We start from the raw sequence: 142,564 nt of genomic DNA, 5'->3' as shown, positions 1-142,564 counted from the left end.
ATTTAGACGATTTGTACCATATTTTTGTATATTTAGAAACAGCTGGTTGATTGACTGAATTTTTAATTTTTCACAGAAATGTTTGATGTTGGGGAGACTGTGCCTTTTAAGTCCTCAGAGGAGAGAAAAGATTTGTATAAAGTTTCTTTTTCCATAAATATTTATGTTGTGATTAATGACTCTGAGCAGAAACTCCATGATGGACAAGACGATCCTGCCCCACACATCAACTAAAGGTTCATCTTGCAGAGTCCTTGCGCTCATGCCCACTTTGGGAGCCTGCCCCTAAATCCTTTAGATTTCAGTTGTCATCAAACACTTCCGTCCCATTTTGGAACTGTTTTTCAAATTCATCTGCGATCATTTGCTGCCATAATTTTAAATGAGCTGTCCTGAATATTCTGTCAGCTGAGCCGCAAAAAATAGTCCATTACTCTTGTCCTTGCTTTACATGTAATAGACGCCCAATATTTACTCATTAGGTTGATCAATATTGAATATGTATTAATTTTAATGTACTAAAATATTAACATATATTGTGTTACATAGTGAACTACTATTCATGTAAATTAATATATATTTAATAATATAAAATATATTAAATTGAATTGAATGCATCTCTCAAGGCAAGTAGCTATGGGAAAGTAAAATGACTCCATGATCTATAAGACTCTGAATACTGAGTATGGCAGGCATGTTCAGTCACTTCAGTTGAGTCCAACTCTTTGTGACATCGTGGACTGTAGCCCGCCAGGATCCTCTGTCCATGGAGATTCTCCAGGCAAGAATACTAGAGTGGGTTGCGGTGCCCTCCTCCAGGAGATCTTCCCAACCCAGGACTCGAACCCAAGTCTCTCATGTCTCCTGCATTGGCAGGCAGGTTCTTTACCACTAGCGCCACCTGGGAAGTCCCCGTTGAATATGAAGTAGGTGCCCAACACTTCATTAAGGATCTCATTGTGATATCCACAAAAACATAGAGGGTGGAGCCCCCCCCTCCAGCCTTCTGGAAGGACGCTAACAGCTCAGAGAGGAGGAGGAACCCCCTCAAGTTTGCACAGCTCACAGCTGTGGGAGTCTGCAGGTTAAACCAGCCAGTCTGCGTCCAGAGCTCACACCTTCACCCTCTTTGTGCTCCCTAGAACCTGCTCTCTTAGTCCTCCTGTAGTCATCCCTGCCCTGCTCTGGAAATTTCCCTGGAGGCCCACCTGGCTGGAGGGAGAAGCAGAGCCAGGGCCTGGCCTCCTGTGGCCCATGGTGGGCAGGGCTCTCTCTGCCTCCTGCACCTGGCCATGGAGGGGCACACCAGATGGACTGTCTTTACACACTCGTCAAGGCCCAGGTTTGAAATGATGGGCTCGGAACTTCCCAGAGTCATTGAAAAGCTGACTCAGCACAGTCAGAGATAGAAGAGAGATAGGTGTCTTCCACCAGGCCCCAGTGAGTTTAGACAGTTGGAGCAGGTGGCACCATATCTTTCCCCAGGTGCTTGGGGAAACAGGACCTCCTGGTTCTGGAAGTGGAGTTGGGCTAATGAGGTCCCTCAGACATCTGACTGTGGCCACAGGTGGAAATGACAGAGTGGGTGTGAATCTTGGGCTGTGAGAGCCCCAAGCATCAGCCACCAGGAAAACATGTGCAAGGAGTACCCCTTGAAAAACAGGGGTGAACCTGACTCAGGTGAGGATAGACGGTTCCAGCACAAACCAGCTCCTGATCACACCTATGCTGGGCCCCCCCACCCCCTTGTCCTGTGTGTGACTTCCCTATGGATTCTGATGTCAGTGAATAAGAAGAGAAAAGATGACTCAATAACATATTTGCTATACATTGTTGTTATTCAGTTGCTAAGTCGCGTCCAACTCTTTGCGACCCCATGGACTGCAGCACGCCAGGCTTCCCTGTCCTTCACTATCTCCCAGAGTTTGCTCAACTCATGTCCATTGAGTTGGTGATGCCATCCAGCCATCTCATCCTCTGTTGCCCTTTATTCCTCCTGCCTGTAGTCTTTCCCAACATAATGAGTCACCTTTTAGCATCAGGTGGCCAAAGTAAGTATTGCTATACATTAGGAGTGTCTATTCATTAGACATGTTAAACTTCTTCCTTGAACTAAAGACTTGGGAGTTTTGCAAAAATTGACAGCTAATTCAGTTTAATTGCATTTAGGTGCATTTCCTAGGCACTTGCTATGTACCCTGCATGGTGCCAGGTAGAAATATCAAGGTGAAGAGGACTTACCTGCTGGATAATTGAATCACGATGGTGGTCCTTTCAGTGTGGGTCTTGGGCTCAGAATCCTGGCTCATCTTTCAGCTGAGGCCCGTGTGGGAGGGGAGGGTCCACATGCCTCAAGAAGAAAGGGTCCTGGCTTCCAAGGGGCACACCCTAGGGACTATCAATGGGGACCTCCATCATGTAACATAATGCCTCTAACCTTCACCTTTCTATTTATAAAGTAATTCTTCACTTATATTATTTCTTATATAAATACCCCTTTTGCACACACATTTGAGGAGTCAGCAAGATCATGCATGGGAGCACAGTCCGTGTTTGCTAGTAGGTGTAATTGTTGACTCCAGCCAAGAGGTGGGGGCCTCTGACCTCTTAGGCTGAGCTCCATACCTGTCAAACAGAGTGAGTCCTTGATATTTTATTTTCTAAAGACTTTTTTTTTCATATGGGCTATTTTAAAAGTCTTTATTGAATTTGCTACAATATTCCTTCTGTTTCATGGTTTTTGTTTTTGTTTTTTGGCCGCAAGGCATGTGGGCTTTTAGTTCCCCCACCAGGGATCAAACCCGTACCCCTTGCATTGGAAGGTAGAGTCTTAACCCCTGGACTGCCAGGGAAGACCTTTGACAGCTTTTTAAAATTAATTAATTAATTAATTAATTTTAATGGGAGGCTAATCACTTTATGATATTTTAGTGGTTTTTGCCATGCATTCACATGGATCAGCCATGGGTGTCCATGTGTCTCCCATCCTGAATGCCCCTTCTACCACCCTCCTCATCCCATCCCTCAGGGTCATCCCAGGGCACCAGCCCTGAGCACCCTGACAGCTTATTTTTAAAGAGCATTATCAAAATCTGATGAAAGGTCACTGACTAGGACAACTGGAAACAAACATTTTAAGGCTCTGCAGCATTGATGCAGAAAGATTTTCCCCCTCTTTTCAGAGGCATCATTCGGGAAGCGCTGACTCAAAGTGTTTGGATGACACTTTCAGGAGAAAGGAGGTGGGGGGCGCTCAGCCAACAGTCGCAGGTGTTATATGGAAACCCCAAATTGGTTACTGTGACTCTCCTGAGCTCGGGGAAGGAAGTGGGTGGGTGGACGGGTGGGGAAATAGTGGCAAAACTGGGTTGGAAACCATGGGCTCCATCTGATGAATCTTAGCAAATATTCCTCCCTGTTTCCTTCCTTCTCCTGGGGGCGGGATTTGCATAAGCATTTTCTAGAGTCCAGATAACAAAACCAGGCCTTGAGGGACGTTTCACTTTCTCAGCCCATAATCTAGGCCGATCCTTTCCAAGATGCAGAAATCTTTGATCAACAACAACAAAATATGTACTCACCCTGCTCAAGAAGCTTTCCAAATCGCGGCACAAAGGAGGGGCTGATGTTCGCCCACTGCCTGCTTGGCATCCCAGCCGCCCTTTCATCCCTTCATCCTGGAATATTTTTCTCACAGCAGAAAGTACTTAGACTTTCCTCATGGACCTTAACCCTTTGCAGAGTATTTAATGTTTGCCCTTGAGGGCGTGTAGACTTGTGCCCATTCAGCACACGGAGCCAGGCTGCCCCCAGGAAGATGCAGGGGTGTATTTATCATCAGAGAAGGTGTTTTTTTCCAAGACCAGCAATGTTTAGACAGCAGAGAGGTTACCTCTGAAATGGATGCACTTTGACAGATAGCTAGTGCTGGCACCTCCTCAGTGTGGGGACAGCTCTGCCCTCTTAGGAAAACGGTGCTGTGTGCCAGCTACAAATTGGCACTTGCCATCTGCCTCTACGAAGATTAAATCACAAGCTGCCACGACCGCTGACCTTCAGCACCCCTGAAAGGAGTTCAGGCGGGAGATCAGGAATGAGGCACTCTGTGATCTGGGAAAAACTGGCAGAAGAGATCTTCAGATAGTTAGATGTTCTCAGGAGATTTTATGAGCCCTATTCTTGCATCTCCTCACATCTAGAAAAGCACTAAAATCCTTCACAGTGACATCTGCTCTTCAGACTAGCAATAACCTTCATGAGGTTAGCAGAAACCTTCTGCAAAAATGTGTGAATTTCAGTGAATATTCAGGGTTGATTTCCTTTAGGATGGACTGGTTGGATCTCCTTGCACTCTAAGGGACGCTCAAGAGTCTTCTCCAATACCACAGGTCAAAAGCATCAATTCTTTGGTGCTCAGCCTTCTTTACAGTTTCTCACATCCATATATGACTACTAGAAAAACCATAGCTTTGACTTATCTGACCTCATCAGAACCATCTTTCTGGGGGCAAAGAAGACCTGGATGCTTTTATTTATCCTTTTCTTCCTTCAGCCTCACCTAGTCTCTCCGTAGATAGGATATTGGAACTAAAATGGTGTTCATCCTGACTTTTAAGATTCCACACATTGATCGTCTGAGTAATCCCGGGAGCTCCTCCATCCTCATCTGATATCCTGTGATTGAAACACTCAGAAATCTGGCTTCAGAAACAAATTCACACTCTTTAAGTGCTTTGAGAGTTACGTCCACCTTTTCACATGATTCTTTCCTCCTCTTTTTTAAATTGGAATTTAACTTTCTTCCTCTAGGAGGGGACCAAGAAGAAATATCACAGAATGAAATGATAGCTTTGCCAAGTGTATTTAGGACAAGAATGAAGACCAGAACAACAGGTGAAAATGACAGGCAGCAGAAAGCGAGAATACTGAGTATCAGAAAATAACAGCATTTAAATGTAATTCTGAACCTGGCTAGGACCTGGGGAGGACATTATCCCCGCATCAGTTTCCGAGGCAAGGCCCTCACTGAGACGAGGGGTGACCAGAGTGGCTTCTTTGTGGAAGGCAGGTCTCTCCCTTGGAGAATTGCATGGATTACCCCCTAAATGGATTAAGCAGAAGTCCTGGAGGAAGAGCGCTTGCACTTTCTGACCCGCGTGCAGTGAGAGGCCCACCCCCAGCGGCCTGGGCAACAGAAGGGCAGGATGCCCTGGTGGCTAATGCACTAGTCACACAGAGGCCCAGAAGGAGCACCTGACCCCTGCCCATCGCAGCCTCGGCCTTGGGGCTTTGCGAGGCAGTTTAAGACCCCGGATTAACTTTGGGCCATGGAAGCCGCACACTGACAGGCTTGTATTTTCGCCTTCCAATTGGGCATGGACACGTGTTGGTCTGTCATTAGGCAGGGCTGGGGTGGGCCGGTCTTCCTCACTGGGAGCTTTGTGTCACGCACTATCACTTGGAGAGGATCTGCCAGAGAAGAGTCAGAAAGGGTAGCCAGTCGCTCTGGAGCTGCCGCAGCTCTTCGTTCTCGGCCCAGCTCTCTCCTCTTAGCATCTGGAAGATTCTGATGCTGGGAGAGATTGAGGGCAGGAGGAGGAAAGGGACAAAAGAAGATGGGACGGTTGGATGGCATCACTGACCCGATGGACATGAGTTTGAGAAAGCTCCAGGAGATGGTGAAGGGCAGGGAAGCCTGGCATGCTACAGTCCATGGGGTCGCAAAGAGTCGGACATGACTGAGCGACTGAACAAGAGTAAGAAAGAATTGAAAAATATATAAACAACCTTTCCTTCTGAAACCGTGTAAATTGCTTAGAAACCTCCCCAACTGCAGATTTTATCTGCTTTCATCATCTTCCAGCGAGTCAATAGCTACCAATTGTCATGGACAATAATAAGATATCAACTTGCTTCATTATTTCCCTAAAAGTACAGATTTTTCTTCTTTTCTCATTTTCAAAGAAGGAAGAAAAAGAAGAGCAGTGTAGAAACCCAGTGGAGGGCAGGGGACAGTGACAGTCTAGAGACAGATATTCCAGTGGTGAGCCAGGTCAGGGGATGTCCACCTAGCATTGACCACCCATCAGAGGCGCCCCTAAGCCCTGTGGGACCCTCCACATGAACCCACCCAAAAAACCACCACTGTCTAAAATTTGCATCAAGCTTATGTTACTGAATTTAGGAAGATGGTAGTTTCTATGGACACACTTAAGGCTGTGTCAGAAGAAAGCAGAGGCAACCAGCTGAAGCAAGTTTGAAAAAGTACAAAATATTCTATTTGTAGAGATTGCACTCAGGTCTATATGTATCATGTACATATACATGTACATATGTGAGACAGAGACAGAGACAGAAAGAGGCAGGGCGCACGGAACTTCTCTGTGATCACTGTATAGGGAAAAAGAGGACTGTATATGAATAAAAAAATTATAAGTGTAATAAGCTAGATGTGAAATTAAAAGGTTATATGTGAAATACATTAGATGTCCTTTATCCTCTGAGAGTCTAAAGCCACTAAGAAATAATATTTTCACCCTGTTCATGTAGTAATTTGCTTACGATACACTGTCCTTGCCTCATTGACTTTTCAGAGTGTTTGAATGATAACCCTGAGTCTAATTCCACAATCTCTGCTCAGGGCAGAGCACAGCCTTGTATTGGTTTATCTAGTGCAGCAGCACCCAAACCATCCTTGCCCAGAGAAACTCTGTCCAAACCCTCGGCTGTGGGAAGAGGCAGGATTTGTGCCCTCCGGCATCGCTCCGGACCACAGCAACGGCCACAGGGTTTTCAAAGGATGCAGCCAGCCAAACGCACCCTGATGTTTAAGAGAAAAGAGGAAAACAGGGTGGAGAGGTTGTTCTTTTCTGGGTTCCGTACCCACTCCTTGGTTCAGAACAGAGAACAAATCAGAAAGGAATGAATGGTGCCACCCAAGAAACACAGCAGCAAGTTATGCAGACACTTCTTAGGGAAGGAAGTAATGACACCGGCAACGCATACAAAGGCGATCAGAGACCCGGGCAGGGCGCTCGGTGGGGCACAGACTGTGCCGTGGTGCAGGTGGGAAACGTGAAGGTGCAGGGGGTGGGGGGAGGGGGAAGCTGGGCTGCTCCCCCAGAACACGGTGCCCCTCCAGCCAGTCCCACAGAGTTAATCGTTGTACAGACTGTGCTCCGTCCAAGCAGAACCTGGAAGTGGAGCCAAGGGAGCTTTCTCCTGTCGTCACGTTGGAGGGCATTGTTGCAGGATGAAGGCGAGAAGCTGGCAGGAGGAATCTTTCCATCCTCCTGGCTGGGGAGTGAACAGGTGGCCCCAAATCTGTCTATGTGGAGAGGGGGGATGGAGGTGGGTGGGGAGAGGATGAATCTTAAAATATAATGTCCTGAAACTTCAATCCCAACCTCATAAAGGAAGGAGGGGATAAGCTGCAAGGCAGTATTCTCAAAAAATTTCCACCAAAATATCACTAATGTCAGAAGAAACTGCACGTGCCTTGAGCTGAAAGGAGGGCCAGGTCCCAAGCCACCGTCATCAATCACAAAATGCATCTGAAGTCTTGGTTTGGGGTTTTAAATCACAGGATGGTTCTGTATGCTGGGTTTGATCTAAAGGTATAGTTTGAAATTATCTCTCAGTTAAATGACCTGACTTGTCCCCTAAAGAATCACGTGGTACTCTGATGCTCCACGAGGACAGACAGCTGGTCTTGGGACCCCGATGAATCACCTGCACCCTTGGCAGATGTGAAGTGAACCCTGGTGGCCACCAGACAGGACCCTGTGATCAACACAGGGCACAGAGGCTGTGGTGGCGGGAGGAGTCCCCGTGGACAGGAAGGGACCCGTGCCTTCTCCCGGAGGATGCCCCTCACTTCCTGACCTTAGCCACATTCTGCTCACCAAAGGCTAGGCAGTCATCTTGAAGTGTTCTGGTCCAAATGTGGGGAAAACTTCTTTTGGGGATTTCTCTTAGCCTGGCTGAGATGGGTAATGTGATTTTTTTCCTCAAAAAACATTTGAAAAAAAAAAATGAGAGAACAAATAGCAAATTATGTATAAGAAACACAAAAGGCCAAAGGGACTTCGCTGGCAGTCCAGCGGTTAAGACTCTGAGCTTCCACCGCAGGGGCCAAGGGTTCAATCCCTGGGCGGGGATTTAAGATCCCGCATGCCACGCAGTGAGGCCAAAACCCCCAACAAACAAAAGGCCAGCTTTCTCACCTCTTCTACTTGCTACTCACCTGAGATAACCACGCTTCATCTCAGAGGCCGATGAGGCTGGGCAGTCACCTCACCCCCTTGCCAGCTCACATTCCCTTCAAGGACCCCATCTCCTGGACACCTAGGGGAGAAGGACCCCAAGGACTGGGGCCCCGATGCAACTTAAGACACATACACATGTGTTTTATGTGCTGTGTGTGTGCATGTGTGCACTGTGTGTTGTGTGTGTGCACTGTGTGTTGTGTGTGTGTACCATGTGTGGTGTGTATGCACGTGTGTACTATGTGTGTTGTGTGTGCACTGTGTGTTGTGTGTGTGCACTGTGTGTTGTGTGTGTGTACCATGTGTGGTGTGTATGCACGTGTGTACTATGTGTGTTGTGTGTGCACTGTGTGTTGTGTGTGTGTGCACTGTGCATGTGTGTGTTGTGTGTTTGTGTACTGTGTGTGTTGTGTGTGCATGTGTGTACTGTGTGTGTACTGTGTGTGCATGTGTGCACTGTTGTGTGTTGTGTGCTGTGTGTGAATGTGTGTGTTGTGTGTGTACTGTGTGTGCATGTGCGCACTGTTGTGTGTGTGTGTACTGTGTGTGTTGTGTGTGCATGTGTGCACTGTTGTGTGTTTGTGTGCTGTGTGTGTTGTGTGTGAACGTGTGTGTTGTGTGTGTACTGTGTGTGCTGTGTGTGCATGTGTGCACTGTTGTGTGTTTGTGTACTGTGTGTGTTGTGTGTTTGTGTACTGTGTGTGCTGTGTGTGCATGTGTGCACTGTTGTGTGTTTGTGTACTGTGTGTGTTGTGTGTTTGTGTACTGTGTGTTGTGTGTGAATGTGTGTGTTGTGTGTTTGTGTACTGTGTGTGCTGTGTGTGCATGTGTGCACTGTTGTGTGTTTGTGTACTGTGTGTGCTGTGTGTGCATGTGTGCACTGTTGTGTGTTTGTGTACTGTGTGTGTTGTGTGTGAATGTGTGTGCATGTGTGTACTGTGTGTGTTGTGTGTACATGTGTGCAGTTGTGTGTTTGTGTACTGCGTGTGTTGTGTGTGAATGTGTATACTGTGTGTTGTGTGTGTACTGTGTGTGTTGTGTGTGTGTGCACTGTGTGTGGTGTAACACACACACAAATCATGGGACGCAGTGCAGTGAATCTCGTGCTCCAACAGAGCTCAAACCTGTCTTTTCCTCCCACCCCAGAACTCTCCCAGTGGGTAATTCGATCGGAGAGGTCTATTTTTCTTCAGGAGATGGTAAGGACGGAGTGACTGGCAGATTAAATAATCCCAACCCTTAGACGAGATGCCAACTCCTATATACAGCACCTGCCTCAGCCCTGTATTCTATCGAGTGTAAAGAATGGATCCACGCACTAAATGCAGCCCTCACAGAATTTGAAGTGCAGAAGAGTTACAGTGCAGCCTCATCAGAAGAGCAGAACGCAGAATAAAAGCACCAAGCTTCCACCAGAGTATGAGAGAGGCTGAAAATAGTTTGGTGTGATTATTTCACCATCGTCCATACTGAGGTATAGGCAGGTAGACGATATTTATGTAACGAAATCGATGATATGTCTTAGGCTTTCTCAATATCACCAGAAGAAATTGGCAGAGAGGGAAAAGAATCCACTTAGTTGGAAATCATTCATCCTTATTTCCAGACCAGATCTTATAAGCGAATTCAGTCTCTGAAATCGGGGTAAATAGCAGGATTTTGTTTTCACTCTGACCTTTGGAATCTGGCTCATTAAGGCTGGGTCTGTGAGCCCAGTGGACCATCCTCGTACTAAACTGACCTACTAGAAGCCAGCCAGTTCAGCTAGACAACCAGCTACTAATCAGCCAGTGTCTGGTTAATTTTCACTGCTCATGAGTTTCCAGGGTTTTCAACAGCCTGCATGCAGGTGCTGAAGGGAACTTTTGCCTTTCTCTTTGTCCTGCCTGGTGGGGACAGGAAGAACAGCCTTCCGTGGGAAACACAGATGAGATTCAGTTACAGTGACTGAGCCCCAAGGCCGTGGCCTCCCTGGCAAGCCACTGGCAGAGGGCACAGCCAGGGCCTGCCCCACTATACCAGGTACCCCTTCAGTCTCTCCGCTGGGGCTGGAACAGAAGGTGGAGGTGTGGGGGGCATTAGTGACATGGCGCCATCAGTGGAGATCGGGGATCGTAAAAAGACACCCCAATTCCCCCACAAGTCCTGCCTGTGGTCTCCGGGTATACAGGAAGGACACTCTGCGGGGTAACCGTGTGTTGAGGGTGTACTTTGGCTGTCTCCCCTGGCAGGGTCATTGGAGGAAGAGCTCATCACTCAGTAAACAGAGAAGGGAGATGCTTATACTTAATAAGCCATTGCAAATGGAAAAAGCAGGCTCCTACCCAACGAGATTCTCTCTGAAAACAAATGGCTTGGATCCAAACACCACAAAGCCCTTTCGGAAGGCCTTCAGCCCCAGTAACCCCAGGACATAATCCCCCCGCATCTTCTCTTTCACACGGAAGCAGCTTTAACAAGGGAAGAGGGAGCGACTATGTGTGCATGAGTGTGGCACAGTTGTGATTTTTTTTTTCTTTTGTCTTACGTTGCGGAGCCCCTGATGGGCAGTGCATCCTTCTCTCTGGGGAGCAGCCGCTCCAACTGAAGGAGAGGGCCAGATACAGTGACACCAGTGCCTGCACATCAGCCTTCCCAAAGGGTGTGCTCAGCCCCCATCCTCCACAACCCCAGCATCACTACGGAGCTCTGGCCCTGCAGCAAGGCGCAGGGTTGGCCTGGCGGCAGAAGGCAAGTAGTGGTCTCTGCCAACACTGGCTGCTCTGGTTTCTCTCATCTGTGTCCTGGGCCAGCCCTCCTGTTGGATAAAAGAGACAGTGTGGTTCGGTGGCCCAAGGTGGAGCGTGGGCCAGGAGCTGGGGCCTCTGACCCCGGTACCACAGTCCTTGCCACTGATTATCATATGCCCATGCTAGATATTTTCACTTAAAATGTGGGCAATAAAAATACTGACCTGTCTCCACAGCCTGTAATGTTGAAAGGAAGACGAAAGGAGGACGGGGCACTTTCTAAATATGCCATAGAGGACTTCTAAATAAGCCTGGCTGAGTGCACCAGCGACCAGGGCCGAGCAAGGCAGCGTAAGCAGAGGTTGCCCTGCAGAGAGACAGCTCCCAGCCCGGGGGTCGGGGAGGGCCAGCCACTCCCTCCCTGTACACTAGCTATTTCTCAGCCCTCTTTCAGGAAAAAGGACTTCAGGGGTTTCTACCAGCCCCCCAATGTGGCCAGCGTGGGGGACACTGGCATCTCTTTCAAGTGGAATAAACCAAAGAATCCAGGAAGAAGACAAACACACTTTCTGTCTTCTCTCCTCTTGACTTAAGAGGTGCTGAATCTCTGGTCTCCTTCTGGAAACAAAGAAAAGAATCGGGCTCGCTCAATCAATGGCCCTTCCATTTTTCCAGCTTGTGATTAGAAAGGGAGGTGATTAGAAATGATTATAAATGGTGTTAGGTCTGTGTGCCCCTCTCTCTTGGCCATTTTCTCCAGATTGTACAACTGGACTCAAAAATGAAAGAACAGAGCTTTGAAATAGTCATCAGGGTGTTTCCACTCTGCTAAAATCCACAGCCAATTTTCCTTATTAGCATTACTTCATTAGATTTGCAAGTGTGCACGTGTGCTCACTTGCCCCAGCCCTGTTCAACTCTTTGTGACCTCATGGCTTATAGCCAGCCAGGCTCCTCTGCCCATGGGATTCTCCAGGCAAGAATACTGGAGTGGGTTGCCATGCCCTCCTCCAGGGTATCTTCCTGACCCAGGGATCGAACCTGTGTGTCCTGAGTCTCCTGCATTGCAGGCAGATTCTTGTCCCCTGAGCCATTGGAGTAGGCACCACAATTGAAAATGATTCAGCCTTAACAAGAATGAGTTCTGACACAAGATACACCAGGTACATTACATTAAGTGAAATAAACCAGTCACAAAAGGACAAATACTGTATGCTTCCATTTATACGATGGACTCAAAAGTCATCAAATTTATGGAGACAGAAAGTAAAGGTGGGTGCCAGAGGCTGGGGGAGGGGGGTTAGTGTTTAATGGGGACAGAGTTTCAGTTTTGGACCATGACAATGTCCTGTGGGTGGTGGTGATGCTTGTACAACAGTAGGAATGTCCTTAATGCCACTAAACTGCACACTCGAAAATGGTTAAGATGGAGAATTGCATGTGTCTTTTACCAGAATAAAAACTGTTGATCTGACACCATTTTCTACTCTTACTACATACTTGGGGGGTGGGGGTAGGGTGTTGGGGGACAGGCATTCCAGTCCCCAGGAAGGACTGAGTCCTCTCAGTCCTTCACCATCTCTGGGCTTAGATCCGAAGATCCTCTGCTTTTCCTGGGATCTAGATTCCAGCCCCTCTGGTCTCATCACCAGGGCCAAGCCAGCGGTCTCACTCAGGCTGCCCACCCGCTTCCCGCCTCTGGCCCTTTGCTTCAAGGTATGGAGACAGGTCACCCACCCTGGAAACATCCGGGCAGATGGCAGCTGCGGGGTCTGAGGAGAGGGCGGTTTGGGCCTTGACAGGCACCTCTGCTCCCATCCCGTTCTCCCTTCGAAGCTGTTCAGGGACGCCAGCCCCTCTGCCAACTTCGAGACTCTGCGGAACCCCCCCTGGGCGGACAGGAGCGCACGGCCACCACGTGTACCGCCCACATTCGCGGGCCTCCGCGGTGGCCTGGGAAGCTCAGGCCGCCGTCTGGGGTGCCGGCTCTCTCTCCTCGGTCGCTCCCTGTGCCCGGCTCCCCGCGCCCTCTCCGAAGGCCCCTGCAGGACCCCCCACTTGTTAAGTCTTCTCCAAACAGCAGCTCCCGAGAAGCGGCCGCCTCAAGCTCCCCAGAGGCCCTGCAGGACCAAATCGCCCTCCATGAGGCAATTTTGTTTTGTAGCCGTTATCCTCTCCCATCGCCCTTCCCCCATCCCTCTGGAAGCTTCTTCGGCTGCAGACCTCTTCATTATGTGGCTGTTTCTTTCCGGAACCTGGTGCTCCCTCTGGGGACTCCTTGGTACTTTCCATCGCTGGCCAAAAGGAGAATGAGAACGCGCGAAGGGCAGGGCCCTATCAGGCAGGTGCGAGACGATCTTCCGCCTCCTGTGGCCTGGGGCGCACAGAGGGAGGACAAGGCGCAGGGGACGGTCCCGAGACCGCAGACGGCCGCTGCACCCCCGGCTCCCGCCCCCGGGAAGTGGGCTTCGCGGGGCTCCGGATTGCCGAGCGAGTGTGCGGTGCGCGCGCCGGAGGTGGCGTCCGGCTGGCGAGGGAGGAGGCGGGGAGCGCCCGCCCGGGGCCGCGCGGCCAGTCCCCACCTCCGCTCGGCCTCAGCTGCGGCTGCTCCCGTTAGATGGCGCTCGAGGCTTTCCGACCGCTCGCGAAGGTGCGCCCGGCCGGGCACACAAAGCCCCGCGGGCCGGGGGCGGACGCAGCCTGCCTGCGAGGGCGCGCGAGGCCGGGCACACGCGGCCGCACGCAGGGCCCCGGGCGCGGGCGGGGCGCTCCCGCGGGGACCTCGGCGCGCCGGGCTCAGCGTCCACCCCTTCGACCTTCCGCCCACTCGGGCTCGGCCCCGGGGCCCGGCTGCATTCCCGGGAGAGAAGCCGCGAGGCCGGCGCGGGCCTCGGGGCGCGGGGCGCGCGAGTGGGAGCTGGGGCCCAGACACTAGCCCCCAGATCGCCCAGGCCCGCTGCTCCCAGACAGGCCAGCCGGCTCTCCGTGAGCCCGGCCTCTGCTTCTCGGGGCAGCACGCAGGTGCGGGGCTGGTTGTTGTTGGAACCGTCCGCTGAAATTGTGGTTCGAGAAGAGGTTTAATAAACTTCGTGCGTGCGCATCTCCAACAGCGCCGGGCAAACTTTCTTACTGCCCCGGTGCCGGTGGATCCCGGGGAGGGAGCTCCAACAGCCTCCTTAAAAAAAAAAAGAAAGAAAGCCCCTGGGACTGGCGCGTAAGATGTTTCGGCCAATGTCTAAGTAACTGTTGGGGGATCGGGGAGCGAGCTTTCTCTCCGCCAAGTTCAGCTCTCCTTCCACCCCCTCCAAGAAAAGTGACTCGATCGCGCTCTCCCGTCCCTTAGGCCCCTCCTCGTGTCTCCTGAGCGAGCCCCGCCGTGGAGAGGGGTGCATTTCTCGGAGTCCGAAAGCGCAGCGCCGAGACCTCCTTTGTGCCTGCCCTTGGCTGTGAACTTTCCCGCGCGGCGGGTTCTCCTTTAAGAAAATAGCGATCTCCATGAATATTTAATGCAGCGCGAGGGCCGTCCAGGCGGAGGGGAGCCCCGCGCCCGGGTCCCCACGGCCGCGACGGAGACCGGGGGCCGAGGGCGCGAGCCCAGCCGGGGAGCGGGGCCCGACGCGTTCATTTCCATAAGAAAGCCGGCGGCGCGGTCGGAGAGAGGATCTGGCCCCCGGCCGCCCTCCCCTGGGGACCCGGTTTTCTGCTAGAAGCGGGCTCGGGAGCTCAGAGTCCCAAGTGCGCGCTCTGGTCTTTGATGATATCGACAAAGTGTGGTTTCAGATGTTGCCCCGGCTGAGGCCGGTTTCCTGTCTGTGTGTGGAGTGGATGAAGGACCGCGCCGGGTGAGTCCAAAGCGGCAGGCCCGCGGACGGAGGTGGGGGCGGCGCCTGGCGGAGGAAGTGCTGCGGCCCGCAGGGTTCTGAGAAGGGGACCAGGTGGAGACCTAGACCCCCGCACAGAGGAGCGTGTTGGGGGTGGTGGTGGAGGTGGGTGATGAGGGACGAGGGGTCGCAAAGCCCCGCGCCCAGGCGGCCGCTAGTGGGAAGGTCTGGCGCGCCTCGCCGCCGGGTCCCTCTGCAAAGACCCGGGCAACTTTCCCTCGCTGCCGCTGACCCTCTTCCTGCGAAGGAATAAAGTGAACTTGCTCAGATCCTGGATTTTGCTGGCGGTTCAGTTGTTTCTGCTTTGGTATTGAGTTTGTTTCTGCCTTTCAGTATTAACAGCCATGTGTGTGTATATTTATATATTCTGTAGTGTGTGTGTATGAAACCTCCTAGGTACTTTATGATATATACATATATAATGCATATATTCTATAGTGTGTATATATATGTATTCTTTTGGTGTATATATATATTCTATAATGTGTGCGTGTGTATATGTATTTTATTGTGTATATATATTCTACAGTGTGTGTATATGTATATTCTATAGTGTGTATGTATATATATATATATATATATATATATATATATATATAAAACACACATATATATGAAATCCCCTAGGTACTTGATGATCTCATCTGGATAAATTAAAACCCATATCTGTAATGTTTATTCTTAGTTTACAAAAGGCAGGAAAAAAATGTGTGAGACACATGTCTGCAAATAATATCACAAGTACTTTCCTTCTGCTTGAAAAAGTTGCTGCAAATTCTCCTTTGCTGATCTTGGACCACTTCTACTTCTGGGGGAAACTAAATCTGGTCACCAATAAAGCACCCATCCGATCAAGCAATTAAATACCAATTATGACTACTAATGACTGTATACTAATGACTGGAGTTGAGGACTCCAAACCCAGCTCCAGGTAATCAAGCCGTTTCAAAATTCTGCTACATCAGATCTTTACAGCACGCCACCCCAGTAAAGGAGGTAAGAAGACAGATGATGTTCCCAAAGAGTTCTCCAGGAGGTAGACCATGGTCAGAGGCAAATTTATTTCTTTCTGTAAAGTCGATGTTTACTCCTGGTAGATAACGAAGTCTTCATTTCTGGCCGAATGAAGTGATGCAAAGTGTAATTGATCGTGGTGTTTATTTGGTGAGGATGCAGAATTGGGGGGCAGGCTAGGAGGGGAGGGTGTGTTCTCTCTCCAGTTATTCTGGTAAATGCTGAGAGCCCTGGACGATTTTAAGAAACAAGTGTTTTATAAATCTTCAGCTGGGGTCATGGATATCAAGATGGCTGGGAGTTGAAGAAATGAGGGATGGTGAACTCAGGGGGCAAAGGAGAAATAAGGAACTTGGTCCAGGTTTCAATTTTTCTTTTTGCTTATGGATTCACATGGTTTTAGCCAGAGTGACTGTTCAAATGAAAAGTTGAGTAAGAGTCATTTGCTTGGTGAAAAAGCTACTGGGGCTGAGGATGGTTCACCAGCCTCCTTGCCTCTTTAATGATACCCCCTTCTTATCCCAAATGGAAATCCATGCTCAGTTCTGGTATGGGAGGATGAGGCATGGATGGAGGGAGGGAGGGAACATACTGCTGTTGGGAATCCATAGTGAGAGGACAGGGCAGCTTGCAGGGGCCCTGACCAGCCACCATGAGGCAGGCAGGCTCAGCAAGGGGGCAGTTGGAAGTGTCCCTCCCCTCTGCTCCTTGCCAAGAGTTTAGCCCTTCCGGCCAGCCTGTTGGGACTCTGGGAGAGTTGGGGCAGTGAATGTGTTAAGGACATCTCCCCAGCATACACCTGGTTCTGATGTCTTTACCAGGGTGGTATAATGCCCAGGCTGCACGTGGAAACCTGAGCTGCTCTTGACCAGCAGACCCCTCGGCTAAGGAGCATAAATGTGGGGATGGCTTGAGAGTGCCTGGCCGCCCCTGCTCTCCCTGTGAAGCATGTGACTCCACCCCGTTCTATTCTGTTAGAGCTAATTGCCCTGCAGTGAGGATATCTCACACCTCAGCCTAGGAATACAGCAGAGAAAGGATCCCCCACAGGTAACTGGATGGTGCGGGGTCAGCTTGGACAACTGACAGGTCCCCAAACCACATCTGAATGAAGTGGGCCTGTGGCACGCCTCGCTGGGGGCTCCTTTTGCCCGGCTCAGGCTGTCAGCCACCCCCATGAGACCCTGTGGTTCCAAGTAGAGCTGCAACCACCCCTGGGAGTGGGCAGGTGATCCCAGAGGCAGACCTTAACAGGATAGCTCCCCTGTCAACAACTGATTCCCTGCTGACCCTGAGAATCCCAGGGAAGAGGGGGCTAGAGGCTGGCATACAGCTCCCAGAAGCCGGGCAGTGTGGGCCCAGCCTACCACAGGCCCTGGCAGCGGGTAGCGAAGCAGGCCAGGGCTGGGGCAAAGGGCTCAGGAAATCTGCTGTTTCCTTTGCGGGGTCGGCTGCACACAAGTCTGAAACAGCAAATATCTGTGAAGAGAGGCATGAGTGCAGGCTGGAGCTGGCCCAGTGTCCTGCCAGGGTCCCAGGGCTCCATGCTGGAAGAAAGCTCCCCCAAAGGTGGCCTGGGCAGATTCCAGAGGCCATTTGGTCCTACCCCCACCCCCATCACTCCCACCTTACCTCACAGAAGGCCGGCATCATCTAGGTCTGAGAGAACTTGCTTTCCCAGGAAACCTGGTGGTGGGGGATTCTGGTGAGAGTTGGAGGCAAGTTTATTCACTTAACTTGCAAATTGTTTGGAAAGTGACATAGAAAGAGGACAGTAAACACGTTACTCACATAGGGCTCCTTTGGTGTCAGAAAACTGCCCCCCCCCCCCCCCCCCATAAGCCTCCACTAAACGACCCAAACACACGGTTCAAAATGGGTTAGCCGGGGGAAGGCGTTTGCTCTGTCTCCTTCCCCCAAGTCAATACAATTGAATTTTGTTCTTGAAAAGAAAACTGCTGGAAACTTTCCCCCCGCCAGACCCACCTAAGTTTCATCAAGCTTTCTTGTCAGCCACTGTAACCCACTCCCATCTCCTTTTCCTTTCTTGTTTGTGGCTGAAAGTTGCATTTGAGGAGGGTTTATACAAATGTTGTTCATGTCAGCAAGCCTCCCCTTCGTCTCCTCTCTCACCCATCCCCCTGGATGGAATGGAAGCTGGAAACCACACACACACACAGAAAACATTCTCTGTAAAATTTTCTGCTATTCTTCCCGACTAGAGGAGTTGACAAGACGTAGACACATTAAGTTGCAGAAAATACAGTGGACTGATCAGCCAAAATGCATCTCATTTGCACTTGTATGTAGCCAGGGGTAGGAGCCAGTGTCACTCACTGCCTCCAGCCCTCTCTCCATGCTGGGCTGACTGGCTGGAATTTCCGAGCAGGCCCCACTGCAGGGGCCGTTTGTGGGGTCGCAGCCCCAGCCCAGCCTAGGCCAGCGGGAGGAGGTGAGGGTGGTTTGAGGCATCTGGAGGCCTGGCCTGAGGGCTGCAGCCAACTTTGGCAGGTTCTCTGCTCTGGGCGGCTTGGGGTCTGGGAGGCCTGGAAAGATGGGTGCTGGCCACGGGGTGCTCAGGTCGGCAACCATTCCCAGTGAAGAGACGGCCACTGACCACATATCCACATGTTACATCCCCTCCCACCTCTCTCCCAAGGTTCTGCCTTCATCACCCACTCTGTGCTCCCACGGGTGCAGGGACGCCTCTGCCCGTGGTGGGTACTTCCACCTGCTTCTGTGTCCTCAACTGGGACCCTGAGCTTTTTGCTCTTTTCCTGCCAGTCTCATTCTAAGCCCGCCGAGTTCCCAGGGAAGCCAGTGGGGACAGTTAGGGTGAAGTCACAGAACTTTGAGGTATTCCCGCTCCCCAGCCAGCCACCCACCCACTCTCCAGTGCTGCCTTGAACTGTTCCAGACCCTGGGGCTAGGGCACAGGTTGGCATCCTGTGTGTTCTGCCACCCCCACCCCCAGCAGCTGGAGGCCCAGGCTGCGCTGGGGTGCAGGGTCACCGCCAGGGCTCCTCATGGCCAGGTCAGGCCTCAGGAAAGGCAACCTGCCTCTGCGAGTGCCCCAAGAGCGTGTCCTGGAGGCGTCCTTTCCACAGTGTCCCGCTGGCTTCCCTTGCAAGGCCCTGGGGACTCAACCTGCAGAGTTCCCTGCTCCAGTGCTCTGTCTTGCCCTGCAGGGAGGCGTGCCGGGCCTCGCCGCCTGGCATCCAGTCACCCCTAGGCCCCACCATAGCCCAGCGCCTTCCCGGGACAAGCAGGTGCTTGCTCAAGAAGACCAGCGCTCGCCCGCCCGCCCAGGGATCAGCCCGAGGTGGCCTACAGGAGCACAGGGCCGAGGTGGAGAATCCGTGCAGGGGGCCCCGCACCACGCAGCCCCGGCACGTCCACAGAGCCCCAGGGACAATCAAGGGACTCCTGTCTCAGGAGCTGGGGACACGCCTGGAAGGTGTGCAGTCCTCTGGCGATCCCTGGTGCTACTTTGGCACAAATCCTTTGTTATAGCTTCGGCAGCCTGCTTGCCTGTCAGCGGCTCCCGCTCCTGGGCCCACCACCTCCACCTCCCCCTGCTCCCTCCTGCAGAGAGGGCCGGGTGCAGGGGAGCTGCCGGATCAACTGTCCTGCTCCACATCCTCCCCTGCCAAGTGCTGGTCCCCCGGGTACGTCTCCCCTTGGTGCTTGGGGCAAATGAGCACGGTTTGCACCACCTTCCCCTTGGGGCGAGGTTTTCCCAGAAAAACAGGCTTTTTGAATGTGACCTCCGGCGGCAGCAGGCAACCTCCCGCTGCTGGTGAAAGAGCTGCTCTCCTGCCCCAGGCCAAGGTGACCGGGTGCGCACCGCAGGGCCATGGGCAGGGGGTAACCTGCTCTCCCACAGTCAGGATTTGAGGATTCTGACCAAAAGGGCGGGGTAAGGATAACACAGCTGGGACCTAGTTTGGCTCCTAAGGGCTCCAGGGCTGCCAGGGCCTGGTGTTCCTAGGTAGGAAGGTTCTCCTCCAACCCCCAGACTAGGCACGAGTTCTCTTTAGCCAGAATACAGCTAGAGGCAGGGTGTTTAAAGGATGCTCCAGCACAGGCACAGAGGAGGTGCAAGCTATGACTGTTTCCATGCACGTGGTCACACTTTTCCCATCTCTCACAGTTTTTCCATTTAATCTGTCTTCATTCCTTTTTTCTAGGCCTTTCTGCCTACACATAGTCACCTGGGTGAGGGCCTATCCCCACAGAAAGTTCTGTGCGTTATGTAACAGATGCACACAGGGATTCCTTTGGTTACCAATTTGCTCCAGTCAGCCAGCAATTGGCTTTCTGGCTGGGATGGGGGTGATGTAAATAGAGGTGGAGGCTTTGTTCCCTGGGGGGCTTCCCAGCCCCCTTCCCCCCCAACCCCCACCCTTGAAGCCCCAGTTCAGGCCCAGGGACAAAAGAGTAGGTAACTGATCCATCTCTGGTCTCCTTCTTCACTTCCACCCACCTCGCCTACCGACCTGCAGGCCTTCCTTTTTGATAAACAGAGGACAGCCTATGAATTCAGGTACACAGGTAGGGAGTGCTGAGCTGTGAGGCACTTCCCACCATTGAAAATCAAAACTCCCATTTTAGGTGTGGGCTGCAGGCTTGAGCCTTGAGTCTCCACCACCTCCTCTCCCCTCACTGGACCTAAGGCTATTTGCTTAGCCTCCCTCTCTCGTTAAAATAGTTCCTGGAAGAGCTAAAGACATCAGGTTCGAAGCATTTTAAAGCCCTGTTGGGAAAAAATCTTGTAGGGGTGTAAAACACAATCAGTAGGATAGCCTGAGCAAGCTTGAAAGATTTTTTTTTCCCTAAATGTTAATGAAAAATTGTTTCTAGGTGGTGTTTCGTTCACGGATTGTTGTAACCTATACAGTCTCAAACCCAAGTTTGTAAGACGTTTGTTTTCATATTGTTAATTTTTGGGTGATACTGTACTTTCTAATTAGACCTAATTTATTTTTCATTTTAAACTCTGCTAGAGAGTTTTAAACCTTGGAAGCAGGAATGAAGAATAGACTGTCTCCCTCCAAGACTGTCACAGGGGCAGAGTGGAAGGACCCCTTCACACCTCCAAGTTGGCCTGCTTGAACCTGGGTGGACTGAGGGTGGCAGGTGTGCGCACCTGATATTTCAGTGCGAGTATCTCTTCTATTTCAGTCTGCAGTGTTCCAGTCAACTAAATGGACTTGCCTTCAGCCAGGAGGGAGCCAGTTCTGCAGGACAGAACTAATATTGGATCTCCCAGGAAGCTCTTCATCAAAACAGCCCTTGTCCTTTTGTTTTTGTTTCTGAATTAAAAAGATGCGTTTGCCTTCCTCTCAGTATTCATCCCCTTATTTTGTAGCTACAATGAAAAGTGGAAATCAGTTCTTGTTCTTTATGTCCTCTGTTAATGTCTCATTTGGGGGGGCCTCAGGAAGCTCCAAACCTACCTGTGCTTCTGACGTTTACTCACTACTCCCTGGGTCACCCGGACACTCACACTTGGTTCTTCCTCCCCTTGGGTATCACCTCTCTCCAGAAGGATGCTCCTCTCCCAGTTCGCTGGGGAAGGAGCTCTCTTAGAAGAAGCATCCCCAATTAATGAAGACTAGACACAGATCTCCAAGGAAATGACACTGGCTTACACCAGGGATAAGAATACTGAGAACCAGCACCATTCCCTGGTATGACTCTGGTCAGGAAGGATCGAGGGCAGCAGGCACATTGCCACAGACATTTCTAAAACTCTGGCAACTAAGTGAGGTTTACAGTCAGTTTTGCTATATTCTCAGCCAGCTCAAGTTATTTAAAGTTTAGTTTTGTTCACAAGCGCACGCATGCACACACACCTCCAACTAGGGTTAAGTTACCAGTGCAGTTTCACTGGGCAACTCTGGTGACAGAAACCACTGCCAACAAACTTAATTTTCTGAAGAGTAAAAAACGCATACACACAAAGGCCTCCCCATGTCTTTTAAATGATATTTTATACTTTTTAACATCTCCACAGACAGGAATTGGCCCAGACACTATTGCTTCTTTTCCTAGGAACAGGTAAACTAACCATTCTTCCTCCCCTCCCCAGACCCAGATATTTTTAAAAGCTAAAATTTCTCTTTCCAAAGGCAGGAGAAGGAACAAATTCCATTAATGAATTACGTACAAGGAATGTGGCTTGTCGAGGGCAATTATATTTGTAAATAAATGGCTTCCTGTTTATTATGTACGTTTTCCTGAGGACTCTGATGCCTCTGGGCACTTAATATAGCAAATACTCAACTTTTGGTTTAATTTCCACTTTTCAAAAATATTCATTAGAAAGAAATCGGGTTAAATTGAGGCAGCTGTGATCCTGCAGGATCCAGGCTGACCAAGGAAAAGTGATCTCTCAGTTCTCACTTTCGCTAAAGTGCGATGGGGAGGGGGGCTAGCTCCCTGGGAATGCTGCTGGAATTAATATGGGGAGTTTCACTTTTGCCCACCCCGCTCCCCGGTCGCCTCCCATCTTTTTAGAGCTGACCACTGCCTCCTTCGGCAGCTTCAGAGGCGAAGGCGGCGCGATCCTCCTGGCTGGCGGCCTGGACACCCATCCGCCGCCCAGCATCCCCTGTTTCCCGGCACCGCGCTCGCCCACCGCCCGTTCTGGGTCGCCGCGCTGGCCCGGGACCCTCCGCCCCGGGAGGGGGCCGCGACGTGGCTGACCCCAGCCTTCGTGGAGCGCTCGCCTTCCCCACTCCCGGCCAGGCCTGGCGGCCCAAACTCTACCAAGCCCCGGCCTCCCGCCCAGCATGCTGCGCCCCGGGACGGCCCCGCTGACCTCTGCCCCCCCTCCTTCCTCGGACTGCAGCCCGGGGCTGCACCCCGTGCATCCCCTCCGTACAGACACTCTTCGGGAAGGGACACGCCGTGCCTACAATGGAAACCCCAGGTCCTGGTCTCCGGCGCAGGCCCAGTCCTTGGAGACCTGGGGTTCAGCTGCGTCTTTACTTTTCCTCCAGGGCCCTTGGGCACGGGGACTGGAGAGGGTCGGTCAGCAGGCCCTGCGCTCAGACCTCTCAGCTCCACGGTCACCGAATTATGGGCAGAAGAGGCCGGGCCCAGAAGGGAAAATCCGCAAACTTGCAGGACAGGGATTCAGACCTTCCTTTCTTTCCATCCTGTGCTTTCCCAGACGCGGTGTCCAGGCTCCTGGAGCCTGAGCCACGTTGAGCTCAGAAGCCCCCCAGCCCTCCCAGGAAACTTCAAGTTCATATTTCTCTTGGTCCTCAAGTTCTCAGGTTTTTGCCAACTACTGGTTTTGTCGATTGCTCGGCCAACTGTCCTTCGTCTCAAGGGTTCCTGAGGCCCGAGTTGGTCCAGAATTATGATATTAATTGTTATTATCTGGCTGGGGATGGAGCGCAGCATCAAAGGATGGGGCTAGAGAGAAAGCAGAAATGTTGCTTAAGTGGGATATTTCGACCTGTTTCCAAAAGTTTCAGATGACAATGATCAGTAACCCCGATAGACAACTCCATTAAAAAAAAAAAAAAAGAATTTACTACTGCTCTTGAAAAGCCGTTATTTTTTTACATCGCTTTTAGGAAGATAGATGAACAAAACATCGCGTTTCAAGCCATTTTGATCTGTAATTAAATGGCAGGATCGGTTTGTATTCTCCTACGGCTTTTACAGAAGTTGCAGTGATCCAAAGTCGGGCTGCTGTGTCAGAGTGGCATTTTTATTAATGAGAATACAAAAAGCTTGCATATTCTTAGCCCTGCTTGAATTTAGTTGCTAAGCAACCGGTGTATGGTAATTCATCCGCGAAATTTAAATCTTTGAGAAAGGATCGTGCGTTTTGCTGAATGGTCGCCACGAGGAAAACAGCTTGTGGGACTGTCCGCAGCTGTTACGGCCGGACCGCCGCGCAGAGCCGGGCCGGGCAGGGTCGGGCCACCCCCCGCCCCACGAGCGCCCCCGCCCCACCCGGGCGCCGGGCCCCCGCGCTGCGTTCCCGGGGGACTCTGGGCGTCTGAAGCCCGAGGCCTTGGGCCGGGTATCACCCTCCTGCGCTCCTCGGGAGCCCCACCTCCACCTGAGGCTGGTCCTAGATCCCAGGGTGGAGAGGCCGGGTGGCCGCCGCGCAGCCCCCTCCCCGCGGCCGGACCCCGGGGCCCCGCGGCCCGCGCACACCCGGCCGCCGCGGCGCTGCCAGTTGCCCTCTTCCCAGACCCCTCTGAGGTCACTTCCAGAAGGACTCTTCCTCGAGGAAGCCCCAACTCAGAAAGAACGCGGCCCGGAGCCCTCCAGAAGGCCAGGCGGCCGCCGCCGGCCGGCAGTGACATCACTGGTTCCTGCTCGCCACGCTCGCGCCCACATTTTAGGAGACAGGAACAAACACGGATGTGAAATCAAGAATGAAAGAGAGAGTAATCTAATTAATAGGCCATGAGCCAGGCTAACAAAATCAAAGAATCTTATTACACAAGTTGCCCTCTCGCTATCTCCGCCGCCCCCGCCCCCACCGTCTCTTCCAGCCTCCGCACTGCTTCCTCTCCTAGTCTGGAAAGTTATGGAGGCAAACCCAGAGCCCCCCGATTTCCTCGGAACGGCCGCCCTGAGCAACTGAGATGACCAAGCCACCGGGAGAACGTGGACAGCTGGAGGGATGCCCCCCACACTTCCTACAAGTATCACTCTCACAACAGCAACAACAACGACGGCTACAACCACCAACACCATCACCACACCTGTACTGAGACTTGGGGAGAGAGAGTCTGCACTCAGAAACACTTTAAGAGGATCTATTTACAAAACAAAACACATAACAAAATTCCTTGCTTCTGATCACTGGGAACTTAAAGCCTTTAACTTTCCTTCAATGTCCTTCCCCACCACAGGCGCCTGAGCATAGCCAGGTGCTAGGTTTTATCACTGAAACATCGCATCTGTTCTAATAGGTCCAGTCAGCCACGTGCAATTCATGAAAGAACTGGATTCTCTCATTTCTATCCTTCTGCCTTGAAAAAAACCAGGTCCACCTCCTAAATAATTAATTTCAAGTCTGCATCCAGTGCCAATACTTGTTGCATGCATTTTAGAGTTTGATTAATTACCCTGGAACTTGGGCAAACTAAACTCCATGTGGAGAGAATGTTTCTTCCTTCAATTTAGTCCTGAGAGCTACAAGTTATTGATGGATCTCACTCTATTTACATACAAATTGGTGCAAATATGCCCATCTCTTAAAATGCATTTTGTATAAATATATAAAAGTGTCATTTTTGATTTAGCTTGAAGAGGTTGATCATTTATTATAAAAATAAACGAATAAATACAACAATATATTGTTGCTTCCAACAGGATAAATACTTTACAAATATATAATTTAAAAAACAAATTTAATTGTTAAAATTATTTAAAATATTACACTTATCGATAAAACTATCAATAGCATATACTGCATTTAATATTAGAACCGATTATTCTCTGAATGTTGAAAACCATTCATACAAAACAGATTATGAGCATGGTGATGAGCAAACACTGTGAGCTACAGGAAAGCAGAGGGAATCTCTAAGATCAATAATGAATAGTTCTGTTTTGGAACAAAGAAGTAGTCCTTGGGTAAGTACTTAAAGCAAAAAAAAAAAAAAAAAAAAAAAAAAGGCAAAGCAACAACAGCAAAGTGACTATTTTAAATACACCTTGAATGATTTATCGCCCATACTTGCAGGGGAAGATGGCTGGGTGAATGAGATGGCTGTGGCTTGGACAACTGATCAGAAACCACAGGAGACTGCAAACTATAAATGGGCCTAGCTCAGGATTAGCCAGATTGATGGAACAGAACTTTGTCACTCCTCTGGGTTAGAAGGGGAGGTGGGGGTGGGTTGAAATGGAGGAAACAAACGGACACTTGACGAAGCACAAGACACTTGCGCTACAAAGGAACACAATGACCAAATTCATTAAAAAGATCTGGTGATATATAACAATGTTTTCATTATTTACATGTGTAACAATATAAGCCTTAGCACAAAACTGATCAGTTGTATCTGCCCTCTTTTGTTTTCCAACCATGAATTTCATTTTGTAAATACATTCAAAAGGTTGATTTTTTTAAAAAAAATATGGAGTGCAAGCATGAGCTCACTTTAAAAAAATACAAAATAATGAAATAAAATGGACTATCATGCCCAGCTTCTCTGAATTCTTCTACCTCTACATCAGAGCTTCTTCCAAAGTAAACAGCAATGGTTACTTTTTAATAGAAAACAGTGTGAAATCCAATGTTAGTTCTTTTGTTGTCAGCCAAATCAAGTAAGCAAATGCCTCCTAACCTTTGAAATAGACCCATTCTCTGTCTGATCAACCACTACCAGTCCTGAAGGGAAAATAGGATTTCACCTCATGGGCCAGCAGCCTCCACCCAATATAAACAACCACACCCAATCCTCAGCTTTCCAATAAGGCCTTCTGTGCTTGCCCCTGCACACAGACCCTCAAAAATTGATGAGGTTTGTGCCCCCCCCACGTCTCCCCCAGGTTGTAAATCTGCTGGGAACAGAGATTACAATAGCAAGAGAAATAGGAACCGAGAAGGCAAAGAAAAGTAAATTGTGGTTTCTTGTTTTCATTTTTTCCTTGCCCTCTGTTTAATAAATATGGCCTTTTTCAGATTTCACAAATCAAAATGATTGTGATTTTTAGTACGATTTGGTGTTTAAAATAATGCAACCCAATACACGGCCATCTGGCTGGGCTTGATTTATGAAAGTGACACAGGGTCTGTCTGGAAGAAATAACTATTCCTTGTTGCTCACACAGTTTTCTTTTTTTTTTTTTTAACTCGTGCATCGATGTTACAGGGAGACGGAGTAGATGAGAGAAGACGAAAAAAGTGAGTGACAGCTCAATGAGATCAGGGGGAAATTAATCTATACAAATCACTGCTTTATCACCCCCAAAAACTTGTTTTTAAAAGTACACTACAAAAAGACTCAACAGAGACTTCTTCGTTTTGTTACTTACAACCTGAGGCATTACACTTTCATTTTCCTGTGTTGTAAATATTGATATGTTAACTTGATAAATGTGACCGCTTGGCAGGATGTATCTAGAGAATGAGCAGGAAGTGAAAACCCCCAGCAACAGTAAAGAAAGTATAGAATCATACTGGGGAAAGGCCAAAACACAGAAATCTAGACTCTGAAGTCTAAGCTGGTACTCACACTGAGGGTAATGCAGTGTGGACCATAATCAGGATGTTAGAGCAATATTCTTCCATTATAAGAAAAACAAAGCAAAACCCTCCCCAAATGGCTTAATAATTTATAATTAATTACATATAGTTATTCATGGGAAGTAAGATATATAAAAATATTTCATCAACTTGTAAGCTATTCTTCACAACTGTTAGTCTTCAGAAAAAAGAGGAAAGAGATGTAGTAATATGGTGGGGCGGTGGGGGGAAGGAAATGAGTGGAAAAAGGCTAAACTTTGGTGGTATGGGGCAGGCTCTGTATTAAGCATTAATAACCAATTGGCACATTTTTTACTGGGGATGTAGTCCAACATTCTGCTAAAGATGATAAAAGACACAGGTATCTCTGGGCAAAAGGCCTAGCATTTAGAAAATCTCACCTAAAAAAAAAAAACACTAAAAACACTCACTAAAATTAAGTGAGAGGGGAATACTGTGAAATTAACAGGCTAACAAGGAGGGACTACTATGTCAATGACTATCTGTTTCTGTCATCGTCTTTTATTCTAGATTTGCAAATATACCTTAGGTGGAACAGACTCTGCTCCCTCAGAGCTATCCCTTAAGGAGTTGCATTAGTAAAAAAATATTTTCTAAAGGACTTTTTCTTTCCCACACAGTGTTTATGCATCAGACACAGACTATTTCATTCTAACAAATTTATTTTCTCGATCAGCTCTTACGGAATCACTACTCAAATTAAATTACAATCAAATAATCACATCAAAAGATACCCTTATTACCTAGCAACTGTCCATATTTTCATTTCATTTTGATTTGTGCTCGTCTGAAAAAAACACGTAATACAAGATCTGGGGAAAAATAAATTACCGTTTTGCAGCAGTTCATAAGTATTCTGAATAAAATATTAAAAGAAGTCATTTAATGAAAATATAAAGCAAATATTTTTAGATCAACAACGGATCTAACAATTCTCTATTGCCGTCTTTTGAAAAGTCTGTTTATTAAAACCTACCAAAAACACTGCATGGAAACGGCAGTATTATATCAGCACGTCCACAGCGCCCACTCAATCAGAGTCGGCTACGGGTGAAGGCGGGAGTCCGGACAAGTGCTGTCTCTCTAAATCCCTCCATCTGAGTCAGTCCAGAAATAAAAAATAAAAAATATTAATAAAAAAAATATTAGCGGTGGCATCTTTAGGCGTCGTCCACCGGAGCGGCAGCAGATAAGGCCGGAGTTGGTGGCCAGGTCTCGCTTGGCAGCCAGTCCTCCCGGCCGGGCCGGGATGCGCCGGGGCCTCTCTCACTGGCCGGTGGGCATCTCCTGCTCCCTCGCCCGTCCCTGTCCCTCTGCTCTCTCTTGATACTTTTATTTCCAAGGTTACTTTGACGATAGGTATTGTTTTTCTTTTGGCTTTACTATCAGTTTGTTAATTTCAGAAGCTGTGAATACATGTGTGTGTGTATATATATATATATATATATATATTTCTTGTCTTCTGGAGAGTGTTCTTTTTTTCGCCTTCCCATTTCATAGTCAATTTGTTTGTCCCCAAATGACTTTAATATGGACAAGAATCACGGGGTCCGGGAGCAGAGTCACCCCTGATTAAACCCGGTGCCCCTGCAGGCCTTCAGGTCGCTCTCAGGAAACAAAGTTACGGTGGATCTCTCCAGGCAGGAGGGGGCCCTTTGGAGAGAGGGGGTGGAAGGGAAGGGTATGCTTTTTAAAAAAAAAAAAAAATTTTTTTTTTTTTTTTAAAGAGGAGAGGACGAGGCAGGTGCTAAGTGCTATCCACCGTCGCCGTGTAGGACTTCTCAGGGTGGGAAAAACCTCGAGAGTGCAGTTTTGGTGCGCTTGGCATCTCCACCCTTCTTTAAAAAGAAAACCAAGAAAACGGAACCACAGTAGAAAGAGACCTCAGGATCGCCCCTTTTTCTCTCGGTTTTGTCATCTACGTGTATATAAAACTGTCTGGGCATTCGTAGGCTTTGTTTGCTTGCTTCGCCCCTCCTTCCTTGGACTTCAAACAGCGTCTCCTCGGTGCGCCCCTCTCCGTTCCCCCGAGAGCGGGCAGGCCTGTCTTTGGGCGGAGGGGAGGGCGGCCCGGCCCGGCCCGGCCCGGCGCACGGGGGCGGCGGGGGTGACAGCGGCGGCGCCCGGCCTTCACTGCACGCTCGTCTGCAGCCCGTGGTGCGGCGGCGGCGTGTCGGCGCTCACCGGGCCCACCTGCGAATACACGTCGTCGGGCGTCTGCTGCTGGATCCCGGGCGGCGTCATGCGCTTCTCCTTCTGCCTCCGGTTGCAGAACCACACCCGCACCACCTCCTTCTCGAGCTGCAGGCTGTCGGCCAGGTTTGTGATCTCCTGCGCGGAGGGCTTGGGGCACTTGAGGAAGTGGCTCTCCAGGGCGCCCTTGACGCTCACCTCGATGGAGGTCCGCTTCTTGCGCTTGCGGCCCTGCGCCGCTATCTTGTCGATGCTCGTGGGGCTGCCGGTACTCGAGTCCGCCTCCTCCAGCCACTTGTTGAGCAGCGGCTTGAGCTTGCACATGTTCTTGAAGCTCAGCTGCAGGGCCTCGAAGCGGCAGATGGTAGTCTGCGAGAACACGTTGCCGTAGAGGGTGCCCAGCGCCAGCCCCACGTCGGCCTGCGTGAAGCCCAGCTTGATGCGCCGCTGCTTGAACTGCTTGGCGAACTGCTCCAGGTCGTCGGACGTCGGCGTGTCCTCGTCCGAGTGCGGGTCGTGGCTGTTGAGTCCGGGCCCCGCGCCGCCGCCGCCGCCGTGGTGGGGGGGCCCCTGCGCGTGGTGCGGGTGCGGCGGGTGCGGGTGCGCGTGGTGGTGGTGGTGGTGATGGTGCTCGGCCAACTCGGGCGTGTCCCCGCGCACCAGCCCCGGGTGCACCAGGCTCTGCGCGCCGCCGCCGCCCGCGCCGCCCGCGCCGCCGCCGCCGCCCGGGCCCGGGGGCGCGCTCAGCATGCCGTTCACCGTGAAGCCCCCGGGCTGCGAGTAAAGCAGACTCTGCGGCGGTGGCTGCTGGCCGCCGGCCATGGACGGGAGATGCGCGGCGGCGGCGGCGGCAGCGGCGGCGGCGGCGGCGGCGGCAGCGGCCCCCCAGCCCCCGGGGTGGCCCTGATGCGGCGGCGGCGGCGGCGGCCCGAGGTGCGGGGGCCCGCGGTGGTGCAGGGCGGTGCCCGCGTGCAGGTCCTCGCGCCCCGCGCCGCCCTTCACGTCGGGGCCCTGCGGCGGCGGCGGCGGCGGCGGCTGTTGGGGGCTGCCGGCCATGCCCACGGCGCTGCCAGACCACGGCGAGCTGGCCTCCACGGCGGCGGCGGCTGCTGCCGCGGCGGCGGCGGCGGCGTGGGGCAGCGCGGTGACCCACTGGTGCGCGTGGCTCAGCATATGGCCACCGTTGCTGGCGGCCATGGCCCCCTGCATGAAGTCGCTCTGCACCATCTTGACGGAGGCCGGGTCCCCTCGGTAGGCGCCCGAGGTCACGGCCGCGCTGCCCGGCTGCATGCCGCCCCCGCCGCCCCCAGCCCCGCCGCCCCCGCCCCCAGCCCCGCCGCCCCCGCCGCCGCCGGCCCCCGCCGCGTCCGAGTGGACGATAGAGCCGGCCGCTAGCAAGCTGTTCCCCGGCAGGTAGGGGTTAGAAGCCGCCGTGGCCATGCCGCTCCGCTCCCGCCACCCCACCGCCGCCACCGCCGCCGCCGCCGCGCCCCCCCGCCTCCCGCCGCCTCCCCCCGCTCCGCCCCCGCCCCCGCCCCGGGCCCCCGCCGGCCCCGCCGCCGCCTCCGCCGCCGCCGCCGCCGCGGCCGCCGGGTGCAGCTGCAAGGCCGCTGGGCAGGGCGCGGGGGTCGTTGGCCGGCCTTGGTCAGCAGCCGCCGCCGCAGGAGCCGCGCTCCGGGGAGGGGGGCTCGCTTCTCGGCGGGGCGCGCTCCGTGGCCGCCCCCCTCAGGGGGGGTCGTGGCCGCCCCCCAGCCCCGGTGCGAGCGGCTCGCTCCAGCGGGGCTCTCCGGGAGGGGCGCGGGCCTGCGCCGGGGCTCTTCGGGCCGGGCGCACCGACCGGCGCTCCTCCTCCTCCGGTCCTCGGGCGAGCGCGGACTCTGCCCGGGGCGCAGGGCCCGGTCCACCTGCTAAGTGGCGACTTCACGGGAGGCAACAAAGAAAAGAAGCCGCTCCTTTCTGCTGGGCCACAGCACGGACGATCGGCCGCTCCTCGCCGCCTCCTCGGGAACGCCCTTCGCTCGTCTCCCCTTGGAGGAGGAAAACTTTTTTTGTCCTTGAAGGCGTGGTGGTGCTGGCCGCTCGCGTGCCGAGCGGAGACGCGGGCTCCCGCTCTCCCCCTCCGGTCCTCTCGGCTCGACTTTGCTCTGTCCTAGGAAAACTTCTCGCGCTGGTGCATTGCTCTGAAGTTGCTATTGCCGGAGCTCTCGGTTGCCTCTGAAACAAGAGTCCTCTTTCATTCTCCTCACGACAGTCACAGTCTGATGGGACATCTTTCCTTTTGGGCAGAGAGTAGGAGGCAAATATAACAAGGAAAAGGCTGCACAGGCGAAAACACGAGGTCGCGTTTCTCTGTTACCTTGCTGCTGACGGTTGGGGTTGGTGTTTTATTTTTTTCCCAGCAGAGGTCTGGAGGAGGATGAGGAGGAAGAAGAAGAAGAGTGCATTGGTGGAGGTGGAGGTGTGTGTGTGCATATAGGGGATCCTTGATACACAACCAACTCCAGTGGGCACGACGCACGGCGCGGAGGCTGCACCGACGGCGCGCGCGCTGGCCGTGCCGGAGCGGAGTTGCCGGGGGAGCTCGCCGTGCGCCCCGGTTCGCGCGCTCTCCCTCGCTCCTTCCCTCTCCCTCCCTCTCTCTCTCTCTCTCTCTCCCTCTCTCGCCCGCCGGCTCGGCTCCGATCTGACAGTCCTCTCTCTGTCCCTCCCTCTCCGAGTGGGGACTGTCGAATGTTTACCCTCCGCCGCGAGCGCGCACCCACCACCACACTTTCCCAAACACAAGGAAGTCGAGCACCGGGGCCCCCGCTGATTGGCTACCCGCTGGGTGACTGGCAGCCCCGGAATGACTGGCTCAGGACGCGCGGCCCCCCTTCCGGCGGTTCCGATTGGTTGCTTTTTAATTTAGGCAGAGCGTCGTAGATGCTGGAAATCTGTCGTTCCCCCTCCCTCACCCTCCCCAAGCCACCTCCCTCCCGCTCGCCACTTTCTCCTCCCGGCCCCTCCCCCGCCGCCCCCTCCGCCACATCTTAACTCTTAGTGTCCGGCCGAGACGTTGGCCGTCCCTCCCGGGCTCTGGGCAGCGCGATAGGTCTGGGAAGGCGAGGGGGAGAAGAAAAGGGAGAGACGGCGGGGGTGAGGTAGGGGGGCCAGGCAGGGGAGGGAGGGAGTCACAAGGAGATCCTAGAGGGAAAAATCGCGAAAAATAGCAACCTCCACCGTCCACCTGGTACTGCGTTGTGCCGCCCTCCCCTTCCCCCACCGCATCCCGGAGATTCGTACCGCGCGCGGCAAGGACGCGCCATTCACGCTAATACCTATAGGCAGCCGTGTCCCCAGCGGTTTCAAAGTTCCCTTCTCCCTCCACTGGCCGTCTCCCGTCCCTACCGAGGCGGGGGTGGGAAGAGGGAGCTCGCGGCGCCGAAAGCCCGGGTCGCAGCCACGCTCCTTGGAAATCAGCCACCGCGACTTTCCGCAGCCGCTTCGCGCCGGCGGCGGCGGCCCCCTTTGTTTAAGGTCTCGGATGCCATCGCCTGGGAGACCGGCAGCCCGGGACCGGCGCGGGGCCCGCGCGTGCGAGACGGACCGCAGCCCGCCGCGCGCTCCCCACCCCCGCCTCTCCTCCCCCGCCCCTCCGCCGGGATTCCTGCGAGGAGCGCGCGTGCCCTTGCGAGTCGGGGGTGCCCACGGGCGGCGGAGAGATCGGCCGACCTTCCCCCCTAGACACACCGTAAGTGTGTCCCCCCACCCGCCCCGAGGCGTCGGGAAGCCTGCCGCAGCGGGAGCGGCCTAGGGAAGCGGGCCGCCAGCCGCGCCCTCCACCGCTCACATCGGGCGCGGGTGCGGGTGTGCGTTTCTTTATTTCGGTGCGGTGGCTTTTAGTGGTATTTCGCCTGGGCTCACTATTCTTAGGCACGGTGGGGGCTTTCTCTGTTTCTCCGGCCTCGGATGGTCTGCTGCGCGGCTGGGGCTGGCGGCGGGGAGCGCGATCGCAGTCTAGCCCGGCGGAAAGAGTTAAGGGGGCCGGGAGGGGGGGGAGCGCGCGGGGTGGGCGGGAGGAGCGGGGGTGGGGGACGCGGCCGAGCGGAAACGCTGCACAGAGGAGCCTCAGCGAACCAAGAAAAAAGAGAAAGTGGCAACGAAAACAAGGGCAAATTGAACCCTCCTCGGGGATTTCCAGTGAACTAACCCGACTCGGACATTCAATAAATACATCGCCCCTAATGAGTGTGCGTGCGCGTGCACCCCGCACCCGGGCGCCCTGGGCGCAGACGTTGAGCTGCTGGGGTGCTGGGGGCTGCCCTTCTCCGGCGAATAATTCCTCTGCCGCGCGCAGTCAGTTGCGGGGGGGTGGTGCTCGGTTAGGTCTGGAGCTCCCCAGCTTAGCCGCAGCCTTGAAGCCCTTGCGAGGTCTCGTGATGAATGGTGGGCGCGGAGCACTTGTGTGTGATGTGGTCCCTCTCCTGCGTGCAGGGGGAGAGATGCCCTCCTAGGTGGGTTTTAGGGGATCCATTATTGCAAGGTATAGATCTGAAGGGCAGCGGTAACCAAACCCCAGACAGAACGGATTTTTACCTCTGCGTGCCCTTAAGGTTCCTTTCCTCTTTATGTATGCGTGTATGTATATATGGAAGATGGAACACAGATTTCATTCAATAAATCTGAGATCTCCAGGTGCAGGCGTTTGAATAGTCGGTGCCAGCACCCCGTGTTTTCCTTTCCTGCCGATTTTGCTTGGATCCGACTCAAAATCCGAGAGAGTCTCGTGGTTTTGTTTACACTGAATGGGGAGGGTAGGAACACAGCCACGGGGCCCCTTTCATTAATATACAGTGAGGATTTTGTCTAAATTACCGCTATGAATTTCACAGTACACGCTTTCAAAAGCAGTCTCAGGTGGCCTGATGAAACGGGAGAGCGCCTCCGCAAACACATCCACTTCTTTCTTTTCAAGGAGGGTGTGTGCGCGTACGGGAAGCCCCCCAAAACGCCGTGCTCCTCGAAATCAGAAATGCACTTCTGTTGCGAGCTGGGTCCCCTCGGTCCTCCGCCTCCGCGTACTTAGTTCTCCAGTCGCTCCCCAGCCCCACCCATCCGCCCCCTCCCTCTGCCGAGTGTGATTGTTTTGTCTGGAAAAAAAAAAAAAAATCCAAAGTATATAACAAGGGGAGAACAGTTAGTGCTGACTTTCATTTGCATACATTTTCATATATTTTGGTGAAAATAATAGACGAGTGGAGAGCCGGGCTTAGAGGAGTCAGAGGAAAGAGAAGACTGAGGAGGTACCGCTTCTGGGGAGTTGAGAATATGTCTTTTTGCCCCACCAGTCACTTTATTTATTTTTTAAAAAATAAAACTTCTTCCTTTATTTTAAAATGTAATCCTGGAAGTTTGCTCGGTAAGTGTTTTTCATTTTCTTTCCCTGCGTTCTCGTTTCTGCCCCTCCTTTTCGTTTTCGGTAGGCTCTCGTAGGCTTGGGGGCTTATTTTCAGGGCTTGGGACGAGAGAGGGCTCACGGGCAGCTGTTTTGAAGGAAGGAAGAGAAACAGTGTTGGGGGGAGAGTTAAAAAACCCAGCCCTCCGAAAATATTACATAAAAGGTGGACTCCTTCCAGGGATCGCCACACCAAGGCACTTTACTTTTTTTTTTCCTGGGGAGGAGGAGGAGAGTGCTATTAATTTTAATTGTTGATTGTTAGGGAAATAGGAAGGCCCCAGAAAAGAAGTGATGATGAAGCACGCAGTAGTATACATATTTCTTGCTTTTGAATTTCTCCCCCCCCCCCTCCCCAGGAGAATCTGGACTAGAGGGGAAGAAGCCCCCTTTCTGTAGCTGATGCTGATGTGTTGAACTACGTGTGCCTGCCTGGGATTGGGGTGGGGGACTCCTGCTGGGAGAAGAGGGGTGGAGTGAGGGGGGGGGGCGCTTGGCAAAGGGAGGGCAGAGAGGTGGAGAAGAAGGAGCAGGGGAGGAAGAAGAGGCAGGAAGTCGGTGCCCCCTTGGTTTTCGCCGCGTCTGGCAAGCAGGCGGCAAACTGCAGCCTTTCCACTCGGTAGTGAAAGTCCATCAGAAAGAGGGTGATCAATCAAAACTAACCAGGACACCCTACACTTTATTCCCAAAGGAGGCTGGAGCTTTAGTGGTTTACTGTGTTTGCTATTCTTGACAGCTGCCCTTGCTTCCCCCCCACCCCACCCCCTTGCCTCTGGTCCCTGGCTTTTAGTAAAAATGAAGGGTACAGTTACTTGCTAGTTGCAGATAATTAGAGAAAATTGGATGGTGGAATTAGCTAGGCCAAGTCCAAGCCCGTGTGAGCACCTTACTTTAGTGAAATGGTCTGGAGAGGATGCTAAAGATTCTTGGTTTTGTTCTTTTTAGAGGAAGTCGAGCCTCTCGAGTGGTGATGATGGTGGGGTAGTAGCATCAAATAGCTGGAATATGATTGCACTTTTGTCTCCAGAACACCTTGCAATTGGAAATTTGTAATTTCTCTGGAAACAGTTGATGCCAAATCAATGAAATGGTTTGTCAGGAGGGAGGAAGAGGTTTCAGTTGGGGAGGGGTAAGGATCGCCAGTTTTCCACTCCCTGTTTGCGTGCTTGGCAGCGTCGCTTTTGACTGAGGTTAACTCTCTGTGCTCCATTGGACCAGATGCCATATAGAGCTGCTCCCTGAAGATCATTTGTTTCCTTGATGGGGAACATTTCTGAGCAGAGCATATTGGTTGCCATAGAGAGAGAAAGAAAAGGAAGAACACTGGCCACATTAAGCTATATGTTTGTGCACTGGGCTTTAGATAAAAGGACCGTGGCTCCGCCAAAGAGAAGAAGCCAAGCTAGAGATTTCTAGCGCCACCAAAACTAGCTTTATTTTGTTTTGGACTTTTACAGTTGAAACATATAAGCTAATTTTATTGGTTGTTGTTAATTTTATATGACACGGTTTACTGAACAAAATAAACTTTGCAAGTGCTCGGGAGTCGAAGTCTTGACTTGTCAGCAGGGGGCGCGCTGACTCGCCTTAGCAGGTACGCTGTAAAATGTAGCTGTTTTCAAAAGCTAAACTTGCCAAATGCACAAATGGTCCCTACCTTTCTATGCATATTCACAACCAGGAGCGAGTTCACTGCATAACACAGGGCCTTAAAATAGGGGGACAATGACTGCCCCATCTCCCACTCAGCCCCATCTGTGAAATGGCCTGGGAAAGGAAAACCGGCTTAAAACAGTATTCCTCCGTGTCTTTCTGTGAAGAGGATGTAAGTATGGAAAACAAGAGTTGGGCAGTGAAAGCCGAAACGCTGTGCAAAATTCTTAGGGGTATGCGGTAACCTACTCCATAGATACCTTTCAGGTTGTATCTTTGGGCAAACAGTCAAGAAGAGAAAGATGTATTCTAAAGGTATTATCTATTAAACGGCGAACAGTCTTCAACTTGAGGCAGGCTTTGACTTCTAAATAAAACCCCAGCTCCTGGAGACTTAGTCCAGGCTTCCTGGATCTCTTTTAGTCCATTCAATATATAAAGGCACCTTTAAATCTTGGCACCTCGTCTGATTGTGGCAAGATTCTGAATTTATCCTTGAAAGGGCTTGTTAGGGAAAAGGAAATATGAAATAGCCGACGGTAAGAGGTCACTGTGGGCTTGAAACTTTTTTAGCACAATACGACTTAATGCAGTTGCAGAAAAGTTTTCACAGAACTCAGGGTTTCCGCCTTAGAGATTTTTAGATAACAGCCAAGGAAGACTGAACTTTATTGTGGTGAAGGATGAAAAGATTCAAGGAAAACTTCCTAAAATAGTGAAGGGCAAATGCTACCTGGTTCTGAGGAATTAGTCAGTTTGTCACTAACAGTTTTCCCAAGGAGATTTGGAAAGCTTGACTCAGAAAGGGGAGCTGTGAGTGACTGGAAGTGAGAAGCTGGTTTCCACGGTTCAGTAGCTCCAGGCACCTGTGTGCCACGGAGCCTGGAGGAAGGGCCCTGGGCTGGGGGCTCTGCAGGGGGGGGAAGACACCTTATTCTTCCGAACTTGACTCTAAGCCAGCCAGCATCCAGCCAGAAGTTTTTCCTTGAAACTAACTTGCGAAAGTCAAGGTTTGGATGTAAGTGGTATTTCATCTAGGAGGGTTGGAAATTATGTGAGTAACATATGCAAAGGAGCACTTTGAAAAAGATTTTAATTCCAGGATTTTTATCCGCCAGCTCTCACATTTAGAGTCAGGAAGTGTATAGGCAGGTCTGTGCAAATAGCACAAAGTAGAAAATGGAAGAAACGTGTAATCTGAACCCAAACATTGCTTTTTCTTCAGCTCTCTGGACATTTCAGACAAAAGATTTCTGGGGAAGATCCACTGGCACTAGACCAGTGCTTCAAAGCTCTAGGTTACTTTGCATGCCCTGAGCTGCTGAATGCATTTTTTAAATTACTAAGGAAAAAGGCAAGTTTTCTATTTAGCCGGGTATTTTGCAAAACAATGGTTAAGGACTTTACATATTTGGAGTGTGATTTTCGGTATCACTTTTCACGAGATCTGGGATCGTTCCTATCTTGGCTGCTGCGTACGTTCCTTTTTTGCAAAGTTACTTTTTTTAAAAAAGCCTGTAAGAAAAGAAAAGCTTGTTTCTCATGATATCTGCATTCTTAAGGTTATCTAAAGTAAAGGAAATAGAAAATAATAATTCTGGGTAAAGCAACAAGTTAATTCGAGAACTGACATATTATAGAGACCGTGTTAACATTCCGTAACGATTTGGAGGTGAAAACAATCAAGATGGATATGAATTAAGATCCAAAGAGCCGGGCCAAGCTACAGACTTTTAATTATTGGGGATGGTGAATTTTGCTTTTGCCAAATGAGAGAATGAAGAACACTACCTGGGTCAAGTGTACAAAATACAAAGTGGGTATTTACTCGTTTGCTCCCATTTGAGAGCAATAAAGTGCTTCTTTGGATACCGTGGCAGTGTAGAAGCACACTGCCATTAGCATTTACAAATTAAAACGTTCTATACACCCTCTACCCACACTGTGTGCTGTATACAAAGGGAAGGGTTCTTCACCAGTAGCTTTTGGGTGGAGACAGCATTTGTCGCCTGGCTTGGCGGTGGGTGAGTTATTTCTCCGTCTTGCTAAGTTTTTGGAAGCGTCCCAATGACTCCCACTCGTCCCTCTTCGTATCACTTTGATAATGACTGATCTATCACTTTGATAATGACTGATCTGATCCATAGGAGAGGAGCAAGCACTTGGTTTTCTTAGACGGGCTGGAAGGAGCAGTGATCAAGTCAGACACGTGCTCTCTCACCCTAAAGCAAGAAGCTTTACTTCCGATGCCCATAGGAAAGCTTTAAACTACAGACTATCGCAGACTGTGGGACCTAAGTTAAGAAGGCATGATAAGTTGGCAATTGAGTGTATGCTTTAAAAACAGCTCATTTCCCACAGTTTGCCCGTGGTAGCTGCATTCATGCACCTGACAAGTCTGGTAATGAAAGCTACCAATCGCTACGGAAGTCGTGGCTGACACTACATGATGGACTATTCTGGCCTGTCCCCCTTCAACCCCCGCCCCCACAATGTTCTTCTTAGAATTTAAATTCGAAGGGCTAGGTAACTGAGGGCCCAGCTGATGGATTGGAATGACGATGATGATATATTAACAAAAATATGTGGGTAGGTCTAGCTAGAAAAATATTCCAAGGTCAACTTGGTGTTTTTCTGTCTGTGTTTTGAAAAACAAAATATGAACTCGGCTTTGTCAGGGGGGTGGTTGGATTCCTACCCCCCCACCCCAAGCTTGTGGCCTTAACAGAAATAATTCTCTTTCTTGAGGACACCCTTGGCCCAGAACCCCCCAAATTCCCTATACAACTTCTCCTGAGTTGGAACTAGGTAGTCCCCTGATGGATGAGTCTTTGTTGCACACTAGGAAACAATTCTTACACTTGGGTGCCTCTGGGTGGTTTTTTTTGTGTGTTTTTTTTAATTCGATTTTTTGACACTTGAACTTAGCTATTGTCTGAGGAGCTGGGTGCAGATCACAGCTCATCAGGCTGGAGGCTGCTCTTTTGGGCATTTCCCCCAAATGCTGCTTCTGTAGCATGTTGTCTCCTGTGAATATGAAAACTCCCACTTCACTGCCCTGCTCCCTCCCTACCCTGGACCACCAGCCTTAGGGGGTCTTCAAGAAAGGTCGGCTGTTTTGTTCACTTTTAGAATACAGTTCCAGTCGTTATTGGTATCTGTTATTTCAGATACTCCTTGGTTTGCAGCAACATCATTTCAGCACTGAAATATCTGGCAAAGAGACTCTGGCAGTAGAACTTGCTCACCGTAGCTTCATGCAAACTGGGGCTGGTTAGTCCCCAGTTAAAAGTTTTGTGTCTGCTTACAGTTTTGAAGGCCCACCTCCTTCCCCCAGATTTTGAGGTAGGGAGCTTGGTTGCCCAGTAGAGCCTAAGGGGAGGATCCCAAGCTTACAGTGCTGCTGGTCAGACGTCAGATTTTAATTTAATATTATATCAGAGTGCAGAAAACCTCTGGAAGTCAAGACATGAATTGTCCAAATGGCTTAGGCTGTGTTCCTTTTATTTGAAATTCACATCGCAGAAATGAAACAAGTAAAAATTCACTTGGAAAAACAGTGACTACTAAAATCTCCTAAACCTGAAAAACTCTAGGATGTCAGCGCTGGGATCTGGCAAGCGACTCCTTTCCAGGGTTAGGAAGCCAGACTGGGGCGTTCCCTAGGAAGGTTCGCCTTGGGGGCCTCTCTTTCCCTGCCCGCCTCCTGCTGTGATGTGCGACCCTGCGAAGCCGCTTCTCTGGCAAGGGCAGCGGTTTGTGGGGTTCCCAAGGCCGAACTCCGCTTCCTTAGACTGCATTTTATTTTATTGAGAGCACCGTTGGCATAATAAAATGAAGGGGACCCACTACTCCCCTTGTCTCCATAAACACTGTCCTCAAGGACTTTGAGACTGTTATCTGAACACCCAGAGCGGTCTTCAGAAGTCGAATTAGCCTTCCTTTTATAGGCAAAAAGAAAAATGGAAAGCGATTAAAAGCAAAAGGGCCGGGGAGAAAGAGTAGGGTGGAAGAGTGGGTGGGGGAGAAAGCGGGAGGGACGGAGAAGAGCCGGTCCAGCAGCACTGGGGGGAGGGCGACCAGAGCGGGTGCGGGATGGAGAGCAGGGAAACGCTGAGTCACCCTAACCGGCCACCGGGGACACCGCGGCGACCTGCCGCAGCCCGGGGAGGGCTAGGCATCTCCTTAGAGGCCTTCTTCCCGCCGCCGCCGCCGGAGGCTGGCCGTGGAGCTCGGCGCCGCCCGCCCGCCTTTGTCACCGGCTCGGAGCGCGGCTGCGAGCTCCCGCGGTGGGCTTTGTTCTGGCGGAGCAGGGTAGGACCCCTCGCCCCGCCGCGCCCCCGCCCTCCGCGAGCTGGGGACGGTGGGGGTGGGGGCCGGGCGCCGGGGACGGGGACCCGAGGAGCGTCGGCGGGCGCCTCGGAGCCCTTGATTTCTTCCTGCGCTCCTTTCGTAATTGAGCTGTTCTTCGGGGCGGGGGCCGGGCGGCGCCGGAGGAAGGGGAGCGGGAAGGGGGCGCCCGCTCTCGGCCAGCCGCAGCGGCGAGCGCAGGTCCCCGCGCATCTGCATTGTGTGCGTGTGTGCACGGCCGGAGAGGTGCGGGCGTCTATGAGGAGGGGAACCGCTGAGGCTCGGCCCCGGGTTCCAGGTTTCTGGCAGCGGAGGGGCGCCTCGCGTCGGCGCCTGGTTCTCCCCTAAGATCTTCTCTCGAAGTGCTTGGGGGCCGCGCGTGGGCGCTGTGGACGCACCCTGGGTCCAGGGGCTGCCCACGCGGAGCGCGCAGATTCCCCGGTCGCCGAGGCCTGTGGCTGGGGACAAAGAGGCAGACGGTCGGAGATAGCGGAGGGCGGGCGCGCACAGGATCCAGGCGCGCACCCATCGAGGGTACCTCTCCAGGAGCCCCCGCGCCTCGGAGCCCGGGGCTTTGCGTCTGGAAAGTTCGCCCCTCGCAGAGCCCGCTCCCTCCTCTCACCCTTGCATTTAGCAAAGGGCGTGGGATCGCCTGTTACCTTCTTCCTAGCCGCCCCCAAAGGTGTGGGCCAGATTGCAAGAGTTGCTGCTCTGTTATTGTTTGTCAAACAGGCCCTTTCTCCTGGGAGAGGGGCGAGGGGCATGTGGCGGATCCTGGGCCAGGATTACATTAATCAAAGCATTATTTCCCCAGAGAAGCCCAGCACAAATGAGAGTAAATCCTAATAAAATTGGATCGCGGAGAAATGGTACGCTTTAAGTAATCTGGGCCGTCTGATAACAATCTCACATTTATAAGATGTGGGTGGGTCTTTAAAAAAAAAAATCTGCACACCTTTGGCCTTGGCTGCTGGGTCCAGATCGGGACGGGGGACAGTCCTCACCCCGAGCTCAGCTGAACATCTGGAGTGAGAAAGGGACGTGGGCAGCCCTGGAGTTCGAGGTTCCGCTCCTAAGGCACTCTCGGCCTGAGTGCCCCCCTGGAGCATCTGCAGGGGCCCTGGACCTCCCCCCACCCCCGTGCCCTGCGAGGACGCGGCTCCGTTCCTCTGGGATCGTGACCCCGCCGTCGGTTTCCAACGACGCCGCAGGGTGCGCGTTTCCCGCGGGTCGCGGCGCGGAGCCCACCAGGCGGTCGGCGGGACTCCCAGTTTTCTCCGGCTCCCGGTACAGGGCCCGCCGGGTCAAGGAAGGGGGTGACTGCCGGGGACGCCGGGGGTGCTGCTGGTTGGCGACGCTTCTGGTGCTTTCGGGTTGTCCCAGACTGGCAGCAGGCTCGCGCTTCTTCCGCCTCCGTACTCCGTGTGGTAGAAAACTTTCCGAAGCCCCCGCGCGGCCAAGCCGGAGAGACGAGCTCCCCTTCCCACCCCGAGCTCCGAGCAGGCAGGTGGAGCCCACCGGCTAGGAGGGGGGCTCCCCGGCAGCGCCCATGCCCCCTCCTGCCGCTGGACCCGACCGAGAGCGGGCTAGGCGGTGACAAGTATGAGAGCGCCGTCACCAGCCCTTGGGCGAGCACCAGCCTCCCGGCTCCGGGCACCTTCCGGGGACGCGGGGCCGAGCCTGCTTCGGCGCCTGCCACCCGGCCCCTCCTCCGCGCCCGAGGCCAAGGCCCCGCGAGCGGCGCCCCCTGCAGGCCGGCGCCGGACGAGCCCGGTAGGCCCGGCCGCGTGGGGTTCACGCGCTGCCCACGGCCGCGCCGGGCCCGGCGGCCGCGGAAGGGGAGAGGGCAGGAGGACGGCGGGGGGCGCGCCCGGCCGCTCTGCCTCGGCCCTTCCTCCCGGCTCCCGGCCCCTCTACGGTCGGCGCCTGGCAACCCCCACTGGAACCCGCGGCCCCAGCGCCTTGTTCCCGGCCCGCTGGGTCCGGAGTCCAGAGAGCATCGCTGTCCCCTCGCGCGGCAGCGCCCGGCACCGGGGGGTCTCCCTGCGGAGGAGAGCGGCTCGGAGCGGCGTGCGGGCGGTTGTGCGTGCGTGCGAGGGATCGGTATGTGTGTCTGGGTATGTGTGTGTGTGTGTGAGTGCGGTGTGCGTGATCGGTATGTGTGTGCGCCCGTGTGTGCGTGTGCGGGGTGTGTGTCCGGGTATGTGTGTCAGGGTCTGTATGTGTGGGTGCGTGATCGGTGTGTGTGTCGGCGGTGTGTGCAGCGTGTGTGTGCGCGTTGGGGGTGTGTGCGCTCGTGCGAAGTGTGTGTCCGGGTCAGTAGGTGTGCGCGCCGCATGCGTGATCGGTGTGTGTGTATGTGTGTGTGTGTGTGTGTGTGTGCGCGCGACGTGTGCGTTGGGGGCGTGTGCGCGCGTGTGCGCGCTTGCGGGCTGTGCGTGTGCGCGGGCGGCGTGCGTGGGCGTGCGGTGCGCGCGCAGGGCAGGGCAGGGCAGGAGGTGGTGAAGAATGCGCCGCTGCAGCCTGGAGATGTATATCTGCCACCTAGAGCTCCCCCGCCCCCACGCAGGTGTCTCCACCTTCGCCTTCATCCCTTCTGAGGCCCGAGAGATCCCTCTTGGGGCCCCGGAATGTTCACGGATCCCCGGACTCACGTGAGCCGGGGGAGCCCAAAAGGGACAGTGTTCGCTGAGAAATGCGGCCGAGATCCTTCCCAGGCTCCCGCTTGCCCTTGAGACTGGATTTCAGGGGCTTGGGTATTTGCTTCCTCTTGGGTCTTGGCCTTGAAGAGGGCTTGCGTGGAGGTTGTTTTTATGTTTGGAAGCATAGAGTAGAAGTAGGAACCAGTTGAAAAATCACTTTTTAAGCCGGCCAGTTTCCTGGCTCCTTTCTAGTGATGGGAAATTTTTTTTGGGGGGGGGGGGGTGAAAACACCCACACCTTTTCAATTCTGAAATAATGACTTCCCCTTCCTCCAGTCTCTGATTTCCATAATTTCATACAAAACAGGACTGTCAGTTATCTCCTATTAGAAAAGAGAAAAGCAGACTAATAGAAGAAAACTTGGGCCAAATGAAATTCCTCCTACTTACGACGTTAACCAGCCCCATACAGATTGTTCAACTCTCAAGGGAGAACACAAGGCAGGAAGAATTCAGAAAAAGGCTAAATATTTCTCTCCATCATTGAGAATATGAACCCAATTGCCCGACTGTGTTTTTGATAACATGACTTTCAGAGGATCCTAAAAATAAACTTTATAAATACTTTTAGTGTCCTCTTTTTGTCCTAGTGTTTGCATCTAAGGATTTTCAATAATTTGGGAATACTGGTGGTATATATTTTTTGTTTCTTGGATTTAGGTGGGCATTAGGTGGTTTAACGCTTAGCGGCATTTCATTTTAAGACCTGTTCTGGAGAAAGTCCCTAAGTAAAATTTGCACACTTACCTCCAAAGACCCTCACCTACCAGCATCGTCATACTATTTGTCACTCCTTTTTATAAGATATTGTATAGACAGCTAAATTTTAGTAAAGAATGTTAATAGTAAGATGTCAGTGTTTAACTAGATGAACTTTGTTTTTTGGAATCAAAGTTTAGCTTTTCTTTGAATTATTTATCAAGATGTTTGCCCATAGGCCTTCCTAAGAGAAGGACAAGGTAGGGGGTGGGCAACCACTAATTTATTTAAAGCATATGTAGACGTAAGATTAAAAAACTAGCCTTTTGGAAAACAGTAATAACTAAACCATGTCTATAAACACCCACCTTGGGGACTGTGAAAAAAGGAAACCTAATTACTCTCATAGAAAACAGCCTCAGTGAACAGTTAACTAAAATATTGTATGGCAGTCCCCCGAAAGCTCCTCCTCCCCTTCAGTATAAGACCCTTTGGTAATATACACATATTTATACATGATGTAAATATACATATGCACAAGGGTAGATGTTTATGTACATAACATAACAAAATATATACATACCCCAACTGAATACATTTGCATATAACATGCCCATGTGTAATATACCAAACTTCCATGATTAACAATACATTCTATCACAGATAGTCCTAAAATAAAAGAAAGAGCAAATCTTATCCCTATTGAAAACAAGTTTAAAATTTCTTTTGAAATCTGAGTTGTGCCAGCCCTAGATGACACCATAAGAGTCAGTAGAAAAAAATCCATGCACTATATTAATATTTTCAGCATGTTCCCTTTTAAAATACTACAAACAACTCATTTTACATAAATAAAAAAGCATCATACATAAGAATTTAAAATATAAACATTCTATCTAAATTCAGGTACTTTTCATCTTTTTTCCCCTGCAAATGAAATGCTATTGTCTTATGACAAAAATTAAATTCGGCATGCAGTGAAAAAGAACATTAGTTTTATTTTTCATTCTGCTGTAAAGAAAACATTTTTAAAGTAGTTTAATTCTGTAGCCCTTTCTATCATTAAAAGACTTTCACTAGTCTAGTGATAATTCGAAATGGGAAAGCAAGTTGGAGGCACATATTTATCCTTGAGATGATTTGTGTAATATGGGATGGCATGTTGCTTATTTGCTTCTTTTTAGATATTGTTTTGAATTTTTGTATTTTCAAAGACTTTTTTTTATTAAAATGAATACATTGGCAAGACTCCAAGTGCTCCTTCACACTGAGCAAATGTAAAGAAACATTATACATTAATGTTATGGTTGAAGAGTTATTTGTTCTCATTGATAAAAAGAATCAGAATGATAAAGTTTTGAAATTTTCTTGAAGACCATGATAGAAGGAGCTCTTTCATGTGAGTTATTTTTACTGACATTACAAATTATTTTATCAGCTTTTCTATGTTTATGTAAATGTGTATTTCTTTACTGAAAATATATATACGGTGTTTATGATGGCATTTATTCCCACATGTAATTTATTGCTTGTTTATTTCAGAGTATTTCAAAGATTGATGCCTCATCCGTGGCATCTAAATATTAGTGATGAGCTTGTGAAAATAAAAAAATCAGTTTAGCCCAAGTGCTATTTTGAGGTTTGTTTTTTAATCTGTTAAAATTTGAAGTTAAAATAATGGAAATACCATAAATGAAAAAAAATTTTTTTAAGAATATTCTTGAAAAAAGTAAAAGAATTTTACTCTAGATGGAGTTTTAAATTAACTGTAAGTTAGGTTTTTATTTTAGAAAGATTTCTACATGATAGTGTGGTTTGGTAGGAAAAGACACATGCTATATAATGATCTAAAATTGAACAATGTGTATTCAAAAATTTCTAAAATTGAACAATGTGTATTCAAAAATTTGGATAAAGAGTCATTCACTCTAAAAGTGTAAAAGCATCTTTTCTGTCGAGTTAATTAATGAAGTGAGTAAAGCACTGTTTTAGTAAGCTCAAGTTACACATATAGAAAGATTTGTAAGAATAAATACTTTGGTGTTCTGTGGCCGGAAAGCAGACAGAACTATAACATAGCAAATACAACTCCCCAGAAGGTAGGCATCCAAGATGCAATTTTTAAAAAATTTGTCAGTTACAGCAAAGAAGGAAAATAGCTTATTAACTCAGGGCAACTATAAAATGTTGACAGATATCAAGTTTCATAGCCAACCAGGCTCTTAGAAAACTGCCTGGATATTGATGGAGACCAACTTATTCTGTGAAAGCAGTTTTCGAAGTGAATTATTTTCTAAATAGTCTCATACTGAAACTCCAGCTTCATGGACTAGCCATCTTCTCCCTCCCTCTCTGCCTTTCCTTTCCCTCTCCCCCACTTTGCTTTTTTTTAAGTCTGTAAGCAGTTGGGTGAGTCTGCTTTAGTGAGGTTCTGAGAGGCTTCTGCGGGGAGGGGGGGTTCAGGTACTCAGCCTCACTGTTTAGACACCATCAGTGACACATGTTGAGGTGAGGTGCATCTATGCTTTCTCAAAACCTTATTCTCTTTCCTCATCCAACTGCTCTCATCTTTTAAAGAGAGAACTAGGCAATGTCTACCAAAGGCAAAATAAGTGAGAGAATTTAACTAATTATTTGAAGAATTCAGGCATTGCTGCACACCCTTCTGCCTAGCTATTAAAAAAAAAAAAAAAAGAAAGAAGAGAGAGTGAAATTTGAACAGTCTAGACTGGCTATCTATAGTGACTAAATTTGTAAGCTAGCAACAGATTCTAGAAGATCTTGCCTGATTCTTCATTGCACTGATTAGGAGTGATAGAACACACCTGAATGGACCTCAAGGTGAGATAGTTACTAGATAAATAAATAAAAAGAGAGGAGGGGCCTGACTTAACCAGGTTTGGTGGAGTGCATTGATGGAAGTTATTAGATAATTGTTCACCTTTCTACTTAGCCCCGTGAGAGGAGACACACACATGTATTATAAAATACATTAAATTAATGTTAAATAGCCCAACTGGGATTGCTGAAGTTATTTACATTTAGCAGTGGATTAAAATGTTAGCATTATACATTTAATGAATTAGAATCCTGTATGCTTGGACTTGGAAACATGTGCTGAACACATTTTCAAGGGTCTTGTAGGGAGGACAATTTTCTCAGTGTAATATTAATTCAAAGGTGCAGTTTCTTTACCCTTATGTGAGGGACAAAAATATGGCAGGACAATATTGTACATTGTAGGTGGTAATTAGGCCCATAGACTATTTTAAAGTAGTCTTTGGTAAAGTAGGATAAGGTTGAGCATGATTTGGGTTCAGCTTAAAGAACATTAGTAAATCTTAATGATAGGCAATGTTTAAGAAGATTTCTAGTGGCAAGTATTATTTTAAAAACAACACCTAGAATTTGTATTCATAAACTTTGCTTTCTTTCTCAAAAATTTCTGGAAAATTATGGAACTACTTTTTTTTGCATTCATCTAATTAAACTACTGAAGTATTATTATTCTAACACATAAAGCTACTCCAAGAACAAATAATGTGTGCTAGGTGGAAAAAATATATTGCTGATTTCGTATTTGCTATAATGTCAGGATGGAGTGGCTAGGTGAAAACTATGGGCAAGTAATACTTCATATTCATTTATAAAGTTGTTTTATTACACAAATAGAAATTGTTTATTAATCCTAGAAAAAGTGTGATCATCTTTCGAAATTTTTCATGATTCCTATTTCTAGATGCACATAAAAATAAGGAAATACTTAGAGTGTTAGTGTTTGCTTGCACAAAAATTAAGCTTCTAGAAAAATTTAATGAATTAATGAAGGAGTTGTAGCAACTGGACAGTTAAACCCAAGGCATACTTGTGCTATTTCCAGTTACTAGTCATCTTACCCTTTTTTTCCGCCTTGAGCCTCCCAAAACTTACACAGCGTGGAATTGTTGCAGAATCACTAATTAGTCTTTACCGCAGACCCCTTTCAATAAAATGATGCCATCCACCAAAGATTTATGGCAAAACAAGATAATAGACTTATTATTAGGAAGTTCTCCCGTCATAAGAATTTACAAGATTTTTTTGGGAAATAATACCTCTAGGGATGGCTCTTTTGCTTCTTTCTTTTCTCGTTTTAGAGCCAGGGCCTAATTCTCCACGTTGGCCATTGATCACGGTGCAGGCTGCTGAGAGGTAGCCATGTAATTTCTTTATCTTTCACCTGCAAATTACACACATTATTTTGCAGCTCAAAATAAGCATTCCCAACGAGCTGCATTCAGTAAATGTCTTTCACAGCATTAGTACAGAACTGAGGTACAAAAGAATATTAATCTAATACATTCCAAAATTCAAATACTTGTGATTAATAAGCATTATTATCTATAAATAAGGCCCTAATGATACTTTGGCAGTGTTGTAAACACAAGAATCAGAGGCAATTATTGTCATTATTGTTCGGCAAGTACTTCCCATGAATACCAAGCGAGTATCGCTGTCCAGTTCCTTGGCAAGTGAGGTTCCCATAAAGAAACAGCTGTTGGCCAATCAGGACTGGCTACTATTTACTGCCCTTAACCCAAAATGCGGGGTCCTTAAAGAAAGCAAAAGGAAAAAAAAAAAAAAACCCAAGACATCCAAAGAGTTTTGACGCGATTAAAAAATAAATACCCTTTCTAATAAATATAAAAGCATCTTGAAAATAGTGCTATTGTGAAACTCTGACTTTGGTGAGTTGGATACATTAGCCACCATTGTGTTCGCCGGAAGGAAAGGTCTCATTTGTGAGGCACTAGGCCCAGGGTGGTGGACTTCCCTGGAAGCAAAATCAGTGGACAACAAAACATAAATGCAGAAACACGAATTATCCTTTTTTTTATTAACCTTCCTCAGGCTGCACAGAGCTTACCCCTGTCTATTAGCATCAACCCACCAGACCTAGCTGTTACATGTGTGTGTGTGTGTGTGTGTGTGGTGAGAGTGGGGGACCCCTTGTAGTACAAATAAAGCAAATTTCTCATGTTCATAGGAAACGGCAGAGTTTCCCACATGCTCTCTGCCCTCTGGGTCTCAGCAGGCAATGCTGGACCAGCTTGGGCTGTGTGCACGAACTACTTCTAGCTTGCAGTCTCAGTCAATTCAATAGCATTGGTTAGCAGCTAAACTGGTTTTTCTGAGAGGGGCGAAAAGTTTCATAGATTTTCCTAAGGGATACATGCATTAAGCATCAAATATAGAGTTGTCTATCTTTAAATTTTCTTTTGCCAAGCCTTATGCTTTAAAGATGTGAAAGGTACCCAGTAGGGGTTGGAAAGCACTGAGTTGGCTCCCCAGGGCATTGGAGAAACCCAGGAGTGTTGGGGTGGCAGTGGGCAGGGGATGTCGAGAAGGAACCCTTGTTGGCTGCCCAATGGTGGGCGGACGTGGTCTTCGGGGAGCCCATTGAAGAGGGGTGAGGTTTTAGAGTACAGACTCCCCCACACCCAACCTGAGAGACCCCTCGCTGCCATCACTTCAAGGGGAATGGGGTTTTCCCCTCTTGTCTCAGGGAACTGAGACAGCAGTAGGAATGCCATTGTTCTCTGCCTTTTTCTGGGCCATGGAGAGTGACCACCTCTGAGATGTCCCTCTGACTCCCTCTGAAAATATTCTTGCCACCCGTGGCCTGGGCTTTGTCATGGAAGCTAGGTACCCGTGCTTGCAGAGCCACTGCTGGTGGGAGACGATGGATTCTAACCCAGGCCTTGGGCACCTTCTTCCCCCTCTTCCATTTTGAACTCCTCTGCATGGCCTGGAGGGTGGATGGTCCACCAGGATTCAGAAGCGTGTGCTTAACGTCTGAGTTAGGGAAGATGAGAGGAAAGTCAAATCTTTTCTCATTTCCAAGCATAAAGACTCAAAAGAGAATTTCCATGACAACAACAGCAGCAGTAATAATAACGACCACATTTTACCATGGGCTTACCACGTACCAAGTATTGAAACACATCTTGTGTGCGTTGTCCTGGTTAAGCCTTTAAACACCCCGTGAAGCTCACCGTGTATCCCAGTTTGACAGGTGAGCCAACTGAGGCTTCCAGGGGCTGAGTCACCTGCTGAATGTCCCAAGTGGTGGTACCCAGGTCTGAACTTCAGTCACCTGTCTTGGAGACAGTGTGTTTTTTTTTTTTTTTTTTTTTACCAGTGATGCTTTACTGCTTTGCAAATTCTGAGACCCTGCCACATTCTCCCCTTTTTGAAGATCCCCAGCTGTCCCCCCACACTTAGGGCCATCTCTGTGCTTGCAAAGCAGCCTAGTGACAATTGTGACTGCAGCACCCCCAAGAGTCTCGCATCACAATCAGAATGCTCACGACCTCTGTGTGCACCAGTACCAGGCAGCCGTCTCCCAGCCCTCCATGATTGTGAGAGCAGAATAAGGCTCCACAAAGCTCTGTGGATTAAGCAGAAATGAGTATTACAATTTAGGTTGGATGCTCCATTTATACTGAGGTGTAACAAGTTAAAGGGCCTCAGAAGGTGCATAAGTGTGTGTCTATAAACCTTGCGCTGAATAGACAACAGTGGTGTGTCTGTTGCTCTGTATCCGGGCACCCAGGGGGGGAGGCTGACCTGTGGATGAGAAGCATCGTCTCTAGGCGTCTCTGCTTTCCAGGCTGATGGAGGAGCCGGTGGGTTGGTTCCGCTCCTCTCTGTGCTCCGCTTGCAAACACCCTCGTAGGGAGCGTGTGGATGCCTCGCAGCCACAGGCAGAGCCACTGTATTTAACCTTCTCACTGGTCCCAGCATCATTCAAAGACAATGGAGCTTTTCTAGGCAACCCAGGGATCAATCAGCGAGGCTGGACTGTGTGCCCCTCGGGGAGTGCCTTGAATCTGGGCCACGGAGCAGAGTGTGCAAGCCTGATTCCCAGCGAGAGGGAAAAGATGGGGTTTCGTTTGGGGCCTGAGAGGAAAGAGAGTCGGCTGTGGAGCCCTGAGAAACACCAGTGCTCCACGAGAGACCAAGACACCAACGCTGAAAAAACCTCTGTAATGATTTCACTCTAAATGAAATCTTCCTTGCCGCCACTGGTCCCCAAAGGGCGAAATGTTATTTGTAAAGGTCAAAGTGAAAAGGTTACTTGGCTTTCAGAAAATGACTTTCACCAAATAATTAATTAGTTATTAGTTAATTAATATGCTGCCTCATTCCAAGAAAGAATTAAAAGCAGTTTATAAAAAATATGTGACAGAGGAAACTAATTTGGGGAAAATGAGCCAGGTGAAGTCAGCATATATATACTTGTGCACACCCTCAAATGCTCACTCTGCTTAGAGATGTTAGAAAGTCACATAAATGACAAGAGATAGGGTTTGCTTTCCCCCCAGCAAAGAGAGGGAAAAATAATAAAAAGAGTTTTACAATAAGGATCTATCTGTGTTAACTTTTATTTAAAAAAGCACTCTTTTCAAGATGGACAGTCAATTACATATGCCTTGAATGTATTTCTTTAACATCTTTAATATAATATTTAACCTCCAAGAAAATGTTCTGAAAAGAATTCACTATTATATCTTTTGTTTTAAAAGTAGAAAAAGCTAATCTTGAGTCCATTAGAATTTTATATTGGAGGAATAGTGTTATGATATTCTTTGACAGTTTTTAATCCTAGCACTTGGCACTCACGTCCTATATTTACTTCCCATAAGATAATTTGACAGTTTGCGGCATATAGATCACGTCTGCTTCTTCCCAGTAAGTCACAGGAAATCAATAAGTGATATATGTTTTACTGTTCCTTCTATTTTTTGTTTAGGTAGTCAAGAGGCAGATTGTATAAAGAGTTCAGTAAGGTTCCTTATATTTAAGAGTATAGAAATTCATGCACGAAGCCGCAAGTAGGTTAGTGATGTGGTTGCCGCATGTCACCCTTCTGGTCCCAGTTTCTCATCTCTTAAATCAGGGGATGGGATTTAGTTGATCTCTGAGCTGCCTTCTAGTCATAAAATTCTGTGTTTTGAATTTTCTGTCATCTAGAGAATCCATTAATGTACGCATGATTTTTAAATATCTAGTTATATTTCAATTGGTAAAGAACTTGCAGGGAAAGGAGATTACAGGGCATGCTATTATGCAGTGTAAATCAATAAAATGAGAATGTATCCATTGACAACATTTGTATTTTCACCTATTACAGAGCTGTGCCATCTCTTTGAATACAATACACTTTTATGCCCCATTAAAGCATGCCTGACATAGCTTTCAACTACTTGCAAATGCTGAGAAGTTGAAAAACATAACATTTACAAAAGATACATCTGGTGCATATTTATATAACTTGGAATAAGGAGTCATTTAAATACTGCTGAACCATCTCCATATTAGGAGAAACGATATTCCAGGTCCATATGTGAAATCGCTAGTGAAATACGTGTAGGTTTAAATTTCTCTTACGCATTTTTTTTTTTATTTAACGCACTCTAGAAGTATGGAAATATTGATTAGGGCTTAATTCAATTGGAATTTCTTTCCCCCTGAATTTTATAGATTGCATCATTAACTCTAGTTTCTGTTCAGAAGAGATTAGTTTTGAAAATAGTGTTTTCTACTTAGGAGACTTGCTTCCTTGGTTATGTTAGTTCTTAACTTGGGGACCATGGGCCCAGTAACATTCAGAGGTAAACTTCAGGCACTCTGTGATGCTCCTGAGTTGACATGCAAACAGTAGGAAGTGTAGATAAGCAGATAACTTTCCCCCCGAAAGAGATCTAACTTACGTCTGTATCTCAGAGAGGCTAATTGTCCTGGTGGAGTGGAAAGACTTGAAATCATAAGAAATACTTGGGGCTACCCCTTACTAGTCATTGAACCCACCTCCTGCAGGACTTATCTGTGAAGCAAAAGGATTGTAGTAGATAACCTCAGATGCCCCGTCCAGCACCTGCATTCTCCAGCCAGAAACTTACCTCCATCTATCTACATGCTTAAGCCACCAATGCCCTCAGCATTTGTTCTACCCACTGCATCCATTTTTAGGTTGCTCTTGTGGAGTTTCTGCATGAGGCTAGGCTGAAGAGCAAGCAGGGCTGCATACATAGCAAGTTGAGGGGGAAAAAAAAGCACACCTAAAAATTGTACAGTTCTTCTAGAATGCCATGTGGTACAGCATATGAAATATAACTTTTACCCTCCAGCTCACACACACACACACACACACTTTAATTAATGTTATGGGCTGTGCTTTAAACTGAGAGAAGTGAGAAAACCAAGGTTAAGGATGCTCTGTTCTTCACTGTGTAGAAGGAAGAAAGAGACAGCTATGTAAATGAAGGCTTTCGCATCTCCTTGTCAATTTCTTATCTGTTGTCAGTTTGAATGATTTTTAAATCAGAAGAATGCTGAAGATCTGTTTTCCCATCAGTTTTTGAGCCCAAGGAATTTGGAGCTGAAGTTCTGAGCCAGGAAACAGTCCTGTTTTGAATTCAGAGGCTCTATTGCTGAGCACAGATGCCAGGCTAATGATAAATTCCAAGAGGTTCGGCTTGATATTTCAACCCCAAGGTCAGAGAGAATTCCTTCCTTGGAGCTGGGCAAATGAAGAAAGCCAGGGTGGCCGGGGCCTGTCCAGTGGTTACCCTGGAAGAGGAGGACAGCGCCAGGCTGCAGGGACCTGGTCAGCCAGGCGACACGGACCTTTTCTAAGTAGAATATTGTGGTAATGGGCACTCCTGGCCTCAGGAAATACAGTAACTCTCAATTTCTATATATTTCACATGTTGTAGCTCTGACATCCGCAAGGCTTTCTAAAATTTTCACTTTATAGTTAGTTATGGTGGTGTCATAGAGCCCCAACCTCTGAAGCTGACATGATCTATTGTGCAAAAATTCTTAATTTGCAAGGTGTTTATTGGACAGATTCTCTCAGATTTAGTTATTAATGAACCCTTGAGATGGATCATGCCGGGGTGGGCTAACTCTACACACATATTGCAAACCAGATTCCAACCTCAGAGGCCGGCACCCACTCTACCTTTCTTTCCTCTCATTCCCCGCATACTTTTCTATATTGCAGATTTATTAAAAACTCATTCAGTACAACAGAGGTGATAACTTTTTCTGAGTTCAAGCCCCCACGGAGACAGTTGTTTCTCTGGGGGAGGGTCCTCTATGGAGATGTCTGTGGTCACGAACTTCATACCAATTCTGACAAATCATATACATCATGACGTGTCCTGATGACACCAGGAAATCTGAGAACATAGGGATTTATTTATTATTAATTCTTCTTTCTAACGGCTGACAGAACTTTTCATGACCAACTGAAATGATCAAAAAAGAGACGTGATTAAGTATTGAAATATCACAGACCAAATTTTGATGAGGAAAGAAACAAAACTATTTTTTTTCCCTAAAAGACCATAACTGTAATGTTCCAAAGCCTTGTCCAAAGAAGAGCTACGTCTTACACTGGATGTTTCCTGAAGCAGCTGAGTTATGAACCTGCTTCTTCCCTTGTTCACCTTGATGGAAAGAAACTCTGGTTTAGCCTGTGTTTCAGGCAACCCCAGGAAAGGGGAGGTCTGAGCCAATTTGGGCAATGATGCCACGTTCTCATCTTTGGAAGGAAGTGAAGTAGAAGACTGCCAACACTCAGTGGCATTTGTCTACATTAGAGGAGATCTGAGTGACCAAGTTTTGTACCCTGAAGCTCCATATCTGGCTGCTTCTGATTCTCTCTCCCCACCCCCCTACTCATCCCCTGGGAAGAACAGCCACTCTGGACTTTAAATGTCATTTGAGCTTTCTACCTCAGAATATTCTCAGGGGAAACTCTCTGTGTACATGAATAAAGCAACCAAAATAAAATTGAATGGCATGTCCTGGGTGATTTAGGCTTAGGTGAACCATCACCCCTTCCATCAACACTGTATCTGTTTATTCATAGGCGTTAATGCTATTTGACTTCCAAGAAGAACTGAAATAAATCATGTCCACAGTGCCTTAGAAGAAATACCCTTACAGGTTGAAAGTATCATTACCTCCGCAGTGACTTCCTAGTTGCCCTCTGCAGAAGATCATTAAGACATCCCAGGAAATGGAAGGTAATGGAGAATAAACCAATGAAAAAAGATCTCTGCCACTCCTGCCAGGCACCTTATCCAGACTTTCCTAAGTCCTTTCCCTAAGGCTTGGGTGGTTCCCCCATACTTAAGTACATTCCTTATTCGGATTTGGAAACCTCATTTGTCCATCATGGTAATTTGGGGGCTGGATCGCAAGATTCAGAACTGGGGGTCGAGTTCCACCTGGGAGAAGTTATGCATCGGCGCAGGTGGGAGCCGAGATCCCTCTGCTTGGCTTCTAGTCTGGGGTCTGTGCCTAGAGAACATTTTCTTCTCTCTCTTGAACTTCTGTATTTATTTATTTATTTATTTATGTGAATTCCAGAGCAGTTTTGCTGAGTAAATATGAAACAGGCATCGGGATGGAGAGAAAAATCAGCTGCTCGGCTCCCTCTCTGCTCTCCAGTGCAGGCACTGACGCTGGAAATCTCTACAGCTCTTCTCCAGGTGTGGTTTAGAAAACAGGACCATGACTTTGCAAAAACGGCTGGGACGGTTGCCTAAACTATACGTTTACCTTCTGAGATGGAACGCATTATCATTTTAAATATAGAAACATTTCCTTTATTGACTAGTCATGTTAAGAATACTACACAAGTTCTCAAATTTCCATTTTTCCTTATACTATCAATTGGAAGGCTTTTTTTTTATTCTGATGAGAAAAATGATTAAAAGAGATAAGGTAATATGCTTTTTAAAAGTATGAGTCTCCATAAGAAAAGGCATGGGCTACTAAATTATGTAGATCAAGTGGCCTAGCTTATAAAACTATTCCTTCCACCTTGGGAATTCATGGGTATTTGCTGTGCCGTACTGAGGGTTCCTCTTGTAGATCCAGAATTTAAGAAAAACCATTTTGTCAATGATCTGCTGTGAGGGAGCAGTGCAAATTAATTACTATTGAGGAAAGTACATCATGTGTCTATATTCTTAAACAGCTGGGCTGTTTAGACCAAAATGAGTGATAATTCATCTATAAATTCCAGTTAAGTTGGTGAACCAGTTAACTCAGTAAACAAATTAAGTAGAGCTAAATTAAAAAAATAAATTGGATGGGTCAAGGAGATCAAAATCAAAGAATGCTCTAAAGGAGTCTGGACGTGTTTTTCCAAGTGAGGAATTTCTTGTGATGCCATTTGCAAAGAAGTGAAGATAGAGCTTGCAAAGATTTTTTTTTTTTTTTTGGTCAATTATTGGAGATGAATGTGTACATCTTGGGGTACATAAAGTAGGAAAGCAAGTAGAGAAAAAGGCTTAGCTAGAAACCTGGAGTTTTGCAACCAAAATATTATTTAGAAACCTGCATATGTTTTGAATATTAGAAGGCTTCCCTTTCTCTTCTTTCAGTTATGCTGTTTAAAGTAGCTCATGGTTTTTATCAGCTTTCTTAACCTGAGTCAGATGAATTGGCCTTTGCTGATGTTTCTGGTGCCTTGGATACCTTTTCAACTTGTTTTCTAAGGAGACAGTGTGTATATACTCTTTGTGCAGAAATCATTTTGGCCATTTCAAACCTCTCGGTTTTTTTTTTTTTTTTTTTCCCTTCCATTTTGCTGTGGATTTTCTTCCCTTTGGTCCTTACCCCCTTTCAATATTTCCTGGGCTTCCCTGATGGCTCAGATGGTAAAGAATCCCCCTGCCAATGCAAGAGTCCTGGGTTCGATCCCTGGGTCAGAAAGATCCCCTGGAGAAGGGAATGACTACACACTCCAGTACTGTTGCCTGGAAAATCCCATGAATAGAGGAGCCTGATGGGTTACAGTCCATGGGGTGATAAAGAGCTGGACACGACTGAGCGACTAACACTTTCATTTTGCTTTCACTTTCCTTTAATACTTAAAATCAAATATCTCATGCCCACATTTGCTATTCTTTGCTTTGCTCCAAGGTTCCTTTCTTTCCCAGTGATATTGATGTATTTCTTTTCTGCCCCACCACCAAGTTTCCCTCTCAAAGTCCTTCATGAATCTATTGACCACCCTTTATCCCTGCATCCTTATCTTTTCCTGTTCTCTCTGCTTTTATGGTCATGGTCTGTTGTCTTCTTCCAGTAGAGTTGTCCCAAGCTATCAGACATTTCAAACCTGTCTATGTTGACAGGCAACTAATTTTCATACAATTTTCTTTTGGACTCGCTCCCTCATTTTTTCTTTTATGAAGTTGCTCAATCCTGCCCTCTTCTCACGGGCGCAGATCCTGTCTGTTCTTCCTCACTTGCCTTCTTGGGTTCTTTGTCTGGTGGGCTTTGGGTCCATCCAAGAGACTCTAGGTGAAGAGTTCTGATGAGCCCAGTTCCCAGGGGCAGTTTAGGACAGTCTCTTAATGGCTAAATAAATGGTGCATCCACACCCATCCTTTTGAAACAGACTTGGCTGGTCCCAGGAGGACCCCCAGGTGGAACGTTACTCTATGTAAGCATTGAATCAAGGGAGAGGAAGGCAGGTTCTGACTGGGGCTCTCCCCTTGCCACTGTTGGTTTCACCCTGGGGAACACTGGATTCTCTGCACCTCTCTGCATTCTTGGAGATTCCAACACCCAACTCTTAGAGTTTTTGTGTGAGCTGTGCGCTGGGATGTTTCCAGTGAATGTGAGTTCGCCCTGCACTTAGAGACTGCAGAACACTTAAAGCTTATGTCAGACGCAGCAACCCAGGAGATGTGATGGGAGAAATAATGCTGTGAACGTAGCGCTTCAAGTGTTCCAAAAGTATTCAGATCGTCCACCTTGCTTCATCTTTACGATGATCCTGGGGGCTGCTGAGGACTCTGGGCCCTTCGACAGTGACCCACTTGGGACCACTGCTGCCATGCAGTTCACTTGGGAGGGAAGAAATGCGCACTGAAAAGCCATGTGGGTATTATGGAGGCAGTGGGGACGAAGAGGTCCTCCCGAGTGTAGAAAATTGGAGCCATTCAGCCCGTTAGAAGAGAGGAGTTTTATGTTTCAATCCCAAGTTCAGAGAAAAGAAAACCTTTCCTTTTCTTTCCTCTTTGCTGTTGTTGGCAAGACTCTGTGAGACGGCGACTCACATAGAAGACACACACTGGGCCAAATTTTCAAAGAGCCTCTATGCTTTGCATGTGTTAGATTTTTCATGCAGAGCTGAAGCTCTGGGTGGTGGGGAAGTCTGAAGGGTGGAGGGGAGGGTGGGCACAGATGGCTTTTCACATTTGCCACCTCACTTTGAATGTGGAAATGTACTAATTTTGTGAGACTTGGTTTTCTTAAAAGTAGAGTTCCTTAAAGGAGGCTTATATCTTGAGCAGTGCCGTCTTTAAATGAACAGTTCTGCAGATGAGAAGGAATCTGTCTGCTGGACAGTGGTGAGAAGGTGCTTTATTGTTGGAAATAAAATTCATCCAAGGAGATGCCAAATTACCTTGCCGTCCGAGTGGGTTATGGTGACTTCCAATTGCTTGCAGGTCATGTCCAAACCTTTTTCCTGAGCACTTTTTGTCTCATATAGACCTTCGCTAGGGAACGATTAGATGTCTCAGAGTTAGCAATTTGATCACAGAGTCTTTTTGAGGATTTGGTCCATTCTCAGAAAGATTCTTTCTTTCCCATGTGACCACCACTGACTTTCACCTCTTTTGTTTTGGCTCTTTGCCAATTGTATCTGTTTGGGTAGAGAAGGTTATGCTGTGAAAATAGAAAATAGCCATCAAAATCTCAGTGACTTACAATAACAAGTTTGCTCCTTGATCCCATTTCTTGTCCATTGTCGGTTGCAAGAGTGTCCTTCAATCGTAGACATTTATGGATGCAGAATGGCGGGGTTTCTGCTATACCTGGTTCCACACTCACCACAGCAGGAGGTAATGGGGCCTGGGGAAGCTTGCCCTGACTTCTATAACTTCTGTCCTGAAGTGACACCTGTCAGTCCTCACATCTCATTGGTCAAAAAGTCACATGATCACACCTGACTACACAGTAGTCTGGTCCATTCAATCCTACTCTGAGCCCAGAAGGTGGGGGAAGAGCAATGCAAATAAACTGTCTATGAGGATCTCATCCTCAGTTACACAAAACCATACAGGACAAGGATTTCTCTCTATTTATCGTAATAGGCACTTACAGGGCACATTTCTCTGTCCTAGACATTTTCAACCCTGAATATTCATCGGAAGGGTGATGCTGAAGCTGAAACTCCAATACTTTGGTCATCTGATGCAAAGAGCCGATTCATTGGAAAAGACCCTGGTGCTTGGAAAGATTGAGGGCAGGAGGAGAAAGGGGTGACAGAGGATGAGATGGTTGGATGGCATCACTGACTCAATGGACGTGAATTTGAGCAAACTCTGGGAGATGGTGAAGGACAGGGAAGCCCAGTATGCTGGCAGTCCATGGGGTCACAAAGAGTCAGACACGACTGAGTGACTGAAAAACACCAAGACATTTTTGAACCTCACTAACACAGTGTCTCATGTCTCCACGACAGTCTCCAGGAACTGGCTGTTTGGCCTCCTTGGATGCCTATATACTCTGCAATGCTTTCAGTGCCCATGATTAGGATGAAAATAATAATGAAGAACAGAAACTCACTGGTGGAGAGAAACACACCTCTTAAACAGTTGCTTCAGCTCCTCTTCTTTCCTTTCTCTTGAAAGTGCTTTTCAAGTTTTCATTGAAGAACATCTTTGTGATCAGATTAACCAAATATTGACCCCAATAAGGAAGCTAAGACTCAGAGAAGATCAGTAGAGACCTTTCAAGCCTCTAATATGTGAGTTCAAGTGTTTAATTCATTTTTTTGGGGAAACGACTAATCACCAACACCATCTTCACCACCACCATCATCATCACCACCTCCACTTCCATCATCACAGTCACCATTGCCAGCATCACTAGTACCACTGTCTGTCACACTTGTGTTACCCGTATGATGTTTCTCTTACACCATCATGGAGATCATAACACTGGTAAGATTTTTAGTAATTACAAGGCAACTTTTGGCTCAGACGGTAAAGCGTCTGTTTACAATGCAGGAGACCTGGGTTCAATCCCTGGGTCGGGAAGATTCCCTGGAGAAGGCAATGACAACCCACTCCAGTACTCTTGCCTAGAAAATCCCATGGACTGAGGAGCGTGGTGTCCATGGGATCACAAAGAGTCGGACACGACTGAGCGACTGCACTTTCTTTGTTTTATTCCTACACATTACATAAATCCAGGAATTAAAATGTCGTGGAAGAAAGTAACAACTCAGAACTGTTTCGGACTGAGTTTGGATTAAACCTGTCACCCTCTTCAATTTGAATGTTTTTTTTTTTTTTTTCATTTTCTTCCTGTGCTACTTTATCCCCTCATTTACACTTTAAAGAGCTAAAAAAAAAATAAAAAATAAAAAAATGACACACTCCATGACCTCCAGGTTCCAGGAAAGGGCAGAATTTACTGAAGCACCAACTGAATTCCTTTACCACACGCATCACTCAGGTATGTTTTTTTGAAGTGCACAAGTGTGGCCAGGATTTCCAAAGCCAAAGCTGTTGTTTTTTTTTTTTTCCCTGCCAAACTCTGCTCAGCAACCAGCAGGGGAAGCTAGAAGGACCAGTCTGAAGGAAAGTGGCACAATTAGCCCGTGAATCTGCTTTGGCAGAATTGTGGCAATTGGCAGGTTTCTCTTCAAGAGGTCACCCATCTGCTCTGAATCGGGTGTGATGCTCAGGGCCTCTGGGGACAGCGGTCAGAGTGGGCTTTCTTTGGATGTGTTCCCATTGCCCACTGAAGTGAGGAGATCAAGGTTCCCTCGTCGCTTTGGCTTACGTGGGAAGGATGGCATCTTGAACCCCTGCCCGAGGCCTGTGATTTAACAATCCTTTGTGAGGCCCCTGGGATTTGTGTCTTTAAACACTGTTGCTGGTTGAGGTAATGGTGGGGAGTAGAAGGAATCTAGCCCGAAGCTAAAGCCCTGGAGCTTTACCCCACTCCCAAATATTAACAAAACAAGGATGTTATTAAATTACCAATCCCGGCCCCAATTGAATAGATGCCAAGAATTCCATGCTCCCACCTCACATAATATGTTTTATTTTTCTTCTGGGGATTTGTTTTCTGAATCAGTTTACTTCTTTGTGGTCCAATAATCACCAAATGGAATTCTCCCCATCTTTCATCCTTCATCATTAGGACAAAAATACAGTATCATTTTCTGGCAAGAAGTAAGTATCTCAAAATTAAAGACAATATTTTGTGACCAAAAAAAAAAAAAATCCCTCGAGTACTATTTTTCTGATGAATCAGAACTGGAAGTGATTAAGGGCTCAGTGCCTGAAAACAATGTGCCCTCATATTGTTCCTCCATGTTTGTTAGAACATCAAGCATCCTCTGTTAAGTAAGTGAAGGGGGGGGTACTTAACAAATCTTCTAAGCGAGCCATAGATAAGTGCATTGGCATGGTTTGAGGAAATGCATAGAAGAAATTAAAAATACTTATTTTATTGAGCTAATATTCCCTGCTGGAGATTAGAGTAGCAAATGGAGCCCACAGCTGTAAGAGAGATACTATTCATCAATTTATTTTCTATTTATTTAGTCCCTAACTGTCAACTTGAACTTGAGTAGAAGTTTTTAAATTGTAACTTACTAAATGCTTATAAGAGTGTTCCTCAAATATAGAATCTCAGATTGTATTTTCATAACAATATACTTAGTCTGATTTTATTTGAACTGAATTTTTTTTAAGGCATTCAGAATTCAAAATTTCTGAGAATCTTTGGGCTGACTATGATTTTGGTATGTTGTAGAGAATTATGATTTTAAGATCGTGTATTTTGATCATGCCAGTTTGGAAAATTCCTGATGCCATTTATAGCGCATTTCAGAAGGAAACATTTTTAAAGGCATTGTTTAAAAATCAGGGCTAGCTGTTTTCATTGCAGGCTGCTGCCTCTTAGCTGCTGGAATCAGAGCACACTCGTTGCAAGTGGCTGTGGTCAGTCTAATCACCAGTGTCTTCTTCGTGGATGTACAGCTATGGCTGTCATACAACTTAATTCTTAGTTTAGATTTACAAAGGGAAGGGTGTCTGGGATGCAGACATAGGCCCTGAGGTGGTCAGGAGGCACACAGGAGCTACAATAGTTAAGTTTCTTTAAACAATTTAAAAATTAGCTATTAATTTCTAAAAGTTGAATTAAAATTTTATAATTATTATTTCTAATTGTAATTGCTTTCCAAGTTGTGTTAGTCTCTGCTATACAACAAAGTGAGTTGTGTATATATATATATATACATCCCCTCTCTTGCACCTTTCCCTCCCACCGCCAACCCCACCCCTCTGGGTCGTCACAGAGAAGCAGGTTGAACGCCCTGCGCTGTATACGGCAGCTCCCCACTAGCTTTCTCTTTCACAGATGACAGTGTATATGCGTCAGTCCTCATCTTCCAGTCCACCCCACCCTCCCCTCCCCCTCGTGTCCGCATGTCCATTCTCGACATCCGCATCTCTACTCCTGCCCTGCGAATAGGTTCATCTGTACCATTTTTCTAGATCCCATGAATATGCATTAATATATGATATTTGCTTTTCTCATGGACCTTGAGCTTGTCATACAGGGTGAAGTAAGTTAGAAATAGTTAAGTTTCAGCGAGGAGTTACTGTGTTCCAGGCACTCGACTAAAGAATTTGATGTCCTTTACTCCATGTGGAGACAGTGACTATTTTGCAGTAACTATGACTATCATCATCTTACAGGTGAGGAAATGACCAGCTCGAAGCAGATACTAATTTTCCCTGCCCCCCTCACCCCCACCCCAATGAGCTGGCATGCGGTGGAGGCAGTGCATGGCAGAGTTGGGCTGCTTCTAAGAGGTTAGTCTTCTCCACTGAATGCCTGGGTGCGGTGGGGCTTCTCTTGCAGTGGGAACAGACCTGAGTGTTTAAAGATGGTCTTTCAAGCTCCTGGGGCAAAAGGTGGTAAGTGCAGATGACTGACTTAGCCTCCTCTCCCCCATCATAGAAATTCTCCTGCAAAACATCCATGCATTTCCGAGCAGGCTTTTCCATGGACGAGTTCGCGTGGGCACGCGTTCAATTCAAGTGTGCTTTCCTCCAGGGGGCTCTTCCACAAGATTACAAAGACTGGGAACCTCGCCCATGATTATTAATATTTTTTAAAAATTTCTTCTGGCTTCTATCGGGGCCCTATCAGTTTCAAAGATCGCTGTCAGGGGTGGGAGCGACTGAAGTTGAAATGGCCTGAAAGCGGAAACTTCTCTTCAGAGCTGTGCAGCCGGTGGAATATTCATAGAGACGTAATCTGACACAGGATACAGAGTTGGTGTCGAAACTCAGCTCCAAACCACAGTTGCTATTTGTAAAACTGGTCCCTCAGGGACCGGCTGGGGATAAGGTAAACGGAGGTGAGGGGCTGGGAGGGGGGCTGACTGAGCTGCAGGGTGACTGACTCAGGCCTAGAGGAGGGGCTTCTGGCCACAGGGATTAGGGTTCTGCGGGGTGTGGGGGGGGACAGGAGGGCCCAGCCCTTCACGTATGGGAAGGACCACCTCTCCCTCAGATGGGAGAACCCTTTCCCTCATGCCGCCTGTGTTTGAAGCTTGAACTTTGGAGGAATCGCTACAGAATCCTTATGCAGTTTGGCCAAATGGGGAAGTGACACCATTTGCTTTTTTTTCCCTGACAGTCTTCTGGCCAGGATATTGATGAAAAAAAAAAACCAAAATATGGCACCATGGATCCCGATGAGTGTCACCTTCTGATGCTGAAATTCAATCTTAAAACGAACCAAAGGGACCATCTACTGATGACCCACGTATCCTTTAAAGAATGCACACATCTCTCTCATTTCTTTTCCCTCCTTCTAGGAACTCTACTCATCTGTAGTTAATCTAAGAATTAACATTTAGCAAAATACTGCCTCAGTGCCTTAGTGAGGTATGTGCTGTGTGGCTCTGTTGATGAGAGCCCTGTGCTAATGAGGTCATGAGTTCAGTCCCCACGAGGGCTGATTCACTTGTCCATGGGCCCCCTGTGGACCCCCCGAGGGTCACTGGTCACCAGTGACCTTCTGGGGAAGAATCAACACAAATTCTTCACTGTTTGTGGGAAAAAACCAACTCACAGCAGATGCCTCGAGTTGACTTGGACCATCCAGTGGTCCCAGGGGTGACAAAACAGTACCCCAGAGGCTGCAGGGACTTCCTGCAGACTGTGACAGCGCTGTGCTTCCTGGGGTGGCCTGTGTGCTGGGAGAGGCTGCGTCGGTGTGGGGAGAGGGGGCTCCATCCTCCAAGGAAAGGGGAATGTCTTCTAGAAACAGTCGGGGACGGCAATGCCTACTCAAGAGGCAGATGGGGAGAATGCTTGAGGAGAATTTGGTTGAGTTTTCATGCATGCTAAGTCACTCAGTCATGTCGGACTCTTTGTGACCCCACGGACTGTAGCCTGCCAGGCTCCTCGGTCCACGGGGTTCTCCAGGCAAGAACGGCAAGTTATAGATCAGAGCAGTACCACCAATTCATCCTCTGACCTTTCAGAGGTTAAAGGATCTGGCCACTGTCCTCCCTTGTGGAACAGAGTATTGTTCATCCTTAGGAATATTTGCTCTTCCATAGGCAAAAAATATAGCAATGTTACTATACTGTGTATTCCTTTCACTAACAGCAAAACTATTTTTATGTGACCATTTTAACATCTTTTTAGCAAATTTCCTCTTAATGTTCTTAAGACCCATATATTTGAGGGGCCAGTATACCTAACCCTCTCTACTTTATGGGCTATTGTAAGAACTGGTTGAAATAAACTCCTTGAATATGTTTGAAACCTACACAGCAGTTCACATCTGTGTTGACCAAGTTTGTGGTCTGTAGGGCGAGAGTCAGAGGGAATGGCCACCTGGAGACAGCTGGGCTGAGTCGATGGACACCCAATGAAGGTGTGGGAGGCTCTCTCCGAGGACTGGAGGGCAGAGGCACCTGAGGGGAAGTCAATGAAGCCTTGACCTTGAGATTTGTTCCTGAGAGAAGGCTGCTGGAAATAGACAAGGTCAGAGGCAATATAGGGGCTGGCAACTTGAAATGGGAGCCAGTTAGAAATGGAAGCAAGGAAAAAAAGAGAAAAGAAATGGAAGGGAGCACCGTGGGCTGGGGAGTTAAAGGAAGCCAAGGAGATGGTGCCCAGGTCTGGTCTGGACCTCCCCAAGGCGGGGGTGGGGCAGGCACCTCTTCAGATGTCCTCAAACCATCATCCGAGAGCAAACGCCAGCAGTGTCGCTTCTCTGAAAACGCATCTGAATCCCAGTGTGACCAAGGCAGGTATGTTTCCGAAGAGAAGGGGAAACGGGCACCGCTGCACACAGCTGTGGTCCTGTGTGGTCCCACCCATCTTCTCAGAAAGTCCCTGGAGTAGCCACACCTAAGAAAGGCAAGTAACATGCATAGATAAGCAGCCATTGGGTGAAGATGCGATCCTGCAGTAAAGTCCCCCCAGCACACACACAGCCCCACTGATGTAAAATTCTGTATATTCGTTAGATAGTTATGAGCTTCCCGGGTGGCTCAGTGGTAAAGAACCTGTCTGCCAGTGCAGGAGATGCAGGAGATGCGGATTCTATCCCTGGGTTGGGAAGATCCTCTGGAGAAGGAAATGGCAACCCACTCCAGTATTCTTGCCTGGGAAATTCCATGGACAGAAGAGCCTGACAGGCTACAGTCTATGGGGTCGAAAAGAGTGAGATATGACTGAGTGGCTGAACAAAAACAACAGCAAATATATAATTATATATACATATGTTATACTTATGTATGTATACGTAAGTTATAATTATGTTATACTGAAGTTGTACTTCAGTTGGACACAACTGAAGTGATTTAACACATACACATGTTAAGTATAAATATATGTAATATACATTGTATCATTTTGTATATAACACAGGGATATAGGGGTATGCGTGCCTGCCTCTGGTAATCTTCAGAGAGTGGTAGTGAGGTGTGATGGGGAGGAAGAATTAGCTTTGCTTTTACTCCATTTCTAAGTGTTGTTTCCCTTGTTACAACTATTATATAGTCCTTCTTTAATTTGGAAGTGATCCAATCAAGAAAACAAAACACTCCACCCGGCATCAGGGTCAGCAACTTAGGGGGTGATGGGAGCTGAGTTCTGGGATGCTGCTGACTTGGACAGAGGAGCACCCGCAGCCCCTGAGAGCCACACCCGGCCCCTCGGACACTGAACTCATGGCCGCCCAGCACTCAGATGACGGGGAGCTGTCCCTCCTTGGCAGGCGGGACCCTGCCAACAGGTAAGACTTCCCGGCCTGGGAGTAAACACAGGCAGCCTTTCCAGATCAGGTGTGCATGTCTGTCTGGCAGAGAGGAGGCAGGGATCAATTGCAGGGGAAAGAACTTGAGCTTGTGAGAGAGCTTTTCTTCCTCAGTTCAAGAGCTGCCTCAGCAGCCAGTGACAGAGTGTCTGCCTGGGGTTTTATGTTATTTCACACCAGGTAAAGCTGCTTTCAGCCAACAATATTCCCTGTGCCAGGGACTGTGCATGGACTGGGAGATGAATTGGGGGACAGACTGTGATGGTCTCTGAGCTTCTGGAGGCTCAGCTGAGCTGGGGAGATGGATGCTTCATGAGGGACTAAGCTAACAGAGGAAATGATGCTCTGAAGGAAGTGGAAATGGGTGAATATCAGGGCTGGACTGTTTTGGATTTGAAGGCAATGCAAGCACTTTCTGAGGAGAGTACCTTTACACCAAATTAACAATTGTGGTGCTGGAGAAGACTCTTGAGAGTCACTTGGACTGCAAGGAGATCCAACCAGTTAATCCTAAAAGAAGTCAAACCTGAACATTCATTGGAAGGGCCGATGCTGAAGCTCCAATACTTTGGCCACCTGATTTGAAGAGCCGACTCATTGGAAAAGATCCTGATACTGGGAAAGATTGAGGGCAGGAGGAGAAGGGGGCAACAAAGGATGAGAAAGTTGGATGGCATCACCGACTCAATGGATATGAGTTTAAGAACACTCTGGGAGATGGTGAAGGACAGGAAAGCCTGGCGTGCTGCAGCTCATGGGATTGCAGAGTCAGATGTGTTCAGTCGATCCTGAACAAGAGCAACAAGGAGGAGACGGGGCCAAGTGGTGGAGGAAGGCAGAGGCACCTCAGCCTCTCCACAGAGTGAACTGCAGGGCAGTGAGCCGGTCAGGATGAGGTCTGAGAGGCCGGCAGGCATCAGGTCACATCTGGCCCCATACATGCTTTATGGTTTGTGTTTTTTTAAATCTTTTTAAAATTAATTTTTATGAGAGTATAGTTCTTTACAATGTCGTTAGTTTCTGGGTATCTCTTTTTTTTGGATTTCCTTCCCATTTAAGTCACCATGGAGCATTCCCTGTGCTCTATAGTAAGTTCTCATCAGTTACGGTACCATTATCAATAGTGTATATGCATCAATCCTAATCTCCCAATTCATCTCACCTTCCCTGTGCTTCAGATTTGGAAGTTTGATTTTACCCTAAATGTGAAGGCAAGGTAAAGCATGCTCAGAAATCCAACATCTTAGCACCTCGCTGAAGCACTTCCAACTCAGCCCATATAAAGATCTGTTGACTGAGCACAAAATAAACAGATTGATGTTCTATGAGTGGAAATCATCCTGCTTTACTTTATTCTATTTTTAAACTTTTGTTTTGACCCCAATTACATGAAAAATCATTCCCGCTTAGATCCATTTTTGTTAAAAGACCAAGCTTACAGTGATGAAAATACAAAGACTGATGTTGAGAAGCTGGCCTGAAGTGAAAGGAGAGGTTGATGAGACACTGTCCGCCTGACCTGGATTGTGGGAAGCGCTTTCAGAAGCCAGCACCTGTCATATAGACGAAAGGCTTGGTGAGGCCACACCTCCGTGTGAGGTCTCGGGAATGTGTATCTCTGTTCCAGGGAACTTTCCTGGTTGTTGTTTAGCTGCTCACTTGTGTCCGACTCTTGAGACTCCATGGACTGTAGCCCACCAGGCTCCTCTGTCCATGGGGTTTCCCAGGCAAGAATACTGCAGTGGGTTGCCATTTCCTTCTCCAGGGGATTTTCCCAACCCAGGGATTAAACCCGGGTCTCCTGCATTGAAGGCAGACTCTTTACCAACTGAGCTACAAGGAATTTAAGGCTTCCCTAGCGGCTCAGATGATAAAGAATCCACCTGCAATGCAGGAGACCTGGGTTCAATGCCCAGCCCCCTCCCTGCCCCTGCCCAGGTCAGGAAGATCCCCTGGAGGAGGAAATGGCAACCCACTCCAGTATTCTTTCCTGGAGAATTCCATGGACAGAGGAGCCTGGAGGATTACAGTCCCTGGGGTCGCAAAGAGTGGGACATGACTGAACGACTAAGCACACACACCCTCAATAATTTAATAAACCCTTCCAAAAACAGAACTTCCTTCAGAGTAGAATCCTACCCATTTTTGGTTGATGGACTATCCAAAAGGACACCGGATCCCTTTATTTGACTCTTGGTAAGTTGACTTTGCACTTTAAAAAGGAAAAAGGGGAAACCTGTAGTCCTTCAAACAATGACCCCTTTTAAAACCTACGTTGGATTCCGATTTCAAAGAATATTCTTATTAACATAGTTCCTTACAAATGGAGTGCCACTCATCAAATATTTATAAGGAGTAGCCTGAGAAGCCAGTGTAGTGCTTGGCGAGCCTGGGGACATTTCCCACATGCTCTGTGGGGTGGCATAGGCAGGGGACACCCTTTAATTTTGTGGCATGGTTTGGGGGCTCCAGCATGCGCTGGTCTTGGCATGGTTTCTCCCGACTCTGGGCCTGATCCGACCCCGTTCAGGACTCCCATGTAGCTCGGCCTCGCAGGCAACTCACTTTGAAGTCCACAGGGGCTCTTTGAATAGAAAACATACACAACGGGGCGCTGATGCAAATAGGAATCTAGGCCTGATGTACGTGGGGAATAAAGGTGCTTCTCACCCCAAATATTAGCTCTTTAGCCAGGAAACGACGGTTTGATCATTAAATAAAAGAGCCCCTCCTTACCTCAAAAACTCCACAATCTATCACCAAAGCTTCTCCATCCACTTGCTCAGAAATGATAAACCTGCTAATTACCTGCGAGTTTTAATTAAGCAACAGATACAGGCAGTGCAGGGCTGACTGGTTTGGCTTCAAGCATATCAATAAAATAAACATTCTCAATTCCAGGGCAACTTGCTCAGTGATAAAAAAAACAAAAAACAAAAAACTAAACATCACTATCTTTTGAAATATCACTCATTGAGCGTGATCATTTAGAAAAAATATCTCTATTAGAGATAGTTAGAGATGTTTTTTGGTTGAAAAATGTGATCGCCGATGGAGTGCGAAGCTGTGATTTGTAGACAGGCTAAGTAAATTAAATCACTCACTGTCTTTTTTCCTTTTTCTTTTTTTTTTTCCAATGGCTTTAAAAGTTAAAGGTAATTTGCAAGGAAAACGCTCCGTTTGAATTGGTTTGTAATATCTGTTAATGATCTTTAAAAAATCCACTTATTCACAATTCTGCCCCCTGAGGGAATAGCGGTGTGCTATCAGAAAAATTTCTAAAGTCTGAAATGTCATTAGCGAGTGATTTCTTTGAAGTAAAAAGCCCCGAAAAAATAAATTATATAAGGTATACAAGTGCGCAGGACAATCACTTTGATGAATAATATCTGTGTTTTTCATGCCGAAAAATACAACAATTGAGATCCAGGCTGCTAAATTACAGAGCCGTCTTTTGAATTACCTCCGTGTAGGCATACCTGCTCTGTTTATTTCACACGTATATCGAGTTCTCCCATATATTTATAGACTGTTGATGTAAAAACACTAGTGTTAGGACCAATTTTGATTATATTCCTCGTGTTTACTTTTTGGAAACACAAGGTGTTGCCTAAATACAAGGCTACAGGTGCGCCATCCAGGAGGAAGACAATGGCTTGTTTGAGCACAGCACCCTGGATGGAAGAGCCAGGTGTCCAAATGGAGGTGCAAATGCCAGGCAGTGCCTGGATGGTTCACTACTAGATAACAGAGCTGTGAAATCCCACACCAAAGGGAAAATTTCCTTCCTGACCCCAGCTGGCTATCAGTTTTTTTTTTTTTTTTTTTTGCCTGGAAGCAGAGGCGTCTTTGTAATATAATAGCAGTCAGTGTAACTGCGGATGCTATTTCGGCTGCTATAAATAGCTAATCTTTTTTTTTTTTTTTAAGGGAGGAGTTGGATTTTACTAAAGCATTGGGTAGAGGTTAATTATCCATTTCGTAAGAAAGTGTTTCCTCCTAGACAGCCTCAATTTGTTACCTTTTAATCCCGCTTTACATAATAAGGCTGGAAATACAAGCGTCTCCTCCAGGTCCTTCATTGTTGACATAATTTTATACAACGGCTCTTTCATTTTTTTCCCCCCTTATACATTCCTCACCTCTTTGCTCAACTGCAGAGGGTCCCAGTTTTATTCATGGTTCCTCAGGGAAAGGCACTCACTTTTCCCGATCCAACTGACCTATAGTCACAGGTGTGTATGTGTGGTCCTTTCCACTTTCTACTCTGGCCAACATCAGGAGGGCACATTGAACCCAGGTAACTGCAAACTACTGTTTCTTAAAACATATTTTATTTATTTATTTGGCTGTGCCGGGTCTAAGCTGTGGCCCTCAGGATCTTCGATCTTCACTGGGGCATGTGGGATTTTTAGTTGTACCATGTTACTCTCAGTTTTGGCATGTGGGATCTAGTTCCCTGACCATGGATCAAATGCAGGTCCCCTGCATTGGGAGCATTAAGTCTTAGCCATTGGACCACCAAGAAAGTCCCAAGTTGGAAAAAAGATCTACACTATTTTCTGTGTTAGTCCCTCCATGTGCTTTACTGAAGAAATCAACACTTGAAAATTTGGGGGATTCTTTATTGAAGTTCCACATATGGAAGCTGCAAAGAGCAGAAACATGTGACTCCATGGATTATCCTGGTGGGAATGCATCCCAGTAACCACCCCCAGGTAAGAAAAAGAACTTAGCTGTTGTCCCTGATGGCCCAGGTGAGGGTGTCCCTTCTTCCTCCTCAGAGATAGCCACTGTCCTAATATCTGATCCCATAGATTGTTTTCTCTCTTTTCTTGAGTAACACTCTGTAAATGGAATCATATGGTATCTGTTCTTTTGTGTCTGGCTTCATCCTTTGAACATCATGTTTGTGAGCTGTATCTCTGTTGTTGGGTGTCATTATAGTATTTTTCCCCCTGTCGTATTTCCTTCCATTCTCACAGTTACATAGCATAGCTTGCCCATCATTTTACTCCTGATCAATGTTTGAGTCGTTTCAGTTCTAGGCTAATTCAGAGACGGCTGCTGTGGGCTTTCTTGCGGATGTCTTTGGTGGGTGTATGGGTGCATTTCTGTTGCGTGTGTAGGGCACTACTGTGTTGCAGGGCATGGCTTCAATAATGTCAGCTTTGCAAAGGGTTTTGTCAGTTTCTACTCTCACCAGCAAGTGGGAGGGTTACGCTGCTCTTCTTCCTCGTTCATATTTGGTTCTCTTAGTCTTTTTGATTTTGGGCTCTCTGGGGGTACATAGTTGAATTTCATTGTGGTTTTAATTTGATTTACCAGATTTACTAATAAGTTGAACATCTTTTCATGTACACTGGATATTTGGGTATCTTTTTTTTTCCCATTTACTTTTATTAGTTGGAGGCTAATTACTTTACAATATTGTAGTGGTTTTTGCCATACATTGACATGAATCAGCCATGGATTTACATGTATTCCCCATATTTGGGTATCATGAGAATGGGTTTTTGCAAATGTCCTGCTGATTTTCCTGTTGTATTGTTCATCTTTTCTTTCAGATTTATAAGTATCTTACTGAGATACTTATATTCTGAATATGATCCTTTCTTGTTTATGTATACTGCAAATATCTTATACTACCCTGAGCTTGACTTTTCACTCACTTTATGGTTTCTTTGATTGAGTGGAAGATTTTAATTTTACTGTACTTTAACTTACCAATATTTTCCTTTATAGTTAATGCTTCCTATGTCCTATTTAAGAAAGCTTTGCTTTCCTGACGGTCATGAAAATATTCTTTTGTATTATTTTCTGGAAACTTCATATCAATAATTTCACCTTTCTCATTTAGATCTGTAATCTACATGGTAGTGACTTTCACATATGGTGTGATGTTGAGATCAAGTCTGTTTATTCCTCCATCATATCCACTTACCTTGCACCATTAATAGAAAGAACTTCCTTTCTCCAGTACTCTGAAACATTTTTGTCATAAATTAAGTGCTCACTTATTTATAGGCTGATCCTATGATTTTCCCGTATATTCTGTTAATGTGATGAATTATACAAGAAGTTTTTGAATGTCAAACTAGCCTTGCATTTCTGGACTAAACTGAATTTGGTTATGATATTTATTTTATGTACTAACACATGTTTTGATAATTTTTACAATATGTATAAAAGAAATTTATCTGTAATTCTTTTTTAGTGTAATATCCCTGCCAGGTATGCTACCAAGATTTAGCTAGCTCATAAAACAAATTGAGAAGCATTCTCATTACGTTCTTTAAAAACTTAAAAACATGAATGCATGTGTGTGTGCTCATTTGTGTCCGACTCTTTACAACACCATGGACTGTAGCTCACCAGGCTCCTCTGTCCATGTGATTTCCCAGGCAAGAATACTGGAATGGGTTTCCATTTCCTCCTAATCTAATATGGTGATTATATGTAGTTTGTCCTAGAATCAATCCTGGGTCAGGAAGATCTCCTGGAGAAGGGAATGGCTACCCACTTCAGTACTCTTGCCTGGAGAATTCCATGAACAGAGGAGCCTGGCAGGATACAGTCCATGGGGTCACAAAGATTCAGATATGACTGAGCAACTAATACCTGTCCTGAGTATACTACTCAGGTTTCTCCAGAGAAACAAACCAATTGCATATCTGCAGATATATATATATATATATATATATATATATATATATATATATAAGAGCAGACCTACTATAGGAATTGGCTAGCACAGTTACAGAGGCCAAGAAGTCGCTTGATCTGCTGTCAGCAAACAGGGAGCCAGGAAAGCTAATGGTGTAACCTTGTCCAGATCTGAAGGCCTGACTACTGGGGGTTGAGGGCTGGGGGGTGGGCAGTGGTATAAGTCCTGGTTGGATTCTTTTTAAATTGAAGTGGAGTTGATTTACAGTATTATATTGGTTTCAGGTATACGGCACAGTGATTCAGTATTTTTATAGAGCATACTCCATGAAAAGTTATTATAAGATAATGGAATACACCTGTGCTATACATAGAGTTGGAAAGAGTTGGACACGACTGAAGTGACTGAACATGAGCATACACCTGGTTGGATTCTGAAGACCCGAGCACTGGGAACTCCCATGTCCAAGGGCAGGAGAAGACGGGTGTCCCAGGTGAAGCAGAAAGAAAACTCACCTTTCCTCTGTCTTTCTGTCTTGTGCAGACGTTCAGTGGATGGGATGCTTCTCACTGCAACGTTGAGGGTGATCCTTTTAACTCCATCCACCCATTCGAAGGCCAGTCTCCTCCAGAAACACCCTCAACAGACACACCAGAAATACGTTTCAACAGCTCTCTGGGTCTCCCTTAGCCCCATCAAGTTAACCCATCATGCCAACCATCACAGTAAGTATTTATCACAATTATATTTCATTCCAGGTTTCTCTATATTTCGAATTAGACTTTTGGCAGAAAACTGGTTTCATGTGAGTTTTGCACCTGCATGCATGCTCAGTCTTGTCCAACTCTTTGGGACACCATGGACTACAGCCCAAAAGGCTCCTCTGTCCATGGGATTTTCCAGGCAAGCATACTGGAGTGGGTTGCCATGCCCTCCTCCAGGGCATCTTCCTGACCTATCTCCTGTGTCTCCTGCATTACAGGCGGATTATTTACTGATGAGCTGTCTGGGAAGCCCGTGGGAAGATCAATAGGAGATAGACTGTTTTCTAGGAGCTCTTACATGGCACTTGGCAGTAAGCTTACGTACTCAAGGCTGACATTTGTCACTGAGTCTCAATCCTGGGACCCATTGTTAAGGTCCTTCTTGGGTTTGAAGAGGAACCTGTGAGATGACAACTTTCTGGACATAGGGCAAGCATTCAGATAAACACCTGATCCCAGTGAGAATCTTCAAAACCAATTTCATCTCCTCCTTTTGACCCTTCGATCACTGCTCCACCAGCCTGTTCTTTTTAATCTCGTTCAGTACTGTGCCTCTCATAGCTCACCCATCTCTCCACACCTACTTGCTGTGGTGCTCTGGGCTATGGCATTTCTAGTACACCCAGTCTTCATTTCATCCTCTTCTCAGACATCCAAGTGCTCACTCCAAAATGGAAAGCTGGTGGGGCTTCCCTGGTGGCTCAGTGGTAAAGAATACACCTGCCAAGGTAGGAGACATGGATTCAATCCCTGGTCCAGGAAGATCCCACATGCCACGGAGCAACTAAGTCCATGCGGCACAACCATTGAGCCGCAACTACTGAGCCCATGTACCCCAGAGCCGGTGCACCCCAGCAAGAGAAGCCGCAGCAGTGAGAAGCCCAAGCACTGCAACTGATGAGCCTCTGCTCATCACAGCTAGAGAAAAAAGCCCGGCAGCAGTGAAGATTCAGCACAGCCAGGAAACAACAGCAACCAGAAAACGGCAGAGAAAGCTGGCCCCCTCAGCCCTCGCAGAGAGCTCCGCGGTGGCTTTGCAAGGTGAAGCGCAGGCTCACGCACACGCACATGGAGCCGCTCTGGCCGGGCTCTTCTGTCCTGCCCAGCCTGCCCCCTCCCCTGCAGCACCTCCCGCTGCCCTTGGTTCCCGGCGTGGTGGGGTCCTTTCGCACCAACCTTTGTGTTGCTTTTCCTACCAGGCATGGGTTGTCCATGGCTTCCTCCTGGACCGCCCACCGTTTAGCCATCAGCTCAGACCAGAACCCTTGAGCCCTCCCAGCTGGGGCTGTGTGGTCTCCTGGCCGGTGCCTCATCTCTGTGACGAGATGGTGAGCTCTTGGCAGGCAGGGTCCAGATCTCAGCCTGGTGGAGAGCAGGTGCTCAATAAACACGTATAAATTCAAATAGAAGGGACAACACTGACTAGGAGACTGGCTTCCATTTCACTTCAACTTTATTCATTTATTTACTTGGCTGTCTTGGCTCCTGGTTGCAGCACTCAGGATCTTCCTTGCATTGTATGGGATCTTTTAAAAATTTTATTTACTTTTAACTGGAGGATAGTTACTTTATGTTTTTGTGTTGGCTTCTGCGACATAGCGATGTGAATCAGCCGTAGGCATACACACCTCCCCTCCCTCTAAAACCATCCTGTTCCCTCCTCCTACCCCACCGCTCTGGTCATCACAGACCGCCGGCCTGAGCCCCCCGTGTTACGCAGCGGCCCCGCCGCTCTCTGTCTTACACACGTGTGTACATGTCAGTGTCGCTCTCCCAGTTTGTCCCACCCTCTCCTTTCCCCACTGTGTCCCCAGGGATGTTCTCTATGTCTGTGTCTCCATCGCTGCCCTGAAAATGGGTTCATCAGTACTATCTTTCTAAATTACATATATATGTGTTCATATACACTATTTGTTTTTCTCTTTCTGACATTTTGCTCTGTATAATAGGCTGACTTATCTTTCTAGATTCCCTATCCATGCATTAGCATACCATATCTGTTTTTCTCTGACTTACTTCACTCTGTATAATAGGCTCTAGGTTCATCCACCTTACTAGAATCTTGTGTTGAGGCACATGAACTTTCTTTTGCAGTGCAAACGGGCTTAGTTGCTCCAAGGCATGTGGGATCTTAGTTCCCCGACCAGGCATTGAACCCATGTTCCTTGCATTGCAAGGCAGACTCTTAACTCCTGGACCAGCAGGGAATTCCCTTATTTCATCTTTCTGGAAGCCTGCGGTGGACTAGGATGGCCCAAATGCCATGCCCAGAAGGGAGGCAGGAAGACCCAGGCGATGGAAAATCCGCTGATGCAATCTCTTCCACGGACTAAATTCAACTCAAATAGTGAAAACTCTCTTCCAATAGCATCTGCTTTCTGCAGAATGGATTAGCAGCAAGGATTTCCTATACAGATTTTTCCAGAGTAACAAATTCAAACCATTTACTCTAAGAATTTTAATGAAAAAAAAATCCTGCTTAAAAGGCATCTGACCAAGAACCTTCCCCTTTTCTCTTATTAATAAAAGAGTTTAGTAAGAGGTTCGCAAGGATTGCTGAAGTCTCCACTAGACGTGTACTTTCACTTTGTGAAATTGGCTACACCCTCCAAATGGTATCACACAGAAATGGACTTTCTGGGGCTCGTCTCTATGAATGGATTTTAGCTGCACAGTGGTGCCATTCATTTTATTTGGCCCATGTATTGCCAGTCCATTCTAAATTTGGCCTTAATTATTTTTCCTTTCACAAAAATATTTTGTGGGATCTTTTTGAACCCCGACGACTTCCTTCTTGTCCCTTAAACCAGAATCCAGGAGTGTTATTTTTGTTCTCCTCTAATTAAAATAATTGCTTGCTTCTTTTTAACTAGATTCGTGCAGTTATTAGCCTAATACATGGATGGGTGCCACGCGGTGCTTAAGAGACAGAATGAGAGGTGATCGTGTAACTTCACATGAAAAAGATTCCGTAGTGCCAAGGAGTATTTTCCCTTTTCAGCTGGCGTTTTAGAAGAGCCTTTAATAAATTTGCCCCCCCACCCCCACCCCACCACCCCCTTACTAAAAGACGATTAACTGAAAGAATAGTTCTATTTTATTCATTAGGTACACAGCTCACCCAGGACAATTTGAAGAGGGGCACTTGATATGCTGGGTAGGGTACAAAGACCTGGGCTCTGGTTTTAATTTCTGCCCCTGTTTTGTCTTCCAGAATAACTGTGTGTGAAGGGTGAAAGCCCCATGTCTCTGAAGCCAGTGGGTGTTCACAAGAGGATTATGGGAACAGGGACAGAAGTGCCTGGATGTACTGTTCAGAGCTGGCAGGACCCGGCCTCTAAAAGGAAGACTTAAAATGATGTTTTTGACATCAACACTTTCCCCAAAGTTGATGTAAGTCCTGGGGTTTTGGCAAAGGCCCACAGGCTACCTCTGACCTGTTGTCTCTTTTTTTAAAAAAATTATTTATTAATTTATTTTTGGCTGCACTGGGTCTTTGTTGCTACGCAGACTTTTCTCTAGACGCAGTGAGCAGGGGCGGCTCTCTACTTGCGGTGCACGGCCTGCTCATCTCTATGGCTTCTCTTGCTATAGAGCACGGGCTCTATGGCGTGCGGGCTTCAGTAGTTGCGGTGCATAGCCTCCGTCGTTGCAGCCGGGGCACATGGGCTTAGTTGCTGCGTGGCATGTGGGATCTTATTTCCTGGACCAGGGATCACCTGCATTGGCAGGCAGATTCATAACTGCTGGACCACCAGGGAAGTCCCTGTTGCCTCCTTTTGCAAGTTAAGCTTCATGGGATCACCCCGGCCATAGCCATTTGTGGATGTGTTGTCTAGGGCTGCTTTTGGACACAACGTGGAGCAGTGTCGACAAAGACCACATTGTCTACAAAACTTCAAAGATTTGCTACCTGGTTCTTTGCAGAAAAAGTTTGCTGACTCTTGATATAGTCCATCTGATTCACTGAGCATCTGCTACAAGTCTACTCCATGTTGAGAAATGTGTTTATAGGAATGTGATTAGTGGTCTTCCTTTGGTGAGATGCTGAGGGCCTTTGGTGATGTACTTTTGTCTCGGGTGATCAGTACAGGTGCATCGGTAGCAGGAAGTGAGAAGGATGCAGGGCGAGAGGTCATGGTTTGAGAGTAGGTTCTGCCACGATTGTCTTGGTGGCAGGTAGTGAATCATGGCTGGGCTTTCCTTTGTCTGCTACCTGGAGGGGGAGGTGTTGATGACTTAGAGTGTACCTTTATTAGCCACTTCAAGACCTATGTGTGCATGTGCGCTTTGTTGCTCTGTCACATCTGACTCTTTGCGACCCGATGGACTGTAGCCCTCCAGGCTCCTCTGTGGGATTCTCCAGGCAAGAACACTTCAGTGGGTTGCCATCTTCTCTTCCATCAAGACCCATGTGCTATGCTGTGCTTAGTCGCTCAGTCGTGTCCGACTCTTTGTGACCTCATGGACTGGAGCCCTCCAGGCCTCTCTCTCCATGGGGATTCTCCAGGAAGAATACTGGAGTGGGTTACTATGCCTTCCTCGAGGGGATCTTCCCAACCCAGGGATTGAACTTAGATCTCCCACATTGCAGGTGGATTCTCCTCCAGAAGATCTTCCTAACTCAGGGATTGAACCCACGTCTCCTGCACTGCAGGCGGATTCGTTACCACTAAACCCCCAGGAAGCCCTGCAGGTGGATTCTTTATAGTCTGAGCCACCGAGGAAGTCCATTAAGACCTGTGATCACCTTCAATTAAAAAAACAAACGCCAGGGTCATCATGTGAACTTCTGCTTCAGGCAGAAAGATGGGCCCCTCTGCCGCCAGTGGGGGGTGGGTGAGTCAAGTGGAGAACTCCAGTAGGGGTCAAATGTTTCCTCAGTCATAAGATACTATGTATAGAAATATCTTATACTATGTGGCATAGATACAATGTATAAAAGCAGTGAATAAGTGTTATCTCTATTTGCCATGTGAAGAAATGAGAGTCAGTTTATTTAAGATCTAGGAAGGGGATGCAACTTCCCTGGTGGCTCAGATGGTAAAGCGTCTGCCTGCAATGCTGGAGACTCGGGTTCAATCCCTGGGTCGGGAAGATCTCCTGGAGAAGGAAATGGCAACCCACTCCAGTATTCTTGCCTGGAAAATCCCATGGATGGAGGAGCCTGGTAGGCTACAGTCCATGGGGTTGCCAAGAGTTGGACACGACCGAGCGACTTCATTCACTTCACTCACTCAAGGGGATGACAGAGGATGAGATGGTTGGATGGGATCACCGACTCAATGGACATGAGTTTGAGTAAACTCAGGGAGTTGGTGATAGACAGGGAAGCCTGGCATGCTGCAGTCCATGGGATCGCAAAGAGTCGGACACGACTGAGTGATTGAACTGAACTGAAGCCAGTAGAAGGGCCAGAAGCTGTTTGCTGGTTTTAAACACTGCTTTCCAATGTGCACATGTGCTCCATGTGCGTCTGTATGTCATACTTTTGGCCACGGTTTCAGGCGTGTTCCGTTCTTCAGTTAGTTTGTCTCTTCCTCCTTCCCTCCATCTTTCTTTCTTTTCTTCACTATTCAGCAATATTAATTCATCTGCTATTAACTAGAAAAAGGGCTGAATTTTTCAGGGAGAGTGATGACTATTTAAAGAAGTTGGAAGACTCTTTGGATGGTTTTGTTTTTGGACTCCTATGGCTGGAGTCCTCCAGAAGTAGATTCCCTCACAGTTTCTCCTTAGTTGCCCAAGGGCTTGGTCCTTATCTGTGACATAAAGAAAGAAATGGGGTGGGGAAGGGAGAGTAGTCCTGTCACTCAACAGCATGTTGCTGGAGGCATTGTTTTAGGTTGTGTGTGTGTATGCTCACATATATATGTGTTCATGTGCACACATGCATATGTACATGTATATGTGCACAGGGCACATAACATACACGCACAATACATGTAAGCATGCATGTATGTGTGCCTGCACATGCGCGCACACGTGTGTACATATGTATATACATGTGTACATGTGAATATGTCTGTTGTGTGTATATATGCATGTGTGTGTTTACATATCAAGAAAGAAAAGGGGAACAGAGATGAAATATTGCTAGCAGATTTCACCAACACCTACAGGATGGAGACAATCTAGGTTTGGAAAATTTGAAAGTCATGATTTTGTACGTGAAGTCCCAGGGAATCCCCATCAGAGACATTGTCAAACATGAATCATTCACTTAGATGATGTATATTAAATAGGCCAGATGTGGACTTATTGGCCTTACTGTCCCATACAGTCTTCAGTCACATTGTAGTCTTTCAGTAATGTGTCTTGTAACTTTTGACATGATGATTATCAAATATGTGAGGAGGAAGCAACTCGAACCAGAATACTGAATGCGTTGTGTCCCAGTAGGAGATTTGCCAATATTTTCCCTGATAGTCATAGCCAATCTTGTTGGCTACTTATGCTCTTCAGGTAGGCTTGCATCTAAAAGTCACATGATTCTCTGAAACAATGGTGCAAATAAAGTTGCCTCGTAAAAACAAAACAAAGTGAACCGTCCAGAATCTTTCATGGTACAGCGGTCAGCTGCACAGACCTCTGGGAAGTACAGTAGAAAATCCTTCTCATTCTCCTCTTTCTCCCACATCAGTGACTCACAGTCCTGCTGTCTGAATTTGGACGAGGGGCATCTGATCCTGCAATCCAGCATTTAAACCATGCTGTTGTTGTTCAGTCGCTTAGTTGTGTCTAACTCTTTGCGACCCCGTGAACTGCAGTGCACCAGGCTTCCCTGTCCTTCACAGTCTCCTGGAGCTTGCTCAAACTCATGTCCATTGAGTCAGTGATGCCATCCAAACATCTCATCCTCTGTCGCCCCCTTCTCCCCTTGCCCTCTTGAAGCTGTGGTGTTCCTCCAATATTCCTAGGACCCAGGATGGTGCTGTTCTCAGAAACGTAATTTGTTTCAGCACAAAAGCATATTCATTTCAGGATTTAACACTGATACAGATAACACGTTTCCTCTCTAAGAAATTGGTGAGCATTAACCAATTTATTTAACTTCCCTGCCATGAAGTGAATTCTCTTCCATTTGCTGTGGGAAAACCCTTCTTTTTCTAATTCTGATCTTTTAGCAGGTATTCTACTGAGAAATTGTCACCACGCAGGAAATGTTTTGTAGAGGGGGGAATAAATCTTTCAACACAGTGTAAAATTCCACCAAAATAGATGACCTCCATTTCTACAGCGTCTAAGCCTATTTTTAAGCAATTTAGCGATGCTCCCGAAAAAAAGTAAAATCTCATTGAAAACGGTGGGAACTATTATTGTTACTACTGCCGTTACTCCCATTGCTGTGTGCAAAGTTCTTGATGATTTATGTGCATTATTTTGAGTTCCTCAGAAAGGACAGCTTGAGGAAAAGCTCACATGCTGTCTGCTCTGTGGAGGTTCGATCCAGGAATAGGATGTGATGAAGGATCTTGAGATGGAGAGTTACCTTGAATGATCTGCGTGCGTGCTCAGTCACGTCCGACTCTTCAGTGACCGCATGGACTGGAGCCCGCCAGGCTCCTCTGTCCATGGGACTTCCCAGGCAAGAATACTGGAGTGGGTTGACATTTCCTCCTCCAGGGGATCTTCCTGACCTGGGGATTGAACCTGCATCTCCTGCATTGGCAGGAGGGTTCTTTACCTCTAGAGCCACCTGGAAAACCCTGGATTATCTGCATAGGTCCCAAATCCAGTTGTAATTGTCCTTTTAAGAAGAGGCAGAGACAGAGGCAGATTCAATACACAGAAGAGAAGCAGGCACTGTGACCACGAGGCAGAGGCTGCAGTAATGGTGTGGCCACCAGCCAAGGGATGTGGGCCTCACCAGGTGCTCAAAGAGGCAAGGAAGGGACCCTCCCCTCCAGTCTCCCGAGGGAGTTCGACCCCTGCCGACAGCTCCTTGTGGGCCAGTGGCACCGGCTGCAGGCTGTGAGAGGATGCGTGTCTGCTATGTGAGCCGCCAAGTTTGGGGTGGCTTGTTACAGCAGCCACAGGGCAGTAATGCAGGTGCATCCTCCCAGAGCACAAACTCTGATGTCTCAGGGGAGACTGATCTGGAGGAGGAAGAGGAGGAAGAAAGTTTATCTGCGGTTCTCACCTCTGATTGGTCAACCGCTTCCCTGAAGGGACACCGGGCACATGTGTGCTCAGTCACTTCAGTCCTGTCTGACTCTGCAACCCCCTGTAGCCCGCCGGGCTCCTCTGTCCATGGGATTCTCCAGGCAAGAATACTAGAGCGGGTTGCCATTTCCTTCTCCAGGGGATCTTCCGGACCCAGGGATTGAACTCGCATCTCTTATGTCTATGCATTGACACTACTTTACCAGTTTTGCCACCTGGGAAGCCTGTATCATTTGCAATTACATCTTATTTCTTTTGCTCAGTTCTAACAGTTTGCCTAGTGATAATGGTAATCATCATCTTCCTCCCCGCAGTCATCACACCAGCAGATCACCTTACCTTGGAAAGGCTTCTCATGACAGTTGCTTTCACTCTACTGCTCGGAAGACTCGTCTTTCAATGAGCTTCCCCCCAGGCATTATGCTGAAATCATATTTCCAGGGGACAGAGATAGATGTGGTGTACTTATCTGATTAAACTGCCTGTTGTTTTAAATCTATTTTCACAGAGGCTCTTTCCTCCAGAAGACAGTCAGTGACACAATGCATTAAAAACTATATCTGTATCAGTGGTTTCCTCTGTGGTATTTATGTAGTGTGTGCACGTGTGTGTGCGCACATGTGTGTGTGCACGTGTGGGAGCATGTGCTAACCCCGTTGGTCCCTTGTTAGGATGGATACGCATGTGACAGTTATGAAACAGTTGCAGCTAAAACAATCAAGTTTGGTTACATACGTGATTTATCTTTATCTGCAGTGAATACATTTATTGTCTTCCAAAAATCATTGTCTAGAACTATGGGAATACAAGAAAAGATATTTGCAGTCAGATGTCTGGAGGTCAAAAGCCAGTGCGGTTCATAAAGGGAGGGAAATCAAAGATTCCAAACCCACATGAAAAATTCTTTCTAACAGATGTTAGAGCTTTTAAGTCAGAAAATTTGTGTTTTCAAGCACATTGTGGAGGATCGAGGATTTATCTTTATTTTGTAAAGATGTGTTTGTTTATTTTAGTTTTGGCTGCACTGGGTCTGCACTGTTGTGCTCGGGCTTTTCTTTGGTCGCGGCGATCAGGGCTGCTCTTCGCTGTGGTGTGAGGGCTTCTCATGGCGGTGGCTCTTGCGGAGCACAGGCTCAGGGCGCGCTGGCTTCAGCAGCTGCAGCATGCATGCTCGGCGGTGGCAGCTTCCAGGCTCAGTAGTTGTGGCTCAAGGGCTTAGTTGTTCACGGACCAGGGATCAAACCCATGCCCCCTGCATTGGCAGGCTGATTCCTAAACACTGGACCACCAGGGAAGCCCTCAAGGATTTAGGATTAACATTGATTCATTGTTACTGAATGTTTATAACATCACTTTGACTAGAGAGGTACATGATATGAAATACAGTCAAAACTTAATACATTAAATTGTTACATGGATGCATACTTTATTGACCAACTAAAAAATGATGGAATTGTGTGAAACGCCAAATACATGAATTACATTAAAATGTAACAAGAAAGCCCTCCTCACCCAGTGAACGGCAGACCCACCACTATCACGGGCAGGTCAGCAGCAGGCCTCTCTTCCAGACTATTTTCCTAATATTTCTGCTTTTCAGCAGGGCCTGGGGACCACGATGTCGGATATCCCAGCCCTTGGCACTGCCCACATTAGAACCTTCATTAATCTTTGAGTTCTTTGCCTTCCCCCATCTTACCCAAAGAATAATGCCTCCCCCAGAATTACACAAAAATCAATGGCCAAGTTAATTGAAATCTGGATCTCTTAATGTTTTCCCCTTTCTTAAGTGACTGCTTGGTTTCTGAAGAGTGAAGTTGAACTCAGAGGATAGCTTTAACTGGTGAGGAGGGGGATGAATTCATAAGAGAAGGGATAGATCATTTTCCAAGTGACTAACAGACATATAGGATTTCATTTCAAATTTTACATGGAGGCTTTAGGAATGTTGGGTTCCCTGGTAGTTCTGACAGTAAAGAATCTGCCTGCAATACAGGGGACCCGGGTTTGATCCTTGGGTCAGGAAGATCCTCTGGAGAAGGGAATAGTAACCCACTCTGGTCTTCTTGCCTGAAGAATCCCATGGACAGAGGAGCCTGGTGGGCTATAGTCCATGGGGTCACAAAGAGTCAGACAAGATCGAACAACTAACACTTTGAACACTTGTGGGTTACAGACTGCTATAAAATATAAAAAGTATGACTGGAGGGAGCCAAATTACAGGCCAAACACCTATGATATGAAGACTCCAATTATCAGGAAGGTGAGAATCCTTAAAATAAAGAAGCTGGACACCTTTCTAGTAGTCGGTCACCTCCATCACTTTCTTTCTTCCTTCTTCCTTCCCAGGTTCCCTGGGAGGAGGAAAGAGAAGCTGACCTCCTTATGAGCATCTCCAGCCCTTTAAGGAATCAGCAGAGCCTGAAGCTGGGCCATGAAAATGCCATGGTCACTAGTTCCATCCAGTAACAGTCCTGAAAACTCTTAGTTGCTCAGTTGTGTCTGACTCTTTGCGACCCAATGGACTGCAGCCTGCCAGGCTCCTCTGTCCATGGGATTTCCCAGGCAAGAATACTGGAGTGGGTTGCCATTTCCTTCTCCAGAGGATCTTCCCCACCCAGGGATCGAACCTGGGTCTCCTGTGTCACTGGTGGGTTCTTTACCGGTCTGAACCACTAGGGAAGCCCAGAACACGCAAAGTAAATGCTACTTCGCTGGATCCTCACGTCAATTTGCTGAGGCAAGTGGGACCACTATTTTGATCTCTGCCTTGTAGAGGAAGAAGCAGAGGGTCCAATGAGTTGGAATTTGTCCAAGATGACCCAACCAGTGATGGGGGTCAGGAGGCATGGGTATTCAGGCTTTTAGGGGAAGAGAGAGGAAGTGGAGGGCCAGGCACTCACCTTGTTGGAGCTCCGGATGGCAGGGGGTCGGCAAGGCTCATCTTCAGCCAGTTGGGATCCCGGTGCTTGCTCGATGCCAAGCAGACCACTGGGTGCTGTGGTTCAGAATTCTGGTTTCCACTCTCGTTGGTGTCTGCAGCTTCCAGAACCCTCAGACGAAGGGCTCTGAAAAGCATCTGGTCAAGCTTTGCAAAGGGAGAAAGCTTATCCTCCCATTCCTGAAGCCCTGAAGTCAGGGATTTGATTATGCTTATCATGATCTCAGCTTCCACTGCTCCAAATGCGATTAGTTGTGTAATTAGTTAATGTCATTACCTGTCATCAAATCCAGACAACGTTGGGCTCCAAAACCTCCCGTGGCAGAGAAACCCACAACCTGACATCTTTCCACTGCTCAACACAGAGTTTCTTTAATAATCCTGGCAACCGTCCCCTTCTTCCTAGACCACAGGTCCGAAAGTTAGGAGAAAGACGTACTTCTTGTATTTTTTTTTAAAAGGCCATTTAAAATTCTTTGGTCCCTTTCCCCCAAACTTTTCTTCACTCCAAGCAAAGCATAAATATAATCTTTTCAGCAACTCTTCTATGCTTTTCCATTTCTCTTCTTATATATGTCGGCTGTGTTTTGCTCTGGGCAGAATGGTCAAAGTAAGAACCGGTTTACCGTAGGGAAACACCCTGTTAAGGACTATTTTTACCTTTTATAAAATGCTGCCTGTTACCTCCTCGCTGTAAGTCCTGGGCGAGTGGTTTTCTTCTTTGCTCCTTTGCATGCGTTCGGTAAATACTCTCTGAGTGCCCACTGTGTGTGGGCACTTGTGGGCACTTGGGACCCAGCAGGGGATAGACTTTATCCTGGTCCTCTGGGAGCTAAGGTCTGGTGGGAAAAGAAGGTGAAAGGAAAGTAGGCCCTGTGGGGGCTGGACATCTTCCGCGTGCCCCTCTGGACCCCTCGCTTTACCCCTCTGTCATGTGGGAAGGGACACCGGAAATGCATCAGGAGCCTCTTTGCCCCCAGGGCTTGCCCCTAAACTGGGGAGCAGAATGGTAGTTTCGGTGTGATGTTGGCGTCGTCCCCTCTTGTGGCCTGAGAGTGACATGGTCACTTTTCTGTTGGTTAGGAATCCATCCTCCCAAGGCTGCTTCCAGCCCAGGGTGATAACTGCTCATCCCAAGGACCCTTCCATAAACAGACTGCTTGTTAGGGTCTCCCCGGTCACCTGCTTGAAGGCTGCTCTTGTCCCCAGGGCACCCTGCGGTCAGAAGACAGTGCTGTGGGACCCACATCTCTTCCGTGCCCAGGGCATCACCTTGTCACCTGCACATTTTTGGGCTAAAGGTCCACAGGTTTCAGGCTGCATTGTTCCCTGTGACCCAACTCGTTCCTAAGGCACGTGATGGTCCATCACCACTCTGTGTGTATCACTGTATGTGATGAAATAAACATGTGTTTATTTCATGTGTCCTCTGACCCTGCTTGGCCAGCTCTCAGTGCCATCTGGATTCCGGTGGGCGATGAGGACCGGCCCGTCCACAGGCCAGTTCAGCAAGGCCTCCACGGCCTGCACGAATGTGTCCAGCACCTCAATGTGGCCATGGAGACCCTCCTCCACCCCTGGCCCTGCTTCCTGCCCTGCCGGGTGAGGCTTTATCTTTTTTTAAAGGTTGTCATTTTAATTTTTTATTGTCCTGCTACTGCTGCTGAGTCGCTTCAGTTGTATCCGACTCTGTGCGACCCCATAGACGGCAGCCCACCAGGTTCCCCCGTCCCTGGGATTCTCCAGGCAAGAACACTGGAGTGGATTGCCATTTCCTTCTCCAATGCATGAAAGTGAAAAGTGAAAGTGAAGTAGTTATAAAAAAATGCACCTCTATGAAAAAAACCATTGTTGTTGTTGTTCAGTCACTAAGTTGTGTCTGACTCTTTGTGACCTCATGGACCGTAGCCCATCAGGCTCCTCTGTCCATGGGATTTTTCCAGGCAAGAATACTGGAGTGGGTTGCCATTTCCTTCTGCAGGGAATCTTCCCAACCCAGGGATCGAACTTGAGTCTCCTGCATTGGCAGGCAGATTCTTTACCACTGAGCACCAGAGAAACCCAAGGAAAAAACCATAGAGAACATAAAACACAGAAGTGAAGTTAAAAACTATGTCTCGCTGACATACAGAAGCACCATGAATGTTTGGGATGTATTAAGGGGGCATTGTCTTTAGCTTGGGGGTAGGGAGCACTTTTATCTCTGGCCAGGCCACCTCTGCTGACCAGGGTCTGTCTTTTCTAAAGTTTTATAGATTCTCAGGTTCTTCAGCCTGCCCAGTTCACACTGGGCTGAACTGTCCACTTCAGCCAAACCAAGTATTTTCCTTGTCTGGATTTAAGCTTTTGTTTGTATTTCGGGGAGTGAACCTGGGCTCTGAGCTCTGCAGTTCGTGGCGTCGTCTCTTCTGGGAACAAGGTCCAAGGGCTCAGACGGCCGGGAGCACGCCCACCTAGGTGGGTGGTTTATGTGCTTAGGAAGCCCCGATGGACGCCATCCGGGTCAACTCTGCGGCTCTGCCCAAGGTTTTCAGGGTTACTCTGTACTTCCCCCCAGGGACCTCAGCGTGTGTTAAAGCCATGCCAGGATTTCCTGTGCAAAAAGCCCTTGAAATATGAAGTTCCCCATTCCTCCTGATGATAAAAGGGATGCAGAAAGAAAAAAAAAAATAACAGCTTCTTTACCTGATGGTACTTATTAGTTAGCTTCTCACAGAAAGAGTGATGAGAGATTTCCTGTGGATTTTGGTTTATGCTCTGGAGAATTTGTCTGTAAAAAGTCACAGAGTGGCCACTGTTCCTGTGGATGTGTTTTTTTGTCTGTGATAAATGAAAGAAAGATAATGCTTTTCGTTGGGTGATGCACTCAAGAATCATTCAGTAGAAGTTTTGGTTTAAAGCTCTTTTAGTTCCCAACAGCTTATTAAAAAACACACTCCAGTCTGGCTAAAAAATATCCTCAGGAAACCAGGCTGGAAGAAGAGGGGGTGAGGCAGGAATGAGCTATTTAGCTTTTCTTGGAAAATGGCATAATTCTCGGAGGAATGAAAGGCCGAGCATTCCCCGGATTTTTCTCAGGCACACGTGCCAGTCCACAAAGCGCTGAAACCCCAGACACAGAACCTGGATTGATTTCACTCTCAGTCACTCAGGTGTTGGTGGCACAGAATAAACACCACCCAGAACGCAGTACCTGGAATTACCAGAAGTTCCCGGGTGCAGCATCATTTTAGGCAGCACTTTCGGCTTCTACCTTGGGATAGTAAGGCAGTCATTCCGTCCACATGAGCAGAAGATTTCACTCTGTAAAAAAGAAATCTGAAATCAACTGATGTCTGGGACGAATCTGCTGAGTGAATTTATTGAGGTGGCCGAAATTTTGTTCAGGTTTTTCTGTAACATCTGAGTTTGCAACTCCGTGGACTGTAGCCCACCAGGCTCCTCTGTCCATAGGATTTCCCAGGCAAGAGTACTGGAGCGGGTTGCCATTTCCTCCTCCAGGGGATTGTCCCAACCCAGGAATCAAACCCGGGTCTCCTGCATTGCAGGCAGATTCTTTACTCTCTGAGTCACCAGGGAAGTCCCCAGGATCTTTCCCTGCCTGGGGTAATTGAATTCTAATCATAGCCACGTGACAAGTTGTTTTCACCCCCATTCTAAAGGTGAGCAAAATGAGTCTTAAGGGTATTAATTTGCTCCAGATCACAGGGACCGAAGCTGCTAAACTAGGATTGTCTTGGGGACATGGAAGCAGCCTCTCTATTTGTTGTTGTTCAGTCACTAATTCGTGTCCAACTCTTTGCAACCCCATGGGCTGTGGCATGACGGGCTTCCCTGTCCTTCACTATATCCCAGAGTTTGCTCAAACTAATACCCATGGAATTGGTGATGCCATCCAACCATCTCATCCTCTGTTGCCCTCTTGTCCTCCTACCCTCAATCTTTCCCAGCATCAGGGTCTTTTCCAATAATTCAGCTCTTTGCATCAGGTGGCCAAAGTATTGGAGCTTCAGCTTCAGCATCAGTCCTTCCAATGAATCTTCAGGGTTGATTTTCTTTAGGACGGGCTGGTCTGATCTCCTTGCAGTTCAAGGGCCTCTCAAGAGTCTTCTCCAGCACCACAATTCTTAAGTATTTCCCTCCCTTTAAATTAGAGCATTGGGCTCTGGGGTTACCTGCTGTTTGCATATTCTTACATGGTGAGTGAAGAGCTGAATGGGAAAATTTATGTGTGAAAACAGAAACCTGGATATTTTCTGAGCTTCAGAGCTGATAAGGAAGGGGAGGGAGGAGCATGTTGGTGTCCCCTGCAGTGATGCCCCACAGCCTGAGGTCCTGCTGACCCTGCAGCTCCCCAGAGCTCTGTTACATGGCCAGGGATCGTTGGGGGTGGGTTGCAGTCCTCTGATCAAAGACAGTTTGCACATGTGCTCTGTTCCCCATGGACAAGCTCCAGGATGTTTTCTGCTCAGAGAAGAGTCTAGGAACCTGCAGCAGATGGCTAGTTTTCTCCAAACCTGCCTTCCTTTCTCCCTGGATGTGAAGTCACTCATCTGGAGACTTTGCCTCCCACCTCCCCCTCAGGAGAAGCCACTACATTTTTGCGCATAAAATGAGGGCCGAAGCATTGTGAGCAGCTTCTGTTCCCTGTCTTCACCGGGCATGGTTCTTCCTCCCCTCCTCCTCTTTCTCCCTGTGGGCTGGAACCTGGAGGGGCGAGGACCGCACTGAACCAAGCAGTGCGCAGTGCCTGGCAGGACAGTGGAATGACAACAGGCAAAGGATCTGGATCTCTTCATTGCCATGTGAAACAGAGCATCCTGCCTGCCTGGACTGTCCAGTCCAGAGAGTTATGTGAAAGAGAAAATGATTTGATCCTGTGAGCCACTCTATTTGGGGATCTGTTTCATCTAAGAGCTGAGATTTTTACCCTGAATAATATACAACATTACTGGGTGGGGAAGTAGAGCCTTGATTTCAAGTCAATACTTTGTCTTCCTTCAGGTTTTTCTTCTTTCCTTCCTTCCACAAATATTCATTGCTGTTGTTGTTTAGTCGTTCAGTCGTGTCCAACTCTTTTGTGACTCCATGGACTGTGGCCCTCCAGGCTTCTCTGTCCGTGGGATTTCTCAGGCAAGAATACTGGAATGGGCTACCATTTCCTTCTCAAGCGGGTCCTCCTGACCCTGGGATTGAACTCAAGTCTTCTGCACTGGCAAGTAGATTCTTTAACTGCCGAGCCACCAAGGAAGCCCCACAAATATTTACTGAGCACCTCCTGTGTACCAGCAGTGTGCAAGTTACTGGTGATGCTAGGAGATCTGTGCCTGTATCTTCCTGGATTCTGCTTTCTTGTAGTGGAGACTGACCACAGCAAGTAGATGTATGTTAAATTAAGAATATTCACTTACAGACTGGACTATGAAGGATGTAGCCTTGGGGCTGGGGAGAGAGAAATGGGTGAGAAAAAGCTACTTTAACTAGGACTGCTCTGTGCTGAGACCTTAAGCTGTCAGGAAACCAGGCAAGCAGGCAGAGAGGAGCATGTGCAAAGGCCCTGGGACAAGGAAGAATCTGAGCTCAAGGGACTGAAGATGGGGGTGGAGGAGGGTAGAATGCACTAGAAGATGGGTCATACCCTTGGGGCTGGGTCTGGGTTTCACTCTCTGTGTCCTGGAAGCTGTTGAGTTCACAAGAAGTGTCTGTGTATGTGTGGGGGTCGGGTGGGGGACAGATAAATCACCTGATTATTTTATGAAGTCACTTCTGCTGCTTTATGGATAAAGGACTTTGAAAAGACAAGATTCCTCACCATTGCCACGGGCTGTTGTGGTCCTGGCAAGTGGTGGTTGAGAGAAGTTATTCAAAAAATTGTGGAAGAATTTCTCTAATCATGTAATATTTGAATTCCTTAAAAAAAATATGCCCAAGCCAGTTGTTTGAAGAATTAAGTTGCAAGAGAGTTTCTTTCTTCTTCCTTTTTTAAAAGTCTTTATTGAATTTGTTTCTTTTTCATGTTTTGCTTTTCGGCTGCAAGACATGTGGAATCTTAGCATCCTGACCAGGGTTTGAACCTAAACCCCCTGCATTAGAAGGTGAAGTTTCAGCCACTGGACCAGCAGAGAAGTTCTGCAGGAGGGTTTCTTGGACCATATGCTGTCCAGTTGCAAGCAGGCTGGAAAGAGCTGGCCGTGGTTCTGTGATGCTATTCTCCTGACCACATTCATCGTTTGGGGTTGTGGGTGAGGCTGGAGGAAGGGGTTGGAGGAGCTGTGATGGGTTTTTTGAAAGCTTCTTAGGGGCCTGGTCTTTGGAATTTCTGCCTCTGGTTTAGAGACAGCAAAGGAGGAAATGGGAATGTTAATTTTTAAAACCTTCCTGGACCACCGCAACCTATTTTTCTCAAGCAAGTGAAATCTGTGTTTAAGGACCATCCTTTCCTTCCAAAATTAATTTTGAAGTGCAATTTGACCTCTCAAAGATCAACATTCTGACTCCTTTAGAAATAACTCTGAACAAGTAATTTATTTCAGGAAGGAGATGACAGAGCTCCCGAACACGCTGATGTCTGTGCAGTGACTATGGGGATTTTCTTCCGAAGGTTTTCTTTTCTCCCCTGATTAAATGGGGAAATGGACATCATGTTATGTAACTTTAGGTTTACCACGTGTGGATTTGATACATGTATATTGCAAATTTCTATTTTTTTTAAACACTGTCCTCAAAAATAGGAAATTGATTTCTCTCAAATTCATTTTAATTTGTTTTATTTTATTTTGATTTCTATTTCTTAGAGGGGTGATATAAGGATCTGAAATAGTCTGTGTTAAGTATACCATCAGACTCCTTTGTGGGGTTCGTGTTTGCATATCTGAAACATCTAAAGAGAAAGGAAGTCCAGGTTTCAACTTCTGCTCATCAGGAAATAGTTACATGTCCCAGCCTGGCCTTGCAGATGGGCTGGTGTGGCGGGCTGGCCTCCTTTCTCCCCACCCCCATCCTTTCCATCTCTCACCCCAAGGCATTTCTGGGTATGCTTCACTGCCCTGGAGAATGGCTGGCAGTCAGCATAGCTGCTCCATGGGAATCAGCCTTGGAGCTGGGCTCTCCAGGGGGTGGGACAAGGGGCCAGGGAAGTGGGGGTCAAGCACACCTGGGTTTCCTGGGATAAGGTTTCTCCGAGTGCGTCCCTGGGAGGGACCTGGGGAGTCAGATCAGACGGGCTGGCTCAGAGCCTCAGCTAGGCTTCTCTGGGCCTGGATCCCAGGACAGGGAAGGCTGATGAGATGGACATGGCAAATGCCAAGGGCTTCTGAGAAAGAAGAGCCTGCTCCGCGCTGTCCCCTGGGAGTACACCGTCAGGCCCCCCAGCTGGGGACGGATGATTGAGCTCTCCTCCAGGAAGATACGATTGTCTTCATCAGACAATTCACAAGTAGCCTGTATTCAAGGCTAGTCACCACTCAGCACACAGCCGCTGAGTCAGGAATCAAGAAAACATCCCGTTTTATTTTGGTTCTGACTTTGCATAAACTTCACCCAACCCTTGTCACCTTTCCAAAAACCCAGGATTCCAGGACTTTCCCAGCAGTCCAGTGGTTCAGACTTCACCTTCCGATGCAGGGGTGCGGATTTCATCCTTGGTCAGGGAGCTAAGCTCCTACGTGTCTCATGGCCAAAAAGCCACAACACAAAACACAAGCAATATTGTAAAAAATTTAATGAAGACTTTAAAAGCGATCTACATAAAAAAATTAATCTTGAATACACCCCAGATATACAGGATTCCTATCTGGAAAGGATTGGTCTTTTCATTCCAAGAAGAAGTTAAGTCTGTGTTGAACTGTGATAAAATGGACATAGTTAAGGATCAAAACCAAACAGACAGAAAGATGAGATTCTTCTTTGGTTGGAGGGTTTTTTTTTTGTAGAAAATACTCCTGAGAAAAGGCAAGACGGAAATGTGTACGTATATGTGTGTTTATGAGTATATTTTTAAAAAATGAACTCAGTGGAAAGGAGAGAAGAACGAAGAAATTTGGGTGAATCTATGAGATTGCCACAATTTATGAGAGTTTAAAAAGGCAATTTCTTTTTCAGGAGCCAATTCCTAATTTCCCACATAAAAGTATGGGAATTGAATGGTAAATCCTTCTCTGCTGACAAGACCCCTGAAAAGAGTTGGGAGAAAGAGTTACTGTTCCGTTTCCATTCATGTGTCTTGAAAGCCCGTGGCTGCGAAACTGCCCGGGACCCACAGAGGCCCGGGTTTCAAAGCTGCCCGATGACTTTTCAGAAATGATCTATTGTGGGCCTTTGTTTCGTCCGGGTCGCCTTCGTTTTGTTCTGCTCGGCCTGTATCAGTCTTCTGCCGCTGCCATTAATCCACCCTGTCTCTCCTCCCCATTCAGAGGCGCATTTTAACCCTGCCCCGCACAGGGCACCGGCTTGAAAGGCTGAAAGACTGAGCATCACTGCGGGTAGGGGGACGGGAAGGCAGGCGGTGGGAGTGAGGGGGGGGGGTGGAGGGAGGGGTGGAGGGAGGGGGCGCGGGGCGGGGAGAGGCGGCGGGCGGGGGTCCTGGGTGCACAGGCTCACCTGGGGCCAGGGTGTCCAGGAAGCAAAGAACAGGGGAGCCTGTGGTATCAACCGGCTCTGTCTGTCTGCTGGGAGATGGACAGCACTTTTCTTTCTCACAGGGTCACCATCTGGCTAAGCCGCCTGTTCGGGCACTGGGAACTCGAGCTCCTGGAGCCTGCAGATGAGGCGGCCCTTATTTTTCTGTCTTGGTTTGACGTCCTTGCTTGCAGTTACCAGGCTCCTTGTAGCTCGAGGGTTGTCAGACTGGGATTAGATGGCAAGAGAGACAGTGATTCATATTAATAAAAAAGAAGAATTAAATCAGAAACCTATTGTTTAGTTAGTCCTCCTGGAAGTCTGATTATATTCAATCATATCCTAAGGAGAGGAGAAGCTCCATTTTAACCTCCTCCTATGCTGCATGTCACCCATTTTTAATGGTGCACGGGGATCGTCTGAAAGTCCCAAGGGCCCTGAGAGATGCTGGGTTATAAAGTAGAAACAATCGTTCCCCAGGTGCCCTCTGCGTCACATCATCTGTGGTTCTGACGACACAGCCAGCGGGAGCCAGCAAGGGGCCCGGCTCCTCCCGGTCCTTCAGGGAGCCCTGGCGGCGGAGGGTCAGTCTTCACCTGTGCACCCACCATCCCCACGGACTGAAGAAGCCATCTTTCCAATCTTTCACCACCGCGATGAAATCTCCAGCTCAGATGAGCCTTCCCCAGCACTCAGTCCAGACGCTGCAGCCAACAGCCAGCCCTGGGGGTTCTGTCTCTGGGGCCCAGGAGAAGGAAGAGGCAAACCAGCCACCCGCCAGCCAGGACATATCCTGCATAAGCTCTCCGGGATGAGGGGAGGGATATACCTGCCAAAACAAACAAACAAACAAAAAACAGGGCAGCAAAGTATATCACAGTTTTGGTGGTGGTGGTTTAGTTGCTAAGTTATGTCCAACTTTTTGCAACCCCATGGACTGTGGCCTGCCAGGCTCCTCTGTCCATGGGATTTCCTCCAGGCAAGAATACTGGAGTGGGGTGCTATTTCCTTCTCCAGGGGAATCTTCCCAACCGAGGGATCAAACTCTGGTCTCCTCCATTGCAGACAGATTCTTTACTGACTGAGCTGCCAGAGAAGCCCAAATATTTTTACTGCATATGAGAGTCAAGGATTAATGATTTCAGGGCTGCCCAGGTGGGGCTAGTGGTAAAGAACCCACCTGCCAAAATAGGAGATGCAAGAGACTCAGGTTCAATCCCTAGGTTAGGAAGATCCTCTGCAGAAGGAAATGGCAACCCACTCCAGTATTCTTGCCTGGGAAATCCCATGGACAGAGGAACCTGGCTGGCTGTAGTCCATGCTGAAGCTCTAATACTTTGGCCACCTGATATGTAGAGCTACACATTGGAAAAGACCCTGATGCTTGGAAAGATTGAGGGCAGGAGGAGAACGGGGCGACAGAGGATGAGATGGTTGGTTGGCATCACTGACTCAGTGGACTTGAGTTTGAGCAAACTCCAGGAGATAGTGAAGGTCAGGAAATTGTGGCGTGCTGCAGTCCATGGGGTCACAAAGAGTTGGACACGACTGAGCGACTGAACAACAAATGATTTGACGATAACATACTTCATTATAGCTCCCACTATCATTTGGGCTGCATGACCTCAGGCAAATCACTAGCCCATGGGGCATCCATTTCATCCCAGACAGAGGTTCAGTGGGTCTGGATCTGTGGTTCTCAAACCCGAATGGGCTTTAGATCAGGGCAGGACTTAGTAAAGCATTAATGCAAGACCTCAGCTCTAGCATCTCTGATTCAGCAGGTTGGGGGAGGCAGGAGGCAGGACTCTGCATTTCTAACAAGTTTCCAAGTGATGCTAATGCCGCTGGTCCAGAGAACACACTTTCAGATGGGCTCTAGCTGAACTGGAGAGTCAGACATCGCTAGAAAACCCAGCCTTTCCTGCATGGGATGAGGTAGAATCAGCTGAGGGAGGTGACTGCTAGCGACAGGAGAATTTTCACGTGGAAATTTGACTGGAAAGCGATTCGTCGGAGCATCACTAACCTTTAACCTTTTCTGAGAGTGCATTTGCATGCTGGGTTGACACATCGCATTTAAAGACACATCTCAATTACAATATGTGGTCCAGACGGCTGCCCTTGTGGGGACAGAGGCGGCCACTAAACTCTGAGCAATTACTTAAAATTAGACTTGTCAGATTTGTTTAGGGTGACCAGGCAAGTACATACATTGACCCAGTGTCACTCTTCCGGGAGAGACGTTCTAATGATTTTGTATATCAGTCAAACTGTTCAAATACTAATGCCGTCTTCATGCTTTAATCACCATTCTAGTCAGATGTCATTTTTAGAAGCCCTTAGGGATTTGCATGCCTTAATGATTCTTCAATACCCAAACCAAGCATTCTTTAATTGGTGTAAATTGAGCAGTGTTCCAATGCAAACAAGGAGGGGCCACACTGATCAATGATGCTGTGCGTGTCTGGCTATTGGAAAGCCATTGCTGTTAGCTCAAGTAACAAATCCTCAGCTCCATCCGCCTTGGAGGAAAACCAGCTCGTGGAGCCGACAGATACTGTTGCTAGTTGTCATCATGATTTGGAAGCACAGAACAATTTGAGATCCCCAGCCTCATCTTTTAGGAAAAGGGATCAAAAAATCCATCATAAAACACTCTCTGTTCCAGTGTCAGAAACTGCATTCAGAATCTGCCTACCAACGCAGGAGACACAAGAGACGCACATTTGATCCCTGTGTCGGGAAGATCCCTGGAGGAGGAAATGGCAACCCACTCCAGTATTCTTGCCTGGGAAATCCCATGGATTGAGGTGCATGGTGGGCTATAGTCTATGGGGTCGCAAAGGGTCGGACATGACTGAGAATGTACATACTGGGAGTTCAATGAGAAACAGTATCTTTATCTTCTGGCGATTTGTGTCTGCCTCTCTTCCTCTATTTGTAAATTGCAAACAATATGCAATTCTTGTTAACTTGACAAGTCATCTTTTTCCGTGATTTTTTTTTTGGTCCCAATGGTACATGATCCATCTAATCATCCGAGCCGTGGTCGGGAAACCTGAAACAGGTGTTCATTCCCTGCTACCTCTAGTAAGATTGAAAAAACTCCAGGCTTTATACTTAAGAAACCCAGGACAAATCCTTCTCATAAATGTGTCAAGCCCACTTTTCACTCCTGTCTTTTTCCATCAGCTCTCTCAAATTGAGTATTTATTACTGGGGTGGGAAGAAAAGGCGGCAGCAGGCCCATTACAGCCCCTCGGCTCAGGCCTGCCAGCCTCCTGCTCCCTCTGCTCAGCTTGGACACTACGGGTCTGGTGGCTGCCTGCGTTCATTTTTAATCTCTCTGGATTTTGACAGAATGTGCTGGTTCTTGTGGGGGAGTCTCTCAAGTTGATTTAAGGTTGAGTTTTAAAGCGGTCCAGTGCTTCAGATGAGTGGCGAGGAGGAATAAGAGGCTATCGGCATCCTTGACGACTCCACTTAGGAGCTTGGATGTAGAGAGGAGCTTTGGGTGGCTCAGACGGTAAGGAATCTGCCTGCAACGAAGGAGACCTGGGTTTGATCCCTGGTTGGGGGAAGGTACCCTGGGGAAGGTCCCCTGGAGGAGGGAATGGCTAACCACTTCAGTATCCTTGCCTGGAGAAGCTCATGGACAGAGGAGCCTGGCGGGATGATGTAATCCACATGCATCTCCCCAGAGGGTGTACTGATTCCATTCTGATGCTCTCGCCAAAGGGATCTGAGGGCCTTGGGGTAAACCTTATGCACGTATCCTAGACTCCGGGGTTCACTTACAGGTTCGTCTGGAGGAATGAGACAGAAGGACACCTGATAGCCACCTTCCTGTGCCGGAAGGTCTCATTGACCAGAACATCGCCCTCAGAACAAAAGCACATTCATGCTGGGGAAGCCAAAGGGGGTCAGCATTCCTTTATCTGCATCAACTTGGAGGGTATCAAAGAGCAGACTTGGAAAGGACTGTAGAAATAACCTGCCCCCCCACATTTTGGGGGTACCCCTGGGTCTTCAGTGCTGTGGCCCCCTGTCCTACATGTCCTACCCTTTCTCTTACATTGCTCCCTGCCTTTCTTCAGCCCTGCGGCGGGCATAGAGAACCTGTGACTAACATTCTTGGTTTCAGTTCTGGTTTCTTCCCTGAGCTTCCTCCCTTCACATGACCTCTCTGGCCTCCCATTTCATCATCCTTAAATGAAAGAGTCGAATGAGATGAACTGTAAGATCCCTTTGGGGCTTCCTACGTGGCTCAGTGGTAAAGAATGCAGGAGACGAGGGTTTGATCCTTGGGTTGGGAAGATCCCCTGGAGGAGGAAATGGCAAGCCACTCCAGTATTCTTGTCTGGGAAATCCCATGGACAGAGGAGCCTGGTGGGCTACAGTTCATGGGGTCTCAAAGAATCTGACATGAGTGAGCAACTGAACAAGATCCCTTTGAGCTCGGACAGTTGAGGAATTATTTTCTCCAACGCCGGCTCACATGAAAGTCAAGGGAAGGCGTGCGTGTCTTGGAGCCCCTGGTTTGACTGTTTTTCACGGAAACAAACATCTAAAGCAGCGCTTCCCAAACTTCCATGTGCATTCCAGTTGCCTGGGGTTGGTGTCTGGCTCAGGGGGTCTGGGGTGGAGGCTGGGCTCCTGTTTCCCCGGCTGCTCTCAGTGCCTGGGAGCCAGGCTGAGTAACGAGGCCTCAGGCCAGAGGCTAAGCGAGGGCCAGGGCTTGTCTGCTCTGCCCACGGTGACTCAAGGTCTGGATACGTGCATCCTGGGGGGCGGTGTTCAGAGAGAAGTCTGAGCCGAGGACCACTGGCTCCTGAGCCAAGTCTCAGCCTCGCATCCTCCACTTTACTTCCCACGGGATTGGAAGGTTTCAGTCTCACCGGGCGGGCGCTGCACTGGGGTAGCAGCAGGGGACAGGCAGAGCCTGGGGGAGGCGCTGGAGGGGAGAAGCAGGCGGCCCTGGCCCCTGCATCCTGGCTCCTAGCCCGCTGCCCAGGGCCACAGCTCTCAGGATTATACTTTGTGTGCTTTCTTTTCCCCTTTGGTTCTTTCCTCTCTCTCCTTTAAAACTTTATTTTGTGTTGGGGCATAGCTGATGAACACTGTTGTGATAGTTTCAGGGGAAAAGGGAAGGGACTCAGCCATACATATCCATGTATCCATTCTCCCCCAGCCTCCTTCCCATCCAGGCTGCCATGTAACATTGAGCAGAGCTCCCTGTACTATGCAGTCTGTCCTTGTTGGTACTTATTTATTTTTACTTGCTAGAGACATTACATTGAACATCACAGCAATTAAGCCTTGAAGCATATAAATCTATGTTTGGAAACATGGGCTTCAGTTTGTGTGTGCAGGTGTATATGTGTGTGGGCACACATGCGTCTATGTGCACACACATGCGTGTATGTGTATGTGCGTATATGTGCATGTATGTCTGAATGTAAGGTCTTTGCAGAGCATTATATCCAGTGGAGGATGTGGGCACACCCCATGTCCCCTTTGAGACAGATTCAGGGTATGAACAAACCAAGTAAGGACATGAGCTCTCTTTCCTGAGGGACAGACCCTTTCTACTTGTAGTCGCTTTTTCTTCTGAAAGGAGCAGCACGGGGTCCGGAGGCCAAAGGCAAAGCACGGATGAGTCTGATCAAAGTTGCCATCTGGCAAGTAACTCTCCGATCACCACTCGAGACTTTGGAGGTTCTCGCCTTCGCTTTCCTGCCTTTCTGGGACTTGTCTGCCTCTTCTGCTCCGTTGTGAGCCAAGGGCTTCCTGGTGGCTCAGACAGTAAAGGATGCCTGCCCTGTAGGAGACCTGGGTTCGATCCCTGGGTAGGGAAGATGCCCTGGAGAAAGGAATGACTACCCACTCCAGGATTCTTGCCTGGAGAATCCCACGGACAGAGGAGCTTGGTGGGCTACAGCTCAGGGAGTCTGGAAGAATCGGACGTGCCTGAGCGCCTAACTCTTTTACTTTCTGCTCCTTCGTAATCTGTTCCACCTGGTGAGTCTGCCCCTGCTTGCCTAGCTCCCTCTTTATTTTGATTTCTCCTCTCCTGCCATCCTGCTGGTTTGGTTCAAAAGGCAATGGGTGTCCCCAAAAGCATGGTGTTCTTGCTCCTACTCTCAAATACAGGAGTTTATTAAAGGGTGGATCACCAGGCTTTCTGGAACGTTCATTCTAATCAGTAAAATATTTTGAGCACAAACTCCCAATATACACATGCTGATTTATTGTTATTTCTTGTGCACGGATACTATTGTATTAATAGATGAAATGCAAATAAATGTGAAAATTCAGAACTATGAGTATTTTAAAGAGATGTAGACTTTCTAATATTCTTTTCCCTTGTCCCACACAGTCCCTTCGGTGACCATGGACAAGAGGTGGAAAAGACTTTTGCCGTCTAACTTTAGGGGCCCCAAGGATGCTACAAACTCCTTGCCCCTTCTCAAGGCAACCCTTCCTTCCACAGCCACCTGCCACTGCAGCCGCCCGCTGGCCTTCTGGGAACGGCAGGGTGGAAGTCGCTACTGCAAGTGACCTGAGTTGTTTCTCCTCTCGGTTTCCTTCCATCCCTTCCCTGGCTTGCAGGTCTCACTGCAGCTCTTGGAGCCATAGCTGTCTGCTCTGTCCTGTGTTGCCTTTCTTGGGGAGCACCCTTCCTCGGCCAGCCGAGCCCTTCACCCCGCGGGAAGCTCTGGCCCCTCTCTGCTGCCTCTGCAGTGCCTTCCAACTGTACAAACACCTGCTTGTTATCACCAAGGGTGGATGGTCTTCTAGGATTGGTCCAAGGTCTCAATCAACTCTTAAAAGGCACAGAAAAGCGAGGATGGGAGACATACAAAATTGACTGTGTCTGTGTGACAGAGCGGAGCCTGGCGGATGGGTGCCTCCAAGATGCAAGTTCTTAGGAGCGGAGATGCCCTGACCCCCCTCCATATGCGGCATCTGGAGCCACAGCTGTTCAGAGGGAAAGGCTGAATGAATGAATGGGATATGATATGCATTTGACTTTGACTTGCTGATAACTGGAAGCTTCTTCCACTGCTTGCTCTGGTTTGGGATCTTCCACTGCTTGCTCTGGTTTGGGATCCGACAGCACACTGTCATCCTCACTCAGGTTGTTTTCCTTCCAAACCGGGAAGATGAGACTCAGCTCCTGAGTATAATCTCAGTGATTAATTCAAACCAGAAACTGTGAGCTTAGGGCAAGAAATGTCCTTCTGTGGTTTCCAGCATCTCCTCGGCCCTGTGGCCTTGGAGCCTCGACAGTCCCCAGTGGGAGGCCTGACTTCTTACTAGAAATTGATTTCACCATCATACTTTTTTTTTTCTTCTGTATCCAGATATTTTTTTCCTGGCCAGCTTTTTAAAACCCTTGGCCTCAAAATCTTAGTTCCCCACATCCGGCTCCCTCACCTCACCCCACAAATAAACTGTCACTTGCTCTGGGCTTTCTTTCCAGTGCAACCATCCCTGCTTTGTAAAAGAAATGACAAATTAAATAATTTTAAAAAACTGTATGATTCCTTTCATTTATTAATTGAAGTGTAGTTGATTTATAATGTTGTGTTAATTACTGCTGTATAGCAAAGGGATTCAAAGGTATATATCTGAATATCTGTCTATCTATATATACACATGCTTTTTTTTTTTCAATATTTTTTTCCATTATGGTTTGTCATAGGATTTTAAAAAAATCTGTACTGAATTTGTTACAATATTGTTTCTGTTTTATGTTTTGGTTTTTGACCTTGGGCATGTGGGATCTTAGTTCCCTGGCCAGGGATCAAACCCTCACCCCTTGCTTTGAAAGGCAAAGTCTTAACCACTGGACCCCCAGAGAAGTCCTAGTGTAGGATATTTACATAGCTCTCTTTGCGGTGGGATCTTGATATTTAACAGTTTTTTTAAAAATTGTAATCAAAAACACAACATACAATTTATCATCTTTACCATTTTTAATTGTACAGTTCAGTAGCATTGAGCATACTCACATTGTTGTGAAAAAGAGCTTTAGAACTTGCAAATTGGAAAGTCTATCTCCATGAAAGGACAACTCCACTTTCCTCCTGTCCCCAGATGTCTGGTACCACTTTCTCTTGTTATGAGTTTGGTTATTTTAGATACTGCATACGAGTAGAATCGTACAATATTTGTCTTTTTGTGACTGGCTTATTTCGCTTAGTGTAATGTCTTCAAGTTTCATCTACATTGTATAGTATCTTATGGGATTTACTTCTTCTTTAGAGTTGACTAGTATATAATTGTATGTGCACACTGTATTTTCTTCATCTATTCATTTTTTGATGGACATTTGGGTTTCTTCTACCTCTTGCTGCTGCCATTCAATCACTCAGTCGTGTCTGACTCTTTGTGACCCCATTGACTGTAGCCCACCAGGCTCCCCTGTCCATGGGGTTTCCCAGACCGGAATACTGGAATGGGCTGCCATTTCCTCCTCCAGGGGATCTTCCCGACCCAGGGATTGAACCCAGGTCTCCTGCACCTCCTGCATTGCAGGAGGATTCTTTACTTGCTGAGTCACTGGGGAAGCCCCTGTTTTAGATATATATATATATTACAGGGATTTTAATTAAAATGACACATTGAAAAGGAAAGATTTACATAAAGCTTTTTATTGGAGGGCCATGAAGACAGCTGAAAAAAAAAAACAATTTGGACATTTTCTAATTATATGTAATTGGCGATGGAATTTTATTAATCTTTTTTTTTTTTTGAGTTTTTTTCGTGCCAAAAACTTTTCCCCTTATTAAAGTAATAAACAAGTGTCTGCCTAAAGCTATTATTTTATGGGTCAAATAGCTCCATCTTTGTACCAGTATCATAAAATTCTGGTTTTAATAATTCAAAGTTATGGGCCCTATCTAGAATTTCTTATGAGAAACACACAGAAATCTAGGATCTTATAAAATGATTTATCTTTCATTCATGTTTTAATCCTACTTTTAGTAAAACTTAAATGTTAGTAGATGCAGCTGGTATGGTGAAGCCTTGGTCAGTAGGTAATAAGTAAGTTATTATTATCCACAGCATTAGAAGGGCTTCCCTGGTGGCTCAGTGGTAAAGAATCTGCCTGCAATGCAGGAGACCTGGATTTGGTCCCTGGGTTGGGAAGATCCCCTGGAGGAGGGTGTGGCAACCCACTCCAGTGTTTTTGCCTGGAGAATCCCGTGGACAGAGGAGCCTGGTGGGCTGCAGTCCATAGGATCTCAAAGAGCTGGACTAAGCTGAAGACGCTCAGCTGCAGCAGTGCAGAACTAGAAACTCCTTCAAAATGAAACTGCTGAGCAAATAGGAATTGCCTGCACCTCTGAGGCATCCCACTGAATCCATTCTAGTCCCTCAGGTCTTCTGTCCTTAGACCATGGTTGGGGTCTCCTGAGACCTCTGAGGAGCTTCAAGCATGACATCCCCTGTCTAAAGATTACTGTACGCCTTCCTTTATGCAGTTAAGCCATCAGAGTATGACATTCACCTCTAACATCTTTGCTTTGTGGTTTTAAAAACCCCAAAGAAGAATTCTTCTGGACTAGATCTGTCAAGAGTCTGAGCTTGGGCTCTCTGATTCCCCAGGGCTATTTGTGGCTGGTTCATCTCTCTGAGGGTAAGAGGTTCTGCCTTATTTCACTTGAGGTTCAAGTTTTCCCTGACAGCAGATGGTATGATCATCACCACTGTGCTCTCCTTAAGGGAATAGATGGGATGTAAAAGAAATAGAAGGGCAAACTCAGTAAGTATGATCACCTACAGGACATCACTCATATGCAGAATCTAAAAAGAAATGATACAAACGAACTTATTTATGAAACAGAAACAGATCACAGACTTTGAGAAAGAATGTACGGTTACCATAAGTAACCATAGGGGTGGGGGTGGGGCGTTGGGATGGACATGTACACATCGCTATGCTTAAAATGGTAACCACCAAGGACCTCCTATAGACCAGTGGGAGCTCTGCTCAATGTCAGGTGGCAGCCTGGTTGGGAGGGGAGTTTGGGAGAGAATGGCTACATGTGTGTGTGTGGCTGCGTCCTTTTGCTGTCCACCTGAAATTAATTGGCTATATTCCAATGGGCTTCCCAGGTGGCACTAGAGGTCAGTATAGAAGACTAAAGAGACACAGTTTCTATTGTGAAGATCCCTGGAGGAGGGCACGGTACCCCACTCCAGTATTCTTATCTGGAGAATCCCTTGGACAGAGGAACCTGGCAAACTCCAGTCCATAGTGTCCCAAAGAGTCAGACACGACTGATACTACTTAGCATGCACGCAGAATATAAAATAAGAAGTTAAAGAAAAGAGAAGGAGAAGGACAAACTAAAATACATAGGTGGGATCCAGAGGGGAAAACAAACAAGCCAGTATATGAAGTGTTGTAAGAGTAACATGAGTTTAAAAAGCCACACTGAAAGGTAGTGACACAGGCTTGTTACCCTGACGACTTGGGGTCATGCCACTCAGAAAGAGGGAGCAGGGGGATGCGTGGGGAGCCCTGGGAGCCCTGGGGGCCCTTGTCATGCTCTTGCCCAACACCCGTGCAATCAGCTCCATCCTTAAGCACTTCTGTACGCAGAGGATGGAGTGAGCGAGGGTGGCCTGCTCCCTGCTGCCTCTGGAGCACTGTCCACTCGTCCCCTGACCATCACTGTCTGGAAGAGAGTGTAAAGCCGGTAGAGGAGGGCTTGCTCCATCACCTGGCAACTCACCCAATTCAGGAACTGGTTGCGTGTCCTGGAGGAGCTGGTGAGTGGGCATCCAGGCATCTCCCTCATCTCCTTCCTGGCAGCTGGGCTCCCCAAATACAAATGTCGGGCCACCCTCTCTGCTCCGCTGGAAGGGAGCAGCTGGGGAGGCTTCTCCGGAGGCTGGACGAGACCATCAGGCTTGGTGCACTGGGCTGATGAGACGTTGAAATATTTATTTTTTTGAAGTTCAAAAGTCCTTGTCTGCCTAGGCTGAAGTCTGTGGACATGAGAGGAATTCTTAATCAGAGGGGGCCTACTTTCACGTACTGATGACCTTGGCGTGCAGCAGGCAGAAGGCAAGTGGTGATCTCTGCCTACATGATCTGTCGAGTGGTTTTTTTCCCTAATGAAACAGAAAGTCTGGGAAACAAAAGAAAGCAATCGAAAAAACTCGCCTGTTTGGTGGCCTCTCACTTGTGCTTGGATGAAATATTTTCTCACGTGGGTGAAAACAGAAGCAAATAACTTTGCTGTTTTACTTATTTTTATTGAAAAAAAAATTTGTTTGGGGGCTGCAGTGGGTCTCCTTTGCAGCACGCGGGATTCCTCTAGTTGCGGCCAGCGGGGGCTACTCTCTAGCTGTGGTGTGTGGGCTTCTCGCTGCAGTAGCTTCTTTTGTTGCGGAGCAGGGACTCCAGAGCACAGGCGAAATAGTTGCCGTGCATGGGCTTAATAGATCTGCAGCACGTGGGACCTCCTGGACCAGGAATTGCATATATGTCCTCTGTACTGGCAGCTGGATGCTTAACCTCTGGGCCACCAGGGAAGTCCCCACTTTGCTATTTTCAAGTAGACTTTTTATAAGAATCATGTTTAATCTTAAAGATGCTCGTTTCTTAATTGTTTTGAGCATCTACTAAAAGCAAAAGAAGAATTGTGGGATTATTCAGATAATTCAGACACAAATGCTGATTTTCCTTTAAGTGTGTAGACAGTGGGAGAAAAGTGTAGCTACATCTGCCATGTGCATTTGGAATACTCTTTTGGCCTTACCCTCAAGCCAAGTCGCCCATCAGTGGAAACACATTCGTTGTTTGTTATAAAAATGGGTCTCAGCTTTCGGCCTAAAGTGAACAACTGTTCTTCTTTGGTGTTCATAGTAGTGAGTAGTTTGGTATTTACACGTTTCAATCCATCATACTCAACACTGATCACAGAGAAAGATGGAGGTCCCCATCTGAGTATGAGGTGACTCCTGCTTGCGGGCCTCTCTACCCGTCCAGTTCCAGCACCTCCGTTCCCTAAGGGACTCTGTACTGCAGGGAAACTTCCTCTGTGTTCTCAAACCCGGCTGGCTCACCGCCTCCTCCCCGTCCTCCTCCCTGGCTTTACATCAGCTATGCGCTCCCGACTCTCTCCTGACTGCTCTGCGGACAGCAGCCTTCCTGGGTCCTCAAGGGAGCCCCCTCCATCCTCATCTCCTCCCTCCTTTCTGACGCATCCACCTTCTACCCTATCGCGTGCTGAGAAGGGCATCTCTCCTTTGGGCTCTCATTTCCTCCTCTTCGCGTCTCTAAAAGACCACCTTTTTCTTTCAAGGGCACAAATATTCACAGAGAGCCTTCCTCAACTGGGATTGGTCCCTGCCGGGATGGTGAGAAAACACAGTCCCAGCCCTGGTGGGGCTCACATTCTAGTGGAGGAGAAAGTAACAATCATGCATATAAAAGGATACCGGGTGGAGTGGTTAGAAAAATATGCAGGGGTTTTCCTGTCTGACTTTCCCAGCCCTCTGTGAATCCTGGGAACAGGTCCTGGGGGACCCAGCACAGGATATTCTCAAGGCAGTAGATTGTGAAGGGATGAACAGTTACAAGGCGTATTCACTGGACGTCTGAACTTCATCCCAGTCTTTCCAGCACTGGAGGATGTAAAAGGAATAAGAGCTAATTTTACTTGTCTTTCCCGATGGAAAGTTTTCTCTCCTCGAAGAACATCTCAGTGGCATTTTCAGAGATGAAATGAAATCTTCCCTCTGATTGGAAAATCAATGTTGGTTCATACAGACAGGCACATCCCTATAAATGTCTTTTGTCTGCCGATGACCCCCCATTTACGTCGATTGCCCACCAGATACGTGGAAAGTGACGGTTCTGTACTACAGGTTTTCATTCCTATTAAGTGCTACGGCATGTGATCTTGAACAAACATTTGTAGTCAATGTTTGATCAAAAGCCTGATTCGATCAAGTAAATAAAGCATTAGAAAAAATAATTTCCTTCCTTTTGCTAAACTAAACCCATTAAGATGCTAATACAAGTAAGGCTGAGGACAAGGGACGTTGAAAACAAAACAAAACAAGTGAGACCCATCACACATTTGCATTCGGAAATTAATTGTTGCCCTAATTACTTGCTGGTGGAAACATAAATTAAGCAAATATAACTTAGAGGAAGCTTTTTGACACCTACAGGACTCTCCCCTCTAGAGGAAATTGTCATAATGGTTCAGTGTGAGGGTTTCCTTTTGCTGTCTTCCTGTGATGGAGGGAAGACAGAGGTTGAAGCAGAGCCCATGGAATTGAAACAGACTCCATAGAAGGAGACAGATCCTTCCCAAGTGGCTCAGTCCATAGAGAATCTACCTGCCAATGCAGGAGATGTGGGTTCAATCCCTGGCTGGGGAAGATCCCCTGGAGAAGGAAATGACAACCCACTCCAGTATTCTTGCCTGAGAAATCCCAGGGACAGAGGAGCCTGGCGGGCTACAGTCCGAGGGGTTGCAAAGAGTCGGATATGACTGAACGACGAAACCACCATCACCACCAGAGAAGAAGACAGATGCAGGCGGGTGCTCGTAGTTTTTCCCTGTAAACTGTCCAATGCAGCATGGTGGGACCAGGAGCAGCTTTGAAATATTACTATTAAGTGGGACTTCACCACCCCAACTTGGAACCAAAAGGTTAAAGATGCAATTAGTGTGGAGCTGTATTCATCCTGATGACATAAATAGGATTGAATGGTTGGAGTGCCGGCTCTATCAGCTTTCTGGAATACTGTGTCCATAGAGCTAGAGGTTTCTGGCTTCGGCTGGAGTATTTCTTGCTGTTGTATAATTAGGCATATATTATCGATGACCTCTCTCAAAAGCTTAGGAAGCAGCACAGTGATGCTAAACAACAAAGAGCTCCAGATTTCAATGACTTACATCATTAAGCCCCAGTTCTGGGGCTTTGGGTCAGCTGTGGCTGGGCTAATGTGGGCTGGGTTCGGTTGGGTGGCTCTCCTCCAGGTTTTGGGGCCAGTTGGGACAACCCTGCTTCAGGCTGTAGCTAGCTGGAGCTCAAGTTTGTTTCACCAGCCTTTCATTCTGCAAGGATTGTCTGTGGGCTCAGAACTGTATGGACTGTGATCTTTCAAAGGTGGAGGCAGATACTCTCAGAGGAGTGAGTGTAAACACACATGTATTAAGGCCCAGACTCCAAATCTACATTCGATATGTGTGCCCACATTATATTGGCTAAAGGAGGTCCCGTGGTTGAGCTCAACATCTGTGGGATGTAAATTTAGGAAGTAAATTCAGGATGTAAATTCAGGAAGTAAATTCAGGGCTTCCTTTGTGGTCCAGTGGCTAAGACTCTGAGCTACCAGTGCACGGGACTGCTCCTGGTCAGGGAGCTAGATCCCACATGCCACAATGAAAGATCCTGAGTGTTGCATTGAAGATTGAAGATCCTGTGTGCTGCAAATAAGACCTGGCACAGCTAAACAAATAAATAAATATTTTAAAAAAGAAAGTAAATCCATGCCATGGAAGTCAGTACTGTATGTGTTTGGGGCATGCAGTGAATGTTTGCTGAACAGTAATTTAATCTACCATGACTATATGCATGCTTAGTTGTGCCCGACTCTTTGTGACCCTATGGACTTTAGCCTGCCAGGTTCCTCTGTCCATGGAATTTCCAAGGCAAGAATACTGGCGTGGGTTGCCATGCCCTCCTCCAGGGGATTTTCCCAACCCAGGGACGGAAACTGCATCTCTTGCATTGGCAGGCAGATTCTTTGCCACTGAGCCATCTGGGAAGCCAACCTATCATGAATACCCGTGTGTAAAAGAAGACCTTCATTTTCCGATTGAGGTCTTTCACAGAAACTGCTTCAAGTTTGCTCCTTTTTCTTTTCTGATGAGTTTGTTAGTTATAAGTGCGTGAGACTAGTCAGAAAGACCTTCTTTCAGTAGGACCGAGAATTTAGAGAGAAACATGGGCCGACCTCCAGCAACAGTGGCCTGGGGTGATGTGGCTGACTCTGCATCCTGCTGTTGGGATGCGGGCGTGCAGGCCTTACTCGGCTTGGGGCAGCGCGTGGAGCTGTTGGGTGCAGTCCGGCCAGGCAGGAGTCTGGCTGGGCAGGAATCCCCCCTCAGCGGCTGTGTGTGCGACTCCCTTCTCCGAAGACAGCACCTCCTCTTCCCTGTCACCAACTGGCAACCCGCAGCAAAGGATGTTTTTCTGATCATTTTGCACTCATTAAATGCAGCTGTCACAACACGGGATGCGAGGATGCATGCAAAACTTTTCTGCCACGTCAAAATAAAGCTGAAGAGCATTTAAAAAAGGAGCTGAACTCTTTGAAGCTGATTCTCAAGGAATATAGGAAATTTCGCCTTTTGTTGTTGACAATTGAAAGTGTTCCCTTGCAACACAAATTAAACCTTGGCCTGAGCAAAAAAGGCATCATCATTCATGAAAAATCTGCAGCAGGAGCCATTTGGCCAAGCAGTAGGCCAAGTGCAATTGTGCTGCTCCTGAGTCTCCACGACCCAGAGTCTTGACGTTCATGGGCCTGGCTGATCCCTGATAATGGTTCAAGGGGCCGAGTGGTTCCTTGACTCTCGAAGAAGTGTTGTGAGAATGAAATCACCATACACCTATTGCATACCCCATTAGAGAAGAAAGCCAAAGGAATGGATTCTGGGAGCGCAGCACACACTGACTGAACTGGACTGCCTGGGGAGAGGGGAGGGTCTCCCATGGACTTGCTGTGGTCATCAGAATCCCCTTCTGATTCCAAGTTCCTATGGGCCTGAGTGCAAACCAGTGTAAAGGGCTGTGTGCTCACTAATGTGCTTCCTGATGCAGTTGTGTGTGTGTGTGTGTGTGTATTCAGTCATGTCTGACTCTTTGTGACTCCATGGACGGTAGTCCTGGAGAAGGAAATGGCAACCACTCCAGTATTCTTGTTTGAAAAATCCCATGGACAGAGGAGCCTGGTGGGTTACAGTCCACGGTGTCGCAAAGAGTCGGACGTGATTGAGCAACTAAGCGCGCACGCTTGGACTGTAGCCTACTGGCTCCTCTGTCCACAGGATCCTCCAGTCAAGAGTACTGGAGTGCATTGCCACTTCCTTCACCAGGGGATCTCCCCGACCCATGGATCGAACCTGAATTTCTTTCATTTCCTGCATTGACAGGCGGGTTCTTAACCACTTTGCCAGTTGGTGCCTCTTAAATTTCTTGTTTTCTAAGTGTCAATCTTTTTCTTAAATATTTGATTGTGCTGGATCTTCGATGCTGCGCGTGGGCTTTCTCTAGTTGTGGTGAGTGAGCTTCTCATTGCGATGACTTCTCTTTCTGTGGAGGACGACTCTAGGCCCTCAGGCTTCAGTAGTTGTGGTGCACCGGCTTAGTCGCTCCACGGCGTGTTGGATCCTCCCAGACTGGGGATCAAACCTGTGTCTCCTGCACTGACAGGCAGATGCTTAAACAACTGGACCACCAAGGAAGTCCCCAAGTGTCAGTCTTAACTTTGGACCAGCTCAAAAGTTGACCCTGGGTTTTGCTCCTCGGAGAAATCTCTCCCCTTGAGATGAGAGGAGAGCGTCCTGCCAGCTGAAACGGGTCAGATCCGTAACACCTGACGCAGCGGGTCCTCTCTCTTGGCACTTCCTCCCTTTCTTCATCGTGCTGTGCATACAGAAAGGCCCAGAACACATCCTCGAGGTACAAATTTTTATTCGCAATTTTGAAAGTCTATTTTAATAAAAGCTTTCTTTGCAGTTAAAAATGAATATGGCTCTTTGTACTTTGAAGTATTGCCCCAAATATGAGTATATTTATCCTCTTAACTCCATCATGGCTGGTTAATTTTGCGGAGAAATTAGAAACCACAACCATACACGTGCTCTCGATGCATCATACAGTGTGACATATCTATCTTTTTTTTTTTCTATAAACTTTATCAATAAAATATTTTGGAGCAAAACAAAACAAAACAAAACAAACAAACTGTGTGGGCTGGGTAAGGCCCACTGGCTGTGCTCCCTCTGTGGAACCCTGGTCCCCCTGGACGTGATCACTGTTGGGATGACTCTGCTCAGGGGTGTTTATCTGGCATCCCCGCTAGACTGAAATTTGTGGAGTAAGACTGGGGTTATCACCTGTGTAGCCCTGATGGTGGGATGTAGGGCTGGTTCTGAAATCTGGTGGAGAGCAGAGGGGAGAAAGGAAGGAAGAAGGCGGCTTCTAGGGGTGGGCACATGTCCACATCAGGAGACACAGATACAGATGTTCAGCCCCTTGCTGTCCCCTCCTTCACCTCTAGGCACACACCCCAGCCTCCTGGCACATGGGCAGGGGTTATTGAGAAATAAGAGCTGCACTTACCTTGTGGGTCTTCGTGGGTCTCGGTCAGAGCCCAGCCAGGAAACCCCCCCTACCTAGACATCACCTATCTTTCAGGGTCCACCTAAGATCCCCTCGGATAGATCCTAAAGGGGGCAGGAGGATGGGGTGGGCATGGCCCTGGAGCAGAGAGAGAAGGGCGGGTATACTGGCCTGGTGACTGTGAGAGCACAGCTTGACACATGAGCTATGGGCTCTGATGACTGCGTGCTTTGGGATGACCTCAACGGGGACCTCAAGGAAGAAAACGTAAGAAATGCAGGTGCCGGCTTCACTGTGCTGCCTCACGGGTGAGGAAACCCACAGCCTGGAGAGAGATGATGAGTGTAAAGGAGTCATGGGTGGGAAGCCAGCATTCTTTAATGTTGTGGTTGTCGTGCTGGGCACTGAGCAGAGATCAGAAAGATGTCAAGGGGGAGTGGAGGATGGGAATGTGCAGAGCCTGGGGCGTGGCCCTGTCCCAGGTGACCTGTGAGGAACCAGAGGCCCTCCATCCTCCTACGGAGTGAGGAACCCACCTGCTGCCTGCTTCGTTCATACGCAAGCACATTTTGGCTGGATTTGATTTGAGGTTAGTAGACTCTGCCAGGGGCTTCCCCAGTGGCTGGGCAGGTAAAGAATCTGCCTGCAGCACAGCAGACACGGGAGTCACCCGTTCAATCCCTGTCTCAGAGAGATCCCCTGGAGGAGGGCATGGCGCCCCACTCCAGTGTTCTTGCCTGGAGAATCCCATGGACAGAGGAGCCTGGCGGGCTACAGTCCATGGGGTCACAGAGAGTCGGATATGGCTGAAGCGACTAAGCACAGCACTCAGAATCTGTTCAATCTGAATTTATCTGATCTAGTTCATTGACTCTTGGAGAGGCAAGGTTGGTTGTGTCTCCTGCGTGGAAGAGACCCCTTCCAGGATCACCTTCCTCCCTGCTGACTGCCCCTCTTTTCTTTCTGCACCCCCACCCCCATGGAAACCCCCTTCCTGGAGGCTGTCCTTGGAGATCCAGCTTGAAGTTGGTCTCTCCCATCGAGCATGTCCTGTCTTAGGCTCCTGCTGTGTTCCCTGCTAACACGAATTATAGTTTGTAATTAGCTTGCGTCCCTGTTTCATTATTTGCTTGCCTCCTCCAGGAGGACATGGTGATGCTCAGAAAGGGAGCACTGAGGCTGATGTTTAATGGAACCAACACATGAACACGGCTGAGTGGATATCACAGCGCGTCATATAGAGCTGAGTAAGATCCAATCCTTTTCTCCAAGACTTCAGAATATCGGGAGGGGCCACACAAGCAGATAAGGATCAGGACGTGGCAAGACAGTTCCAATCTTGAGTGATACCGCAGAGTGCTTGTGGAAAGGGCTGCGTGGCATAGGCTGGTGTGTGGGGAGGGTCTGCTCTTCCTCAGGTGAGAAGGGCCAGCGGAGAAGCAGGGCCGGTTCGTGGTGTCAACAGAAAGAGGATCAGCCTCCACCCACAGCTGAGAGATGCTCTGGCTGCTCTGTATTCTGACCCCAGTTATGCTGTGTGTACACACGCATGTGTGTGCATGTCGTGTGTGCACACGTGCATGCATGTGTATGTGCATACATGTGCACACATGTGCATGTGCTTGCGTGTGTGTCTGCGTGTGTGTGTGTGTGTGCGCCCTGAGCCTGGAGGAGCAGGTGACTTTGGTGTCGTGGGCAGGTGCCAGCCTGTTGGTGGGTTACCCTGGTATCTTCTGGTCTGTCTCCTGCTTCTGGCCCATCTGTTCCTCCCTGAAATCAAGCTGACTCTGCCATGTCCTTCTCGATGGGGACCCACATGCCTGTTATTCCCAAGGGAGTGACAGTCACTGACACCCAGTCCAGAGGCCGCCCTGCCAGTATTCACCTGTGTTAGCCATGCCTCTCTTAACGGGGCTGTGTATATACCTTTCATTTCAATAAGGAAGCATTCACAATTTGGTATAATGGGGACCTTTTCTGAGTATTCCTGAAAACTGTGGCTTCAGAGGGCTTCGGGATTTGCTGAAACCATGAGTGGGTCTCAGAGGGTTAACAGCGTTGGCCTGGAAAGGGACCCCGAAACGGCGGCTCCCGGGAAAGGACCCAGCCTGACCCCAAGATTTAGGGCTCTTTAGCACGGGGAGGACCACCCTGGCCTTGGGAAGTGCTAGCATTGATTCCTTCATTACTGAGCGCTTCAGAAAACACAGTGTCCCTGATTCCCTTCTTGGAAAGATGGAAACTTTAATGTGCAGTTAATTAAATGTTGTGTTGATTTGCAAGCCCTGAGCTCTCAGAGGCCCCAGGGAGGTGGAGCAAGTTGAGAAATCAAACAACGGAGGACTGCCTGTCCCCATCTGACCACAGAGAGGGCGGCACTGTTTGCTCCCGACGCCCAGGGGGCGACGGAGGCGCCCGGTGACGGGGACCGCGCTCCAGGCACGGGGCTCCCACTCTGTTTACAGCGGAGACAGAGAGGAGCAGGCAGAGCCCTGGGGAAGGAGGCTGGTTCGACCCTGCCTCTCTCTCTGCTGCTTGCTTCAGAGGCATTCTTTTTTCCTCCCCTCTTAGGGCTTCAGCACTTCTTTGTACTGAGCAGAGCTGTGTCAGGCTGGAATCTTTTCACACAAACTGAAGAACCCAGCTGTGGCTCTGGATCAGCCTGCAGAGATGCAAGCCTCTTGTGGCACTGCAGTTTCTGGGGGCGGCTCGGCCGCCCAGGTGGGCTCGCAGTGTCCAATGTGGTGCTAGGTGCCTGGGTGGCCGGGATGCTGCGCATGGGTGGGTACCAGTGGGCCTGCGAGGAGAGGGAGAGGGGGGAGGGCTTGCTGGAAATCTGAGCCCGCAGGATGGGAGGCGGCATGGGGCAGGCCCCCAGAGCCCCCTTTTCCTTCCCTGCCCCCCCAACATTTTAGGGATGGGGGCATGCAGGCAAGAGATTCAGTGGCTCGATTTCTCAAGAGAAAGCATGGTTTGCTCCAAAGAACGAGCACCTGTTAACAGTGACAAGCTTATCATCCGCTTGGCCCTGGCGAAAGGCACAACTTCTGTAGTTACCAAATGACAACTTGCAGGGTGATCTGCCGCCAGAGCCGGCTTTCCTGAACCCCACGCCTGGCAAGAATCAGGTGCCAGGACCCGCGGCCCATACGCTTGTCTGGTATTTGGGTGTCCCAAGCCCTCACCTGCTGCCCTTTCTTGCGGTCCTCTTGTTTGAGATGCCCCAGAGAGCCGCCCAGGCTTCTGGGCCTGACTTTGGAAAGGGTTGGCAATGTGACTATATTCTTATTATGAATAAAAATTTTAAACCCAAGCTGATAAACATATTTTTTTTTCACACTGAATTCATCAGGAATACATTAACATTTTCTAAAAGGTAAAGACAGAAGAAATGAAAGAATTGTAAGGAGTACATTAGGAGGTACTTGGCCATTAGGATCCCCGTTGCCATCAGCTCTTGTGCATACGCCAGACCGTCACCCCGCAGAACTCGGCGCTCAGGGAATTAGCCCGTGGAATAATTATCACCCCGGATGAACACACCAAGAGCTGGTTCCCGTGTGCGGCGAGCCATTCATCCTAAGAAAGAAATCTGGAGTGAAAGCTCACAGCATATTTTACACAGGTTCTGTAAAAGGATCCAGGCAAAACAGGCTTTGCAACATTAGTTATGAGCATATATGGGAAAAGCAGTTACTTTCTGTGCTGACATATGGCTGACTTGGTACCATGCCCAGGAATCTCAATGTTCCCCCCCCACCCCCGCCCAAGAAGGGTGAGCCCAGGCTTCCTCCTTCGCCCCGTTGTCTCTGGGACCCACAGCACAGGCAGCTTGTGGCTAGATCACCGGAGAAGTAAAATCGCATCCACGCGTGCCAAGACCAGGCTGCTGTGGGCACCGGCAGTTGGCAGGTGCCACCATCCCCGTCTGTGATAATGATTTTTCCTAAATCAGGGAAATTATGAATGGAGCCCAAACCCATCTGCTTAACATTCAAGCGTGGTGACGGGCCCTAGTAAACAACAACACAAAAGCACAAAAGCGCTTTTGTCCTGGGGCTGCTTCCAACCTCCAAGGACGGAAAGTTGATCTTGGTCTGATAATATTCCATAACCCATGTAGACATACCTCCGAAATGTCTAGCGTGGCGAAGCAAACACTTGGGGTTTTGTTTTGGGAGAGACAGGGGCACGTGGCCACCGGAGATCAGGGCGCTCATCCATTCGCTCGCTTGTGTATCTGAACCTCACTTGGTTCACTGAAACCTCCCTGCGAGCAAGTTCTGTCCTCACCAAGGGGACACAGAATGACCTGTGTCTTTAAGGAATCAGTCTTAAAAAATAACCTATTTATGTATTTATTTGTGGCTGTGCTGGGTCTCTGTTGCTGCCTGGGTTTTCTCTAGTTGTGCAGATTGGGCGTGCTTCTCTAGCTGTGGTGCGCAGGCTTCTCATTGCACGGTGCACGTGGGCCTCAGGAGTTGCAGCATGTGGCCTCAGGAGTTGCAGAATGTGGGCTCAGGAGTTGAGGCTCCTAGGCTCGAGAGCACAGACTCAGTAGTTGTGGTGCATGGGCTTAGTTGCTCTGCAGAACATGGGATCTTCTCAGACCAGGGATCGAACCCCTGTCCCCCTGCATTGGCGGGTGGATTCTTTCCCACTGGGCCACCAGGGAAGCCCAGGGATCAGTCTTGCAGGGAGGACAGACACTACAAAGCCACCAGGTGATGCGTGATCCATTTGTGCTGAGTCTTCAGAGGGAGTGAGAACCCTTTTGAGATTGGGAGGCTTCCTCCCCACCTGGGAAGGCAGGGAGCACTCAAACCTTCTGAGTGAGGCTGAATGGAGGTGGAGAGGGCCATACCTCTTGGTCAGGGCCCGCATGGCTAAGCCCCCAGGTTAGGATGCTTCCTATCTGCCTCCAAATAAGGGACCCCCCCCAACCTTGAAATCTTGGCTTCCTCGCTTGTAAATCCAAGATGGTGATCCTTCTTCCTGGGGATGTTCTGGGGCTTCAGTGGGGAACTTTGAGCAAAGACCTTCGTGGGGCCCCAGTGGTGGTGGATGCAGATGGTGGTAGTTGGTGTTACTGGGGGAAAAGGGGCCCCCAGGGGTGTGGGGTCCTGGATGGTCTTCAGCATAAGGAAGACCCTCTGAGATCTTTGTTTTGTGAAGGATGCTTGGGGGTCATTTATGACCTGGATTAGGAAAGAGAGGCATGGAGGGCATGAGCTGAGGCTGCAAGAGCAGGAAGGGATGCTGCGGCCACTGGACACGTGCTCGCAAAGCCACTCTGCACCAGGGAGGGGGCAGGGAAGAAATGGACTGGAGATGCATTTGAAAAGTGAAATAGACTAGGTTGAGAAAACAGACGGAGAGAGAAGAAGAGAGGGAGAGAGACACAGAGACAGAGGCGGCGGAAGAGAGGTGGGGGGATTTTCGTGGTGGTGATGTAGAGTGAGACGAAGAGGAAGGCAAGGAGCAAACAGGGTGGGAAGTCGTTAAGAGGGGCTCCCCCCTCTGCCCCGGGCCGGCAGCCACAGCCCAGACAGCTGCCGCTCTTGCCCCCAATCCTGCAGTCCTCTGAGCTCCCACGCCTTCCTTTGTGTGGCCTCAGAGATGAGACAAGGCCCCAGCACGTCCTGGTCTGGCTGCTGCATGCCCTGGAGTGGAGACCAGTGCTCTCCGGAGTCTGTGGTGTGACTCAGGAGGTGCCCCTTCATCCTTTGTTACCAGCATCCTCCAACACTTTGGGCACGGCAGGTGGAGGGGCTTTTAAGCTGTGACCTTTGGATTCTGATGACACAGCTCATTATATTATGGCCTGTTGCCTCTTCCAGGCTTCCTGACTTAAAAAGATTTTCTTTCTCACTCTTGTTGGGCACACAGGCAATGGAATAGGGCCTCCCCTGGTAGCTCAGATGGTAAAGAATCTGCCAGGAAATGCAGGAGACCTGGATTCGATGCCTGGCTTGGGAAGATCTCCTGGAGAAGGGAAATTCTGGCCTGGAGAACTCCATGGACAGAGGAGCCTGGTTGGCTCCAGTCCACAGGGTTGCAAAGAGTCAGACATGACTGAGCGACTAACACATTGGGAAGAGGTACTAGGTGCACAGAGGTTGGTCCTAGCTTCATGGGCTATTTGTAAACCAAATGAGCCCTCTTCTCAGGGTCAAGTTCCTTTCCTCCACGCACCTAGAGCGCTGTCCTCTGAACAGTGACGGGCAGCACGCAGCCCTCAAGCTGGAGCAAGACACTCTCGATGGAGTAATTTCAGGAAAAAGAACTTAGATCAGATCGTTGGTCCTTATGCACACTCACCGTTCATGCTGGAGCCGTAGCTGGCCCTCCAGCTACCACCAGCCCCAGCGAGCTCTGGACAGGACCTAACCCAGAGATGGGACATCAAGGCTAAGTGCAGGTGTTGCCCCAGTTTGGGATAAAGAGTCAAAGAGACACAGGACCTTTCTCACTTCAATACATTTGCCTAAGGAAGGGCCCAGCAAGATGTTCCCTTTCCATTATTTTACAAGTAGTTGATGGAGAAGGAAACCCCATCTAGGGACCATTGGCACCCTTCTGTCCCTGCGCTGTCCAAGCCCTTGGAATGCTCCCAACACTCCAAGACAGAGCGGTCCCCTCTGTCTCCTCCACTTCCCCAGGAACTAGAAACCATCATGGACCTGCATCTCTGTGTCCCCGCCCTGGAGGTGGGTTGTGGTGCTTATTTGTCTCTAATTTGTTTCTTCTTTAGTATTTATCAAGAGACAGGCCATTCCTCTCCAACATCCTTCTGTCTACCCATCCGCTTCACTAATTCTTCGTGCACAAGGATGTGTTCAAAACATGGAATTTTTCAGATTCTGTTTTGCATGCTACCTTGAGCTAAATTTCCTTCCCTCCCTGCAAAAGCAGCCCACAAATCCTTCATGAATGGGGCGATAGTAAAAGAGGACTTGAGGCTCAAGGATATTTGTAGATACTGAAAAATGCTCTATGTGTACGATGTAGGTAACTCAGAAAGTATGCAGACCACAAACATTTTTATTTTTCCTGAAGTGTATTTTGTGCAGAAGCACATTATACTTTAAGTTCTTAATGACAAGAGTTAGAAGAGTGACTGGTGAAGAAAGCTCACTCCACACGGCCTCCACCCCTGACAGGAGGTGGACGGTTATACTTGGACCTTAGACACCATGGCGGGCCTGCAACTATGGATTAAGGGGCTGTGGAGGGCTGTCCCCACCCATCCTCCCCCCATTCCCGGCACGGGAGCTGTGTCCTGTGCCTCCTGCTGATGGAAGAAGGTTCTTTGTCATCTCAGGGTCCTGGGTTTCATGTAGCTGGAAGATACCAGTGATTGTGATAGTGATGGTCTAGGTCCGTCTAGTCAAAGCTATGGTTTTTCCAGGAGTCATGCACGGATGTGAGAGTTGGACTATAAAGAAAGCTGAGAATTGATGCTTTTGAACTGTGGTGTTAGAAAAGACTCTTGAGAGTCCCTTGGACTGAAAGGAGATCCAACCAGTCCATCCTAAAGGAAATCAGTCCTGAATATTCATTGGAAGGACTAATGTTGAAGCTGAAACTCCAATACTTTGGCCACCTGATGTGAAGAGCTGAGTCATTTAAAAAGACCCTGATGCTGGGAAAGATTGAAGGTAGGAAGAAAAGGGGACAACAGAGGATGAGATGGTTAGATGGCATCACCGACTCAATGGACATGAGTTTGAGTGGACTCGGAGTTGGTGATGGACAGGGAGGCCTGGCGTGCTGCAGTCCATGGGGTCTCAAAGAGTTGGACACGACAGCAACTGAACTGAACTGAACTGAACAGAGGTGCTGACTTAAAAAAGCTGCACAAACGTGAGAGTTGTGAGTTAAGTTTTACCTGGGGCAAAATGAGGACAGCAGCCTGGGAAACAGCATTTCAGATAGGTCTGAGAAACTTCTCCAAAGGGGCAGAGGGGGCAGTCAGTATATAGGTGATTTTGGAGAAGGGGGGATACAGGCCATCATACTTTTTTGCAGGTTTTTGCGGTCATGAGTAGCAGTCATCGCCATGAAGTATTTTAGTGCTTTTCTAGATATAAAGAGGTACAAGAATTTGGCTCATAAAATTGTCTTCTGGAAATATCTAGCTATCTAAAGGCCTTTTCTACCAGAGGACAGAGTGCCTCGTTTCTGCTCTCCACCCTGAACTCCTTGCAGGGGGTGTTGAAAGTCAGCAGCTGCAGCAACTGATTCAGTCCTTGTAGAGGTAGATGGCAAGCACCCATGGAAAGTGCCAGTGGGGAGTGGACAGGGGCGACCTTGACCAGCTTTCTCCTTGGGTCCACTCTCAAGAGGGCAGCAGCCAGTCTCTTCCTCCTTCCCCACTGGCATTCAGTCAGTTCTCCTCCAGACACCATCTTAGCTCTGAGATCAGGTCCTGAAAATCATTCTTATAGAACCGACTCCTGCCACCTTCTCCCATTTCTGACAGCTTCAATGAATTATCCTGGCCCGAGGCCATGAAGTCAAGTTCAAAGGAAAATCACAGATGACGAAAGACATACAGATATTTTTGTCATCACGATTGTAGCTTTCAGTCCATGATCTGAGAGGCTGTTGAGAAGAAATGCAGAAGGTGTTCAAAGGGAAGTGGGTGGTGAGGTCTGGGGGGCTGGCTTGGGCTTGTCTTGGGTTTGAGAAGTGCTTGCATCAGAATTTGCCTGTCGAGGGACTTCCCTGGTGGTCCAGGGCTAAGATTCCGGGCTCCCAATGCAGGGGGCCTGGGTACGATCCCTGGTCAGGGAACTAGATCCCACATGCTGCAACTGAGACCTGGTACAGAGTAGTAATTAAATAAATATTAAAAAAAAAAAGAGCTTGCCAGGGGCTCACTCTAACCCACCCTCTCCAGGTGGATGTGAAGACCTGATGGCTCTGCCAGGCTTCTCTGAAGACAGGGTGCCAAGGGGCTTGACCCAGGAAGCCAGGGTGGGGGACTCACTGACATGGTTAGAGTGAAGGGCTCGTGAGGGTCTTGGTGGATGGATGCTGAGTCCACGCTGCCTGAGATCATTGCTCAAGGACATGGTGGCTTTTCTTAGAGCCTTGGTTGTTCACAATGGGCCAGGTGATACTTTGAGCTTTGAATTGCATATTTGAACAACTTAACCCATTCCTCACATATGGAAAAAAAACTGCAATTTAGACCTAAAGACCTGGACACTTTATTATCAGTAACTCTTCAGGTCTTTAATCTCCTGGGGGTCAGGGATTGTGACCCTCAATCTGGGTGTTTCCCACAGCATCTGGCAAGGACCAAGACCTACAGGAGGCCCGCGTGCCTGTGAGTTCAGTCTCTCAGTCCTGTCTGACTCTCTGTGAGCTCATGGGCTGTAGTCCACCAGGCTCCTCCTTGGGAATTTCCCAGGCAAAAAAACTGGAGTGGGTTGCCATTTCCTTCTCCAGGGGATCCTCCCAACCCAGGGATTGAGCCCAAGTCTCCTGCATCTCCTGCCTTGACAGGCAGGTTCTTTACCATGGAGCCACATGGGAAGCCCCGCAGGAGGCCCCCACTCAAGGGCATTGCAGGCCTACTTTTCCCCTCACTGTAAGCCTGGGAGGGATGTACATTATAACCATGTTTACTGTGAGGCTGAAAAGTGGAGACCGAGGGCAAATATGTGCCTGTCCTAAGATTTCACAGCTGGCAAGAGGCTGAGCTGGCTCTGGGCCCCTGAGGTCTCTCCCTTGAGGCATTGTCCTCCTGGGAAGATGTGGGAGGCGGGGACTGGAGGAACAGCTTACTGTCCTCTTGGGTGGACTCCTTCGAGAGGCTGCGGTGGGTCAGCCGGCCCAAACAGACGAGGGTCTGCAGGAATGGTGACGCCCTCAAGGAAGGACATGCCTTCCCCCCTTAGCAGCCTCCACACCACCATCCTAACCATCCTCATTGGCAGGCTACCTTTCTTCCTATTGAACTCACACCCTTCTCAAGTTTAAGCCACTGGCTTCTCATTTCCTCCTAGATGTTGGTAAAGAACAGCTGGTTGCAATATTCTGTGTGTAAATCCTCAGTTCTTTGAGGGATGAACACACACACACACACACACACACCCCATACACACCCATACACACCCATACAGAGTCCAACCAACCCAGTTCCTCTATATGCCTTCATAGCAACCATCCAAAGCTCAGAGTTCTGCCTTTAGGATTTTTTCCCCCCCTTTGGAAAGCATCCCTCAAATTAATTATAAATTAACATTCAATTTCTCTATAATAATTTTTCTTAGCTGATACCATTTCCATAAGTACATTTTACAATGAAATACTGGGTCCTTAACTTATGGAGTTTTATGAACTTATCGGTTGCCAGGTGGGAAGCTCAGGGGGAAGGGACAGTTAGGAGTTTGGGGTGGACATGTACACACTGCTGTACTTAAAATGGATCACCAATGGGGACCTACCGTATAGCATAGGGGACTCTGCTCATGTTACGTAGCAGCCTGGCTGGGAGGGGAGTTTGGGGGAGACTGGATACATGTGTAGGTATGGCTGAGTCCTTTTGCTGTCTACCTGAAACTATTCAACACTGTTAATCAGCTATACTCCAATACAAAATAAAAAATTAAAAAAAACTTAATAACCATAAAAATTATGGAGTTTTAAGGTTTTGCCAATAAACTTTTGAGGTTATAAACTAGAGCATCTTCTTATAGAAATATATGCTGTGGATAATATGTTTTTTGGAAAGAAAGTGTCCGTGAACTGAAGAGTTCTGTGATATTGTCTCTCTAATCTTAAGGCATTAGGACCTAGGTTTTATTTTTAAAATGAATTTTATTTATTTATTTATTTAGTCCTGCCACTGGGCATGCAGGATCTTAGTTCCCTGACCTGGAATCAAACCTACACCCCCAGCAGTGGAACCACTGGACCACCAGGGAAGTCCAAGACCTAGATTTTTAAACTTGGGAAAATACAGGCCCCGTCACAGTTTCAACCACCTAAAAGAAGAGGCTTCCACGTTTGCACGATTTTTATTTCCATTGTGGGTTACTTTTGTGCATTTTTAGGAGATTCTATTCATCTGGTCTTCCCTGGTGGCTCAGTCCGTAAAGAATCTGCCTGCAACACAGGAGACGCGGGTTTGATCCATGGGTCGGAATGATACATCGAGAAGGAAATGGCAACCTACTCCAGTATTCTTGCCTGGGAAATCCCATGGACAGAGGAACCTGGTGGGCTACAGCTATGGGACTGCCAGGAGTTGGCCACCACTGAGTGACTGAGCAAACACTTGTACCAGGCTGAGCCAGGCACAGACATGTCTAAGATGCTGTGATGTGAACGCCAAGCTGTCATGTTTTTCTAGAACAGACACTTCTGATCCTCGTTTTGCTGGAGGAGAAACATCTTGTCTCATGCAGATTGTACTTGTGTTTTCAGCTGCTGCATTTCCCCATGCGGGTAAGGTATAGGAGGTCCCCTCACCGGCCTCTCCCCACCAAGTCGTCGCCTGTTTTTGCTCCATCGAGTTTGTGAGGTGCTTGCTTGTCTTTGAGTCACACAGAACCACTTGCAGGAAGAGCTCCAGAGAATTTAGGGAAGAAGGGAGGGAGGAGAGATAAGAGGTATGTTTGTTTTCAAGAAGCAAGAAAGCATAAGGAAAATAAAGGCTTTCTCAAGTGTGTACTCCGCACTTTGTCAGGAGATGTTTTCCTGGGTGGTTTTGCTCCCTCAAGCTCAGTCGTTCCTCATCTTTTTTTTTTTTTAAATCAACTTTTATTGGAGTATAGTTGCTCCAATATAGTAAAAATGTTCTGTTCATTCTGTACAGAAAGTGGATCAGCCATATGTGTACCTATATCCCCTCTTTCTGGACTTCCTTCCTATTTAGGTCTCCACAGGGCACAGAACGGAGTTCCCCAGGCTGTAGGATAAGTTCTCATTAGTTATCTATTTTATACATAGTATCAAAAGTGTGTATATGTCATGATCCTCTACATAGAAAACCCTAAAGACTCTACCAGAAAATTACTAGAGCTAATCAACGAATACAGTAAAGCTGCAGGATATAAAATTAACACACAGAAATCTCTTGCATTCCTATACACTAACAATGAGAAAACAGAAAGAGAAATTAAGGAAACAATACCATTCACCATTGCAACAAAAAGAATAATACTTAGGAGTATATCTATCTAAAGAAACAAAAGACATATACATAGAAAACTATAAAACACTGATGAAAGAAATCAAAGAGGACACAAACAGATGGAGAAATATACTGTGTTCATGGATTGGAAGAATCAATATTGTCAAAATGGCTATACTATCCAAAGCAATCTATAGATTCAATGCAATCCCTATCAAGCTACCAACAGTATTTTTCACAGAACTAGAACAAATAATTTCACAATTTGTATGGAAATACAAAAAACCTCGAATAGCCAAAGTAACCTTGAGAAAGAAGAATGGAACTGGAGGAATCAACCTGCCTGACTTCAGACTATACTACAAAGCCACAGTCATCAAGACAGTATGGCACTGGCACAAAGACAGAAATATAGATCAATGGAACAGAATAGAAAGCCCAGAGATAAATCCACGAACCTATGGTCACCTTATCTTCGACAAAGGAGGCAAGGATATACAATGGAAAAAAGACAACCTCTTTAACAAGTGGTGCTGGGAAAACTGGTCAACCACTTGTAAAAGAATGAAACTAGAACACTTTCTAAACTTCTAACACCATACACAAAAATAAACTCAAAATGGATTAAAGATCTAAATGTAAGACCAGAAACTATAAAACTCCTAGAGGAGAACATAGGCAAAACACTCTCCAACATAAATCACAGCAGGATCCTCTATGACCCACATCCCAGAATTTCAGAAACAAAAGCAAAAATAAACAAATGGGACCTAATGAAACTTAAAAGCTTCTGCACAACAAAGGAAACTATAAGCAAGGTGAAAAGGCAGCCCTCAGATTGGGAGAAAATAATAGCAAATGAAGCAACAGACAAAGGATTAATCTCAAAAATATACAAGCAACTCCTCCAGCTCAACTCCAGAAAAATAAATGACCCAATCCAAAAATGGGCCAAAGAACTAAACAGACATTTCTCCAAGGAAGACATACAGATGGCTAACAAACACATGAAAAGATGCTCAACATCACTCATTATCAGAGAAATGCAAATCAAAACCACAATGAGGTACCATTACACACCAGTCAGGATGGCTGCTATCCAAAAGTCTACAAGCAATAAATGCTGGAGAGGGTGTGGAGAAAAGGGAACCCTCTTACACTGTTGGTGGGAATGCAAATTAGTACAGCCACTATGGAAAACAGTGTGGAGATTTCTTAAAAAGCTGGAAATAGAACTGCCATATGACCCAGCAATCCCACTTCTGGGCATACACACCGAGGAAACCAGATCTGAAAGAGACACGTGCACCCCAATGTTCATTGCAGCACTGTTTATAATAGCCAGGACATGGAAGCAACCTAGATGCCCATCAGCAGATGAATGGATGAGGAAACTGTGGTACATATACACCATGGAATATTACTCAGCCATTAAAAAGAATTCATTTGAATCAGTTCTAATGAGATGGATGAAACTGGAGCCCATTATACAGAGAGAAGTAAGCCAGAAAGATAAAGACCATTACAGTATACTAACACATATATATGGCATTTAGAAAGATGGTAACGATAACCCTATATGCCAAAAAAAAAAAAAAAGAGACTCAGATGTATAGAACAGACTTGTGGACTCTGTGGGAGAAGGCGAGGGTGGGATGTTTCAAGAGAACAGCATGGAAACATGTATATTATCTAGAGTGAAACAGATCACCAGCCCAGGTTGGATGCATGAGACAAGTGCTCGGGCCTGGTGCACTGGGAAGACCCAGAGGGATTGGGTGGAGAGGGAGGTGGGAGAGGGGACCGGGATGGGGAATACATGTAAATCCATGGCTGATTCATGTCAATGTATGACAAAAACCACTGCAATGTTGTAAGGTGATTAGCTTCCAACTAATAAAAAATAAATGGAAAAAAAAAAGAAAAAAAAAAAAAACAAAAACAAAAACAAAAAAAACAAAAGTGTGTATATGTCAATCCCAAGCTCCTAATTCATCCCCTGCTTCATGTCCATGTGTTTGTCTTCTACATCCGTGTCTTTATTTCTGCTTTGCACACGAGAACATCTATGCCATCTTTCTAGATTCCACATATATATATATATATATATATATATATGTTAATATATGATATTTGAAAGAGAAAATTCTAACTAACCTCACTCTGTACAACAGTCTTCATTTGTTAGCATCTTTTGGGAACAGGGCCATGAACATGAAGCCAGAAGCAGGTCAGAGTCAGGAAGAGGGTTCTGGGTCCTCTGTCCAGTAGCCTTGCTCTGCCTGTGTGTCTGAGTCTTCTCCGGGGGCAGGAGCTGCAGGTTCATCACTTCAGTCACATCACCAGCTCCTGAAAGACATCACCACACCTTCCTTCATCCGTTTACATTTCAAACCAATGCTGAGGGCTCTGGATTCATTATTCAGGAACACTGGTTACCTGCAAACATGCCTGAGCTCATATCTTATGTAAAAGGTCCATCCCTTTTTATCCACAATGCCTCTCATCGAGTCCTTGTGTAGCTTTCTAAATGAAATGCTGTAAATTCCTTCTGAGGCCCTGGTGGCACGCGATGCTTTGACTTCCTCACTTGTGGAGCATGCCTGCCTGGACAATCCATTCCCAGAAGCAGAAGCCACCTGCCTCTGACCTTGGCCGCCCCTCTCTTAGGAGCTCCACTTTTAAATAAGTAAATAAAAGGCTTTTCTGGGCTTCCCTTTTCTGGGCTGGTAAAGAATCCACCTGCAATGCAGGAGACCCGCGTTCGATCCCTAGGTTGGGAAGATACCCTGGAGAAGGGAAAGGCTACCCCCTGCAGTATTCTGGCTTAGAGAATTCCAAGGACTGTACAGTCCATGGGGTTGCAAAGAGTTAGATACAAATGAATGCTTTTCACTTTCACTTTTCAAGGTCTTGTCTATGTTTAAGGATGGAATCATGAGATATAGGGTAAAGGACACAGGCTTTGGAATTTAAGACAATTTGGCGCATCTCCCTGGGCTTCAGTACTTGTGGATTTGTGTAGATACTATGTGAGTTACGTGCTTTTGTGAGTTCAACTTTCTTGGTCTCTACAATGGGTCTGAACATGGATGGGTGGGAGGGTGTTGGGGGGATGCACAAGAAAGACCCCCACCAGCCACAGAGAGTGTGCATAGCAAGGTACATGGTGCACCAAGGATTTAGCCTAGACCCTCCCAAACAGTGCAAACATGGCAGCTGGCACCGAATTAACTGTCCAGGACAGTTAGGTTTGGGACCTCCCTGGGTTCCAGTGGTTAAGACTTTGCCTTCCAACGCAGGGGGTGCAGGTTCAATCCCTGTTCATGCAGCTAAGATCCCACATGGTTTGTGGTCAACAAAGTAAAACATAAAACAGAAACAATACTGTAACAAATTAAATAAAGACAAAAAATGGTCCACATCAAAAAAAAAAAGAAAAAAGAACAATTAGGTTTATTATATACTGTTAACTTTGCCCTGTGTAAGAGCCTTCCCAACACTGACATGGGTCGTAGGAAGACTAAAAACACCTCAGCTCACAGAGGTGCTGACCTGGGCTTTGTCCTTCTAACTTTTGAATTTCAGCTCTAACCCTTACAAGTTGTCTGATTTTAGAAAAATTGTTATTTTTTCCCTAGACCTCAGCTTCATCATCTGTAAAATGGTTCCAGTGGAACCCACCTTGGGGAGAGTTTAGCAAAAAATTGAATGCTAACAGAGTCAACTCCTGGCACAGAGTGGGAATTCAACAAACAATTCTTTTTTGTTTTCTAATTTGACTGCTCCTGTGTGGCCTGTGGGATCTTAGTTCCCCTACCAGGGATCGAACCCATGCCCCCTGCACTGGAAGCATGGAGTCTTAACCACTGGACCTCCAGAGAAGTCTCCAATTCTGCTTTCTTAACATCATGATAAATGAATGCCTGTTCATAAGTAAGCTCTGACCACTTTTCTAAAAAAATCAAGGAAGATTCAGTTTTTCCTACTTTGTTACCCAAAGTATTATTAGACTTTAAAGAAAACAGATCACAGTCTTCATCCCATAAGAAGACTGAATTTACTGTTTCTTGGCAAAAGAGAAAAAGGCATAAACACAACTGACATCAATTTTCGATGCATATTGCGTTGTCTCCCTGGTTTACAGTTTTTGAAAACCGAAAGTCCATCTGTCGCTAACGACCTTTCGAGTTTCTAGAAAATGCTTTCTAGATGTGGTCGTGCTGCTTAATCTGGCTGACTTAAAGGTGCCTCGCATGAGTGCCTCCTGCTGGCACGTGTGGCCAGAATGCTGACTTTCGGCCGCCTCTGCCCTGGAGGGTTAACCCCAGCACAGGTCCCCCATTCTGTTCACTTAATCACAACCTTCCCCTGGCTTTTTGGTGCTGACGTCACAGCAGAGGCAAGCATGCGGCTTGGTGCATGGTGCTTGCTTATGCCCACCTGGAAAGAACAGCCAGGATGCCCTGGACTCCACAGCATCCACCTTTGTGGTATTCACACCATCCCACACTTGGGCCACAAGCTACCCCTCCATTAAGATTGTTAACTAGACACACACTATATTCCCTAATGGAGAGTCTTGTGCTTGAAAACAGTAAAAATTTGACTTATTCTTTCAGCCCAGGCTTTTTTGGTCCCCCTTTTCTCATAACTTCTAAATGATACACTTGCTGTTTCAGTGCAAATGTTCTCTTATTCTGTAAGAGGCAGAGAGAGCAGACTCTCATACATTTTGGCCATTTGTGGCATTTACCACTTACACTGTACAGAAAGAACAGAAGAAATTCTTCCTATTCTCCATCTTTAATGATAAAGCCATCAAAGAACCAAAGTAAGGGAGATTGAATTCAAATTTCAAGTAATTTCGGGGCCCTCAGAGGGGCAGGAAGGTGATGCGTCAGCCCCAGGTCTGTCTTGTGTGGGGTTGGCCCCACCTGTGAAGACTGAGCCTCCAGCCCTGAGCCTCCACCCTGAGGTCAGAAGGCAGGAGGCAGGAGGAAGGCAGAGTGGAGGGGGTGCCCTGGAAAGGTGCCGCAGACTCCTCCCCGAGGTTTGCATCACAGCTCCCCAAGTTCACCTGTCCTATTACCCCTGGGCAAGGTCCCAGGTGAAGCCCGGTCCTCCTACACACACGCTTCCTTTGTGGTGTGGTTGGCGACTCTCCTCCATCTGAAACACCAAGAGTACAATCTTTCGTGGCTGCTCTCTACAAGCTGTTATGAAGAGGAGACTCAATAGTACCTGCTAAGGCTGGTAAAAGAAGAAAAGAGTGTAACTGTGCTATTTACAAAAATCGCTGCCAATTAAACAATAGATGAGTTGGAATCACTGGACAATCTAGGGGTCCTCAGTGACCATAATCATAGGGAGTGGGGGGCTGACCCCTGTCAGATGACCTCCCATCAGTCTCAGAGGATAATGGCATGTGGACCAGCTGGGTGTCAAGGGTCACCTGGATGGAGCTATTCCCCACCCCTCCCTTCCAGGCTCCTTCGCTAGCCTGGGTGTGTCAGCAGTCGTATCTCTCAGACCTGGCGTCTTGGGCAGCGCACCCTGTGAAAGTGTGAGGGGGGTCCTGCCCTCCTGGCTCCTGGCTCTCTTGAAGTTTTGGCAGCTGGAGGGCTACAGAGAAGTGAATCTTTATCTCCAGCAAGAGAGAGGGCATGATGGCTGGTGAGGAAAGAGGCTTGACCGCCCCATGGGCCTCAGGATTTTCTCTTTGTCCTAAATATATATAAATATATTTTTCTTTTTTAATGGATTTTAAAAATATTTTATTAAATTATTTTTTGGCTGTGCTGGGTCTTCATTGCTGCGCAGGCTTTACTCGGGTTGCAGGGCGCGGGAGCCGCTCCGCAGTTGGGGTGTGCACGCTTCTCATTGCAGTGGCTTCTCCTGTTGCAGAGCTCGGGCTCTGGGGCCTCGGGCCTCAGTAGTCGAGGCCCATGGGCTCGACGGTTGCGGCCTCTGGGCTCAGGAGCACAGGCTCAGCAGCTCTGGTGCCGGGGCTTACTTGGGCTTCCCTGGTGGCTCCGTGGTAAAGAATCTGCCTGCAATGCAGGATTCGTGGGTTTGATCTCTGGGCTGGGGAGATCCCCTGGAGAAGGAAATGGCAACCCACTCCAGTATTCTTGCCTGGAGAATCCCATGGACAGAGGAACCTAGTGGGCTACAGTCCATGGGGTCACAAAGACTCAGACATGACTGAGCGACTAAGCAGAACAACATGGGCTTAATTTCTCTGCAGCATGTGGAATCTTCCCAGATCGGGCATCAGGCCCGTGTCTCCTGCTCTAGCAGGTGGATTCTTTACCACTGAGCCACCGGGGAAACTCTTCTCTGTCCTGCATTCTCTGATGCTGTTCTTGTGGACAAGGACATTCCAGCCACAGAGGGGCAGCTGGTTGCATTTGGAGGCATCCACTCTCGTGATGAATGCAAACTGCTGCCCACTCACTTGTACCATCTGTGGTGCGTTTAGAGACCCCCTTGATAGAGAGGGACACACCAGGGAACGCTGGGCTAGAGAATGTTCTTCATTAAAAAGGAAAGCTCTTTCTAACTGCTGGACAAACAGCCAGGGGCTCTGTCTCACTAAATGCCACCTTTCTCAGCTGATTTTCGGAATTTCATTTTCAAAGAAGACGACTGTCCTGAGCTGACACCTACTAGAGAGGTAAGGGCTGGTTTTCCGCCCTTGACAAGGAGCGTCAGGCTCTGTATGTGGATTCGGTGACCCTGTCTGTGGCAGATGAACGTTCATGGGACCCAGGGGCTATGACATTCATTTTCCGGGTGGGCAGGCTGGAAATGAGACATTTACTTGTCTTATTGAGAAAAGAGAGCAAATAAAAAAAAATCTCTCCCCTTTTTTTTTCTCCCTGGGAAGAGTCCCAAGTGCCTGACTCGGAAGAGCAGCCGCCTGTGCGTGAGCCTGTGACCCTGGAAAATTTCCTCTTCTTTCTGTAATATCTTGTGACGGCCACATTTTCCACTCGCATGACTTCCTCTCAGCTTTTGAAATGGTTGACTAGAAACTAAAGTTACTCTATCATTGACTGTGTGGTCTTGGGGTTCCCACGAGTTTTCCTCCAGATGGGCACTGGAAAGAGTTCGCAACGAGCTCTGTGTCGGGGAAGGAGCACTGGGGGAGGAGTCAAAAGACGTCGTCAACTGGGGCAAGTCCTTCCCTCCCTGAATCTCAGTCTCCTCAACCGTAGGGAGGAAGGCAGACTGCACACACACCTAACCATCAGATCGGATAAATCCTAAGAGAGCAGAACATGCATATGGGAAAATGTGCATCTGTCCACTCTCGAGGCGTGATTTTGTAGACTTGTTTGGAAGAGCTCTGAATTCATTGAGTGGCTACATTATCTTTATTTCATAGAAAGACAGTTCCAATGACTTAACCATAAGACCTGCACACTGGCTGGCCTCTAGCCTTCTCCCAACAAAGTAGATTGATTAATCCAGACAATTACTGTCGGGCCTGCACATCACAAAGCAAAGGAGAGAGGCTGGAAATTTTCTGAGAAATTTGGTTTTTGTACAGTTGATACGGTTAATATGAGAGACCTCAGTGGAATATTTTCATTAAGGATTTTGGTAGCTATTGTATTTAGATAGTGCTGGTTGGGTAGAAATCTATTAAAATTATTGTGTTTGTCAGTTTATCAATGGGAAGAGAAGCATCATTTTTGCCATCCCTCCCCTTTTTTTTTCTTTCTAGCTCCATAGCAATTCGAGGAATTATATCACGAAACTGGGCTTGTAAACTCAGCCAATCACAGTCCAAAAGTAGTTAAGAATTAAACCATTAAAACCATCCCCAAATCAAACAGAGGCTTATTGGAACCTAAATAGCACATTTATGAAGTAAAATAGGATATAAAATTTCCATCTACAAAATCCCTCAGCAAGGGCTTTTCCTATGTATGTCTCCGTTACCTTGATAAAACTGAGAATGGACCAGCGGCTTGCTAAATTTAGAACAAATATGGAGAATTAGCTCCTCAGGGTACCTACTCATAACTCCCTTACTCAGTTTAGATTCATAATTTTAGATTTTTCTTTATATTTCCATGTTTATGGTCCTTAGGGGAGGCTGAATACTGCTTTTTAACAGAGGATCTGGAAAACCTACAATTCTAATTCTATAAAATCTTTCTTGACCATAGACATGTCTTAGTTTTTCCATTGATTACCATTCCATTGGTCATCCTCTTTCGGTGGAAAATGCGCTTTATGGAAAGGTCAATCCCCAAATTTTGTGTTATTGAGGTGCTTTTCACATGTTCAAGTTATGGATGGCTTACTTTATGTACTTTATCCCCAAATGAAAATTCTGGCCTTCTCATTATCCTGCTCACAAAGCAAGCCCTTTAAAGCTTCCCAGCACATGTGAAAACCAAATTTTATGAGGCTCCAAGACCAGCCAGGAAACTTTAACAAAGACTAGATTTCAGAGAAGCAATCTTGAGTTGTGTAAAGGACATTGGGTTGGAAGGTATCCCCATCTACCTAGTTCTGTTTATGAAGCTGCATATGTGCTTTGCAACTCCATTTAGATCCAGCTCCATCAGCTGGAGATGGAAACCATATGTGTATCTAGGGCCCGTATGTTTGGGTTTGGAGAGCCTTCGACTTTTTTGATTCCCAGCTCAGCATCATTTGCAGATTCAGAGGCAACCTGGTCACATTCTTGACCCCTCTGTCTCACGCAGCAATATTTTTATTATCTGACAGTTTTCTTCTGAGATGAATCCCATTTCCATATGCTTAGAAAGGTGTGGTCTTTCATTCTTAAAAGGTTGTTCTAAGTGAAACGGAGATTTGTGGTAAATAGGTGAAAACTTCAGGCTCACAGTCTTGTACTTAGGTAAAATAGCGTTTTGTTTATTGTTTATTTGAACTCATTAGATTTTCTTTCCTTGATTTCTTGCAGCTTTTGTGTAGGGCAGACTCCTGCTCCACATTCTCGTAACCAAGAATTGTGGGTATATCCTGGTGTGAAGGTGGTTGGCTGCTCACCAAATCTATTTTCCTGTTCTTCCAAGGTGATAATCTAGCTGTAGGCGTGTGTGTGGCCTCTGGGCTTGGGACTGTATTTTAAGTCTCACTCTTGTGTTTAGGTTCTTGCCAATGCAAAGCGAGCAGAAGGGATGGGAGACATTTCTAGGTCTATGCCCTATACAAAGCCTTTCTCTTTGTGTGTGTGCTCAGTCGTGTCTGCCTCTTTGCGACCCCATGGACTGTCGCCAACCAGGTTCCTCTATCCATGGAATTCTCCAGGCAAGAATACTGGTGTGGGTTGCCATACCCTTTTCCAGGGGATCTTCCCAACCCAGAGATCAAACCTGAGTCTCTTATATCTCCTGCATTGGCAGGTGGGTTTTTTACCACTAGCGCCACCTGGAAAGCCCATGCTCATTTCAATTACTGTCAAACAGGAGTGCAAGAGAGAGGTGAGGTGCACCACTGTCGCCAGACTCTTCTGAGTCTGTTCACCTCTGGAATGTGGGGTTTCCTCCTGATATCTTCTGGGCCATCACTATTTTTTCACTAGGCTCCTGTCCTAGGAAATCTCATCCATTTCAGTGGTTTCTGTTTTGCTTATATTCTAGACCTGCTCCCTTTTGTGGGGAGCTTTCCCCTAAAATTCAGGTGCATCTTCAGAGTCCCTTCTTTATTAAGATCTTCATTTGAATGTCTCATGAGCCCTCAAATTCAGGGTCTAAATCTCACTTTATCACTTTATTTTTCACCTCTCCCTTCTAAATCCACACCTTCAACAGTGTTCCTTCTCTGTCTAGGCAGCCAAGAGTTCCCTTCTCTCAACTCCCCACAGTCAATCCATCGATGGATGAGCCGTGTATCAGTTAGATCCCGGTCTCCCCTGAGACAACTTTGTTTCAGGCCACCATCATTACCACCTGGCCTTTCCTTAAAGTTCCCCACTTCTCCTCTTGCTGGATGATTCAGGCAATCCTCCAGCCCGGACCTTCCCTCCATAGCATTTACCTTGGTTTATAACCATAAACTTGGTCCTAATCTCTTTCTGTAAATACAGGCTCCCGAGAGCAGGAACTGGCTCCATTTTGATTCTCATTGTCTGGTTATCTGGCATAGAGTAGAAATTAACTTTGTTGGGGGAGTAATTGAATAAGTTTGACTTCTTGCTACGGCCTAATAACCCATGTCTCTCTGGGGTCTTGCTCATCTTTTAAAATTTTTTTATTAACTATTTTTTTTAATTTTAAAAATTTCATTATAAAGGAGGGTCTTGCTCTTCTTTTTAAATTTATTATTTTTAATTTGTTTTTAATTTTTAAAAATTCATTATAAGGGAGGGTCTTGCTCTTTTTAAATTTTTAAAATCTTTTAATTTGAAAAATTTTGTTCTCAAGGAGAGTCTTGCCCTTCTTGACCCCATTTGCCATTTTGCAAAACAGAATGAGCTTTTGAAGCGCATCTAAGCTTGGCCTGTCCTTCTGAACCATCTGTCAATGCATGGTGAAGTCTGAACCTCTCATGGTTTGGAGCCCACTGGTGTCTCCAGCCTCATTTCTTTTACTTTTGTGGCTGACCTCTTTCCCGTCTAAGTCTCCCAGTCTTAGAACCTTCCCTGCGTCTTCCAGGTCTACCTGAGTGTCACCCTCCAGGAATCTTTTCTTGACTTTCCAAGGTGCTTCCCAACCCTGCCTTGTGTCTCTACCGTAATTCACATGTGCACCAGTATGTTGGAGGATAGTTTTGATCTGTTATGTGTCTCTCTCCCGACTTTACGCTTGAGGGTGGAGTCCAGGTCTGGGAAAAAGTAGGCAATCAGCACGTTACCAAGTAAATAACAGATGGATGCCTGGCTCTTCGCAACAAGATGCGTAGCTGAGGGCTCTGCCTGAGAGGGAGCTCAGTTAGGCTAGTGTAGACTTGTGGCCACCTTGAGTCAGTGGGTCTTGGAAAGGTTCTCTCAACCTAAGTGGGGTCTCCTCATTCTGCTAGGACCCCTACTTTAATAAATTAATAAGAAAGGATGTGGAGTGAGGGTAGGTAATCAGTGCTGGAAGGGGAGTGGGGGTGGAGCCCAGATAAAAATACACAGCCACAGTAGAGGAGGCAGTGATAAGGAGCCAGGGGGGTCATCGCCCCTTAGAGTCTGGGTGATTTGTGACCCAAATTGTCCCACCTTGAGAGCACGGCTGTGTGACAGCGTTCTCCAACTGTGTGTTATAGGAATGGGACCGTGAGATGGAAGTGGCAAAATTCTTTGTTACATTTGGGAATAAGGATCTCAATTCCAATTATTATTCTAATTCTTAATTCTAATTCTGGCAAATCACAGAATGGCCCGCTGCCTCCGTTCCTGCTTTTTCACAGACGGGCTTAATTAGAGTTGGGTTTGCAGCAATAACTTGCCCTTCTGGTTCTCAGGTTAATTTTCAGAAAAGCTCAAGCTTGGTTAATATTTAAAAATTTAAAGTAACAGGCAGCAGAACTCCTGTTTTCACTTCTTGGTAACTTTCAGGAATTTGTGCCACTTGACTGACACTTCCATGCTTGGCCACAGACCAAACTAACACAGTTTTTAGGAAATACAGAGTAACCTTAAATATTACATAAGACTAAAGACTTGTCTAGTGTCATATAGCCAGATAGTAACACAACCAAAAGTAAATGGAGATCTAACCCCTTGCACAAAATCTTCCTTTATGTATATACCATGTTGATAAAGTGTGTGTGTTTATCCTGAGATCAAGAGATAACCTCAAAAGTCATCTATGATAGAAAATAACTAAGCTGTCTATTTTATTTCTGAAGCAGATATCTGATGACAGTACTGACTAATAAAACAATATATGTTTTAATTTGTAAAACAATTTTAGTCTTATAAAACTGGTTAACTCAGCAAAATTAAGTTGGTAAAACAGTTTTTTAGGAAATCAAGAATTCACCAATTTCAGATACTTTTTAGTTCCCTCGAAGAGAGATAGTGTTTGTGATTTACTAACATTTCAGGGAACGCCCTTGTACCCCCTCCCCTCCCCCCCCCCGAGTCTTCCCCAACTAGTCTCCTCCACTAGAAACATCTTGCATTAATGTGGTGATTTGTTCCCATTGATGAGCCAATACTGATTGGTTCAATAATATTGATAATATCAGTGATATTATTAACTAAAGTCCACAGTTTACATCAGGGTTCACTCTTCAGGTTGTTCATTCTTTACGTTCTGAAAGATGCATAGTGACCTGTTTTGTTTTTTTTTTTTAAATATTTTCAAAGCAATGGAAAAACCCCCTCCACGATATTTACAGTGATGCTTGCCCTATGCCATTTCAATGCCATGGCTGTTGCTAAGCTCCACTTAATGCCCACATACCCCGCAGGCCCACCTATCACAGACCAGAATCCCAGGGCCTGTGACAGCACAGGCATCCTCACTGCCATCTGACTGGCTGGTTATCCAGCTCCCAGGTCGTCTTCTGAGCATCAGCTCTCCAGGGCTGCCCTGTCACCAGCCATCCCAGCTAAGCCAAAGCCAGAGGCTGACACACGAGTTCTTTCTGGGAGCAAGATTGGGAGGTGTGGGGAGAGAGGCCTCGTAGGGGGAGAAAGAGCTCCCACCAGCAGCGAAGGCTCCAGGACCTTAGGAGATGCAGGATCTCAGAACTGGATGCCTCTGACCCGGGGTGGTCAGTGCTCTCGCTTCTCAGTTGCATATAGCGAGTGCTGAACTGGGTTCTGTGGGCCCCCCTTGCAGCCTCAGGGAGGGCCTGGGGGCCAGAGGTCAGAGGTGTGAGAAGCAGGAGTGAAGCGCTGCATCCACGTTGAAAGGCAGTGTTGGGCTGGTGTGGGGATGCTGTGGATGCTCATGGGCTGGTGTACAGTCAGCGGGTAAGTGCTCAAAGCTCAGAACACTGATTCTAAAGCAGCAGTCCCCAACGTGTTTGGCACCAGGGATGGGCTTCATGGAAGACAGTTTTTCCATGGTCCAGGACAGGGTTGTGATGGTGGTGGGGGATGGTTTTGAGATGATTCAAGTGCACTACATTTCCTGTGCACTATGATCGCTATATCAGCCCCAGCTCAGATTACCAGGCATTGGATCCCGGGGGTTGGGGACCCCTGCTCCACAGGAATGTTAGCTGTGATGGGGATAATGAAGCTGTGGTCACTATCATTACCCAGAGCAGAAAGAGCCAAGTGTCACTGGACAGACTGTGTGCATGTTCCTCCCCTGGGAGGCGGTCACACACTCTGGAAGTATCCTGGGTGCTGCTTCCCAATGTCAGCCAGTTGGGGAGCCCTCGGTCTGCGTGCCATCCCTACTCCAGGGCAGATTTGTGAAATATGCGGCTCTGAGTCTGTACGGTCCTATCTACAGCGCTCATCAGGTCCTCTGGCCTTAGGGATGCTTCTCTCGTTTGCCCGTAAAGGTCATGTACACTGATCACAGCTACAGGTCACACTGGGTGTCCACAGCACTGCTGGTTGCGTGGAAGAGTTAAAGCTCATGTCGTCTGGGGTTGCCCATACACCACGTGATTCCGAGCGCAGCTCAGGGACCTGGGGCGGTCACCACAGCACCCTTCCTCCAGCCTGTGTTTAGGTTAGAGCCTCTGAGCTGAGTCTGGGTCCCCGGGGTGGGGAGCTGTTCCCGACCTGTGCTCTAGGGGGCGCCATGCACGCTGGACGTCGGGTGAAGGGCGCCTCGGGAGGTCAGCGGTGGCCGGCCTGGGCAGGTGGCTGGGAGGGCTGCGCTTTCCTGGTCCCCTAGGTCTTGCCTGCAGGACTCAGCGGCACCCTGTGCCTTCTGGTCTGTTTTGTTTTGCTTTTTTCTGTCAGAAGCCAAAGAGGCTTGTGCTGCCATTTCAAGGGAAGGACAGTGGGTTTTTTTTCCTCGGGTTACCGCTGTGTGGGCGTCTCTCCAGAGCAGGAGTTAATCTAGTCGCTGTGTGCGGGCTTCCCGTTGTGAGGGCAGCTCTTGGAGAGCACGGGCTCTGCGCGTGTGGGCTCGGTACTTGTTGATCACAGACTCAGTAGTTGCAGCTCCCAGGCTCTCGCTCAGTAGTTGCGGCGCATGGGCTTGGTTGCTCCCTGGCATGTGGAAGCTTTCCGGACCAGGGGTTGAACCGGAGCCTCCTGCATCGGCAGGCAGATTCTTTACCACAAGCCATCAGTGAAGCCCTGCCTCTGCTGATTTTGCTCTTTCAAGGTCCTCACTTTGATGGCCAAGTAGCTAGCTCCAACCCCTCATTATAGACAGTCTTTTGTTTCTCTTGGGTGTGTGAATTCTGGTATTCTGTACTGTGGCAAGTTTTCGTTCATCAGAAAAAGACCAAGATTGGAAAACCACATTATTACTGAGTCTTTTTATTTTGGCTTAATGACATGCAGGAGCTAACTTATTGGTAAAAACTTTTAAAAGAATATTTTCAAATTTTCTTATTACTATCTTAATCTAGTGGGTTGCTTTTTAAAAATTAAGTTTATGAAGAAATAAAAACATGTCATGGTTCACCACTGTAGGCATTGGTTCAGTTCAGTTCAGTTGCTCAGTTGTGTCTGACTCTTTGCAACCCCATGAACTGCAGCACGCCAGGCCTCCCTGTCCATCACCAACTCCTGGAGTCCACCCAAGCTCATGTCCATTGAGTCGGTGATGCCATCCAACATCTCATCCTCTGTCGTCCCCTTCTCCTCCCACCTTCAATCTTTCCCAGCATCGGGGTCTTTTCCAATGAGTCAGTTCTTCGCATCAGGTGGCCAAAATACTGGAGTTTCAGCTTCAGCATCAGTCCCTCCAATGAACACCCAGGACTGATCTCCTTTAGGATGGACTGATTGGATCTCCTTGCAGTCCAAGGCACTCTCAAGAGTCTTCTCCAACACCACAGTTCAAAAGTATCAATTCTTCTGTGCTCAGCTTTCTTTATAGTCCAACTCCACATCCATACATGACTACTCGAAAAACCATATCCTTGACTAGATGAACCTTTGTTGGCAAAGTAATGTGTCTGTTTTTTAATACACTGTCTAGGTTGGTCATAACTTTCCTTCTAAGGAGTAAGTGTCTTTTAATTTCATGGCCGCAGTCACCATCAACAGTGATTTTGGAGCCCAGAAAAACAAAGTCTGCCACTGTTTCCCCATCTATTTGCCATGAAGTGATGGTTAAATTCAAATGATAGGAGTTTGAAGATTAAATACAGATTGTAGGAACTTAAGATGTATGTGCTCACAATACATTTTAAAGATATGATATAAAACATGATATAAGATAATTTGATTTTAGATCATATTGTCTAGATGAGTTAGAAATCGTCTTTGCTAGTGTTATAAGAGTTGCCAGGAAAACAGATATCTTCTGCCTATTTCACCAAAATACTGTTTCTTTTTTTCTGTTAAAGAAAAGAAGGAAATACTTTTGTTAGCTATAATGAGTTTTAAAGAGGGTCTGTAAGTGCGGGTGTGCCTCGAATTAAGAAAGTCAGACATTTAAATAGTTGACCTAGCAGAGCGCGTAAATTAGAGGGTAATTACTTAAATGGTCTTCAGTTTGTGAAAGGATTTACAACAGGTCTCCTCTAAATAGCTAACTCTCTAGTGAATTTAAATTATTAGTGTGTTTTTAAAAATTAATTCCTTTTTCCTTTTTTAAAGGAACACACCTGTTGCATTAGACAAGGTGTGTCAGAATGAAGAACAGCAGAAGGGTTTGTCAAGCACATTTGTAGACTGAGTTATAACTCACTTTACTAAGCTTCCTTTGGGAGGGGAGGGTTTCTCAGCAATAAACTGTAAAAACTGAGCTCACCTTGGCTCTGGCTTCTTAATTGATGGGGGGGTGGGTATATGTGGGGCCTCCAAACACATACGGGTGGTGGGGCCGCCCTGACTTCCTGCTTTGGACTGGGGCGAGGGGAGGGTGAATGTCTGTGGACCCCAGGCCACCCCAGGCTGATCTTTTCCATCCTGAAGTGGGAGGGAGTATGGGGTGGGCATGTTCCCAGATGGTGAAGAGCAAGAGGAGGAGAAATCTTGATTGGATCTGAATCTGTGACCTGGGACAGAAAAGTCACCCCACCTGGCCTTGGTATGGTTGTTGTTCAGTTGCTAAGTAGTATCCGACTCTTTGCAGCCCCATGGACTGCAGCACGCCAGGCTTCCCTGTCTTACTATCTCTCAGAGTTTGCTCAAACTCATGTCCATTGAGTCAATAATGCCATCCAGCCATTTCATCCTCCAACCATTTCATCACCCCCTTCTTCTCCCTTCAATCTTTCCCAGCATCAGGGTCTTTTCCAATGAGTTGGCTCTTCACATCAGGTGGCCACAATATTGGAGCTTCAGCTTCAGCGTCAGTCCTTCTAGTGACTATTCAGGGTTGATTTCCTTTAGGATTGACTGGTTTGATCTCCTCAAAGTTCAAGGGACTCTCAAGTCTTCTCCATCTTGGAGAAGACTTCAAAATGACATAGTCCTTCAAAATGACATGAAAATTCAGCTAAGATGAGAATTTCGGCCACAGTCTTTCTTTTAAGACTGTGTTTATCAATATGTGCACTTAGATGTGCATTTCATCTAAAGATGAAATTCCACGAATGTTATTCCTCAGTCTTGACATATTCCTGCCCTCAGTACCTTGCAAATGGTTCCTGGGTGTGCCTGTGAGATGTGTGTCTAAGTTGAGGCTTTGTGACACCATGGATTTAGTCCACCATGCACGCATTCAGCTGGACCGGTTCTGTCCTTTTGGTCGTAAAGAATGATTTCAGCTGTGTAGCACAGGGAACTCTTCTCAGTGCCCTGTGGTGACCTAAATGGGAAAGAAATTCAAAAAGAGAGGGCGCATATATATACTTACTGCTGATTCACTTTACTTTGCAGCAGAAACTAATGCAACATTGTAAAACAATTATATTCCAGTAAAAATTAAAAAAATGAGATGGAGAAAGAAAATAAAATCACACCATTTTATGTACAGCATAAGAACTTCATACTTGAATAATCATCCTTCAAACAAAAGCATGACTTGAGGTTGAGGCCCAAGAGCACTGTTTTGAGCTTTCATCTGTTGCTAATTACCAACCCAAGGTAATGTGCTTGTCACTCATTCATTTGAGGAATGTTTCTATGTCTCCCACTTTATATTCATGCCTGTTGTTGCCATGGGATATCCAGCAGTCAGACAGAGACAGAATACCTGTTCTAGCTGGGGTAATAGGTGATGGTAAATAAAGCCAGCAGACATAGACTTGTTCTTGGCAAAATTAGAAAAATAAGGAGAATGTAGTGTGGTTTTTATACAGCTATAGGAAATTTTTATTTTATTTTATTTTATTTTTTTTCCATTTATTTTTATTAGTTGGAGGCTAATTACTTTACATCATTGCAGTGGTTTTTGTCATACATTGAAATGAATTAGCCATGGATTTGCATGTATTCCCCATCCCGGTCCCCCCTCCCACCTCCCTCTCCACCAGATCCCTCTGGGTCTTCCCAGTGCACCAGGCCCGAGCACTTGTCTCATGCACCCAACCTGGGCTGGTGATCTGTTTCACCCTAGATAATATACATGTTTCGATGCTGTTCTCTTGAAACATCCCACCCTCGCCTCCTCCCACAGAGTCCACAAGTCTGTTCTATACATCTGAGTCTCTTTTTCTGTTTTGCATATAGGGTAATCGTTACCATCTTTCTAAAGTCCATATATATGTGTTAGTATACTGTAATGGTCTTTATCTTTCTGGCTTACTTCGCTCTGTATAATGGGCTCCAGTTTCATCCATCTCATTAGAACTGATTCAAATGAATTCTTTTTAATGACAGCTATAGGAAATTAAGGTAAAATATTGCTTACATATCAGTATTATATTTTAGCATTTTATACTGTATTTATGAAGCAACTGTGACATCAGATAGTAATAAAAGAATCAGCAAAACGATCAGTTGGTGTGCTTGCCAGGCTCTTGGACTGCCCGCGGTGAGCCCCACCTCGTGCTGGTGCTCCAGGCTTGTGGAGAGTTGGAGTCAGGGTGGGTCAGCATGAGCAACAGACCCCAGCAGAGTGATAGTGGCCAATTCTGAGACTTGTGTCTAAGACACTGTGGCTTCCATCGTGGTCACCTGCTCTTTCTTGGATCATCGGGTGGGGTGTGAAGCCCACTGCTCTGTTGCCAGTAGTCCTGTAGGGAAGGCCAGTCAGTGTGGCCCTGAGGCCTCTGTGAACAGCCAGGGGACGACTTGGGCCCACAGAACCTGGGTATACATGGGAGCTGGTCCTCCGCCCCAGACCCGCCATCAGTGGACGCAGCAACTGTGTCCTCATGAGAGATCTGGAGCCAGACCTGGCCGGCCGACTCACTCCTGGATGCCTGAGCCTGTGAGATGATCAGTGCTTGTGGGACAAAACCATAATTCGAAAAGATCCATGCACCTCTATGTTCAGAGCAGCACTATTTACAGTAGCCAAGACATGGAAGCAGCTTAAATGTCCATTGATAGAGGAATGGAGGTGGCACAAAGATGTGGTACATATATACAGTGAAATACTACTCTGCCATAGAAATGAAACTGTGCCATTTGCGGCAACACGGATGCACCTAGAGATTATCATACTAAGTGAAACGAGTCAGTGAAAGATAAACACCACATGATGTTGCTTATCTGTGGAATCTAAAATATGACAAAATGAAACAGACTCACAGACATGGAGAACGGCCTTGTGGTTGCCAAGGAGGGGTGGAGTGGGAGGCTGGGCTGAGCAGATGCAAACTATTGCATATAGGATGGATAAACAACAAGGTCCCACTGGAGAGCACAGGGAACTATATTCAGCATCTTGTGATAAACCATAATGGAAAAGAATATAAAAAAGAATGTATATGATAACTGAATCACTTTGCTCTACAGCAGAAATTAGCATCATAGATCAACTACACTTTACTTAGGGATAAAAGAAGAGAAGAAGATTTGCTGAGAGGGTCCTCGGTTGGCAGAGTAATAAAGGTAACGAAGGTGGAGGCAGGCTTAGCTTGACTGTATGTTTTAGGAAGGCTCACCTAAGGAATTCATCTATGAAATTTTAGTGAGAATAAAAATTTCCTCTGAGCTTATCAAGGCAGACATGCTCAGGTTGAAGGATTGATGGAGCTATTTCCAACTAGGACAGAAGGCAGTTGGTTCAACTCAACCCCTAATTGGTAGCTCAGACAGTAAAGAATCTGCCAGCCATGAAGGAGACCTGAGTTTGATCCCTGGGTTGGGAAGATCCCATGGAGAAGG

At 47.6% G+C, this 142,564-nt stretch overlaps 2 protein-coding genes and 5 long non-coding RNA genes across 19 annotated transcripts; 3 read left to right on the top strand and 4 right to left on the bottom strand.

The window, feature by feature from the left end:
* The first annotated feature begins 13,356 nt into the window (after positions 1 to 13,356).
* Positions 13,357 to 21,234, top strand: LOC139037852 (uncharacterized). The gene is made up of 2 exons (XR_011490806.1): positions 13,357 to 14,838; positions 21,076 to 21,234. It is a non-coding gene; the product is annotated as an uncharacterized lncRNA (long non-coding RNA).
* Positions 14,785 to 17,713, bottom strand: LOC139037858 (uncharacterized). The gene is made up of 2 exons (XR_011490812.1): positions 17,524 to 17,713; positions 14,785 to 15,116 (listed from the first exon to the last, which is right to left on the bottom strand). It is a non-coding gene; the product is annotated as an uncharacterized lncRNA (long non-coding RNA).
* Positions 21,235 to 27,792: 6,558 nt separating the features above from the next.
* Positions 27,793 to 32,301, bottom strand: POU3F3 (POU class 3 homeobox 3). The gene has a single exon (XM_070475636.1). The coding sequence runs from the start codon at positions 30,779 to 30,781 to the stop codon at positions 29,279 to 29,281; it is 1,503 nt and encodes a 500-aa protein (XP_070331737.1). The 5' UTR covers positions 30,782 to 32,301; the 3' UTR covers positions 27,793 to 29,278.
* A 27-nt stretch (positions 32,302 to 32,328) lies between these two features.
* Positions 32,329 to 102,170, top strand: LOC139037844 (uncharacterized). Of its 13 annotated transcripts, none has more exons than XR_011490780.1 (11): positions 32,329 to 33,071; positions 55,104 to 55,260; positions 55,607 to 55,728; positions 59,724 to 60,008; positions 62,983 to 63,099; positions 63,932 to 64,060; positions 66,316 to 66,550; positions 73,782 to 73,963; positions 77,217 to 77,395; positions 99,346 to 99,749; positions 100,108 to 102,169. It is a non-coding gene; the product is annotated as an uncharacterized lncRNA (long non-coding RNA). The 13 variants fall into 13 exon arrangements; XR_011490779.1 differs by lacking the exon at positions 32,329 to 33,071 and adding an exon at positions 34,513 to 34,739 and having other exon boundaries at positions 59,383 to 60,008; positions 100,108 to 102,170; XR_011490792.1 differs by lacking the exon at positions 32,329 to 33,071 and adding an exon at positions 34,513 to 34,739 and having other exon boundaries at positions 59,893 to 60,008.
* LOC139037843 (atherin-like) lies at positions 39,916 to 43,620 on the bottom strand. Its single transcript, XM_070475651.1, has 3 exons — positions 43,433 to 43,620; positions 41,734 to 41,801; positions 39,916 to 41,236 (listed from the first exon to the last, which is right to left on the bottom strand). Exons 1-3 carry the CDS (start codon positions 43,603 to 43,605, stop codon positions 40,614 to 40,616), a joined length of 864 nt encoding a protein of 287 aa, XP_070331752.1. The 5' UTR covers positions 43,606 to 43,620; the 3' UTR covers positions 39,916 to 40,613.
* LOC110143597 (uncharacterized) lies at positions 44,445 to 50,603 on the bottom strand. The gene is made up of 3 exons (XR_002315619.2): positions 50,149 to 50,603; positions 49,869 to 50,014; positions 44,445 to 48,398 (listed from the first exon to the last, which is right to left on the bottom strand). It is a non-coding gene; the product is annotated as an uncharacterized lncRNA (long non-coding RNA).
* LOC139037854 (uncharacterized) lies at positions 84,234 to 94,019 on the top strand. The gene is made up of 2 exons (XR_011490810.1): positions 84,234 to 93,589; positions 93,809 to 94,019. It is a non-coding gene; the product is annotated as an uncharacterized lncRNA (long non-coding RNA).
* Positions 102,171 to 142,564: the final 40,394 nt, after the last annotated feature.

The sequence above is a fragment of the Odocoileus virginianus genome, chromosome 2, assembly GCF_023699985.2.
Source record: "Odocoileus virginianus isolate 20LAN1187 ecotype Illinois chromosome 2, Ovbor_1.2, whole genome shotgun sequence".
Classification (NCBI taxonomy): Eukaryota; Metazoa; Chordata; class Mammalia; order Artiodactyla; family Cervidae; genus Odocoileus; species Odocoileus virginianus.
This window is presented reverse-complemented; position numbering and strand designations above follow the sequence as displayed.

Bases quoted from the DNA above. Each gene is read 5' to 3' on its own strand.
- POU3F3 (XM_070475636.1), bottom strand. From the start codon at position 30,781: ATGGCCACGGCGGCTTCTAACCCCTACCTGCCGGGGAACAGCTTGCTA.
- LOC139037843 (XM_070475651.1), bottom strand. From the start codon at position 43,605: ATGCTTCCAAACATAAAAACAACCTCCACGCAAGCCCTCTTCAAGGCC. The intron at 41,802-43,432 runs GTGAGTCCGGGG...TTCTCACTCCAG, and splicing joins TTTGGGCTCCCCCGGCTCAC to ATGTTCAGCTGAGCTCGGGG. The intron at 41,237-41,733 runs GTGTGCAGATTT...CTTTGTCCCCAG, and splicing joins CCCAGCAGCCAAGGCCAAAG to CCACAGGCCTCGGCGACCGG.